Raw genomic sequence first — 144179 nt, 5'->3', positions numbered from 1 at the left:
CAAGTGTCGACAGGCCATCCGCACTGTGATGTTCTATGTGGCTTAGCAGGTCCAGCACATTGTCTTGAGCGCTTAGACGCTGCCGAAACCCAGTCATGCACGATGGTACTTTTCGACCCTGCTCGACATACCAAGTGAGTCTTGTGCACGCCATCTTCTCCATTAGCTTCGCTGCACACGAGGTCAGTGATACCGGTCTGTATGAGTCCAGAGCTGCAGGATTCTTTCCAGGCTTCAGAACCGGTACCACCCATGCTACCTTCCATAAATGTGGGATATCCCCGCTGGCCCACGCTTGGTTAAAAAATGCCAGCAAATGATGTCGTCTTTCAGCCGGTAGGTTAGTCAGCATCTGATTACTGATAAGGTCAGGTCCCACCGCACAGCGACGTCGGAGGCTACTCATAGCTAGTTCCAACTCTCTGAGTGTGAAAGGAGCATCCATTAGAGACGACGATAGCGGCGGGGACGGGTTGGTTTTCCCGGATGACCTTCCGGAAGAGTATATTTCAGCGAAGGCATTCATAAGACAAGCGAGTGTCTTGCCTAACTTCAATGCTAGGGCTTCAAATGGCTTGTTTGGTCGAAAGTTTCCAGCAAGGTTATTAACGACCCACCATATCCGTGGAACTGGCGTGAAGACCGATAGGCTTGCACAAAATGATGCCCATTGATCTCTTCTTCGTTTCCTTGCAAAGCGTCGAATTACTGCGTTAATCCTGTTACATATAGTCTTCATTGGTGGGTCGCCCTTCGTCCTCATAAGCCTCCGTTCCGCTCTTCTACGGGCAGCGCATAGATTTTTGAGCTTTAGATCCGGAGCAGGAAAGTGGTCGGGTAGCTTCAGCTCAGCGGTAGCCAATCTCTTGCTACGTAGCATGTCCGCGAACAGGTCTCCAGATGATTCGCTTAGGCCGTCCCTGTACGTATTCCAATGCGTCACAGGACAGGATCTTCGGCCGTTGGTTCTATATCCAGCAATGTTAACGAATACAGGAAAATGATCACTGCCCATTCTATCTTTACTAGTCGTTGACGATGCGAGGATGTCCGTTGAATGTAACGTCAAGTCAATGACACTGTAAGAGGACGGTGGTCGAAAAAACGTTGGCTGTTTGTCATTTGCCACGCAGAGTCCCTCGGTGTTTAAAGCACTAACAAGTTGCTTTGCACGTGCATCAGTGGCCTTGTCGCCCCAGAGAGTATGGTGCGCGTTGAAGTCGCCACATAAAATCCTAGGAGCTGGGCAGCGGCTGCAAATATCTCTTATAATTTCTCCCATCGAGACCTTCAGGCGAGAGCTCACATACACGGAGACCACACTGAGGCTTCGGTTTCCCAGCCGCACTTGTACAGCAGTGACTTCCAAAGCACTGCTGCAAAGGTCTCGAACTGGTAGAACGTTATGTGGTATTTCACGTCTCACATATAGCATGGCGATTCCGTTCGGAAATGTCGGAATACTTTGGTTTCCATGTGCGACATAACCAGCAATTGATCTGGAACTTGGAGGACCAGCCTCGGACAGGGCCAATATTGGCACAGGCATGTTGCGTAAGAAAAGCGACAGTTCAGGTAAATGGCACGCAAGACCCGCACAGTTCCATTGCATAATAAGTGGCACCTGTGGACGAGATGGTGAACATTGTGTCCTGACCGCATCCATATTGCTAGGTGCTTTAAAAAGAGGCAGAGCTGAGAATCACTGACTCGAGAGCCAGGACTACTTCGAGCATTTCCTTCATCGAGCTCGCCGGCATCTTCTCTATGTGTGATCGCAAGGCCTTGAAGAGAGCACGTAGCACCTGCTGACAGTCCTCCTGTGGTGTGCTTTCATCGCAACGCGATTGGGGTCGCTGCAGTACAGACGCATAACTTCGCTGTTCCGGTTGTTCAGCAGTCTTCTCGTTTACGGGGCCTCTGTTCATTTATTTGACTGCTTTAATTTAGCCGGTCCGCTGCGCGATGGCGCCACTGTGTCCTGGATTCCTGGAGAAGGCTTCAGGCTTGGAAAATCAGTTTCACTCTTTGAGCTCCATTTCATTTCGTCTGACTCTGTGATTTTCTGTCTTTTTCTTCGTCGTATTTTTCTCATCGTTTCCTGTTGGCCCCAAGATAAACGTTTTCTTACGCTTTATTGCCGCTGCCCGCGTAGGACACTTGCTATAACTAGCTGGATGACCATCACTACAGTTTGCACATAGAAAGTTCTCTCTGCACGCGCATGTTTTGAAATCGTGCGGCCCTCCACATCTCTTACACCGCTGCTCACCACGGCAGTATTTGGCCACATGTCCATAGCGCTGACACTTGAAGCACCGAGGTGGTGTCTCAACGTAGTCAATAGTCTCGTGTCTTGTGAAGCCCAAGTTGATCTTCTCTGGACGGTCTGTATTTGGAGCGAACGTAAGAACCACGGAGCTGGTTCGCCTGGACTCCCAATCGGCTTCGGAAATTTGGACGCGTCACGTGACTCTCCTTGCATGGTAAACTCCTTGTGGTTTTAGGTATAGCAATAGTTTCTCGTCAGTGTACCACTTCGGTACTCCTCTAATAATGCACGTGTTTTGCAGGTACGAATTGGGCACTCGTGCTGAGATTGCAGTCCCTGAGATTGACTTGCAGCTGAGAAGGGACTTCACATGCTCTTCTGTTTGTACATCTAGAAGCAGGGCTCCTTCAGCAGTAAATCGGCTCCTAACTGGCGATGCGCCAAGAATTTTTTCAATTTCCGTAGACAGAACAATGGCATTTACTTTTTTCAGGTCGGCTCCCTCTGTGGTAGGCGTAACAATCACTGGGATTCCGACGGTCCTCTTCTTGCGGTGACGCACAAGCCTGAAGCCTTCATCGTCCAGATCTGTGATGTCAGCTATGTCACAATCGTCAATAAGCGTAGACTCATCGTCTGTTTCTGTAGCCTTGTATCGCTTACAGTCACGGTTGCTCTCAGGGTCAGTCGGCGGCCTCTGGCCCGGTGTCAGGTCAGGCGTAGTCATGACGGAGCTCTCGCCGCTACCAGATCGGGCTCTTCTGCAGGCTCCTATCGAAGCGACGGGAGGCGAAGGCCCCCCCGGCCTCCGGTAGGGAAGGTACCTTGGCGAGTCGTCCGACGTCTTCGACAAATCTATTTGACTAAACGTCGAAAAAATTCAAAAACACTAGGTAGCGAGACAGCAGTGCGACTGTGTCCTGCCCAATCCCCTCAGCTACACACTCTAGCACCGATCTCGCAACATGAATGTTCGTCTCAGTGGATCGGCCCCTGATGCCACATGTTTGATGGTCACCGACCACAGATCTTATTACGACTTGCAAACGCTTAACTAATACTTTTTTTTACCTTTATAATCCACATTGCATAAGGAGATAGGCCGATATCCATCCATTTTTTGCAATTAAAGTCTCATAGTCGCTTTTGGCTATAAGGACGGTGTGCCCCTTCGTGCATTGTGGCGGTTAGCTGTTCCCTACTTCCAAGGCCTCGCGGTGCACCTGAAGTAATAACGGCGATAAGAGGGAACGAAAACACTGATAAAATTCGGCAGTAAGGCCATCAGGGCCGGGCGTCTTGCCCTTTGCTAAAGAATCGATGCATGCAGTTACCTCATTAATATCAATGTTTTGATTTGCATAATCATAATCATCCTGATTTAACTGGGGCAGCAACGACACAATTTTTTGGCAGCATCTGTATCCAATAGCTTATGGTCTCATAATAGTTTTTAATAATGTTCGAAAAGCGCTTTGGATATTAGAGTAGGCTCACTAAGAATGATTCTACCATGCTCTATATCTAGTATTTGTTTAGACAGCGTGTATCGCCGTTCATCACTAAGGGTCCTACAGCAATGCTGTTCTTCCAGGAAACGCTCCGCTCGCGCACGCACTAGTGCAGGCCTGTATTTTTCTGTGTACAAAGCTTGTAATGTAACTATGCCTTGGCACTATGAATATCATCAATATATTGACCCGGATGTAAACATTCAAGCTGATGCAATTCACTCAGAAGTCCATACAAAGCTTTGTAATTATTATTTTTTTCAAATGCCAAAATTGATGATTCTTCGATAGCTATGGTTCTTCGATAGCAGTGGTGGGTTCTTGAGCTTAGTGCACTCTGCAAGGATGTGTGCTAGAGTGCCTTCTGATCGTCTGCAAAACGGGCATGAAGTGTCATGCTCTGTTGGGAACATCTTGAGCAAGAGCACGGGATGCGCTAGCGACCCCTCTTGCGTGCGTCGCACGATCGTTTCCTTCCTTCGGCTGAGTTGCGGATGCGGACGGGGAAGCCTACATCTGCCGCTTCTGTACATTTCGGTGATGTCTTTGTAATTTATCATGGGGTGCGGTAGCTCTGGTTCGTCCTCGGCCCGGATTGGCAGTTCTCGGGCATAGTGGTCAGCGAGTGCGTTGCCTTCCACTTGCGAGTGAGCCGGGACCCATACGAGCTCAACGGCCCGTCCCGGTGATTTGCGTTTGCTGAGGATCGCTAGTGCCGCGGGAAAGATGTTCCCCTTGCGGTAGCTTTCGTAGGCGGTCTTGGAGTCTGTGACCACGCTCCTCACTCCAGGTTGTGCGAGTGCAAAAGCCACGGCCACTTCTACTTCGGCTGTATTCGTCGTCCGTATAGACGCGCCTGTGACCAGTTTATCGATGGTGGTGACGACCGCCGTTGCTCTGGTGCCGTGCTTGGGAAGCGAGGCATCCGCGTAGAGAACTTTGGGGTCGCCTTCCAGCTGTCGAGCCAGTGGCTTGGCTCGCGCAGAGCGTCTCTCGTCGTTCCTCCCCGGCTGCATGTTCCGGGGGGGGGCGGAGGCTTGGTCTTATTATTTCTCCACGTTGTGGGGAGCGGCCCCGTTGTCGGTTGCTGTTCAATTTGCCATCCTATCTTGCGTAGGACGGCCCGGCCGTGCTCTGTCTGGCTCAGCCTTACTCTCTGGTGGGATAGGTGTGCTTCCACCAGCTCATCCACCGTGTTGTGGGCACCCCATGTCCAGCAGCTTCTACATTGACGAGTAGACTGGGATGCCCATGGCGAACTTGACTGCTTTTCTTATCGTCGTGTTCAGCGTCTCGCGGTTCACCTTCATAAGCTGGAGGTACGGGTCAGAGTACGTTACGCGTGACACGATCAATTCCTGCACCAGGCGCAGTGCGTCTTCTTCTTTGTTCCCTCTGTTCCGGTTGGTGACTCTCCGGATCATGCTCAGGACCTGCTCTGATGTGGTCTTCATTTTGTTGGCGGCTGCGTGCGCCTTGCCGTCACTGCGCAATAGCAGGCCCAGTATCCGGATCTGCTGCGTTGGCGTGATCTCTGTGCCGTCGATGGTGATAATTATGTTCGGCGGTGGCTCTTTCCTTGGTCCTCTGGGCTGTACCATGAGCAGCTCCGATTTCTGGGGAGCGCAGCTCAGGCCGGAGGTCGTGGCATACTCGTGGATGGTCGTTGCCGCTCTCTGCCGGGCTTCCTCCGCCCAGGCATCGGACCCCGAGCGGTTCGTCCACACCGTTACATGGTCGGTATAGAACGCGTGGTCCTCGCCTTCGATCTAATTGAGTAGCTCGGGCAAGGGCAGGATGGCCAGGTTGAAAAGCGGAGGCGACAGGACCGACCCTTGTGGGGTACCCCTGTCTCCTAGATCCACAGGCTCGGACCATTCCTTTCCTATCCGGATAGTCGCCGTTCTATTGGTTAGGAAATCTTTAATATGGCCGTAGGTCTTGCGGCCACACCCTGTCTTGCGCAGGTTCTCGAACATGCTGGCGTGGGACACGTTGTTGAAGGCCCCCTTGAGGTCCAAAGCCAGTATAGCCCGGGGCGCGTGCTTCGTTGCTATCTTAATCACTAGTTCGTGTAATTGAATCAGGACGTCTTGGGTGCTCAGGTGCTGGCGGAATACCTACATGGTCGCCAGCATCTGACACGTCTCGTCCAGGTGTGCTTGAAGCCTTCTGAGAACCATGTGTTCCATGACCTTGCCCACACATGACGTGAGCGAGATCGGGCGCATATTCTCGATCGTCAGAGGTTTGCCGGGTTTCGGTATGAACCGCACATCGGCCTCTTTCCATTCTGCGGGCAACTTCGAGGTTTCCCATGTTCTGTTGATGTAAACCAGGAGCCCGCGTGCCGCCGCATCGCTCATGTTGTTGAGCAGCTTGTATGTAATGGCGTCCGTTCCGGGTGCGCTCGTCTTATTACTTTCCTCTATGGTTGTTAATAACTCCGTGATGGTGATTAACGGTTCATCCAATGCCGGATTTTCCGGTCCCTTGTGCTCCTCCGGTATCGGAAATCGCGCTCCCTCCGTCTTGAGGTAGATCGCCTTGAGGTCTTCAATGAGCCTTTGGCCGTTGCCATCGTAAGCGTTCATAACTTTGGTGAGGTTGCGGTTAGTTGCGGTCTTGCTGCTCAACGGGTCGATCAGGTGCCTGAGCAGGCACCAGGTCTTGCGCGCCGACAGCTTTCCCTGCAGCCCGTCGCACGTACTCATCCAGTTCTCTCGGCACAGCTTGGTTGCGTATTCAGCGATCTGTTTGTTGAGTATCGCTTTGCGTTTGACGAGCTTCCCGTTTCGACGTTGACGCTTCCATCTTCGCGGGAGTGAGTGCCGCGCCGCCCACATGTGTGCTAGCTTGGCGTCGACGAAGGGCGTCTGCATCGTTTCACTACTTCTTGAGTAAATCTGTCGAGCGCGATCTTTTATTCTCGCGGCCATTCTGCGTACGTGTGATGTCTGCCGTCCTCCGTGTTTTCAACACACACGACTCTAAAGCTCACACGTACGCTGATATCAATATCGCACCATATCAGGCGCCCTTCCCTATCAGCAAACAAATGTAGCAAATCACATTGTAAATGTTTTCTAACAAATAACATACAACCGGCGGAAACGCCTACTACATGACTTAAACGAATAGTCAGATATGAATGGAGATAGAGCTACTTCTGTGTTTTCGCCTGATTCAATCTTTGTTTCTTGGATAACAGCAATAATTAATTTTCTATTGCGTAACAAACAAAGAAGCTGTACTTGCCGTTGCTTACTGCGTATAAGCCACGGACATGTAAGGTACCAAAATGGAAGGGAAGAGTGCCCGCCATGATTACCTATGTAGGTGCAGCGTCTAAACGCTGCTCCAGAGGTGCATCACTCCCTTCTAGATGAGGTGATGCACTGGGGACCTTTTGTTGCACTTTAACACAAGAGCCATCTGCAGGAGTAGGCGTTCCTCGGAGCGGTTTTGTCGACTTTCACACTTTGGGAACGCGTGCCTCCTTTCCCGAGGGCGATGGATTGTCAGATGGCGCCGGCCGCTTCTTATAGGCCTTGCTCAACGATCCTGCAGATTCCATTGATGGTGGGTGATCTTGAACTGGTGGCAATTCTGCCCATGACATAGTTGGTTCGTCATCAGGCAACTTGTTTTCATCAGGCTTTGTCTCGTCAGCAAGCTTCTGGCTAAGGCTATTGTCAGCCGATGAAGGCTTAATCTGCTCCTGTCGATGAGCCTCAGAGAGTGTTTCACCGGCTTCATCCACAACTTCACTCACATCCATTAGATGATCGATGGTGGTCTCATCTTCAGCTTGTCTACTCCCACGAACTTTTCAGCGTAGGTTCCCATGCATGCATCTGCAAGGTGACCGTAGCGGTGATAGTTACTGTAGCGCGGTGTTCTGCATTGTCGCCGGATATGCTCGACTCTGTTGCGCCGGAGGCAAAGTGGTGGTCGGCCAGGAACTAAGATGGGGCACTGGGGCCCGTATATGCTCAGTAGATGAGGCAGATTGCTGGCAGAAACTCCATCCTTCGATGTAAACGCCATGCCTCGATTAGTCATTTGCTAGCGCTCCATGCCGTCACACCGCCACATTTCTCTCGTGATAGACTGCACTGTGCCATATGGCTCTTGCGCTTAAACAATTCGTCTCTGTTCGATGTGTTGGGGAAGCCAAAGAAGCTTCATCTTGATATTCTTACATTCCGGGTCTATGACAAGGCACTTGAGGCCCTTCACCAACAACTCGCCTTTGTCGACAAGTCTCTGTTTCGCCATGCTATTAACACATGTCACTAACCACAAATGGCTCATCTGGTATTGTCCAGCGCCGAGGATATCCGTTGCAGTTAGCACTGAAAGGAGTCCATCGCGAAAGTCCGGGGCCTGATACGGCCACCCTGCCAGGTCAGCATGCAGCAAAACTGCGAGGTGAGGCGTCTTATTGCTCGTATCAAAACATCCCTTAATGCTGATTTTTTTTAATTTTTCCGGCCTGCTCACCAGCGTTCTTGCTGCGGCAATTTGTACGTTGCACAAAAATAAGGTTGTCCTCAGCATGCTTAATATTATGGTGGGACTGCATCACGTACCTCGCACGCCGCCAACTGTTGTTATTCAGCCAGAAATGCAGCAATATGGGGGCGAGTTCTACTACTGGAAACGCTGGCGCCGCCGTCGGCGTGACGTGGTATAAGGGATCACGTGGACGCAGCGGCTGCGTCGGCTGCTTCAGAAACGCCGAAGCGAACTGAAAACAAAAGTTTAAAGTCCCACCTGCTCTGCGGTTCTGATCAAGTGGGGAGGTTTCACCGCTTCGGGTGTTTGACAACTTTTCATAGCCCTATAATGGGTAGTGGCTGCCTTTGAAGGCGTCCAATGTGGTAGGCTGCTGCTCGGTGCCGCAGTGCCGTTCGTACACAACGTAGCCCGGTGTCAGCCTTCACACGCTACGCGCAGGACAAGAAGCTGCGCGAAGCTTGGATCGCGCAACTTAGAACCGGCAAGCAGCCATCGGCTACAGGTGCGCAGCAAGTACTTCCGCAAGGAAAATTTATGATACGGCGTCGGGGCTGCGATGTTCTGTGAGTAGCGGAAATTTAGCGCGCACTGACATGCTCGCCCGTGATCGCTCACCGGCTAATGCCTCAAAGCTTTGGCCTACGAAGTTGTTAATGCTAGGTACTGAAAAAGTCAGTGTAAATTTCTAGTGTACTGGCAATTCAGTGTAAAAAAGGCATGGCATATGTTCATGCTTGTGTAGCACCAAACAATGAAATGTACTGGTTTAAGAAGCAGCTGGTAACTGCTCACTGAGAAGACCGATAAACTTGAGAAATAGTGATATTGAAATGTTCAAGGCTTTAGAAGAAAAAAAAGGATATTAAATCGTCGCGACGGCACCTCACAAGTCGCCGCCATATGTATGTCAAAGCCCCTAGTTATAACGAAATTATTTTTGAACGGCTCTGATGGTGTCCGCGCAGCAATGTTGCTTGTGTACTGTCTCATATGCTGCGACCTAAAGCGGTGCGAAAACGCGCTCGAAGAGAAAGCGAAACATATTGTGCGCGGACATGCATGCAGACGCGTAGTCGGTCACAGCGAAGCCGTGCTGTTGCTGCACTGAGGCTTGGTTCTGTTATGCTCCATTTGGTTACTCAGACAGCCCACTATAAGAAATATTTCACATAGTTCGCTTTCAGCGACTGTGGGTCTTTCACGCAAGGAAGACGTTTCGGGTGACTCCATCGCGGCGACCGCATGCAGTGGGCGTTCACTGTGCGTGTTCGGTAAAAAGATAGTGTCTGTAAACCATCCTGTGATTTTTGTTTGCCCAAAATTATTATTTTTGACAGTACAAAACTTCCCTCGTTTCTAGAGTACTTACAGAAATGTGCAGAAGGGCTCCCGCTTGGTATTTTTATTGAGCGCCGCCAACCAAACCTATGAAGAGCGCGCCGCGTTAACCCTCATACTACGCAAGCAAGGCGCTTCCGACAGATGGCGATTCCCGAAGTCCTCGCTCCCAATAGGTTGCTTTCCGCTGGGAACAATTTTGAGCGATGATACAGCCTAACGATCTCACTTTTCGTTATTGTTGGATACTTTGCCTATTTAACTGATAATCGAAATAGCAGCTTGTAGAGGAGGTATTATTTTCAGCTTACGTCGATGTGTGCGTCAGTCATACAATGAATGCAGGCCCCGAAAAAAATAGCGGCAAGTATACCTGCGGTATGGCAAGTGATGAGCGCAAGCTAGTCCACATTGCATTTTTTTTTTTAAGTTTTCAGGCGGAATCCTTTAGATCTCTATTTCAAGGTCGCGTTGTGAACAGAAAATATCACGCGACCTAGGAAGGCCAGAAATGACCCGTGTATAAGAGATTCATGATTAGCCAAGTTAATTAATGATTCGTGTTAGTAATTGAATTAGGGTGGATTAAGGTGCATGAACAAGGATTAAGGTGTATTAAGGAGGATTAGGGTGGATGAAGGTGGATGAAGGAAGATTAAGGCTGATTACGATGGGTTAAGGGTATTAAGTGTATTAGGGTATATAAAGGAGGATTATGGTGATTTCAAGAGAACAGAAACGTAGCAGGGGGTGGCAGAAAGTTAGGTGGGCGGATGAGATTAAGAAGTTTGCAGGGACAACATGGCCACAATTAGCACATGACTGGGGTAGTTGGAGAAGTATGGAAGAGGCCTTTGCCCTGCAGTGGTTGTAGCCAGACTGATGATGATGATGATGCATCAACAAGTATTAAGGCATATTAAGGAGAATTAGGGTGGGATAAGGTTGATGAAAGAGGGTTAAGGTCGATTATGGTGGATTGGGGTGGATTAGCGGTGATTAATGAGGATTAAGATCGTTTAGGGATGATTAAGGTGAAATAGGGTGGATTAAGGTGAGTTACAGTATGCTTTACAAGGCTTTCGCATTCGCGTCTTTTAGGCGATACCTAAGGACACCTTGGATTTTTGTAATTTTGCTTTGAACCGCACTTCCACACATGCATGAGTGGACGACGATTACTATTTGGTTTTCTCGCGGATGCAGGCAATGTGCAGAGGGTGTTCACATGAACGAGCACGCTTGATTTTGATATCGATACATATATGTATCGATATCAAAAGCAAGCGTGCTCGATCATTCCTGGCCTCCGAGATTCCTGGCCTCCGCCTATATAGGCGGAGGCCAGGAATCTTCCCTTTAATAGCGAATGTTTTAAAACCACCTTTCTGCGGTTTCGTTCTGCGGGGAAACTTTTTCCATTGATTTAACACAAGCTGAAATCATTGTATCAATGCGCTTTGATTTCGAAAGTTGAGCAATCAATCATGATTGTGGTCATGATGTAGTAATGCAAAAAATATTCAGCAGGCAGCAATGTTTAGCCCTGCAACGTATTTCACCCTAATCCACCTTCATCCTGCTTCATCGACCTTAATCCTCTTTAATCCACCATAATCCTGCTTCATCAACCTTAATCCACCCTAATGCTCATTATTGCACTTTAATACACCTTCATCGACCTTAATACACCTTAATTTTCCTTTACACACCTTATTCCTTTTTAATACACTTTTCTCCATCTTAATACAATCACTAATCAATAATTAATTAACTTTTCTAATCAGTGATCATCTCTTATAACGGCTGGACACACTTTGGTTCCCTTCCGGCCTTCCTTCGGTCACGTGATATTTTCCGCACCTCAGAATGCGACCTTGAAACAGATCTAAGGCTTTCGCTTAATAAGCCACACGCAGAGGCATGTGACAGAAGCAATGCTAGATCAGACGCACAAAGTAAAGCATCTCATCATGTGGCAGAAAAAAATATCTGCAGTACCGAACTCGCCTCAAAACTCGCTTTTACATCTGTACACACCGTTCATACGGCTTTAGGAAAAAACTAACCTCCTCATGAACGTTGCCTTCAGCATTATCGATGCAGTTATCAGCATTTCTCAAAATTTTCAACATGACTGGGGCGTGCAAATGGCCTAAAATAGCGCACCTCCATAGAATGTTCTGGCCCGTCCGCGGGAGCCCAGGAGAAAGGGCGAGGAGAATCGAGGAGGAATATGGGGCGAGCTCCACCACTGGAAGAGCTGGCGCCACCGTCGGCGTGACGTGGGATGAGGGATCACGTGGACACAGCGGCCGCGTCGTCTGCTCCGTAAGCGCCAAAGCGAGCTGAAAACGAAAATTTAAAGCCCTCCCTGCGCTGCGGTTCTAGTTAAGTGGTGAGGCTTTCCCGCTGTGGGTGTCTGCTTGACAACATTTGAAATCACTATAATAGGTAGTGGTGGCCTTTAAAGGTGTGCAGCATGGTAGGCTCGGTGCCGCAGTGCCAGACGTACGCAACGGAGCCCGGTGTTCGACTTATTCACACGTAGCCGCAGGACAAGAAGCTCCGTGAAGCTTGGCTCGCGAAACTTAGAACCGGCAAACAGCCATCGGCTACAACTCGGTTATGCAGCAAGCACAGACGCGATGAATAATTCTGCTATGGCACCGGGACTGCGCGATGTTCGGTCAGTAGCAGAAAACGCGCACTGAGACGTTCGCCCGCGCTCTCTGCCCGGCTAATATCACGACGGTTTGGTCTATGAACTTGTTGATGCTAGATATTGGCAAGTTCACTGGAATGGAAAGGGAGTGGTAAGAAGCACATTAAATAAAGGCATGGCATATGGTCTTGTCCGTGTTATGAATTAACGCACTGGATTACGAAAAAGAAGCAGTGCGAACTTTAGAAATAATATTGAAACGTCCAAGAATTTAGAAAAAATAATATTGAATCGTAGCGACGCCACATCACAGTCGCCGTACGCGTCGCAGTCCTTCGTTAAAATGAAATTGTGCTTAAACAGCTCTTATAACGTCACACAACAATGGTTGCTTGTGGACTGTTAAATGCTCATATGCTGCGGCCTAAAGCTCACAGCACGGTGCGAAAACGCTCTCAGTGAAAGCGCAACAATGTGCGCGGATATGCATGCAGATGCAAACCCATGTGATCGCTGCATGCATTGAGGCTTCACTCTGTTATGCGCCATTTGGTTATACAGACCGCCCATTGTAAGAACATATTTCACATAGTTTGCGCTCAGCGTTTACCTACCTATCACGCAAGAATCCGGTTCGGGAGACTCCATCGTGGCGACCGCGCGCCGTGGCTTTCCACTGTATACGTATTCGGTAAAGAGATAACGTCTGTAAACGATCCTGATGCCCAAGATTATTATTTCGGCAGTAATAAAGTTCCCTCGTTTTGAGAGTACTTACAGAAATGTACACGAGGGCTGCCGCGTGGTGTTTTTATTAAGCGCCGTACGCCAAACCTATGAGGAGCGCGCCGCGTGATCCCTCATACTACGCAAGGGAGGCGCTTCGGACAGATGGCGACTCCGTAAGTCCTCGCCCCCAATATGACTGTGCCTAGGCACTACGAAGGAGGTTTCCTAGCGCGTTGTAGACGTTTGTCAATAGGCGTATCGGCATTGCGTAGTTAGGTCGGGTTTGTTTATGCTCGGACACTGGCTTCCGGCGCGGTAAGATAGGTGAAGCAGCGGGCACTGACGCCCGATTTGGCGCCCGCTGTGTCGGACTGGCTGTCTCGCACCTGCGGCGGTCGTGCTAAGTCAGTCGTGGCGGATCGTAGCTTTCTCGCGCCTTACGGCGATGTACCTTGTAAATAACATCACAGATGTGGGAGCGGTAGCGACCGTAGTAGAGCCCAGGCCGCATATATTGAAATAGGTTGCGGGTCGCGGTAATGCTCAACTTAGCGTCACAAGTTGGCCGCTGGACGTAATTATATTTATTCAGTCGTGTTTTTTTTTTTTACTAATTATAACAACGAGTCATTATTTCGCATTATTGACGGCGCCTCGAGTACACCAAAGCGGCAACGGAGACACCAAAGCTAGAATCCAAACTGTCCGTGGATTGCAGCTCGCCGAGGCCTGCGCGTGCCAGGGGTGTATAAATGATCGGCTGTGCGCTATCGCGAGAGCCAATTTTTTTATGCGAACACCCCTGGCACGCTTCGGCCTCCGCGGGCTGCCCTGCTTCCAGCTTTGAATCCCCCGCTACCCCTGGAGTGCCCGGGAGATCCTGCGCCGCCTGCTTTATTATATCCTCAGGGGCTGTCCTTAGACCTCAGCTTAACGGTTACGTGCGCCCTCCTGGAGCAGTGCTTGTAAAAAATCCAATCCATCGTCGCGACGAAAAAAGCGACCCGCGACTTGTATATACACCAGTCAGAACATTGCCCCTTCAGCCATCGCCAAATGGGGCATCGGCGCCCACTGCTTCTATACGGGGGAAGCCATCGGCAGAGCATAAACAAACTCGACCGCACTCCGCAATGCCGGCATGTCTGGGGACAAACAAATACAACGCGCACTAAGAAACCTCCTTCGTAGTGCCTAGGCAGGGTCATATATTCAAGGAGCAAAAGCCCCCAGATTTTTTCTCTCGCGCCTGCTCTTAAGCAGGAGACACACGGTACGATTCGGCGCCCGATCCAACGTGCGGCGCCGCATGCTCCGGCATGCGGCATACGACGATTTGGGGCACACAGTGCGTGCATCCGAAAGATCGAGCGGCGCGTAAGCTCCGCCCAGATACAGCCGCCCAGCTTGACTTCATATCCACGTCGTGAAACGCAATATAAACAACTCTGCACAACACTGCTTCGCTTTACGCGAACGCTGTCAATAAAATTATGCCCCTACGAGTGACGGAACACTTCACGACGGCGCGTTGTCCATTGACGGCTCCGCCAACAGCAAGTGATAGGGCCGGTAGGCCTAAAGCCCCTCCATACACGTTTCCGCCGACGGTGGCGCGTGGATGGAAGGGCTTTAGGTAGGCCTAGCTAGGCGGACGCTGCGGCAGACGGCGCTTGCGATCCAACGCGAGCTCGTCAAAGAGCGCTTATTTTTGCCAAAACAATTAACACTGTACACTTAGCTCACCCGTAATTAAATACAATTTATTTACTCGACGCAGTCGTTGCGAAGGGCAAACGTGCAAGCGAAGAGAGCAGCCTCGCCCAGACGGTCGGTGTGTGCCGTCTGCCCGCGAAATGCCCTCGCGTCGCGGCTCCCGATCTCGCCATTAGCTTGGTGCTAGTGTACTAGGCGCTACTTTGCATAACAGGCACACGTTCGAGATAACTTTACTGAACTGGTAACTACTTCGTGTCGGAAACAAACTGCAGCAGGCAAGGAAAAACAAAAGACTGCGAGAAACTGGCCAGCCAGCGCCGCCTACGTGGAGGGAACGTCACAAAACGTGACATGCCAGCCGCGCTGCCATTGGCTGCGGCCAATTCGCGCCTCACCGCTGCTTTCTTAAGTAGCGACAACCTTTGTTGTGCGCCGCTTCTTCCTTTCACACCAAATCCGGTTCCGGCATTTCCGGTTTCAAGATATCCGGTTCTGGCGTTTCCGCTTCCTGGAGTTGCGCTGCGGGAATTTCCGCTTTGACTGATGTTAGATGATGGTGAGACCCCCGCACGTGCTTAGCAGAGCTGTGGCAGTCACCATGAGAAGAATGCAAAGCGGATAAGCTGTACTATTCCGCTGAAGTAGTACACTCTAAGAACAGTTTACACACTTTGGAGTGCCCCTTCTGCTACACAACGATAATCGTCATCTGCCTTGGTGCGTTTCCTTTCTTTAATGCTGCGAGCCCGGTACTTTCCAGTAACGAATGGCATGCGCGTTATCAGCATGATAGCATTTCCTGTCGGCAATGCTATCATGTTGATAACGCGCGTGTCGTAAACAAAGTAAACAACGCTAAAGAAACCACAAAACAACATAGCGTCACTTCCACTCGGAACAAGAAGCTGCAGCTACGTAAGTTCCGCTTGACACCGGAAGCTAAGGGGTGAGTGGGAGAGGAGCGTGGAGGATGAGGGTAGGTTGGCGGTACTCTAAACCTAGTCGGCGGAGACGTGTATGGAGGGGTTTTAGTCCGATCCGGCGCTTCGGCACGGCAAAACACCTCGATTCCGGCTGCCGTTCCGGCGCGTCGGACGCCGGATCGGACACCGAATCGGACTGTGTGTCTCCCGCTTTACTCGCGCCTGCGCACAAACGGCTGGCGATCACTCAAATGAACGTCTCGTCTGAAGTCGGTCTGCACGAGACGTTCATTTGAGGGATCGCCAGTCGTTTGTTTTGGCTGATTCGCATCATCTGCTACGGCGGCGCGCGCTGGCCACATTGTCGGGAAGCCTGCTACTGGCAAGGGAAGTGCGCCGATTTCATCGTTACTGCGGGAACTGAGCCGATATTCTTTACTAAGCGTTGTGCGACGCCACCCTCTGAGCCTTCACTGGCGATAATGGAGTTCTACAAACGTCTTTTGACAGCATGCTTCGCTTGTTCTTTCAAAAGGCCCGGGCACTCAGTGCGTGCACGTAAATTTCTTCACTGTGTGTGCTACGGTAATATGCAGCGGCAAGAAAAAGACACCAAAATGTGCGCGCAACGTGCCCAGTCTTTATTTGACGCTGAAGGAAAACAAAGCACTCAACAATAATAACTATGGGTGTCAAACACGCTGAAACAAACGGATACGAATAGGGGAATGTTTTAGGTTAATACTATGAGCTGGAAGTGATTCTTATCGACAACAGTTCATTACACTAGACACCCACCGGCAGGGAAATACACGCGTCACGTTCCAAACTTCACTGAGCATCTCGTCATATCCCCAGCGGCAGCGATGACAGCGCTCATTCTGGAAGGCAGTGGGGTGTCGAGCGACTCGGTCAGCGATGTATTCATACGCAGAAAGTTCCACTTGCTGACGATGGTGGACCAAAGCCTATCCTCGAACAACCCATGGACAGGATGGTGCGCCAGCGATACTTTCAATGAGCCCCAGACATTTACAATGACGTTGAGGTCCAGGGATTGGGGCGGCATTTCCCGGACAGTGACGTCACACTCTTCGAGCAGTTCTTGCACAACGCGAGCAGTGTAGATCGACGACCTATCGTATAGTCACCCCGGATGGCATCCGGGAACGGGCCGTCAAGAACGTACGGAATCACTACGTCCCGTACATTGCCCTGTACATTTCAGCGATGAACATGCCTTCGAGACGTATCAGTGGGCGTCCCACAACACTTAGTAAAGAATATCGGCTCAGTTCACGCAGTATCGATGAAATCCGCTCGCTGCCTCTGAAGTAGCACGCTTTTCGACAATGCGGCCAGCGCGCGCCACCGTAGCAGACGACGCGGTTCAAGACTCCGCCCACGAGCGTCTGCGCCTGCGCGAGCTGCTGCCGCCGCCTGAGTCCTGACTCGAGCGCTCGCCGCATCGCGATGCAATGCGCTCCGAAGGCTCCGAGTTTTCTCCGAAGTATGAAACAGATTGTACATCGCTGTAAGGCGCGAGACAGCCTGCCGGACACAGCGGTCGCCAAATGAGGCGTCAGCGCCCGCTGCTTCACCAATTTCACCGCGGCGGCAGCCAGCGTCCGAGCGTAAACAAACTCGACCCCACTCCGCAATGCCGGCACGCCCAGGGACAAACGCATACAACGCGCGCTAAGAAACCTCCTCTATACTGCCTAGACAGAGTCATCTATTCAAGGGGCAAATGCCCCAAGATTTTCCATGTGATTTCTCTCTCACACGCCCGCTCTTATTGGCGCCTGCGCACAAACCTCGGGCGAACCCTCAAATGAACGTCTCGCGTCTCGGAGGCCACGTGTCGTAATTTCCGAAGTGAGCCTTCGAGAGTGAGAGCGGTCAAGGCCGGTTCGTAACAGGACGGAAGTCGTCGACCGTTTGGACCACTGACAAGGGAAACAAACACGTTCGCACTGGCGCCCGTGTCTGACGTCGAAATCCTGGATTGCGTCGCAGACGCGTGGCATCGCATGCGCGATTCGGAGCAACAGGCCTTCGGACAGCCGGCGCTAGTTGTGCCGTCGCGCTCTGTTGCTGGGGTGTTCGGTGCGCGGTTGCATAGTGATTGGTGTTTCGCGGTAGCTGTAGTAGGTGCAGCTGAAGCGACGACAGCGCAGCATCAGCGGAGACTTGGTGTAGTGCGACGCTACTTCTGCTCACACTGACATGGCTCAAGTCATGAACTACGGCGCTCTTAAAGCGGCCGACGACAGCCCATCGTATGGGGCCGCCGGGACCAAATGGGCACCGAAGAAAAGTGCTGCAGATTTGTCGCGGTTTACGGGGAGGGTCAAAGTGAAGATATGCGAAGCGACGGTGTTCGACGCAATTGACCTGCAAGCGGAGGACGTGATCTTCTCAAGGGACCAACAGGCAGACACGTTCTACGTCACCCTCAGCGTCGATGGCATGTTCATCAGCCGTTCGAACACCAAGCGCAAGACGACGAATTTAGTTTGGAACGAGTTTTTCACGGCTGATGTGCATGGCGCGAGGAATGTTGGTTTCACCGTCTTTCACGTGGCGACGCACAACTCTGACGACTTGCCGGTTGCCAAGGGCAGCGTTACCTTCGACGAGCTGGTCGAATCGATACAAAACAAGCGATCGGGCGGATACGAGAACGATGTTTGGGTGAGCGCCCTTCACACGTGCTTCTATATTTCCGATGTTTGGGGCCGTGTCGTAATCCTATAGATGGATCAGTTTCGGGAATGGCGTCTGTGCGTATATTACTAAATTGCGCATCCATTCACCGAGCTCAAGTCAGGTGCGTCACGCAAAAATTTTAAGTATTCCCGAAAGTGATCGACGAAGAATATGTGGGCTGTCACTTTCTCCAGCTAACTACAAAAAACAAAAAGTAATTTTTGTTTTGCCTCAGTCAAAAAGTCGACAAGTTGGAAACACGATTTAAATGTTCCTTTTAGCCAATTTTTATTGCAACAACTCGAATACCCCAAAAGAGAGTGTGGAGCGTTATCTGCATACTTAGACTTTTTACACATGCCTATCCTTACAACTTACGACATTATAGTTTTGTATCTCACATATGATTGTGCGTGTGTGTGTGTGTGTGTGTGTGTGTGTGTGTGTGTGTGTGTGTTGTGTGTGTGTTATAGTGCTTATTTCAAGCCAGCACAAAGGATCCCCAAAATTATTAGACTGGGAGATTTGTAACTTCAAAAATAGTTTTTCTTCAGCACAGACACGGGCTGTCCATCGGGCCCGCGACGCGGCCGAGCGGCTACGCCTTTCGTTCCCGACGTGGGAGCGGCCCGCTTCGGGCTAGGAATCTAGCGCGACCTGAAGGACCTGAATAAAATTTTTCGTACCATACCGTACCCCTTGTGAAGTATTTTTTCATCGCGCGCCATAGATCCATCAGACTATTAAAAATATGTGCACCCTTTGGAGCTTATCTCGTCCCACAATGAACATGCATGGTCATCTGTCTTGTCCGCATTTCCTTTCTTTAGCGCTGCGAGCCCGGTACTTCCAAGCCACGAACTTCTTGCGCATTATCAGCGTGACACGGCGTTCGCGACAGGAATGTAGCGAGCGCCGAGTTTTCAAGAAAGGAAGCGCGGGCAAGACAGACGACGATTATCGTTGTGAGACAAGATAAGCCCAAAAGGGTGTAAAATTTTTGGAAGAGTCTGATGGATCTACACTCTAAATAAATGTACACCCTTTGGGGTGTATATCTGCCGCACAACAATAATCGTCGGCTGTCTAGCTGCCTGCATTTACTTTCTAGAAAACGCTGCGCTCGTTACTTTCCTGTCGAAAATGCTCTGTCATGCTGATGACACATACGCCGTTCGTGGCTTGGAAGTACCAGGCTCGCAGCATTAAAGAAAGGAAATGCGGGCAAGGCGGATGACGATTATTGTTGTGTGAGAAATATACACCCCAAAGAGTGGAACTGTTTTTTTAGAGTGAATAATTGTCATCTGTCTTGTCCGCATTTCCTTTCTTCAAAGCTGTGGACCGGCCGGTACTTCCAAGGCACGAACGGCATGCGCGTTATCAGCATGAGAGAGCATTCTCGACAGGAAAGTAGCGAGCGCAGCGTTTTCAAGAAAGGAAACGCAAGCAAGACAGATGACGATTATCGTTGTGTGGCAAATATACACCCCAAAGGGTGTACACTTCTAAAAGTGTATGGCGTGCGATGAGAAGTACTTCAGAAGGAGTGCTGAAGAAAAAATATTTTAAAGTGTACGAATCTCCCAGCATAATAATTTCGGGGATCCTTTGCGATGGCTAAGCACTATGCAAGCTATATATATTGAAGCCTTCATATTTCGATATGGTAAAGGGGAAGGGTATGCGTTGCAGACCATCTGCCCCTTATACTTCTTCCGTGGGCATTGCAGTAGCACACTTTTAATCAGTTCTTTTGCATGTACGGTATGGTTGATGTTGTCGATGTTGCATACACTATATATTGTCTATATTGTCTAAATTTGACTACAGTATTCATTTGTATACTTATAATGAAAAACGTACGATGATTGACAGATTGACCTCAAGCCTGGAGGCAAACTACACGTTGTCATCAACCTCGTACCAGGTAAGTCTCGTAAACCATGCAACCAAGTTGTAATGTTGCATTTTTCTTTCCTGGAGTGTTTATTTACTGCCATTGGTGAGCTGCACAGAGAATCTAATTACTTTCATGAGAGCTGTTATTTAGGCAAGTTTGTACAGATAACATGCGGGGAAAAACAGCGCAACTTATTACGCGTATGGAAAACGGAATAGGCGCACCAGTGCTGAACTCACAACTAACATTTTATTGAAAACGTGGCAAAATATATTACCGTCTCCGTCTGCGTAATATGCAGCTTTTTTTTCGCCAGAGTATCTAAGAATGCAGATGCAGCCGAACTTCGATTTAGGAGTGCTTGGTCTAACAGTCTTCTAGTAAAAAAAAAAAATCACGCGAGATGAAGTTTATATTTGTCCATTAGGCGACAGAATTTACTTCGGTACTCTAGGGCAGTTGTCCGTTTCGTTCTTCGTACTTCCACGTTGTTTCATTCGTTACTGAAGAAGTGGCAACGGAAAGGCTACATTATGTAGTGTTAATGTATACTATATGACTATAATGTGTGGCCCATTTATAGCCAAGCAATTAAAAAAAAAAAGTCGCAGTTGCGTCCGAAAGACGAAGCATCGATTGCAATAGCAAATTTATCAGGCAGCTACACTCTAACAAAAGTTTACACCCTTTGGGGTGTACATCTGCCACACAACAACAATCGTCATCTGCCTTGCTTGCGTTTCCTTTCTTGAAAACGCCGCGCCCGCTATTTTCCTGTCGGCAATGCTATGTCATGCTGATAACGTGCATACCGTTCGTTACTGGGAAGTTCGTTATCCATCGCTCTGTTCGTTAGCTTGGTTACGCCGACGCTGACCGCAGAAACGGGCGCCTAACACCTGCGCTCTAAAAAATTTGGAAGACGCTTAAGCTTCGCCTTTAGGAGTAGAACGCGATAGCATTCAAAGATCCCCGACTGCTCACGCTTCCCGGCAACTGCAGCTTATGTGACCGTAATGTTTACCGGGAAACGCTAGCAGCAAACGCTGTGTACGGAGGCGCGCTTTCTGGTCCGTCGCCTTGTCCGTCGTACATGTTAGTCCGCATCTTCGTAGCGCTCTTTTCTTCAAGTATGCAAAACCAACTCGCCCACATTAAACTTCTGCTGCTTTCTGGTAGAAACGCGGCCTGTTGCGTGGGCCGTGATGCGGCGAAGGTTAGCGCCATCTGGAGGTGTGGCAAGAACCGGGCGCGCCGCTCCGTAGCGTCCGAGATTTGCGCGCGTCCGCGCGCGCAATTTTTCGACGCTGTGGCTGGTATGTGATTGGGAGAAACGCTGGAAAAGGGGTTTGAGTTTCCATGTAACGGAATTGGGTTTTGTCCTATATTCAAATTACAAATCTACGCTATCATGTGTGTACATTGTGTGTAAGTCATACTTTACGATTTTTCTTACGTATCTTACTTTCAGAAATTCAATTTTCAGTAACTTATTTGTGCTACACAAAGGGTCTGCGTATCTCTGGTTGGGGTTGCATGGTTTGGAATGATTTTTGCCAAAATGACGGTCAGTGCTGGACCAGGGATGCCAACACCGGATTTTCTGCAGCACGGGGCCCTTAATGCCATTAAAAACTTGGACTCCAATCCATGCTGTGAAGATGGTAGGACAGTGAAGCTGTAAACGAAACCTAGAATGATTACCGATTGCGATGTGGCTTGAAATTATTCACATGGCGACATTCGCTTGCACCTTACCTAATTATTAGACAAACACCTTTCAATGGCCTGCAACTCTGCTTGCGCAGCTGCTTCGTGCACCTCCAGAGTGGACTGAAGATAAGCAAAATGCACTTAACTGGAACTACGGTTGCTCACACACGGAGCAGCTAAATCCAAATATTGTGTTGGGAAATTTCTTCTTAAATTTAGAATGTGCACCCTTCAAACGATTGATTGCGTCATACCTTTGTCGCTTGGCTGCATTTTCGGCTTCATGACATTCATCATCATCCGCCTGCACTTGGTACTTGCACTGAGCGTCCTGGACACAATGTTCATTGGTGGCATGAGTACGACTCTGTTATTCACATTGTCGCCTCTGTTCTGTTTGCCACTCCTCTTAGCATGCGGCTCTTCAAGAGTCCTCACTATACGTGGCCTTCCCATAGCACTGTCACAAGACAAATGCAGTGGCTTACTAGGCAGACCTTCTTTATTTATTTGTAATGTAGCGATGTCAGATGCTATGTTACGAACTGTGCTGACACAAACATGCACTTTAGTTTATATTTTATATGGGTATTGACGTTATGCCCCCTGTTACAAGCAGATGTTATCAGTCATTATGTGCTTCCCACTGTTAATGACTGCCTTATCATCCGTCATGTTGACACAAAACGTGTTTTATAATTTTCTTTATCAAAACAACCTGTGTAGTATGCACTGTATGTGTGATTCAAAAGGAGATACTCACTTTTTGCTTCCATTTAGCCTATGATTGCACTATCTCCCGGATCAGCCCAGGAAAGATGTTATTTTTGCCCACATACCCGACAATGTATTGAGGGCTAGAGGTGTACAGCTTCTCTGTAAAAACAATGTTCAAGATGCAACCAAACCCGCCGTGGTTGCTCATTGGCTATGGTGTTGGTCTGCTGAGTATGAGGTAGCGGGATCGAATCCCAGCCATGACGGCCATATTTCGATGGGGGCGAAATGCGGAGACACCTGTGTACTTAGATTTAGGTGCACGTTAAAGAACACCAGGTGCTCGAAATTTCCAGAGTCCTCCACTACGGCATGCCTCATAATCAGAAAGGGGTTTTTGCATGTAAAACTCCATAATTTAATTTAATATGCGACCAAAACACGTAGGGTACTTGGTTGTCAGAGATCTCGCAACTGAATGCCATAGGTATTAAGATTGTATCTGTCACCATAGTTTTAAAATTTTTTTAACAACTAGGCTAATGGTCGTTGTGACACCATAGCCATATGCAGAAGTTTTATTGGCCACACCACCTGCCTGCACTTCAGAAAGAACAGATTGTAAACAAGCATCTCTATTATAAGCACACGAACACATGGTGCTTCTAGGCTTTGTCAGGCAAAGGGCGCTGAGAACATATCGTGTTTTAAGCCACATGAGTGTACTGCTATGTACATATTACTTTTTCTAAGGTGTCATTCCGGTCATTGTCAAATAATGCCATATTATCTAATTTTGTAGTAGCACCATATCGAGCCAATGGGGGTAGGGGGGTTACTGGCTATTGCAGACCACATATTAGCTCATTCCAAGAAGCAAGATGTTCTTCACTCCCCCGCATGAATACAGAACCACACGTTGTCTCTTCATCCTCAACTTAGGGATGCATCTCAGCCTCACTGCCACCACATCTTGTTTCACCTTTGCACGGACTCTGTGAGGAGGGTCTGTGCCAAGGCAAGCTGTGACAAAAAAGCAAAAAGAGCAAAATGTGTCGCTGTGCGACCACTAAACAGCAACTCATGAGCAAACATTTTTAACCATCTGTGCTCAATGTCTGCCAGAATGCAGTGCAGTGAAAGTGCGTTTCTCAAGCAAATTGTCATGGTAGGAAACATCAGAGGGCTTTTTGAAGATCAGCGAATTGAACTTAATATGTAAAGGAACCTGGGTGTCATTCTCTGTCTTTTTCCCTTTCTCTGGATCTTCGGGCCGAATATTTTCTTGTCAGGAAGGTTTTTTTTTTCTTTTTCTTTTCTTTTTCAAGAAAGCACCAGCAAGCTTTACAGTCAAGCACCTCTACAGTGAAATGAGCTGTATCACAAAGAAACAATTAGATCTCTCTTGTGAGCTGTGTGGTGCACGACCTTTGCAACAAATTGGCCTGTTTAACGAATGATTTTGGATGCCCCAAGGACTTTGTCATAAAGGCGTTCCACTGTAAAGTAAGGAGACGCCCATATGAATCGCAATCCTGGGATGAAATTACGATTTGAAATGAACAATATTTCAGTGCATTGTTAGACGATGAAGTTACACTCTAAATAGCTCAACACCATGGAAATTTGGGGCAAATATCACACAATTGTGAACAAACTGTGGCACAAAATTACTCTATCTGATATGCAGTCTTGGCACATACAGTTATTTGCAAAGCGATGAGAGGTGCACCGTGACCTATAGCCATGTGCACTTTTAGACTTTATCTTAGAAGTAATATAACGCGCCCTTTAAGTGAAACAGAAACGACCGATGCTTAATTGTGACGTGCATATTCACAAAGTTTGTCCCATGCCTTCAGTACTTCGTTTCTGTGTCTTTTAGTTAGTTCCACATAGTAGTCTCGCTCTTTGCTTGCACATCCTAACGCTTTGTTTCTCACGTGGTAACACCCCTCACAATGCATTTACACGAACCCCATATCAAAGAAAAAATATATTATCTGTGATGTTATTGTGACTCTCCCTTCTTTTCATTTTTGCTTGGTCAGTGGCCTATCGGCTGATTACTGTACAAGACCATGAACGGCTTCATTGTTGCTCAGCTTCCTACTTTATCAAAATAAGTCTGTTGCATCATCATCAGCATTATTATTATCATTGTTTCTGACTTTCCATACGTTTGTACCATGCTTAAGCATCGGTAACTCTCAATTAGTGGATACTTGCCTAGGTGCTATGGGCAGCATATCTGCCATGTCCATCAAGTCTTGCCTTACGTGCAGATGAGAATGTGGTGGAGGAGTGCCAACATGAGTCCAAAGAGCGACACGCCCTTATCCAACGCCAGAACCCTGCTCGAGGAAAGGTTCACGAGATCAATGGCCACAAGTTTGTGGCCACACTTCTGCGGCAGCCCAGCTTCTGCTCCCGTTGCCATGGTTTCATATGGTGAGAGGCTTGTCATGTAACTGAAATTTGAAGACTCCAAGTTGTTACGGGCCCCGAACATTCTTCTGCACAGTTTCTTTGAAATATTTCCGTAAAGGTATACCCGTTACCCAATTTAGGCATACCTGTGCTTAACATATTTTGGTGTTACAGCTGGAATTTGCTTAGAATTAAAATCACTTGCCTTGTCAGCTTCCACCATTTTACTTTGTTTGCGTATGAATATGTATCTGTTTTTAGCATGATTCTTGTGAACAAACTGACCTGATTTTAAATATGCCTGGACACGACTATAAAAGTGGTCACTGTACACACGCATGACTTCAGTTGCCTGTGACACCTATATTTATAGGTTATGTCTCTCATTGCAGTGAGCTTGCCCTATTGTTTTTCTTGCGCTTCAAAAAAAAGAAAGAAAAATAGTCTTGGTAAGGCAAATGTACTGAGACTTGCATTTGCTCAAACAAGAAAAAAAAGAAAATGTGCTCATTCGAGAGATAGTGATCTAAGACTTCCTACTGCATCAAGGCATCATTACTTACAGGTTTTGTGTCAGCCTGGCACATTATTTTCTTCTTGTTACTCGCAGCAAAGCTTTATGCATCTCATAATACCTTACTGAAGAGTTTTTTGACGCTAAGATGCTGATGTTGCAATAATAACTGTAATATACATTGTGCCATTTTTTCCTGTTCGATTTTCCAGGGGCATTGGAAAGCAAGGCTACCAGTGCAAAGGTAACTAGCCTCATCGTACTTGAAAAACCATTACGTTTCTTTTCTCATGCCTTTAAAGAAAGTCTGACATGACTATGTTGACTTGCCATTTTTATTTACCTTAAGGTTATCCTCATTCTTAAACCCATAGGAAAAATATAGCAAGCCTTAGAGCTTCCTAAATATTTTATGTTAATATTTTTTTTTACAAACAACTCTGAATTTTGCTTCCCTGAAGGTGTACGTGTCGTGCCTGAGAGCAGAACATTTTAACGTTTTGGCACTCGCTGTGGCTCACTTGGTCGTCTGCTATGCTGATATGGCTGCTACATCAGGCTTGCAACGTGTAGCATCATAGCAAATGACTGAGAGAGGCAGAGTTAGCGCCAGAATGTCGTAATGTTCTGGTCCCATGTGACCACATTCTGCGTCACGACATGTGCACCTCTGGGGAAGCGAACTTTAGAGTGATCTTTGAAAGGCTGTTACAGTAGCTTCTTGAGGGCACTGTTAGGCTTGACATTGTTTTACTTTGGTTTTGAGATCAAGGACCTTCACCCAGAGTAAAATATGGAAAGTCGGAACTGCCATGTTGTATTCATTTAGCTGCAGTGCAAATGTAACGCACAGGAACACAGTTCTTGTTCGGCTCGGTTGTCTTTCTGTGCTCCTATCATTTTATTATTTTTTGCTCACACAATCAAGTACTGCAGCTACATGATTACATAGTCTCTGCCGTTTACTTGCTTCAGAGTAATAGGTGCAACTATATATAGCTACCAACAAACAAAATCTGTGCTTAAGTAAAATTTATGTATTTGGGTAGTAACACATCATTTTATGTATTTGCATATTTCAGTGGAATAAACTTAGGTCAATTTTCAGAAGCCCTTAAAAATAAAAGTGACTTTCGCAAAAGGATAGTGGTTACATTCATATAAAGATGGGCAAGCACATACAAAACAAAGCATCACCTTTCTAGACATTCTTGTCCCATATTTCCTTTTCTTTTTCAGGTTTCATAGTGAGAGGGGCCATAGTTGTGCTGTTGCTGAAGTTAATAGATATCATGGGACTCACTGCTTTCTACAATATCAATTGTGGATATAGGAAACACAGAATAAAGGGAGCAAAAGAAAATGAAAAATATGCAAGTTGGCAGAGGCCATCCAAAAGGGCCCAATGTTTTCCTAATTTTTAGGAGGAGGTGATAAAATATGCGCTGAGAAAGAGGAATGCAAACCATCATTTCGTTTTGGTTCCTATGCAGCCTGCACGTGTGTAGTTCACAAGAGATGTCACATGCTAGTGATCACCAGATGTGCAAATACAAGGGAAATCATCGATAACGAGGTGAGCATGTATACGAAGGCTGTACTGTGGCACTGAAAAGCTTTGCTTCTTCTTTCACTGATTTAAGTGTTAGCACACATGATCCAGTGGTTTGTCATGTTGAGTCATCTGCCAGCTACCTCCTAATGGTGCAAATGAATGAATGAGGGCGTGACACCGTCTAACAATCGAATTACAAAGCGGGGATATTAACCGTGTTCACTTCCCCCCCATATTAGTTCAGATAATAAACACACAAGCTCAAAGGTCTTTGCAGTCAATGGAGTTTACAGATTAAAAAGCACTTGAGACAGAGAAGCAATGGCTAAGGAAGCCTTACATTGTATTAAATATTTCTGCTAGAATTATCTTTGTAAGCTACACAGGGGCATCGCTAAAAAACGGTGAGGGTGCCCCCCTCCCCCTATATTTTCTCTTGCCCCTCTCCCCCACCTGCCACCATGCAAGGGACTGTCCTGATGCGCCCCCCTAAAACATAGAGGATCATTTTTTGCCCCAGAATAGAAATAGTATCTTGGTGCAGCTCCTGCAGCCAGATGAGTTTCTTGCCAATTGCAGGTAGCAGGTAAAACGTGCTGCAAAATTCCTACAGTATATCTTTATTGCAATATTCTGGAACTTAATTTCACCATGACCAGCTGTTTTGGAAAGTTATTCATAGGGCTGCCTTCTTCATGGTGTTATGTTCAATCAATTCGTATTCCTTCCAAAGGAATATGACGAACATACTATGGTGTTAAAAAGTGCCATGATCATTTGCGCCACATGCCTGACAATGTGCAGAGCGGTGCTTTCAAACAACAGCATACGAGCTGACTCATTTGGACTACAACACATGATGTACATGGTGCTCTAGTTTAAAGGGAACATGCATTATCAATATGCAAACAGTAATTACTTCAGAAGCATGAGTTGCAACCTGTATGATATAACAGGCAAAGTATAAGCACAACAGAGGAAAGAATGTATGAGCCAGCCATTTATAAAAATGCAATGCCCATTGGACAAGACTAAAATGGTGTCTACATGTTGCAGTTGGCTACTGGAAGCCATCTCATCATAAACAACCCGCACCAGTTTTCTGTGCGAAGCTTCAGACAGCCAACCTTCTGCGACCACTGTGGGACGTTGCTAGCTGGCCTGACTGAGCAAGGAGTTCACTGCAAAGGTAGCGTGTGTTATATACAGCTGCATGCATTTAGTCTCTTTGTTTATCATTTGTATATATTTTATTATTGCAGAAAACATACCATAGATATGGCTTTGTCTCAGCACAATTAGCAAGAGCACTGAGCTAACGCAACATGTTTAGTGAATGAAAATGGTACTGTTACACCTAGGATAACAGTATCAGGACCAGTGACCTAGCCATATTGTCTTCATAGGAAAATGCATTCCCTTTCTTGGTGTTGCAGTTGCTCCTACCTTCATTGTTGTACCTCAACCGATAGATTGTGACACTACTCTGTACAACGCACACCATGCCATACATATCATACAATGCAATGTGAGAACCTTCCGGGACATAACCTGCTTGAGAAAATGCCTCACAACTGAGCTAAATTGGGAAACCATCCCCATGGTCAGGGTACAAACATGCTACAAGGGGAGGGAGTCTCACTAGTGCATACAAGCTGTGCACCCCTATACAGATCCTTGCAGATGCGCTGATGGTCTCCTGCAGACATGGCTGTGGCAGTTTTCAGTACGTGCTGTGAAAAAATTTTTTTCGAGCACATTGCGCGAAAGGTGCTAATTGTGTGCAAGGTGTCAGAATGGGAACAAGAAAAACAATTATTTGATATTGAGACCCTCGAGTTTAGATACATTTAGTGTATTGAAAGTTCATCTTCGTAAAGCACTGCCATGTTGCCCAGTTTGTAAACATGGGTGTAGCTGAAATTGAGCAATGGAGCTTATCTTGGATCTTGTCTGTAGTGGGATCTGCCCAGTGGAAATTCAGATAGGCCTGCTAGTTTTGGCTTCCTCTTCATTCATTATATCCTCACCTTGTCATTTTAATGCATCATGGTGAAATCACTATATGGCAAGCTGCAGATGAGTTTGTTTCTTTTCTATGCAGCGTGCCGTATGAATGTGCACAAACGATGCCAGAAGAACGTTGCCAACAGCTGTGGCATCGACGCAGCAGTCTTTAGTCACACAGGATCCTCTGACAGCACATGCAGCAAACGAGATTAAAAGAAGGTGAAAAAGCTAACACCCTTTTATTTTTGTTCTCCTCTGCCATTGAGTTAGTAGTTGGAGAGTTCAGCGCCACCAGTGGCACTCGTGCCTGATCCAGGTGGCCATTATCCCTTGAATAAGAGACATGAGGCAGAACAGAAATGCTGCAGAAAGTGTGTGTCGCCCTGGAAAGAAAAATGGCCAGTACAACTGTGAAACTTTTAAAGGAGAGTAATGGTAGTGTAGTAGGTTTTTGAGGTTAGATGCGTTATGATGAAACTAGTTTTTGATGACCATAGCATACATGTCCACCTATGCAGACACTGTTATCTAGACCATTTTGTCATTGTAAACGATAAAAGATGCCTTTGAAGTCTGTGACATTTAAGATGCTGTAAGATGTTTAAAGTGTGCAGTGTGCACGTAGGAAAAAACCAGACAGTGTTAACCTTGTGTGGGTTCACTCAAACAAAGCACGTTTTGCCTCAGCAAACATGAGAAAATAGGCTTTTCATTAATTTGTACATGCTGCTGGGCATATCCAGCCACGACATTTGAGGGAACAATTTTTTTTTTGTTATCATATCAGACTAATCAGCCATAAAAACAGACTTCAAAACCTATTTTCTCATGGAGATTTTCTCAATTCAGCAGCATAATGAAAAAAGGTGGTACATATATATGAAAGTTAAGAAATTATACATTTTTATTATTTTGGTACCACGCATATAAGTCCAGCAGAGCAGACATGCAATTAAGTTATGCTAATATACCACATAACCTCTTGGAAGGATGGCAGGCCAAGCATACTCACATCCATTCTTACTTTACATCATAAGTTGCCTTACATTCTTAGGGACAGCGCTGGCAACACTGGTGATTTCTAAAGAATCACTCAACCAACGGATATCCTTGTTTGCAAAAGAATGTAGAAGGCTCATTGTAGACATCGTAGGCACTTTCTGGAGTTTTTTTTTTATTGTGCAAGCTGGCAACCATTTTTCAGCACGAGAGTTCTCTATTGCACACAGTAAAAATCGCTGATAGCTTTCACTTATATCTGCAGCATGGTCGAAAAATCTTGACAAAGCATTTATACCAGTCTTTCATTTGTACAAACTTCATCCTAAATCAGTCCTGTGGTCCTAGACTAGCTATTCAATCCCACTCACAAGAACCATGACTCATATAGCACCCTTGTGAAGATGTGAGGGAAATTTTCATCCTAATTTTTACAGTGCTCTTAACAGATGCCAAAAACTATAGCATTATGTTTCCTTAATTGCATGGACTGATTGTTCTGCTAATTACCTGTGGTTTTGTTTTTCTGCACATTCATCATTTCGGGCTCTTTTAAATATTATAATGTTCTAAAATCCTTTTACCTCACTTACTTTCCTCAATAAGCATTTCTAATGCTTGAAGAAGCAGGGCTTTTTTTCATTTTTCACGCATTAAATCAGCATGCAAGACAATGGCAACAGAAAGAGAAAGATGCAGGACAAGTGATGACCCTCTCTTCGTGTTGCTGTAGTCTTCCATGATGATCTAAAGTATGCATACTTTCCAACTAGCTCAAATTTCTGTCTTGCAGCTTTTTATCTGCAAATATTGCAGTTTTTGTTGTTATTCAAGAAATGTTTGTGTTATCTGTTCTTTTTTTCTTTACGCTTTGCTTCAACCCTTGCCTGCCCAGATCTTGTAGGCTGGAACAGCACTTGATCAATACAAGCAACAAGGTATGCACGTATTAATTTCTTTCTCTACTTGTACTTTTTTCTGTCTTTGATGCTCTTACAAATGTCATTGCACGCAGCATTCTATGCAGTGCCTACTTGAAAGATCGCATGAATATCAGAGGAACAATGCCTTTCCTGGCGACTATCATATTTTATTTATTGTAATTTGGTTGTAATCACACAGACATTTGCACACTACATGCTTGTGCAGCCTAACACAAGGAAAGTAGTGGCAAGTGAGCCATTGCAGCAATAACCAACTGGCTTTGACATTTTCTTCAATAGGCTGTACATGCATAGGACGTTATATTACCGCACCTGCACCATTGTTGGGACATAGCTAGAAATAAGATGCAAGTGAGACTTCATGGGCGGCACAAGCAAAAGGGGTTTATCAGTGAGGAAACATGCTGTCATTTACATTTGTTCATTTTTTCAGTGCCACCTCACCGTCACATGTGGGACCTGTTTTATGAGTGCAGTTGTGCGTCAATATTGTCCCCGTCACACGTCCTAGTAGAAGCCATTGACAGGATCATAACATTTGGTTTTTGACATTTACAGAGCTCTAAACGCTTGACGCTTACTTCAGTACATTGGAAATTTCTTATGTTCAATAGAAAAATCTGCTCAAGGTAAAAAATTGTAAGACTATTAGGGCCTAAACCAAAGGCATGCTCCGAAAGGTTACTGGAAATTTCTCTTTTTATTTGAATACAACACAACACAGACATACATGAATCAAGCAATAGCCATATTTGCTTGAACAGCAGAGTATGCGACAGTAGACACCTTACTGTTCCAGAGCAATTCTTCAATGACCTGGGCTACAGCTGTGTTGTTATATTGTCTTGCAGGTATTGAGCAGAGTGGAAAAGCAAGAGGCATGCACTAAGGAAGCGAAGAGGGCTCCACAATAAACATTATCAATTATTACGGCTTCCCATGTGAAAATATTCAACCAGTGCAGCTGGAACCTGCCCAAGAGGATGCTCAGTGCTGAGGGGATTCTGTTGATGAGTATGAGGTCACAGATTTGATTTTCAGTGGAGGAGGCCACATTTCATGAGGGATGAAATGCAAGAATTCATGCTGAGATTTCAGCGCCTTGTTAAAAGTGTTCAAAATTTATCCAGAGCCCTGTCCCCCTGCTACAAAGTATTCCATGCCCGAACTGTGCCTTTGGGTAAAAAAGCCTGAAGTTATTATGAGTAGTAATGTGCAACTTTTTTATTATCTGCTTCCCATCTGTCACCAATTATGACTGCGAGAAACTAGAGAAATCCTGTTGTGTATGCTGGAAATCAAATATCGGATACTGAAAAGCTCATCAGGTGGTCAGTTGTTTTCTCCTGATGTAAAATTGCTTCACAGGGATGGCGTAGCATATCTGACTAAACTTTGAGCATGTCGGCCAGTAGAAAGACAGATAATTTCAGTTTTGCACTAGTGGCTGTTATAGCTTTATTTTCAGACTTATGGTACTCAGTGAAGTGAATGTATTGAATGTGTACACTGTGTCTTTCACCCATTATTTTCCAGTTTGTGGTTATCTACAACATCAACCGCATGAAATTAAGAGGGAAATTTGATCTTACTAACTGATCCAAACAAGAACAGTTTGCTTAGTTTCTCACTAACCTCATGTGCTTTGCCACAAGCTTTCCTTCTGGCAGTAAATAGACTGAAACAGTGCAGCTTGTGTTATATATTGCTCCACCCTTTGTGACTCGGACACAGCTGGCATATTCAGAAAGTGTGTGCGTTGTGTGAATCCCATGCTCGGCGTCGACTTGATTGTGCTGCTCATAAATGCCCTGAAAGCATTGAACATGCCTCGTTTTTTTTTTTTGTGTGTTGAGAGCAATGTATGTGCCTTTCTACTTCAATCATATCAAGACTAGTTTAACCTCATAGCTGAAAATGAACTTTGGTAGCTATGGCAAAGTTTCGATGACTGTGCTGTGTTGTGCTTTTCATGTTCAGTAGAGAAGCTGCACACACGTTTGCATAACCTACAAATCTGTTCATGTGTAAGCTCATCATTTTGTGCATAAAGTCGATATTGTGATGACGTTGTAGGTTAGTTATTCAGAATTGAAGGAACATGCTATTTTCTCATAACTCAAGTGAATGCTTTTGCCAAGTGCAGAGAACACCAGAAGAATTCAACCGTGCAGAGAACACCAGAAGAATTCAACCAAATGCTTTCTTTAGTCTTCAGCCTTCGTAGTAAGGAGTTTCATGTTTGGCATGCCATATATACCTTGTATTACAGAGAATAACCGTTTATACCATGTCTGTTCTTTTGGAAGGTGCAAATATGGTTTTTGGCAATAGCCGCCCCATACTCAAAAGGTTCTCACCCTTTGCAAGATAAGATCATTTGGCAACTGTAATGGAGACAATCATATTGTCATGCATCTAAATGCACAGCTAACAAACAACTGTACAAACTGCTATGATAGTAGCATCTTTTACAACATCTTCAGCACTGTGTATTGCTCTGCAACTGAGATCTAAAGATCCGCACCTGTGTTGATTACTCCTGCAGTAATGGCAAGGTGTCGCCGATGTGCTGTATGTCATATAACATGTCACAGGCTATATAGAAGAGTACTCAAGCAGCACCCCATCATTGCGGGACTTTGATGATGCCTTTTAGAAAGTGAAAAAATTTTAAAACACGAAGACAGTGGAACAACTTAAAATGATGAAGGCATTTGTTGTCAGAATGGGTATACCGTTTTATTTCTGCGTTACAGAAATGTAATATGTGAATATAGAAGAGAGCCCATGCTGTTCTGTAGTCAAATATGTTGCCTTGATTTGTTCCATTGTTCCTCTCATATGTGACTTGCTTTTTTTTTCTTCGTCATTTGTCTGAATGTATATTTGGCCACTGAAAGGTTCACATTTATGCTGGCCACAAACAAACTGCTATTGGGTTGATAAGTGTAAGAATTTGCTTGCCTTCAATAAATATGTCTGTTACCACTGCTATTTTTATTCATCACATTAAGGTCATAGGCAAAAAAATCCTTGTCAACCACATTGGCACCTGTTGTGGATCCACGCCACAGATGTGCAACGGATACAGCGTCTTTGGGGCCCCACCTACTGTTACATTAAATAAATTGGTGTACGAAGTCCAGGACACTTGTGACACCCATTTTTTTTCATTTTGTTTTTCACGGTAACAAGCTCTGCCATGCAGGAAGGGCGCACCATGCTACGAACAGTTGTTAAAATTGCACCGATTGTTCATTGTCAGTTGCATAGTCTGTATGCACGCACATAGGTAATACATGCATCGTATGACCAGTGTTTATAAAAGGCTAGAACGTATCAACGAATGGGTTTCTTTATTTTCTACAAGAACGACATGCACGGCCTGGAAACAGCGAGAGGGAAGCGCTCGCCCGTTGGGGCAAGCACCCCAGTGTCCTGACGAACGCAAATAAAAAAAAAGAATAAAAGAAGAAAACGGCACTTGTAACAACTGCTGGTGCGACTTAAAATCGCTTGGAAAGTACTCATATAGACCAAGATAAACAATATGACTAGTCATGTGTTGAAGCTCACAGAATCAGACCACCTCTCTTCTGCTGCTCAGGAACCATATCATTCATCAACGGACTTTACCGATTAATGCGTACAACATATTTCCAACTAGTCCAAACAGTCCGACATGCTCCCGGCATGTCCGACGACTTTGGAAGGTTTTGATGCAGAAACATTTCATACTTTAGGCACTAAATACATGCGCATAAATATAATGCGATATATTGTTGATGATAATGGTGAGGCTGCACCAGCCGACTAGTGCAGTGCTATCTGTCGCAGAAGCACAAATGGGGCGCGGATGAAAAATGGGTACCTTGTAAGAAGGCGTAGCCGGTGGCTTTTGTGGGGTTTCAAACTTGCTCTTGGGACAAAGGAACGACGACACAGTAGTGCAGACAATCACAAGCGCATTGCGCCTTTTATACAGCAATCTAGACAGACGAATTATTACTAGTAGAACATGCCGGTGGGCGCGTGACGAATCGCGGAAGTCCGACTCACCGCGACTGGATAGCGAGCGAATTTTTTCGCTCCTTTGCTGGACACCAAAGCCTAACTATTCGTGTTTACAGTCACACGAACAGTGGTGCGTTCGAACAATCGTGTTCGTTCATTCCGGTGTCCTGCTACTAAGCCTTTCGCAGGACAGTGCCGTAAACGGTCGGTGAGCGCGTGAAACTTCCGCGACACTTGCCGACTGCAATCCAAAGAAAGACGGGTGCCTACGTCCGAGTAACCCCGCCGTTAGGTGGCGCTAGTAGCGCAATACTCGCGCCATCTCTCGTACTAGTCCGTAACCGCACCAGCCAGCGCTTAGCTACGCGGAGAAGCCGGATTACCGGAGACGCGAGAGCCATGCGGGGAGACCATCAGGGGACGCGTGAGACACGGTGAGAGTCGAGCGTCCCTCCCCCCACTTTGAAACTGGTCACTGTCCAGCATGTTACTGCCGCGTGCAATGACAACACAATTTTTTTTTTTCGAAACTCGTGCGCTGACATCGTGCGCCTGAACTTTCACTGTTCGCGGTTTTACCCTGGCAAATGTTAGAAAACAACTTCCCCAGAATATGCGTAGATCAGCCACATTAGCGATGGAATGCAGGGTCTCAGCTCCTAGTAGCCATCGTCATCTTCCTCGGACACCCCCGTGACTACCAAAGCAATCAGACCGTTGGAAAAGAAAGTTCAAGCCTTACGTGAGTGCCTTCGCCCAACGTCACTGCGAAATCTACGTGAGTACGTTCCTTGGGCTGCTCTACTTCCACCGCGGCTTTCTTCCTAACGTCGCCCGCCTTTTTATGCCACTGACCGAGCTTCTCAAGACCACTAAAGCTGCGTGTGCTCCACTAATATGGACGTACGCGGCCGAACAGGCCTTCCAAGCCGCCAAAAACGCATTGGCAGATGCCACCTTGCTGGTACATCCTCTACATTTTGCACCAATGCGTCTCACCACCGATGCATCTAGTGCGCTGTCGACGCCCTTTTACTATTTCAGCGCCATTCCTGATGGTGGCCACTCAGATTTTTCTCCCAGAAGTCGAAGCCTGCAGAAACGCACTACAGCACGTTCCGTCGCGAGCGGTTTGCGGTATATTTGGGTGTTATAGGCATTTCCGACTCCTGCTGGTCGGAACAAGCTTTCACGTCCTCACAGATCACAAGCCTTTGACGTTCGCTATTCGCTGTAATCACAACACCTATACCGCGCGAGAGGTACAGCGCCTCAATTTGAATTCCGAGTTCACACTGGACATACGCTACACTGAAGGTGCATGAATTGTGCTGTCAACGCAGCCACAGATATGCCTTCTCCCGTATCGACGCAATATCCACGGCCACGCTAGACTTCGAAGAAATTGCCACGGTGCAACGTTCAGACGTCGAGCTTCGGCACCTCCGCTCTTCTGCTACATGTCATTAGCGCTGTCCGACTTGGCAATCTTAGGTTTGGTTTGGTTTGGGGCCTACGGATGTGGCTCAACCCACTACGGGGGATCGGCCATGAATCGGGCGGCAGTAGGTAAGAAGGGAAGAATATTTAAATAGAATTTTGTAATTTAGTAATGATAATGAATTAGTACTAATAGTTATTATCAGTTTTCACGCTGTATTATTTTAAAGTTTTAAGTTAGTCTAGCAGCCATCGTTATCTTCCTCGGCCACCTTTTACACATGGCGCGCCGCTCCGGTGCGTTTGTCTGAAGCCTCGTGATTGGAAGAAAGTAAAGAACAATAACAGAGCTGCTTCTGCTCTTACCATGGATCCGAACGGTCCTCAGGTCTTTCGTTCACCGATTCACTCATTGTTGTAGTGGGTGAGCCGTTATAGGGACCTCACCTCGGTCCCTATAACCTGGTGACCCGGACGTGGTTGTACGGCGAGCGCGACGTTATAGGGACCGAGGTGGTGGTCCACTACAACAATGAGTGAGTCGGGGAGCGAAAGGCCTGAGGACTGTTCAGGTCGATAGCAGGGCCAAAAGAAGCTCTCTCTTATTCTTCGTTCTTTTTTTTTTTTTGTTCTGAGCATGGGGCACGAGACTCGGGTGCCACGTATAAAAGGTAGTCGAGGATGATGACGATGGCTGCTAGAAACTGTACGGAGCCATTGTCAAAGGAACAACCAACATACCGTCATTATTGAAAGAGAAAGACTTTTAAAAAAATCCTTCCAAAAGCTCGACTTGGATTTGACTGATTGTAATTCTTTTCTTTGGGGCTACCGTACTGGGTTACAGCCACAGGAACGCTTGTGAAGCCCTCTGCATCTTTCTGCGTGATACAAAAAGAATTGCGGGCTAGAATCCTTAATACTTATTATGCTCACATAACTTCTTTCTGTAATACTTAAATTGATGATTCATATAATAGATACTTTAAATCCCATTTGCAGGATACTTATATATTTCATTTCACCTTAATTTATTCAAAAAATTCACAAGAGTTTTTTTCACTACCCGATTCATGGCCGCTGCCTAGAGTGCATTGCGTCATTTCACTAGGGAACAAGGACAAGAGCTGTACAGAAATTTGAGCTGTTCGTGGAGTGAACAAATGAATTAAACCTGATAATTAATCACGTCTGCGTTTGGTGAACGCCTTGATCGCTGGGACTACGGTGGATGACTACGGGCTGCATTTTCGTAAACGCGAGTCGCAACTCAACACAGTGCCTAAGTATCTTTGTGCTTCGTATTCAAAACTGCAGCTTCTGCCTTGTAGGGCACATTCAGCCGTATTTGGCTGCAAAAGTAAAGCTTATCAACTTCACCGTGGCGCTCAAACAAAAGATTAATTGATACCAATACTGATATCAAGCATTGTTTTTTTTTTATTGAACATGTAGGGATCAAACATATGTAAATATAGTTAGCTATAAACAAGAGGGGCACAACTATTTCTTAGGTGTGACGATATTTCAGAGGGATTAACTGGTTTGCTAACTGACTTGAGTTCCATTCATATTTTATAGTTTTTTTTTGTTTCTTTTCGTGCGTGATGCCTGTTACTGACTTGCGAAAGCGTACGCTATAAATTATACGTCAGAAGTCCACTGTTGGCTGTGAGGCAGGCTGTAGTACCGAAATCTCAGTTCTACATTTTTCCTCTCATCAAAAAGTGACAGTGGTACAGCAGTGGCGCGGCGAAATTTATTGACCTCTTATTACCGTGAATGCGATGAGCACATTTCACCATTTCCCGTTCGCATCGACAAGAGGCTAATCAATTTGAACAGACCAAATTGAGCGAAAAAAATTGAGGGCTCGCAAGAGCGTCAAAGCAGTGCCGTGAAAGAGCCAGTTACTCGAATAGTGAGCCCTGCCTTGTCCGCACACTTTGTTGAACTACTAAGCGAAATCACGCTATTGTTACGGGTGAAATTTGCTTTTTTGTCGGAGGAATGAGGCAGCATAGAGAACGAGGTGTTACAGATGGTCAGGCACGATTTATTCGCGACTCAAAGTAATCGCTCGCCGCCTAGCTGCCAAGCCGAAAACTTGCCGATCCAGGTTCAGGCTTGAAGCGAAAGAGGAAAGCAAGCCCTAAATGCTTCGTAGTTCTCAAATCGTCGTGATGCCGCGGCGCACAAGCCTGAAAAAGAAAAAGGCAGATGTCGAAAGACTTCTACATACCATCATGCGTGTCATCGCGGTGGAAAGATATCAATGTATGATTCCATCGTTTCCCGGAAGAAGCAGACGACGCGCATCGCAGAGTGACTTGGATAAGAAACTCGTGCATTGGGAGAAGCGTGGCTGACACGACGCTGGTTTGTTCGAAAATTTCATTCGGGATGGCTTCTTTGTTCCCGGTGAGTGGACCATTGCTTTCTTTTATATATATATTAAGTATCATGCAGGCGTTTCAAATCGCGGAGTTTACTTTCGTTTAGGCATAGACTTTATTAAGTTATAGTATTCATTGCACGCTTAAGCTTCATTTGGTTTTGTTTTTCTGCGTCGGTGTTGCCAATGCTGGAGCAGCAGCAATATTCTCGCTAATATACTTTCGTCAGCAGGCACGGTAGCAGGAACGATAACTAGCTCGGAAGGCCTGAAGTTAATCATGACACATGTTATATTGCGCGAGACGACATATCGTTTCGATAGCACGCTTTAGTATAGTGGGTAAGCAGAAGAAGTTTTCTCGTTCAACGCGGTGAGTCGTTAGTTTATTTGCTCGCAATAAATTTAGAAGCAACTGCAAACAGTGCCAGTACCAACTTTTGGCCACTCGACCTTTGCTAAGTGCCGCTGGTTTGCTTTCCGACACTGTGCACACAGCTAAATTCCATTATAACTGGTTCAATTCGTTATGCAAGCCATGCATTTACACTTTTACAAGTGACTTTCTTTGAAATAAAACAATAAAACCCTCTCTAAATTTTGGAAACCTGCTGGGAGAAAGGCAACTTGGTCCGATTGGTTGTTATTCACTCCTAACGTTTCGGCGGGGTATGCGGGTGTGTGCTGTGTTCCCAAAGGCCAGGGCCCTTCGAAAACTGGGTACTGCGAACATGAACAAGCGCGAGTCATCGGACACAAATAACCTCATCACTTGGAACACCTAACTATAAAGAGAAAGGTGTGCCCCGGCTCTCACATGGAACTCTCATTTGTTTTTTCCCAAGACACAATGACCAGGCAACTCGCCGTTTTTTGGCTAATTCGCTCAAAGCACAATAGCATATTTAGCCCCTGAACACGTGACAGACGTTACTGTCAAAATGGTATATTGTGGGATGCGATATATGTGATAAACTGCAACACGAGTCGCCATGCGGAGTTGCTTATATGATTAAGGTGGAAAACAGTCATGTATATCGTACCTATAGCAGTGGAACAACGCAGACAACAATTACTTGCACCTTTCGGATAGGTCCTCTACGCACACACGCACGTAACCTTTTCCTTGTGCTTGCTTTACAGGCTCTTTGTCTTTAAAAAAGTATGATCTACCTTGCTAGGCAGGCCGGACGTTCGCACGCTTCGTCACTAAAATCCTTGAGACCGATCAAAATAATGTTATCGGAAGAAACGACAATTTCTACTTCGACAATGCACCTCGATTCATCACCACGAACAGGAAACTTCAGCACAACGGCAAGCGAAAAAGCCGCCGTGACCCTCTAGGTTTCCTCAGCGAAACGTGGTCACCTGGAACGAAAAGTGACAGATGTATGCCGGCGCCATAGCGTGCCTTGGTAAAGACGTGGGAAAAGGGTGTTTATAGCGCGAAAGGTCGCTGCGTTTCTTAGGCACCACACAAAGTTTCTGCAAAGGAAGGATCTTCGGGCAGTGTGAAAGGCAAAGCTCTACGGCATCCCAATTTTTGTGATATCAGCTGAGACATGTTGGTAAGCACACTACTCGTGCGTTCGGTGAGGCCATTTGTTTACGGTGTTGAATGGCGATAAGCAGAGCCGCAAAGGCACAGCAGGGTGAAGGTTATCTGTACGGGCAAAGGTGATAAGAATAAGACGAGCTCGCACAGACTAGTTACAGTAGCGTGCGTGATAGAGTAGAATGGTAATTGTCGAAGTGGGTGAGTAAAATGCTATATTGGGGAACTACGGAGTGGGCTTAGGCCAGGAAGACGCTTAGGGCAGAATACCCTCAGCGCTAACGCAGGGCATAGAGATTTTAATAGCACAGAACAAAATTTTATGGATAGCATTCCTACATGGTAAGGAAGCTTACAACAACATAAACTGGGAATTTCTGTGGAATGCGTACCTTCAAGCACGAAGGCATAATTGATTTCATGTAGCGGCTCAGAAAGATATATACGTATATTATGGATACAACGAAGTACAAATTAGATGGTAAAGCAGGAAAGACACAGAACAAGGGAAGTCACCGAGGACTGAAGCAAGGATTCCGTCTGTCTCCATAGCTGTGCACTCTTACGAGACATGCGGCTCAGAAGTCACATTTCTCTTTTCAAAAGTCTTTTCTTTATTTTGCTTGAAATATTACGCTTATAAATTATATTTTCGCGCGTAAACAAATTAATCCTTTTTTTTTTCAACCAAAAGTGTGCGAAAACAATTTTATTCGAGGCATGGTAGCTTTAGGGGGCTTCATTTTCTCATTGCGGCGCTATTGATGAGGCTCCCAACTACAAGTTTCGTCAAGATGGTGAGCTTTCCTCGAGTAACCATTAGCCCTGGCTGAGTCGACATCAGCTCACTTTCTACTCACGCGCACGGATATGCACGGATTACGACCGCATATCCTCCAAGAGCAACGCACTGCTGCTTCTGTCGGAGTGCGCTTTTGAGAGGGAGACCACGCAAGGGCTGTTCGCAACAAGCGGGCAATCACGTAGGCCATTTGGACTCATTCAGAAGAAAAAAAAAAGCATATTCGCGCTGGCATCCGTGTGTGACATTGAGATCCTGGATTGCGTCGTAGATGCCTGGCATTGCGCAATTCATGCCTTCCGAGTGCCGGAGCTAGATTGAGTCACGTCATCGTCCCCCCCCCACCCCGCCACCCTTTATTTCATGGCAGAGCTCCCCTCTCCACTTTTTTCTACTTTTCCGCTGCTACTGCTACTGTCGTCGTCGCCTTGAACGCCGCGTCGAGAGGTGGTTCGGAGCCTGCATATAAGTGGCAGGAGTGTGGCAGGGAGGCAAGGCAACGTGAGAAACTCATTTGGAATTTCGCACCGCATCGCATGTGCACAATGCGCCTTGGAACTCCCTGGGCGTTGCCACAATATCCTCATCACGGCTGCAGTTGTCCGTGAACCCCCGCAAAAGCATTGCAGGAACCGCAGCGCTTACCTTTCTGCTAACGCGCAACCGTGCGTACGGGAAGTAGATAGAATGTTAGAGAGAAGGTAGGGGAGAGCACGCAGAGAATATGTAGAACCGACGCAGTCACGAAACGAGTGAATGGCAGCCTTGCCACTTTTCGCTTGCAGTTCCCATTCAGGAAGGGGGGAGAGGGGGGCAGACGCACAAGAGGACGTGAGAAGCCAAGGAAACGTTAGACACGACAACCGTTGCGGACGAACTATGAATTTAAGTTCGATTCGCAGTACGGTACGTTTCTGCTATTTCACACTCGAAGCCGTACTAAAGCACCGAGGCGTCTATATAGGCGACACTGTAGGGAAGCGATCGCACGTCCAATCAACACTTATTTGCCCGTCCTGGCAGCGTTGCGGCTACAGCATTGCTTGAGGCCGCAGGTTCGATCCCCACCGCGGCTGCCGCATTTTGACGGGGGTGAAATAAAAAAAAAAAAACGCTCGTCTACTTAGCTTTAAGTGCTCGTTAATGCACCCCAAGAGGTGAAAATTAATCCGTAGTTCGCCACTGTACGGCGTGCCTCATAAGGCGATTGTGGTCTTTGCACGTAGGACTCCACAATTAAGGTTTATTACTTTTGCCACGATGCGCTGTGCCATGTGAGGCAATGAAAATGCTAACTTTCTCGTAGGTAATTAACAACAGCGCGCAGCAACGCCTCAAGCAAACACGTTTCTTTGTCGGTTATGTGTGTAACGCAGACTAACAGCAGTAGTGCACGCATGGTAACATTTGCCACCTACTCATCGCTCTCGTATTGCACTAAACGCTCAAGAAATTAAACATTCGCCGTTAACGTCACCCCTAATTATCTTTAGCAAGCAGCACAGAAAGCTTCGCTTACGTCGATTCCCATAGTGCTTGGGATGCGCCTGAATTTTTTTTTTTCGTTGTCGTCACATATGTCCACAGGTGCTGATTTCCACGAGAAAAATAAAAAAAACGCGAAAATTTCCCTCTAGCCGCATTTATTCCGAGTCTTTCACTGATGCACACACGTAACTTTTATAGGTAATGTCACCTCTTCGTCAGATGATCAAGTCAATCCAGTTGTTATGATCACGGCCACGCTGTATAACGTGAGCACCTTGCAAGCGTTCCAGTGCGGCTTTTGCTCCAACTGTGCGGCCGCAGAAGTCGGGAGGCGCGCGCAATTTTTAGCGGGCAGTTACGTATTGTACACGCAAGGTAAAGTGAATCGGAAGCATTATAATCGGGCGTGCTATAGTCTTACGATAGAAATTCATTCTGCGCTAAATGGAAACCCCAGCGAGATAGCCCACGACCGTACGCGAGGTTTCATATGCCGCGACGGGATGGTGCCTCGGGTGAGTTCGGGAGAGCTCCCCCATAGTGATCCTCCAGTTACTTTTCACGAAATCACAGCTCATTACAGAGGAATTAGGCAGAGTTTTCTCTTCCTCCTTCATATATCTCAACAGACCACAAGTTCGCACGCTCCGCATGCGCCAGATGGGGTCCTACCCGTCTAGGGTCTTTCTGAACATGCTTCACCCGGACATTGATACACTCTGCCCAGATTGTGGCACTGAATTTTGCTCATTAAGTCACATGCTCTGGCAGTACCCTGTGTTACTGGATATTAACCGAGAAGAAGACTGGACGAAGGCCATCACAGACCCGAAACAAGACGTCCAGCTTCTGGCTGTCCAGAGGGCCCGTGAACGAGCGGAGAGGCATGACCTCTCTGTTCCGACATGGGACTAGCCAACGGCTGGGTAGGGACCCACCTAGCAGGCCCCCTGCCTAGCTCCTCAAGACCCCAATAAAGTCGTTTACCACTACTACTATTAGGCTGCAAACTTGTTGATAAGCACTCCGGCGTACGCACTTCAGGAAGGTGTATTGCTGGGGGTCTACCAACTTACACTGGTAACTTACGTTGCCAACTTGCAAAATTTATGTTGGATGCATAAGGTAATAGAACTGAAACAGCGCAAAAAAAGAAAGAAATACGGGACACGGAACAGGGGCAAACACAACGCTGACTTGCAATTGAAAATTTATTTCGCTCGACGCAAAACATATACACGGAAGGAACGGGGCTACAAGGCAGGGAAGACAAGAAACAGCGACAACAGGGGGAGGGGGGACTCATAAAAGGCGTAGTATCATGAATTCTTCATCTTAACTAATTGGATATTTTTTGTTGACTAGTACGTCTAGTCTATTTCTAACTCATACAGCGTAAGTATAGTCATACACAGAAAACATCGGTGTTGGCGCGCTTTTCGGTGTCGCGTGTTGACGAAAAGTAGGCCGACAGCAAACGGCAACATGCGAGTAAATATACTAATCCTGCTCGCAGTATAACGTAAGCCTGCTCGTAGCCATTCCAGCGGTGAAGGAATAAACATGGAAGCAGTTTAGACGCCCCTCTGTTGGCGCTGGATGCTCGCGACCATGCATTTTGTATTTGCCACCAAAAGGCCCAGTGGAGACGACGACATATCGAAACCTGTGGGAGACCACTTGAATTATTGTTCGTGCTTAAAGCGAAAATTAGTTTCCTGAAGCTTTCTCAGTTTATAAACAATGCAACGTGATATTAGGCGCCGTATTTGCCATATTTTAACGGAAACACCTCAATGTTGAATATGCGGATAATCGTGCGGTAAAACTGAATTCTATTTTTTTAAAGTTCTGGACTTATTTGCGATCTTTGTACACTGCTACGGAATATATCTATGTAAGTACATTTCTTTTTGCGCGCAGTACAGGTACAGTGAGTTCTAGTACAGGTTGTGCGCGCTTGGCTGCCGTAAATCATAAACTTTTGCTAGGAAGCAGTTTTCCAAAAAAAATATCAAAAATAGATCAGTTTCATCATTTTCAATGGCCCATAAAGGTCTACGATCGCTAATTATAGACGAATGCATTATTTTGTGTAAGGCGTCTCTTCATTCTCTCCATTTCTGTTGCTCTCATAACGGAGGAACTGTTTTTTTATTACTTATTTTCTTTTTTTCTTTTTGGCAACGGCTTGATGACGCAAAGTTTGGTGCTTAAGACAATGTTCGTGAGGTGCTTACGTCTGCGAAAGCTTTTTTTTTTTTTGCGAAGAATGTTTAAATAAATGACTTTTTGTGTTATATTAAGAGGCCTCCTATTTCTTAAAATGAAATTGTAGGTGGTCGAGCTCTAAGGTTGGGACAGTTGGCCTGGAATGACCCTATACTGAAATTGATAGAATTGGCCAGGAAACATAAGAGCCGCCATATAGTATTTTACATAACTCGCTGCAAGGGATGACGACACAGGCTACGTTGCATTTCTTTCTCGATAAACCAGATAATTTGCATTGCCAAGTGTTTTCTTGAACGATCCGAAGCATGAAATGTGACGTTGCACAGCAATTTCTGCAAAAATAAAGTGGTTGGCACAAAATCTTATTGTTTCCTTTTTTTTTTGTATGTGGGAAATAGGCAGGTCGCGGTAAATGGTGTCAACATCGCACACAGCTCCGCCACGGTTCCCTTAGAGTAAATCAATTCGAAAGTGGTGCTTTTGCGGGCTGTAGCATGAGTCGCGGAATTCGATAGGAACGACATGGAAAAACACTCCTGTACTTCTGTTTAAATGCACGTTAAGGAACCCTAGGTGATGAGAACTGAACAGGGTGCTTCATAAGTTATATCGCCAAACGTAAAACGCCTGAATTTCCTTAATTAAAATAAAGGGTAGCTGCGTCATTCGGCTTTTTTCTAGGCACGTAAACGAAATAAATGATTCCCGAGTCTGATATTTCCGAGAAAACACATGTTACACTTATCTTGTATTTCATACCTAAATGTAATGCCGTTCTCAACTCTACGTCCGCTCAACTAAGCAGCCTCTATATTATAAATGGCTGCTTTCAGTTATCCGTAGCACTATTGTAAGGACAATGATGAAGCAATTGAAAGAACGGCATGTCTCACATACACGTAGAGATATTTGTGGATCTGCTGTGTACGTTGCAAAAGATAACTGTGATACCACATTGGGCGCCCAATTTTAGCGGGTTGCAGACAGGGTGAGACTGTAAAAAAAAAAAAAAAAGAAGACGTTTTCCTTGCCTGAATCAAGTTATCAGGTGTACAGGCTACCCCAAAACGGGGCGTTTATATTCAATGACAGCTAGAAACTTGTTCAGCCAGCAGAATCGATTAGCACACGTGCGTTAATTCTCTCAGGAACTGGTGCGCCTCTGCGCTACAGCCACGGCTCTCCAGCAGAACAATCATTCGGAATAAGAGTCCTAACTTCCGTCGGCCCCTCCCCTTCGAGACTTCAAAAGTGCCGTTATGTGTTACATTCGAATGGAAACGGCTATTCGATAATTTTTAATAGGGAATTCTGAAGTCTAATACGATCTGAATAGCGAATACCACTAGGCTAGACTATATGTTCCTACTTAATTTCGCCTGCTCGCACGTTGAAGGAGATCGCCAGACAAACCGCGCAGATTACATTACATAAAGACTTCCTGGTCTCCCCGATTCAGTCTGAGTACATAGGCAATATGTCTTTTCCTTAACCCTGTTGTTGATATTATTATTATTATTATTATTATTATTATTATTATCATTATTATTTTATTTACAATACAGCCAGTCTCATACCGAGACCATAGCAGGTGGACATATGATTATACATACAATGCATGTTTTATGTACCGAATGGTAAGAACATCAAAACATGTAAATGGAAATAGATCAAACAGATTCAATGGACACTTTTACAACACTAATAATATGAATAACAACGTCCGATAATTGCTTTAATTCTTTTTTTTTTCGGAAGGTCGATTGGTTCACGTGGGGCTGGTGCAGTTTTTAAAAGAAACAAGCATATTCGTGCCGCCCGGGAGTTCTCTTTTCAATAAGCGCCATTAGAATATTTGATAATTTTTCTCTTACATATATGTCGTAGATTTGTATGTCTGTCTACCCTTAGATTTACCTAGAAGTGCATTGGTCATCTGCCTCTCTTCGCGCCACGCACCTGGTATAGGGCACTATAATATTGTTTTCTTTGATCATTGTCCCTGATCAATATTCCATCAACAAGAAGCGCGCGTAAAATGAAGCGATATCAAGAAAATGTTCTTACGTAGCTTCATGTTGCATATAGGCGGTTTCGGTGCCAAAAAAATTACGTGTTACTTTTAGAAAGCAATGCTAAATATAGCACTTCACCTGGTTAAAGCTACAATTGGTACCGGGCGGCAAAGGCCGCGGGCGCACCAAAGCAAGTAAAACCATAAGATAAATTTTACTGCGTAAAGGACTTTCTGACTGACAGAACAGTAACGGTCAGTCTAGGGGGTAACGAGGAGAAAGGGATAGAGCTCAGCAATAAGGGGACACCGCAGAGCTCTGTGCTCTCACCCACTCTCTTTAACATAGTAAAGATGGGACTCCCGCACAAACTTAAGGACTTACAGGGTCTAGAACATACGATCTATGCGGACACATCACCCTATGGATAAATAGAGGCAGTGACGCCCACATAGAAGAAACGCTGCAAAAGGCCATCAGTAGCATTGAAGAACACTTAGAAAAAGCCGGAATTAAATGTTCAGCCATGAAGTCGGAGGCTCTCTTCATCAGTCCACAGAAAAGGCGAAAGAAAATCCCAAACCACGGGATAAAACTCACGGTTAATGGGGACGCGATTCCAAACGTAAAAGCTATACGAGTGCTAGGCATGCACATTCTGGACAATGAAAGAAATACGGAAACGATTAGAAAGCTTGCAATAAGCTTAAGCCAAACATGTCGACTCCTCAGAAGAATCACCAACAAGAAGGCAGGTATGAGGGAGGCTAACCTGCTAAGGATAGTACAGTCCTTCGCGATCAGCAAGATCACATACGCAACACCGTACCTTAAACTAACAAGAGCCGAGAAAAACAAAATAGAAATCCTCATTAGGAAAGGAGTTAAAACAGCCGTAAACCTGCCATTATGCTCATCTACGCAGAGGATACTAAACATGGGCATTTCAAACTCCCTAGAAGAGTTGATCGAAGCCACACTAGTCTCCCAGCAACAGAGACTAACGAGAAACAAAGGCTGTCTGAGAATTCTATAGAAACTAAGACACAAAACCCACAACAAAGTAAGAAACACCGAAGCCATTCCATCACAAATCAGAGACAGGATACGCATACCACCACTCCCGAAGAATATGCATCCCAGTGACCACCAGGATAAGAGGAAAGACAGGGTTAAAGCATTACAAAAATCACTAGATAAAAAGCAACGGGTGTTCTACACGGATGCAACAGAATATGAAAGCAGACCAGGTTTTGTCTCAGTGACGACACAGGCTAAAGGTGAGAACTCAAAGAGCTGCAGTACTCCGCAAAACAGAGTGGAGGTTGCAGAGGAGGTGGCCATAGCCCTAGCTTTGACTCAAAAAGGGGTCAAAATCATAGTGTCAGATTCTAAAACAGCTATAAGGAATTATACCGCAGGGAGAATCTCCAAAGAGGCGCTCAAAATATTGGAGAAAGGACCAATTCCAGAAGAATTAGTAAGCCTTACATGGACTCCTGCCCACGAAGGCTTGCCCGGCAACGAGAAAGCGCACGCATTGGCCCGAGAGCTTATTTACCGGTACACCAATGCAGCCTCTACAGCTAGGGAGAAGGCATAAACAAAAAAAGAAGGCATAAACACTTACAGCGAAATTCTCGATTATTATAGAATGGGAAGAAAAACACTGCCAGAGGCGCATAAGAAACTAAGTAAGCAAGAAGAGATAACATGGAGGCAACTCCAAGCAGGGGTGATCTGCAGCCCCTACATTCTGAAGAGATGACACGATAACATTGAGAACATGAATTGCAAACACTACGGGGCAAAGGCGGACATGATCCACATAATATGGACATGTCCTAGATACAATAAACCAGATAGGGATAGGCAATTCTGGGAGACTTTAATGACCAGCTCGAAGGAAGATGATCAAAGAAAAGTCATCCGCATGGCCCTGGACACAGCTGAGCTCCAAGGAGCATCAGCCAGCTGAAAAGGGAGGAGCAAGCCGAAGAGACAGGGAGACTCTTGACTCCTCGGGGCTCTTTTTGCGGGTGCAAATAAACGTTATTTCTCTCTCTCTCTCTCTACTGCAAAGACGTTATGCGAGAAAAAACCGGGCGTCCGTTGGTTGCACGTGCTAGCGAGCACGCGCAACCAACGCGTGCTCGCTAGCAGGCGACACACTTGACAACGACAGTAAAATTGAAGACGTCATGTTGTATAACCCAAGCCTCAAATATGTATACGTAGAAAAAAGGTGTCAACCTGAATTTGCGGTTGAAATAAAGCACCATTATAAGAGCGTACGCGCGAAATCGGTCTCAGCGGCCGCAGCGAAATTACGTTGAATATGCCACGAAGCGCGTCTCCGCCCCAATTTTTTTTCGCTCGCAGCGCCGTTGCACAATTTTTCCACACGCGGTGCCTCAGCGGGAGAGCGCCGTTCGTTTCACTCCAGGGTGGTAGTGCCCCGCTCGACCATTGTCTAGTACAGTGTAGCTACAATGTGCTAGAATATATATTCTAGCTCACTGTAGTGTAGCTTACGAAAGCCGTTGCCGTTACAAAAGCATAGCCGTTGAGGCATAGAGTTTCATACAATAGGAAACTATTCTTTGAGGTTTGTTTTTCTTACTGCGAGGAACCGGTCTCAGGTGACTGGAGTGTTGTATTGCTCTAAAAAGTGTCGACAAAAATATTTTGCACTTGTCGCTGCTCTGTATTTCAATATTTCTTGTCGCTGCTCTGCTCAATATTTGGAGCAAGGTACAATTTTATGATCCGCACCTTTCAATATGCCTAAAGGCGAATAGGCGGTGCACGAACCTACCCGAACCTACTCACCAACGATCTAAAAACGTTGCCCACTCACAGGGGTAGCGCCCTATGGATTTTAAATGCGAATTTTAAAGGCTATGTTTTTGCTGGTTGAAAGCGACGGAAGTGATTTTGAGAGTTGAAAATCCATCGTAGATGTCGGACATTGAACGTGTTAAAATCTCACGACCTACTCAGTAGGTCGTGTCAAATCTACGCCTCATATGGCAGCGCCGTCTGGAGTTAAGTTGTAAATCTTAAATATTATGCTTTAGCTAGTTGAATGCGTGAAAACAGTTTTGGAATTCAAAAATACTCCACACGTCTGGTTTTGGACATTACTCATGTTCGTATAAATTCACGCCCTAACGATCTATTTAGGTAACAAAATTGAATCTCGAAGGCCACGCTTTGGGTGACTGCATGCTCCAAAAGCGACTCAAAAGCCGAAAACATGTCATAGATACACGTCACATTTGCCTTTGTTTGCGTTCCTTGCAGTGAATGTGTTTTGAAACATGCTGGTTATGCTATTTTTAGTATCTACAGCACAGCACAGCATTGTCATCGAGGTCTATTCTCGGGCGTGCACCCTTGAAAGCGAGAACGCATAGACAGATTCAGTATTTTTTTTTGTGTGTGTGTGCTTGAGAAACCAGACAATAAATAGTGCCAAATGTTATACTGAACAATTTGAACTATGAAATACGATATTTATGCGAAATTTGAGCAAAACCAGAACAGGGGTAAGCTCCAATTCTTTTTCTCCACTATTTTAAGAGGAGCGAGCATACCTTGTATGTAATGAATATGTAATCGCCGGAAAGAATCGAAGCTGGAAAGTCTTGCTTGGCTCAGAGATTCTATGTTTACGAATAAAGTCTTCAGTGAACTGCAGGTTAAACATACCGGTTAAAGGGGTGGAGACATCAAAATTTTCGTTCATGCTTTTGTTGATTCAAACGTTGCGTCATGCTTCAGGGAGCACGATACACACAGCGGGATTCATATATATCCGATAAATAATTTAATAATAGCATTATTATACCGAGCGATTTCGGTTTCGGTTTCTGGGCTCCGGGGGATGCTATGACGTCACAGAGGAGGAAACGCAACATGGTTTGGTCACGTGGACCACAAAAAATAGTGACGTAAAACTATGCTGCGTCGTCTGCTCTCGCATACGCGTGCTCTGCCAGCAGAGGTCAACGACTGGCGATTCGAAGTGCATGTCGCGATGATTATAATTATTGCGAAGAGCAACAACAACGGTAAGAAAATATTGCGGCATGTGAGAGTCGGTGATTCATTCCGAAGCGCCGTAATTTAGCTTTTAAGTAAACCGGAAAAGGCCTAGCAACGATATCGGCGGCACCGAGCGATCAGAGGCGGTGAAGCTGCCGTCGGTGCCAGAGTGACCACTCCTCGGTCGCTGATTGACCGCTTCGCCGTACGGCTGCCGCACAAATGGATCCCGGGCCCGTCCTCTCTACGGCAAGGAAATCTCGCCGTTCGCGAGCAAAACCGCCGGCGCACGGGGGCCCGCGAACGGCAAACGGCGTGCGGCGAGTTTCCGTGCCGGTAACGTGGACGGGCCCTCACATTGAGAAAGGCCAAGCGAACGAGAGACCGCTCCGAGCTGCCGAACTATGCGACTATGCGAGGAGAGAAGCGGGCAACACGAACGCCGCATATCCTGCTGGTCCCTTTCGGAGTCGGCCGGCTAGTGTTACACTCAAACGTGTAAAGGCCCGTCCACACGGCAACTCGCCGCACGCAGTTTGCCGTTCGCGGGCCGCCGTGCGGCGTTCGTGTTGTCCACTTCTCTCCTCTTGTGTCCGTGCCTGCACGCCTTACCCCTTCTTTGCATTAAGAAAGGATTTCTGTATGCCTGTAGCTCGGTCATAGTGGAGGCTATGCTCGGTCGCTCGGCTCAGCAGGCTCCGTAATCGGCATTTCATCGCTACTCATCATACGTCACGTTTTTGTGCTAGTGTGCTATGACGTCAATATTTTCGTTCCTCCTCTGTGACGTAGTACCTGCCGCGCTAGCGATGGGTCTCGACTACGAGAAGGAGTCTTTAATGACTTTTTGGAGCTGAATTAAAATTATTTTGAAATGTTTGCAGCGTCCAATACCTCGTTCTGGGTGTCCTTGCATACAGAAGCAGCCTACAACATGCTTTTTATAGCCTCAAAATTTGGTGTCCCAACCCCTTTAACGAACGAAGGAGATGCCGTCGTAACCACTGTGATTTCACTTCGTTCAAAGAGTGCATGTGGGCTGTTGACCAAGACTCAGGTGATTCGGCGTTGTGTACGGAGTTTCATTTGGTATTGGTGTTGAAGACCTGCTCTCTTAACAATAAATCTTGCTGGAAAACTCGAGGGACAAAATAAATATTCACGCGTAAATACCAGAACCGAAAGCGAAACACTCTCGAGTTGTGCAGTGGCGCTGCGGATTATCACGTGACGTCGCGAGCTTCGTGAAGAAGCGCATGATCGCCGTAGCAGCGGAGGTGTAACCGTTCTTCGGAATTGGTTTCTTTAAATTCTGAGGGATTTGATATCGTCTTAGCAAGTAAAAGTCATGAGTGGCAAGGAGAGGATCGCCATCTTCCCTTCCCGTATGTGAGTAAATTTCTCGAACTTCTCAGCATTGTCGGTGGAGAGACGTCTCGGCGACCGTCGGCCGTTCGGAGCTTTAGTTTTGACAACAAACATGTTCTGCGGCTGTGAAGAGCGTTATTTCGCTTCCCGGAAATTAATTATGCTCTGTTTGATTTCTTACAGGGCAATGACCCTCATGAGGGGCAGGCTGAAGGGTGCTCAGAAGGGTCACAACCTTCTCAAGAAGAAAGCCGACGCTCTGCAAATGCGGTTCAGGGCGATACTGAAGAAAATCGTAGAGGTGCGTACAGGTGCCTGCATGGCTGATATTTCGCAGGTGCTTCTGACCTAATGTAACAGTGCAGTTGTGGTGCTAACGCAGTTGCTACAGCTGACCCATCTCGCCTACCGTAGCTTTTGCGAAATATCTCTGCACCCTTAATTACCACTGCCAGATATCGTAACCGTCGGAGCCTGGTTTAGCTTTTGCGGTACCGCTGCAGTTAGTATTCAGAACGGCTTTCATTGTGGCATTGTGCGTGATTTATTTTATCGAGCAGCTGGAAAATCCTTGTAGATGTGTGTGTATGTGAACGTCACTCAACACACCGCATAGCCACGTCAGTATATATATAGCTTCACTCGCAGCTACGAGGGAATGATACGTTATAGTACGGTTCATCCCGCTAATTTGATTGGTGTAGCTGCTTGCATGCCAATTTCTAGCCTTGCGGTAAACTTGTAAATAGAAATTTCCTTTGCCATTTCAGCAAAGCATGCTTAACACTTGTGCTCCTGGTGAAGTGCGCTGTGTCTAATATCATGTGCGAAGCAGTCGGTAGCCGATTGACTAACGTGGTGTTTTAGCTGCGGGCTGGAATGATGTTCTTCTTATCCACGTATGAATTGAGTTCAGTTAAGAATTGAACTAAGTGCCCAGAGAGCATCAAATCTGGTTTGCAAAGATATTGCGAGGCCACAGATGGGGCGGCGCTAGCGAATCAAAAAGCGCCCTTGCGGTTTCTTTGTATCAGAGAGGCCATCACCATAGCAATAAGCTACGCGATGGTGTGTTGACCTGTGATGTTTCTGCGCTATAAAAAGTGTAGCTTGATATATATATATATATATATATATATATATATATATATATATATATATATATATATATATATATATATATATATATATATATATAAAAGATTGCCCCAAAACTTTCAATGAAGTGCATTGATTCTCGACCAATATATCCCATTTTGCACCATTTTCACTACTACAAACACCCCATAATTGTCAGTAGCTTTGCAGCCCCATCATCACTAAAAAATTTGCTTTGTCATATCATTCGAATATCTTCATATTATGTGTTTCCTGTTGATACTTTTCAAGCTGCTTCCAGTCATTAATTTAGGCATTTCTCTTTGATGACAGAGTTTCTGGAACTTTGGAGAGAGGGCTCTGAAAAATAACTTTGACCAGAGATATGTAACCTTATATGCGTGATACCTTTCCCAAAGTGAACTTCACAAAATGTGCACCTTTAATTTCAGTCACAGATTTTTTAAGCGACAGTCTCGGCTATAAGAAAATAAATTGTGTAGTGTCGCAAGAATTTCTTATTTGAGTGCTAGGCTTTGTTTGTGATGATTTGATGTTTGCCTTTCCTTAGCCATTGTTGTGCATAACTAACTTGCCTGACTTCAGTTTCCGCGCTTGCGGACAACCTTTTCTTTCTTGCCTGTTCCGGTAGCCTAGTGGCTATGGCATTATGCTGCTGCGCTCAAGGTCGAGCGTTCGATCCTGGCCACAGTGGCCTCGATTCGATGAGACTGAAGTGCAAAAATGGTTGTGTGCTTACATTTAGGTGCATGTTAAAGAACCCTAGATGGTCAAAAGTAATCAGGAGTTCCCCGCTGTGCCATGCCTCATAATCATATTGTCAATTTGGGCATGTAAAATTCCAGAATTTTTAAAAATCTTTCCATCTGTGAAGGCAAAGTTATGGGGTCCTCTATTGCTTGGTGAGGCTGTCTGGGGAAGTGGAGTGGCGCTCTCAGTTTGTGTTGCATTACTTGTTCATATCTATGAAGACAACAAAAAGTTAAACCATTGCAAAGGTTGCACGCAATTTGCTTTGCCTACTTACGAAAGCTGTTCATTTTGATTTTTATAATAACCTTCCGAGAATGACTGATTGCAAAGTGAGCACACAATAATCAGCAGCACTCATGGATGACATTTCGCTTTTGAGGCTTTCTATAAAGCCAGTAATGATGTCACTGGTCGAAACTTGAGAAAGACCAAACAAAAAAATTATGTCAAGGTGTGTGTATCATCGTGGAAAACTTGACATTTTCACAGGATTAGTCAGTTTTTGAATATTCAGAGAAGAAACAAGGAATTATTACCCTAGTTTCTTTGAATCGGCGAAATTGGTACCTACAGTGGCATCCCAGCGGTATCCAGAAGGAAGCAAGGAATCCTACTGAACCTGAATTCCAATGAGCTTATAAGTTTTTTTGGTAGTAGTTCAAAATTGTAGGCTGGTGGTAACTTGGCAAACTATAAACTACCATTATTTTTTTTGCGTTGGAACCACCTATATGGAACCGGTTGAGGGAAACTTGGAAAAATCAGGTAATCTGAAAATGCCAACATAGTGGACACTTTACCTGTCTGTCCTGATTTCAAAATGTTGCATCTCTTTTTGAAGTACTGGAAAGTATTGGGAAAAAAAAATTATAGTCTGCCTTTGAAAATGGAAATAAAACTGTGGGATGATTTGTACTTGGCTTGCCATGTGTGCAGTTGGACTTCTGTAACTTTGCCTTCATAACTAGGAAATGTTTGTCCTTGAGTGTAATACATTTGCGCCATCTCCAGAGGGGACCATTCTTTTCTAACCTACCACATTAGCCTGTGGCTATGGTAGTGTGCTGCTGAACTCAAGGTCATTGTTTCAGTCTCGGCCATGGCGGTCACATGCTGATGGGGAGTGGAATGCAGAAACATTCGTGCACCGTGCGGTACATTTTAAAGAACTCCAGGGGATAAAATTAATCTGGAGTCCCTCACTACAGTCTGCCTCATAATTGGATCAGAGTTTCGGCTTGTAAAACTCCAGAACTTAATTTAATTAATATTATTCTCTACTCACCTGATACTGTTGTGGTTTTAACACCAGGCATTTTGGATATATTGAATGTGCTTCACATGAAGTTTTCACTCGGGCAGAAGCATTGTGCCTGTATTGTGCAATCTAGCATTGTGCTGTACTATACACAAATTCTGCAGTGATTATAATTTGTATTGCTTAAACACTGCCTGTACAAAAAAAAAAAAACAGCCTGTGATGTTATTAGATGTGCAAAGATGACATTATGAAATTCTTGAGCTTGATCAGCAAGACTAGGCCGATCAGTGTGCTTACAGAGAGAACCTCTTCAATCAGAAAAAAAAGGTTGTGTATTGCTTTCTGTCATCCAGGCATTGAACCACCACCCTGGAGACATTTGGAGCATAGTGGACCGATAGGCATGCTGCAAGAAAATGCTGCATCATCAAAAAGAAAATCTAAAAGCTTTCCATGCAGTTTGTCATGCATGCATTTTGTTTGCCTTTAATGGGCTGCAGCTGGTTCTCTGACAGCACAAGCATCACTGCAGCTAACGTCATTGCCAAGCCAAAACATGGCTATTTAAACCCAAAAACACTATCTCACATCAATGAAAAAAAGATAACTTGATTACCTTATTTCTAATCATAAAAAGTACATTTGTTCCAAAAAAGGAAAAATTATATTCTAGTTACAATTAAATGATATGGCATTTAATTTGTAATTAGTTTGCTAACGTATTTGCAAGTGAAACTTTGCTCCAAATGTCGGAAATAGTACTATGGCTTTTGCATCATTTCCTGCACTTAGGTAATCATTTCGAGCCATCAAACACAGCATATCAAATATGATGCACTGTATGTTGTGAACTTTCATGACTAGAAAAAAAAAAAGAGACTCGTTTGCTGACTTACGTAAATCTGAGCAACTCCTACATAAAAAGCAAGTAAAACTGTGTAAGGGAGTTCTAACACTCTGGAAGTCCTAATCTGCCGTGATTGATGACTATGGCGCTGGACTGCTAAGCTCGACTGTGTGGGATGAAATCCAGTCTGCCAAAACCGCATTTCTGTTGGGGCAAAATGGAGAAATTCTCATGTACCATCCATTAGGTGCACGCTAAAAACCCCAGGTAATCAAAATTTATCTGTAGTCAGCCACTAACAGTGCGCCTCATAATCAAATCGTAGTTTTGGTAGGTAAAAATGCGATTAAATTTTTTTGTGGAGTCCTAGGAGTTTGCTTTTGCCTCTGCCCAAAATCTACCCAAGACTTTGCAGGTGCTTCATTAGCCAACAAAGTGTAAGAATAGGGCTGAAGATTACTATGCAGAAGACAAAGGTGATGTTCAATAGCCTGGCAAGAGAACAAGAATTCATGATTGGGTGTCACCATCTTGAATCTGGCCAAGGGTATGTTTATCGAAGTCAATAACCTGCAAGGGACCCTGATAAGGAGAAGAAAATTTACAGAATAAAAATGGGTCTGAGTGCATACTGCAGACACCACCAAGTCGTGACTGGCAGCTTACCGTTATCCTTGAGAAGAAAAGTGTACAATGGCTGTATTCTAGCGGTACTCGCATATGGGGGCAGAAATTTGGAGGCTAAGAAAGAAACTTGAGAAGTTATGTGCTGTGCAACAAGTGATGGAAGGCAAAACATTTTAGGGTATCTTTGGGAGACTGGAAGACAGTGGTGTGAATTAGGGAGCAAACTGAGGTAGCCTACATTCTAGTTTACATAAAGAGGAAAGAAGGGAGCTGTGCAAGCCACGTAATGCTTAGGGTGGATAAGTGGTGTTCTCTTACAGAATGGGTGCCAAGAGAAGGGAAGCTTAATTGAGGAATCGTAAAATTTGCAAGTCTAAGATTGTGTAAGCTTGTGCAAGATAGAGGTAATGGAGATTGCTGGCAGCAGCCTTTTTGTGGCAGTAGACATAAAAGTGTTGTCATTTTAGCAAATTTTTCACTAGATCTAGCAACTTGCTTGCCTGTTTAGTGGCAGATTTTTCAATTTAGCAACCGGCAACTTTTATGGTGGCACGACATACCATTGGCAACATTTTGGCGACTTCAATATCAAGAATGTTGCGTCTAAAATAGCCTTCTAGAACATACTTTATTATTCAGCAGCTACATGTGAGCGGCTGACGTTGGCTGTGTGATGCCTAGGCTCTGTGATCATGATGAAGCAATGATTGCCCTAACAGGATTCACAGTGTGCTCAATAAATGCATTTGTTTTTTTAAGTCTTTAGAAAGCCTACTTGAATGGGCCTTAATGCTCTGGGTTCTGCACTTTCACTAAACATGTTTGATTGGTGGACACTTACAAATTTTATCAAGAGATTTACAGCTGGCGAATAATAAGATAGATTCACTATGGAGAGGCGTAATGCATAGGAGTTGGTAAGCTTGTACACGCGAGCCTGGGCACATTGCTTCCTTATCGCATGTGTTTAGGATAGGTCAGTACTATGAATAGCCTTCAGCTAAGCCAAGGGGCAGAAGTGCAGTGTTTGACGTGCATAAAAGGTAGTGTTATTGTCATCACCTTGTTGCCATGCAATCTTGTGCATCTTGCAGAATTTTGCTGTCCCGTCAAGAGTGCGTGTTGACAGTGTCCATGGTCATTGAGTTAGATGTGTTCATGTTTGCTTCTGGACATGATGTGTTCCGGACAGGCCGCCATTGGAATATGAACCTGGCAACGTTTAACGCTAGAACATTATCTAGTGAGGCGAGCCTAGCAATGCTATTGGAGGAATTAGAGGGCAGTAAATGGGATATAATAGAGCTCAGTGAAGTTAGGAGGCCAAAAGAAGCATATACAGTGCTAAAAACCGGGCACATCCTGTGCTACCGGGGCTTAGCGGAGAGACGAGAACTAGGAGTTGGATTCCTCATTAATAAGAATATAGCTGGTAACATACAGGAATTCTATAGCATTAACGAGAGGGTGGCAGGTCTTGTTGTGAAACTTAATAAGAGGTACAAAATGAAGGTTGTACAGCTCTACGGCCCTACATCCAGTCATGATGACCAGGAAGTCGAAAGCTTCTATGAAGACGTGGAATCGGCGATGGGTAAAGTCAAAACAAAATACACTGTACTGATGGGCGACTTCAATGCCAAGGTAGGCAAGAAGCAGGCTGGAGAAAAGTCAGTGGGAGAATATGGCATAGGCACTAGGAATAGCAGGGGAGAGTTATTAGTAGACTTTGCAGAACAGAATAATATGCGGATAATGAATACCTTCTTCCACAAGCGAGATAGCCGAAAGTGGACGTGGAGGAGCCCGAACGGCGAGACTCGAAATGAAATAGACTTCATACTCTGCGCTAACCCTGGCATCATACAAGATGTGGACGTGCTCGGCAAGGTGCTCTGCAGTGACCATAGGATGGCAAGAACTCGAATTAGCCTAGACCTGAGGAGGGAGTGGAAGAAACTGGTACATAAGAAGCCGATCAATGAGTTAGCGGTAAGAGGGAAAATAGAGGAATTCCAGATCAAGCTACAGAACAGGTATTTGGCTTTAACTCAGGAAGAGGACCTTAGTGTTGAAGCAATGAACGACAATCTTGTGGGCATCATTAAGGAGTGTGCAATAGAAGTCGGCGGTAACTCTGTTAGACAGGATACCAGTAAGCTATCGCAGGAGATGAAAGATCTGATCAAGAAACGCCAATGTATGAAAACTTCTAACCCTACAGCTAGAATAGAACTGGCAGAACTTTCTAAGTTAATCAGCAAGCTTAAGACAGCTGACATAAGGAAGTATAATATGGATAGAATTGAACAAGCTCTCAGGAACGGAGGAAGCCTAAAAGCAGTGAAGAAGAAACTAGGAATTAGCAAGAATCAGATGTATGCGTTAAGAGACAAAGCCGGCAATATCATTACTAATATGGATGAGATAGTTCAAGTGGCTGAGGAGTTCTGTAGAGATTTATGCAGTACCAGTGGCACCCACGACGATTATGGAAGAGAGAATAGTCTCGAGGAATTTGAAATCCCACAGGTAACGCCGGAAGGAGTAAAGAAAGCCTTAGGAGCTATGCAAAGGGGGAAGGCAGCTGGGGAGGATCAGGTAACAGCAGATTTGTTGAAGGATGGTGGGCAGATTGTTCTAGAGAAACTGGCCACCCTGTATGCGCAATGCCTCATGACTTCGAGCGTACCGGAATCTTGGAAAAACGCTAACATAATCCTAATCCATAAGAAAGGGGACGCCAAAGACTTGAAAAATTATAGACCGATCAGCTTACTGTACGTTGCCTACAATGTATTTACTAAGGTAATTGCAAATAGAATCAGGAACACCTTAGACTTCCGTCAACCAAAGGACCAGGCAGGATTCCGCAAAGGCTACTCAACAATAGACCATATTCTCACTATCAATAAGGGGATAGAAAAATGTGCAGAATATAACCAACCTTTATATATAGCTTTCATTGATTACGAGAAAGCGTTTGATTCAGTCGAAACCTCAGCAGTCATGGAGGCATTGCGGAATCAGGGTGTAGATGAGCTGTATGTAAAAATATTGAAAGATATCTGTAGCGGGTCCACAGCCACCTTAGTCCTCCATAAAGAAAGCAACAAAATCCCAATAAAGAAAGACGTCAGGCATGGAGATACGATCTCTCCAATGCTATTCACAGCGTGTTTACAGGAGGTATTCAGAGACCTGGATTGGGAAGAATTGGGGATAAGAGTTAATGGAGAATACCTTAGTAACTTGCGATTCGCTGATGATATTGCCTTGCTTAGTAACTCAGGGGACCAAATGCAATGCATGCTCACTGACCTGGAGAGGCAAAGCCAAAGGGTGGGTCTAAAAATTAATCTGCAGAAAACTAAAGTAATGTTTAACAGTCTCGGAAGAGAACAGCAGTTTACGATAGGTAGTGAGGTACTTGAAGTGGTAAGGGAATACATCTACTTAGGACAGGTAGTGATTGCGGATCCGGATCATGAGACTGAAATGATCAGAAGAATAAAAATGGGCTGGGGTGCGTTTGGCAGGCATTCTCAAATCATGAACAGCAGATCGCCATTATCCCTCAAGAGAAAAGTTTATAACAGCTGTCTTACCATTACTCACGTACGGGGCAGAAACCTGGAGGCTTACGAAAAGGGTTCTACTTAAATTGAGGACGACGCAACGAGCTATGGAAAGAAGAATGATAGGTATAACGTTAAGGGATAAGAAAAGGGCAAATTGGATGAGGGAACAAACACGAGTTAATGATATCTTAGTAGAAATCAAGAAAAAGAAATGGGGGGCATGGGCAGGAAACGTAATGAGGAGGGCAAGTAACCGATGGTCATTAAGAGTTACGGAATGGATTCCAAGGGAAGGGAAGCGTAGCAGAGGGCGGCAGAAAGTTAGGTGGGCGGATTAGATTAAGAAGTTTGCAGGGAGAACATGGCCACAATTAGTACATGACCGGGGTAGTTGGAGAAGCATGGGAGAGGTCTTTGCCCTGCAGTGGGCATAACCAGGCTGGTGATGATGATGTTTGCTTGTGTGTGCGAGACATCATGCTCATTAACTTGGTTAGTATGCCTATATTTACATCTTTTTACTACTGATAAAACTACTATCATTACTTCATATAGCTCTTTGCTAATTTGCTGTTGCAATCGATGCTTTGCCTTTCAGGTGGAACTGCAACTTTCTTATTATACACAGAAAGAAATCGTACAATTCGAGTGATGTAACGACAAATGCCGGAATGGCAGGGGGCCGTCATGTTTTGTTTGCACAGGGAACGTGTGTCCAGTGCAAGTGATCATCCATGAAAGCACTGTGTTCTGTTTGAGCAAAATCTAATTTGAACCAATCAATTAACCAACATTTAATAACTATGATTAGCTATTGCAGCAAGTTGGTTTTTAGGAAATATATTCTGGAAACATTGGGTTAAAGAAATGCGCTATTGTGCCACGTAACATTACATGTTTTACACATGATTACAGATTACATGATTGATATGATACCATTAGGCATGATTTCGCATCACCAGCATTCGCTCTTGAGAACACAAAAACTGGCCCAATACAGTTAAACTTCTTTTTTACCGGTTCATATGTCCCCGGAAAATGCGATCTTTCAGCATGAACATTCGGTACGATCGTATGATGCATTTTCCGGCCTCTGACCACCCATCTCATGTGAAAACACTGGTGTGCACTTGTTTTACTCCAGTACCGGCAGATCGCCTTCCAGGTTGTCGCACGCTCCATTCACAGCTGTCACCACCAACATTGCTGTGATAAGCATTTACTTCACAGGGTGTGGGGCATAGTGCTGTTGGAAGCATACTGCTAGCTTTTAATAAACTCGCCGCCAATCCCTGCTGCAAGAAGCATAAAGTGAGCATCATGTTTGCTTCTAGCGGCATCGTAGGCATCATATTCCAGCATTGCCAACCGGCTCGATTTTTTTTCGGTTTCCCACTGCGCTCTTAGAACACTGTGCAATAGGAAAACGACAGCGTGAGTCTTGGGTCTCTTGGGCACCACCAGCTCCATGCGTGTCAGTGTCTCATGCTGCAACGATTCACCCCGAGTGGGCACATCAAAACTTTCTGTCGAAATGCCCGGCTCAAAAAACCTTCTGACACATCTGAGCTCGAGTAGTGCAAATTTAAGTTTGTAGGAGCCACAAAAATGACAATGCACCTCTCAGGGCCCACCAGCTTGTTGCGTGTCGGTGTCTTATGCTGCAGCGATTTGCACAATGCTTCACATTATGTAGATGTCAACTACAGTTTAGCCTGCCATGTGTTTTAGTACACTGGATTGTATGTTTTCCTGGTTAATGTTTTTTTTTTGTTTTTTGTGAGTATGTATGAGCAAGGTTCTACTGTATTTATTTCAGTAAGGATATTTAGGTATCACTTGTTCTTTCATTGCATAATTTCATGGAGAACAGACAGTCAAATTTGTAGCGCTAGTACAGATGGCTATATGTATATGCTAACTCTATCTGTGTGCTGTTCTGTGTTGAGCTGTTTGCAAAGACAGCTGCAGCAGCAGCCACAGTTGGCAAGGTCCAGGAGGTTTTGCAAGGAAAGCTTTACTTTAACAACTGGCTGACATCTCTAGCCAAACGCAGTAACTGTAGCTGCCCGACTTGCTCGGATGGTGTTATGTGGCTGCTAAATTTGTCTGAGTGTACAGCAATGGACATTTCATCACCTGTATCAGATTACCAACATCAACATTCCTTGTGCTGCATGCAGACCAAGTCGCTGATGGGTGAAGTAATGAAGGAGGCAGCATTCTCTCTGGCCGAGGCCAAGTTCACCAGCGGCGACTTCAACCAGGTCGTCCTCCAGAATGTCACTCGAGCTCAGGTCAAGGTCCGGTCACGAAAAGACAATGTTGCAGGTACATCAAATGGGCTTTGAAGCTGCCACAACATTTCAGTGTGATGGGCGACTTCATCTGCCTTGCGCAAATTTGTGGTTTCAAAATGAAGTGCAGTGTTTATGGCAGTAGTTCTTCTACCTGCCCTATGTACCTATCACGCTTTAGTTTTTTGAGCATGAGGTCATTAGTTTCAATTTATTTTGTCTGCCATGACTGCATTCTGATTCCAGCAGAATGTAAAAACTTTTGTGTCCAGCTGTGGGTGCACATTTTGTTATTTAAGGAAGAGGCATATAAATAGTCAACTTCAGTTACGTCGACCCGGACATTACTGACGAAAGTGGTCAAATTATCTGGCGGGTTGAATTAAACAAGATGAGAAAAAAAAAAACCATGCCAGAACACAAAGCTGATTCATTTGGCAGTATTTACCTGATAATAACACGCCCCCGAATCAAATGCGCGCCCTATTTCAATGTGTCCAAAGTAGAAACCTAATGTAGAAATGACAGTAAAGTTCCTAGAGAAAGTAAAGGTCTAGCGTGCACTTGATTTTTTTAGGAAGAGAAATGGGCAAGCTACTAATATCTGTTGCACGATGGTGGCTTGTTTCCTAAAGTCAGCTTTGCCGCACATATTTTTATGTCAGCTTTGCCGCAGTACGCCCGTGCTATGCTTTAAAGCACACAAATTCCTCAAAGGCTGTTTTGGTTTCATATCCCATTGCACTGCACAGGCAATTTTCAACACACTATTCCTGAAAAAAAAAAAAAGGTTTACGTTAGAATCGGGTAATTGCTGTAATTGTACATTGTGAGCTACGGTTATTGGTTAGAAATTTTCCCAGGCCAGGCTGGAAATCTGTGTTTTTGGCAGGAGATGACTTGTCTTCAACGCCTTCAGTCCCCAAACTCTGCCGAGACAGGGGCGGCCACTAAGGTGGTTGCTATTGGGCACACCATAGGGGTCAGGTGCTTGCGTGCTGACCGGTAAATTTGAATTACTTGGCAAAGGCCAATTTTAGAATTGAAACAACGAAAGTTCGGGCCCATAGAAATGCATGGGTACGGGCCTGCACCTTTGGTTGAAATTTAATTAAATGTAAAATTGAATTAACCGTAGCTGTATTAACAAGTCTTCTGTAATATAAAAAAATGTTTTTTTTTCTCCATATAAACATGTAAAATACACTGAGAATAAGCATAATTAACAAAAGAAAAAGATATTCTGCAGAAATTTTTTTTACCAGGCAGAACACAAGTGGGCTTTGCCCCTAGCCTCCTATGGCTTTGTTTAGAACTTGTACACGCTGCTAGCATCGTGTGTGAACCATAGGAGCACATTCGCTTTACATTACATGTGCAATATCACTGTAGCCGGAGGTCTTGCATCAGTCAGTGTCCTGTGATCGAACTTTCAAAAGAAAGCAAGCTGTGTGCCAAAGTTCTTCTACATCACCCTGTGTTTTTGCTTCAATCCAACAAATGGCGCTTGCTGCCTGTCAGTCAATGTTGGCTGAAGAGATATAGCCAGAAACTTCGTACCGAATACCGAAACTTGGCAAGATAAATATTTTTTCTGTTGTTTTGCATGTAAGCAACAGTCGTTCATAAAGGATTAACGAACATTCAGGTGGTCAGAATTAGCAGAGAGTTCTTCCTCCACACTACTGTGTCTGACTAGCCGAAGAATTTTGTATCCGTGCAGTACCACCAGCACATGCACTGAGTTGACACACGCATAAAGTGTGGGAAATTTATCGTTTTTCGGGAAAGCAAATGAAGGCACTGGCACCAAAAGGGGCACGACAAAGGAGGGCAGTCAGGCAGGTTTTGTCCATATGTAGCAACAAATATAACTATTCCTCTATTTGAGCAGAGGAGTCAAACCTTTGGCCCATACACTGCATGAAAACCACAAAGCACTTCTCTTTGGCCCCTCGAGATCCCAAGGCTAATCCCAAGGCTAATCTTGTGCACCTACGCGAATGCCCAATATAGGGGGCAAGAGGATGGACGTCGTAATAGCTTAAATTGGTAAAGCACCACATGCCTGATGTGGAACATGTGTATTCAGCTCCCACCTGCAGCAAGTTTCCTTTTTTGTCCACTTCCAGTTGTGACTTACTATGTCTGCACTTCCATTAAATGTAGCACTTAAATTCCCCTATGCTTTATCCGGCCTCATTATCTGTTTTCTTCATGTGATTGTGGCCGTGGAGTTTCTGAAAATATTACCCAGAGTTAAAATCAGTGCTGTTCCGCATTTGTATGCATGGAGATGCCAGGATAGGGTAGCCTCTGAATGGTATCGTTCTCGGAGAGCTAGGAAACCTTGAAGGCACAACTGCCTAACACCATTCTGTTCGTCACTGTGGTTCATTCTCTAATAAAATAACACCTAAGTAGCTGTTCTTTCTTTAATAGACAGTTTTAGAATAGCGTTTGCAATGAAATGTAAAAGCATTATGTATGTAAAGAAATGGTATTGTCATCACTGCGCATGCTCCAAACATTATTGGGTTTCTGTGGTTTACGTACGCTATGATAACGTACATTATTTGATGACTAACATTCGTCATGTTACGTATAGTAAGAAATAGCTTTGTCAGACATGGTGGCACCCATGGCTCCTGCTACAGTGTGAATTCTCATGGTTATGCTCTCGCTCTCCTTGACCGCTGGTAGCTGTTGAAATCGGCTTTTGCTTCCTCTAAACTCACCTGAAACATAAGTTATGGGCACATAGCATGTTCAATTTCTGGGATCGTTCGGTGATTCAATTCTGGCATCCGTATGCATAAACGAGAGGTGTCTGCATAGCAACAGGATGGTTACCAAGGGGTTTTTTTGGCTTGGATACATTTGGCACAAGACAGCAGGCGGCACCTTGTCATCTAACATATTCCTTACGTTTGCGTTCCCGCATGTTACAATAAAAGTCTTGAAGGGACATGCCCCGCAACGTACTGCAAAAGTGCTTCTGTTTAATGTACATAAGGCGACAAACCCTATTCTAAAACTATTATCCCGTGATGAAATGTTTTTGTTAGTCATCAGGACTTAAACTGAGATGTACAATTATATGAGACGTAAGAAGTACCGGCAAGCCACTAAAGTTGATGGACATATGACAAGGTCTGCGCTTCCTTTTCAAAAGGTTGTCGCTTGTTCTTGTTCGCCATTGCTTGCTTATGTACTGTAAGTGAGTAAACTTTATAGAAAAAAAACCTTTTAGGAAGATTTTATTTTAAGAAAGCATTATTGGAGTGCCCATGACCATGTTTTAGGCCAAGCCATGTTCCAAGACGAAGCCTTGCACACCCACATCCTGGCATTCCCAAGGAGGCACAGTGCCCATTAAGAAACTCGCATAGACGGTGGCACCAGATTTCCCTCTAGGAATTATTTTGAGAAACTCTGGGGTTATGAGTAATAGGATTGGGTAGTTTGACAACATTAGGAAATTACTAGCATTAAGATGGACTCAACTCACACTTGACAGGCATTGCTAAATATTGTTGGCAAAGAGCTTCATTCCACAGTGTACCTTATGTATATGGTTGATGCATAACAGCCATTTACTTGGTCATGAATTACCGTCGTCATTGTTCCTACAAATGCGGAAACACAGAGCGTCACGTGGTCATTATTCACCCCTTACGCACTGTTCTTCCCCCCTCAGGTGTGACCCTGCCGATCTTCGAGTGCTACCAGGAAGGCACAGACAGTAAGTGGACCATTGCATTTAAATTTTCTTTTTTCCAAGGTTACCTTCAGTACAAGTTCAAGCAGATCAGTGGCCAGCCTGCAGTCACCACAAAGTCTTTAACACAGAGAGGACCATGCAAATGTTAGAATAACTGCGCTTTCCACGAAAGAAAGATGTCAAACACAATAGAATTATCAAGTCACATGCCTGAACTTCTCTTCTCAATTTTGCTATTTGCTGCGGTAGCCCATTAGCTATGGCATTGCGTTGTTGAGCTTGAGGCTGCGGGTACGATTCTGGCCACGGCAGCCAAATTTCTATGGGGGTGAAATGCCAAAATGCCCATGTACTTAGATTTAGGACCATCTTAAGAAATCCGGGTGATCAAAATTAATCCAGAGTCCTCCACTATGGCGTGCCTCATAATCAGGTGCTGTGTGCACGTGTGTTTGTGGTAGACTGCATGCACATTTTGTGCAAATGTCTACGTGGTAAGCTGTTTTCATGTACATGGTGCTCTGGGTCGTGTGTGCAGTGCATGAGCATGGTTCGTAGCTTGTTTATCCAACGTGATGACTGCAGGCAGCTTTCATTTTGGCAAGTGATACATACTTGGATGGACCCCGCTTAAGGTGGTGGTAGAGGTTGGCAGCACGTTTGGTTTATTGACTATTTATAGCGTGCAATGCCACTAACTCGGGACCACACATGCTGCTGATCAGATAGGTGAAGATGAGAGGTTTGGCAGCAACTCGAGGCTACGTGGGTGCACTCATCCATTTCTATGTTTTATTGCTGAAGCCATTAGCATGCCTCTGTGCATTTCCAGTGCTTACTGTGCAAATAATCAATACATGTATTTTCGAATATTCGATCAAATATTATGCAATTCGTTATTCACTTCAGCTCGAATATCAAAATTTGTAGTACTCGAAACAAGCGAAGATGTGTTTAAAGGCATAAATAATTGAGTTTCGGTTTTGGTGAGAAATTTTATCGCCATAACATGGCTCAGACAAGCCAAATATGAAATTCATTTGCAGTCCCTAACTAGGGGTGGGACTTTTGTATCTACTTCATTATTCAAATATTGATTTCGCAGCACTACCACTTCTCTTGAACCATTGTATGATGGCGACTGAAGTTCTGCATGCCGATGGTTGTCTGGCTCGATTTTTCGGACGTGACCCTTGTTATGATGTCGTGAAAAATGGAGACGGTAAACAAGGTTCGCGCTATTCAATTTGTGCACCATACTCTCACTTTCACTGGCGGGATGTTTTCTCAGATTCACGAAAGCTGTACTGCCTCTACAAATAGATTTGCATCTATTCAGCATAAAGCCGTAACGTTGGTTGCAGACACTTGGTTGAGCAGTTTTGGATAGGCCTAACAGCCAAGGCAGCCTTGCTGGTGGGTGGGAAATATTGTTGCTGGAGGTTTGACACTCATCCGTGATCGGGCCAGAGATCATCCACATGGGCTAGACTGAGAAATGGCAAATGTTCCTAGCAAGTTTGTCTGCATGCTTACTGGATGGAGTGAGGTAATCTCGCACATAGGCTGAAAGCAATGAGCTGGATCTGTACTCTCGGGCGATCACTTTTGGAGTGATTATAACTTCTACAAAATCTTGTGCAACTTGGCACCGGATGTGTCAGCCATACACTTCGTTATGTCCAGTGCTGAATTACGTGAAATCTCACGAAAGCAATAGTACAGTCGCCGACCGTTTATTCGGACCTCACGGGGACTGCGGAAATGTCCGAATAAACAGGTGTCCGAAAAAGCAGATTAAGAAAAAAAAAAATGAAATCCTTTATTTCCACGCGCTTATTCGGGCTCGGCAGTAGGCTTGAAGAAATCGTGAAGGCACCGTTGCACGCTGTTCTGTTTACGCACAATCAGATAAGCCTGAATCTCTGAGAGGGTCGTACGGTCACTATAGGCGGTTGAAAGCACAGTCACTGTTTGTGCACGCTCCGCATGCGACGGCAGCGTAGCACACGGTGCGTCATCTTCCGACTCGGGAGTCATCGTCCGGCGGTGCAGCAGAAACCTGACGAATGATCTCGCTGTCGTCGAGTTCTGCGCATGTCAGTACCGCAGTGTCGGCACCTGTGAAACTGTCAAATGAGACTGGGTCCGGAATCGCAATGCAACCACTGCGCAGGTCTCGGCAGGACATTTTCCGCGTCAGTAGGGAGCACATCGGAAGGCGACAAATCTTAGGCCTCCCGGCACCCGCTTGCCGGCATTCCCCAGCGCAGTCTGCGCGGGCACTGTCGGCGCCATTAGACACTTGACGCGATGTTTCCGTGCGCTGCGTTGGATCACTGAAACCTCGACACAGCACACAAAACAAACACCACCGTGCCGACACCAGTCGCACAAACGAAAAGCGTAGCCTGCTCGCAGCGTCGTGCGCGAAGAAACAAATCAGCTGCTAGATTGTCTTGACACGGCTTACTAAGCTGAAACCGGAACTGCTGTAGAACTACTCTATCGAACCAGGCAGAAACGATGATGATGAGCGGGGATTTCCAGTAGCGCCACTTCGTGGGGCAGCAAGGAGGCTCTGTTCAAAACAAAAATGGCGTTCAGCAAGTCGAACTATGTGCCGGTCATAGTCGGCGCATGATGCTCTCGATCGAGTTGGCTCAAGGAATGTCCGAAAAATCAGACGAGAGGTTGCAACGTGTCTGAACTTTCGGCAGTTGTTATACATTATGGTCTATGGGGAGAATGGCGGTGCCGCGAAGCTGACCGAATAATCGGGCATGTCTGAATTTTCGGAGTCCGGAAAATCGGTCGGCGACTGTATCTCCAAAATAGATCAGCCGAGAATACCTCCCCTGAATTTGCACAACCCAGCATAACTGCTGGCATCTCGTAGTCAAGGCTGCACGTCACGCCACTGCCTGTATGGCGACGAGCGAATTTGAAACATTCCAGGTGTTGTATTCTATAAGAGTCCACCTAGTGGACTGTCCATTTCAGCCGCTGCTGATTGGCTAGGGCCGCTCATCTCCTCCTCTCTCGTACAGCTGCATCCAATAAGCAGCAGCTGAAATGGACAGTCCACTAGGTGGACTCTTACAGAATACCCCCCCAGCAGTCTCCACCAACGGAAAACTTAACGTAGACTGATGGACAAGACAGACCACACTGAGCAAAAGCCTGTAAATTAATTTTCACTGCGAATTGACTGTGAAAAGGTGTTGAACTTGCATTTTTCCATGAAAATATCTGAATAACACTGCTTCAATGCTGCCCGGATTCCAGGGATGAATCTGTTTCATTCTTTGCTAGTAAGCAACCATTTTTCGTTAAATTTGTCGACATGTGGCACTTGCGTCAAGGTTTTATGCAAATCTGACTGTTCGAATTATTCGTTTGCAAATCATTCATCACCTTTTACTATTCACTTCGACTTCATCTAGAACGAAAAAAAAATTGATATTTGAACAAGGCTACTTATAGACCATTTTCACCGCTCTCCTGTGGGCGCTGCCAACGTTTGAGCACATGGTGACGCTCCACTGCTTGTCTCAGCTGGCCGCTGCTGCTTCTGTTTACAGTGGCAGCACACAATGCTGCTGGGGTGCTGCAAGCCACTGCTTTGGAGTTTGTCGCCAACTATGACTGTGTGCATGGCACAAAACTTTGGCCATCGCTTCAGAAAGCATGTAGATGTTGCATATCTATTCTTCCGAGCTCATTACGCCTTTTCCAAATGGTCTGAGCGTTGCTGTACAGTGCACATATGCTAGCTGACAGGGCTAATAATTGTTTTCCAAAACACAGTGACACCTACTGTCAGCGGTATTAAAGTAAAGTTACAGTCATTCGCGCTTATTTTCTTTTTCTTTATTTGTTGCCAGTGGTTTGGAAGCAACAGGTTTTCTTGGTTTTGGTTCAGTAATGTTTTTTGATGTGATGTCATTCCTTATGTAATCACTCGTGAGTGGGTCCATTATGTTGCATTTGTTTATGCATTGCTTTGAGCTGAGATCATCCACGTCTTGGAAGTTTTGTAGTGGCTTACAGAAAAAACGTATTATTCGTGACTCATTTATGTTGTGGCTAATGGCAAAATGTTCAACTTTGAACGTTCTAGCTTGCCTAAGATATGTAAATCACTTATTGGCTAGCAAACTCTCTAACCCGCCGTTGTTGCTTAGTGGCTCTGGCGTTACACTCAAATCTCAGCTGTGGCAGCCACATTTCGATGCTGCTAAGCACAGGGTCGCGAGAGCAAATCCCAGCCATGGCGGCTGCATTACGATGGGGGCGAAACCTGAAAACGCCCATGTAGTCCCCCACTAGGGTGGCTCATATTCAGATCACGGTTTTGGTGCGTAGAACCCCTGACTATAATTTTTAATCTCTCTAGCGAGGACACTTATATCTAATACGTGACTGTGGTGAACCTTAGCGGTTCTGAATTTCAGTAAATAGGGCTGGACACTAGTGGACACCAAAAAAAAAAAAAAATGTGCATGCACGAGCGATTGTCTACTAAATAAGCCGTGTTATCTGGTCAAATTATTTTTCTGGCAACTTTGGCTATAATGAAAAATAATTGCAAACCTTTCCGCTACAGCAGGAAATGTTCCACTACAGCAGAAGGCTGCAAAAAGTTGCACGTGGCTTGTTACACTGCACTTTTTTGTTACATGGGCTTTCTTTCACAAACTTTTATGTAGCATGTATTGAGCTGGGTTGGAAATATCTCATGATAGCCTACAATTTTCTGATTGACAATCCTGCTCTGATTATAATGTTTGAGAAGTAGATAAATAATAACCAATTATGTAATTAGGCAAAATACAAAAATTGTCTGACCTGCTCCAAACGATGTCAAACAGCATTACCTCATTTCTGTCCAGCTACATGGCACTCGTATATTTTAAAATTTTGCACGAGTCACGTGGGACATCCTGATAGTACAGCAGCATTTTTGCATTCTACCCCTATTGGAATGCGCCCGTCGCAACCAGGAATCGAACCGCTGCGAAGACAAGATGGGCCTTGAGTCAACAAATGGCTAGGCACACTGCAGGAGCCATCTGTTTATTGTGAGCAAACTAGCTGGTGAAAAGGGTTCATATTTATAGGTCTCTCATGACCCATGGTGAAGCTGTCATTTACAGTGCGGTCTCCTTACTTCGTGAAAAGTGGAAGATTTTTCCAGCAAATCACAATGTCAGCTGGCGGCGCACATTTACGTAGCACCAACTGGTAAACCAGTACCGTAAAAGCCTGAGCAAGCGTGCCCACTGTTGTGAAAGGTATTCCAAGAAAGGTTGAGGGGGAGGAGGTGGGCGTGGGGGGGGGGCCTTGCTCAGTCATCGGTCGAAATTCAAGAGCAGTCGGCCACTGATTCAGTGGCCAGCAAGCTAGGCCTATACGATCTTCCAGCAATTGCAAGCTCGCCTGGCTGGCTCGTTTGTTTCCGTCAGCATCAGTAAAATCAAATGTACAGTAGACTCTCTTTAAGATGAACTCAAAGGGATCATGGAAATTTTTTCTTATCAGAAGACTAATTGGCAACATGACCAGCTGTATCCAAATACAGTAAAACCTAGCTAATTTGACCCATGTTAATTCAGAAAATCGGATGATTCTGACATGTTTTCTGGTCCTGGCAGGCATATGCATTATTTAATGCATTGAAGTTCGTTAATTCGGAAGTATTTGTCCACACATCAGTTAATTCGGACAACTCTCGGAGCTTGGACAGCACAGAGTGCTGTAAATGTGCAATGCAGAAGAACAAAAACAGGGTTAGCTTCCACCAAAACGAAGCGGCGGAGTTTGCATCGCCATAGTCATCAGTGGAAATCGTATGTGAATGACAGCAATGCCAGAACGCTTCATGTCTATTTGTGCCTTTAAAGCCTTTCTTCTTGTGTTTACTGCTGCGCTTAGCACCAGATTGGCCATGTGCCTTCAACACTGCATAGTTGCCATCCATGATCACGTCGATAGCAACAGCGGTTTTCGTCTGCAGTGGCAGTGATAAACTTTTACTCAGCTTGAAACTCTCAACGATGAAGAGCATCGTCTACAACACGATGGCCCATGGCCTGGCGACACTGGCAAGAAAAGTAATTGGGATGTGGGTGCGATACTGAAAAGGCGTCTCAGATAAACCTGCAGACTGCGGCTGCGCTGTGCAGGAAGTCGCAAGGCCTTCGCTGTTGCGAGCACTAATCAGTCACGAGATGAGAATTGCAGCTACCGCACTGCTCTCATGCAAAATAGAAACAGGATTTGCCGATTCATTTACTCAATAAAAGCATGTTGACATAGTATGCATTTGCTTATTGTTTCCTTGAGACCCTTGATAATTCGACATTCGGTTAATTAGAACATTTTTTTTCAGTCCCACGAAATCTGAATTAACAACATTTTACTGTATCTTTCTACAAAACGGTAAATGAAGTTGACTTAAAACAGGGAAGAAAATGACATAAAAAGCATTTATTTAGCTGAAATTAAAGGGACCCTGAAACGATTTTGACGATTTTCTACAAGTGTACTCAGTTGTTAGAGCAGCTCCTTCTGATCATTAATTGACACACCTAAGTGCTCTGCGTAAACCGTGTAATTTATTATAAGGTTATAAAAATGCACATCGCTGCCGATCGCAGCACACTGCTCGGCGGTGTGCTGCGATCGGCAGCACACCGTTTTGTCGAAACTTCACTGTTCCGTCGAAACATTCTGCGAGTGTGTGATTACCGGAATACCAGACACGTTCAGCGCTGTGACAGAATGCTCGCAACGCACGCTGCTTCGATAGCTCTCGCTTGGGGTTGACGGCCAAACCGCTAGCGGAGACGTTTTGCGCGGGCGGGGGCGGGCTCCAGAACAACCGGAAGTGTACGATGTGATGTCGCATCGTGACGCCGAGCCAGTGAAGGCAGAGCTTAGCCCCGATCGCTCGGCAAACGAGTTGAGTGGGAAAAGCATGGCTAGGGAGGAGGGTAACTTGTAATTGCTTGTAGCTCCATTAATACGTAATGCTTCACTTAAATTGTGGTGCGAATGTTCTACTTCAGCTGTACCCTACGCGTCTACAAAATTTGTTCGAACCGTTTCAGGGGCTCTTTAATAGAAAACTGTTTTCGTGCGGCACTCTTGCTTGGGTTCATCTAGTCTGTGATGGATGTTTGGTGCTTCTGTGCAAGTCGGCAAGTAGCCACAAATGATGTCATCTCACCTAATCACCTTAAAAATCCTTTCGTGCTTTCGTGTTGCTGGAAAACGTTTACTAGGGAGGTAAAGCGGGCATCTGCCACCTCACAGGTCATTGGTGCAGGCTCCGAGCTAGTGAAAGTATGGAGTGCGCTAAGCATGCGGCAAAGCAAAGCAACCTATAGGAAATTCAAGGTGACGTTGAGCAAAGTGGGGAAGGAGAATCGAGGCATCGTGGGGAGGAAGGTAGGCGAAGGCGCTGAGTTGACCTCTTCGGGCAGTTGCTGCAGGTTTCGTTTGTGATACGGACTTACCGGGTTTGTCTTGCGATAATATCCTCACGCTGTGCGCTGTGTGTGCGACTGAAAGCATGTGGTGGAAAGAGTGTGATGGTGACCCGACGAGGGTGGCTCAATCTTGCATGCGCAAATGAGGAGGGGGGAGGGGAAGTCCTCCATTTTCCGTCCTGCCAGTAGCACATGGGGGGGGGGGGGCAGGGATGGGGTGTAGTACTTCAGTCGTGCGGGCTTTATGCAGTGCAGTCCACTTATAACGATGCCACATAAAACGATATATCAGTTATAACGATGGGTCGACATGAGAGTGTCATTTTATGCATTAGGTCTATGGGGAAAAAAACCATTTATAACGATAGGTTATTCACCGCATATCGGATATAACGATCAAAATATTGCCGCCCAGATGGCTTTTCCTGTGCCAAATAATCGTAACATTTGCGTTGCTTAGTTCCCTGAAACGAACGATGTCGAGACAAGGCGATGTTTACCTCCGTAAGTTCGTATCTGCCGCCATTACCCTGCTGCGCGTCCCGCGCCGCCCGCGCACCGGAGAGTACTTGAGTAGGCGCAGCGCGCCATCTTGTGGCGCGCAGCGCCTACTCTAGCTGCTTCATGCGCGTCGGCCACAGTCGCTCCGAAAGAGAGAGAGAAAAAAAAGCAACAAGCAAAGCGGCGCAGTGGCGCCCGTCCCGCACTCAGTCTCTCTCTCTCTCGCGATAGCAGGCTGACGCCACCGAAGCAGCGTGCAACCAACGTGACCAACGGTACAACCCAGTTTGAAGATGGTGCCGACAAAGCGTAAAGCTGTGTCGCTTGACACGAAGATGGATATTTTGCAGGACTCTCGACGCGGCTTCAAGGTGAGCGCCCTCGTGAAGAAGTATGAGCTCGCCCAGTCGACGATATCAACCATCTTGAAAACCGGGAGCACCGCGATTGTGAAGGCAGGAGCTATCAGCGGCCATGCCGATCAGCGGAAAAGGGTTAGAGACCCTTTGTACGCCGATGTTGAAGAGGCGCTTTACCAGTGGTTCATCTCAACCCGCGCGCATAATGTGCCTATTAGTGGGCCAATACTTGCCACCAAAGCGAAAAACTTCGCTTTTCTTCTGGGACGGCCAAATTTTGAGCCTGGGGGAGGCTGGATTCAGCGCTTTAAAGAGCGGCACGGAATCGTTTACAAAAACTTGGTAGGGGAAGCGGCGTCTTTGGACACAAAGGCAAAGCAGCAGTGGCTGCAGACAAAGCTGCCCAGCGTGCTGGAGCGCTACGCGGAGAAGGACATATATAATTGCGACGAAACTGCTTTGTTTTTTCAAATGTTGCCGTCGAAGACTCACGCTCTTAAAGGAGATCGATGCCCTGGCGGGAAGCACTCGAAACTTAGGGTGATCGTGTTGTTGTGCGTTAGCATGGACAGGAGCCATCGTCTCAAGCCTTTCATGATCGGGCGATCAAAGAAGCCAACGTGCTTTAAGAATCGGCACATCCCGGTCCGCTATCACAGCAACAAGAAGGCGTGGATGACCCGCGACCTGTTCGAAGAATGGCTGCTCGATTTCGACAGTTTAATTGAAGGCCAAGGAAGAAAAGTAGTGTTGCTACTTGACAACTGTAGCGCACACAGCGTTAACCCGAAGCTAACATCTGTAGAACTGATGTTTCTGCCTCCGAATACTACGGCAGGCCTTCAGCCGTTGGACGCCGGCGTGATCGCCAACTTTAATGTCCTGTATTGGCGGCGCATGCTGGAGTGGCTAATTTTAGCCATTGACCGCGCAGCTCCCGTAACGTCTGGTCATGCAGACGGGCCCCCTGACCTGAAGATCAGCCTTTTGAAAGCCGTGCGCTTCGTTTACGGTGCATGGTATGAAGTAAAGCAGTCAACCATATACAACTGCTTCAAAAAGGCGGGCTTTGTGCGTCAGGACGAACTTCCCCAACCCACTGAGACCAACACGGTGGAAGCCGCTGACATAACCGAGCTCTGGGAGCTCGTTCCTACTGGTGACACAGGTGGTGCATCGATGGAGGAGTTTTTGACTGCAGACAGTGCTGCCTCGTTCTGCGATGAGGTCACCGATGAGGTGATCGCCGAAGATGTGCTGTCTCGACAGACGGCAAAGTTGTGCGACTGTGGCGACGGCAGCAGCGACAGTGACAACGAGATTGGCAGTGGCTCCTTGACCCCGACCACGATGTCCACGCAAAGTGCACTATTGTCGATCGACTCCTTAATTGATTTTATGCATGCCAAAGGATTGCCGCCAGTGTTCGCGCAGCAGCTGGAATCCATGCACACCGCGGTGCCGAAGCTGCCGCAAAAGCAAGTGCAGATTTCAGACTATTTCGGCGCGCCTAACCCTTGACACGGTCATTGGCGCTACAAATAAAGTTTGTTTTTCACAGCCGATTTTCTACATCATCTATTCTTTAGAGCAAGTAGCGAATTCGAGTTCGGAGCTGCAAAGGTATGTTCCGCGTTTTTTTTTTTTTAAATTTTTTTATAACCAGTCCAGATATAGCGATCATCGGTTATAATGATCATATTTTTCGTCTTTCTCGATATCGTTATAAGTGGACTGCACTGTATTCAACGTGATCTGCTTTGGGGTAGCAGATCACAGTGGCAGCACTGAAAACTTTGCTGTAAGTGCCGCTGCTGATGCCAAATAAAGCGTGCTGGAAGCAATTGACGATCGTGCTTGCTGGTACAGCCATCTAAGCAGCTTGTAGCATCTCGATTGCCGTGTACAAGTCGATCGTAGACTTGCGCTTCATGCTCATATTGAGCAGAATACGGTCGATCGCACGCTTGTGGTAGCCTGGCTTAACGTTCATGGTAACTCCTTGGTCGAGGGGTTGCACAACTGCAGTGCAGTTTGGTGGCAAGAAGCACAGCTCAATGTTTTTGAGCACAGCGGCAGCGTGGTGGGCCGCACAGTTGTCCAGTACGAGGATCTTCCGGTTCAGCTTGCCCAGTTGCTCGTCCCACTCCAGCAGCCATTGCGTGAAAATTTCGTCATCCAAGCCTTACGGTCGGACACATCACTTGAAGCTTTTGTTTGCCTTTGAAACATCATGGTGATGCAGTTTTGCCAACCACGAGAGCTGGCACTTTTCTCCGACCCATCCATGTTGGCACAAAGCAACACCGTTACGCGGACCTTGCTCTGCTTACCACCCTAGCAGTGTTCACCTTTGAGGGCCAAGGTTTTTTGTGGCAGTATCTGGTAGAACAAGGCTGTCTCATTCCACGTTGAACAAATCCTTGGCACTGTATTTTTCTAGCAGCTGTCCAACCTTTATCTCCACCCACGCTGCTGCAGCTTCACGGTCGACAGACTGCGCTTCCCCGCTGACAGCGCTGCCGACGATGTCATGGTGCTCCTTGAAATGCTGCAGCCAGCCGACACTCGCCGCAAAATTGTCGTGCCCCATGATGCATGCAATGTCCCTCGCTTTGTGCTGCAACAGTGCCCCACTCACAGGAGTGCCGCTTGCTTTTGCATCCAAAAACCACTTGAAGTCCGCCTTATCTACAGCTTCGAAGGCGAGGCTCGCAGCTTCTTTCTGTTGCCTTTTACGCCACGTGCGACAGCACTGGCGTAAAATAACCAACCTTTATATATAGCTTTCATTGATTACGGGAAAGCTTTTGATTCAGTCGAAACCTCAGCAGTCATGGAGGCATTGCGGAACCAGGGTGTAGACGAGCCGTATGTAAAAATACTGAAAGATATCTATAGCGGCTCCACAGCCACCATAGTCCTCCATAAAGAAAGCAACGAAATCCCAATAAACAAAGGGGTCGGGCAGGGAGATACGATCTCTCCAATGCTATTCACAGCGTGTTTACAGGAGGTATTCAGAGACCTGGATTGGGGAGAATTGGGGATAAGAGTTAATGGAGAATACCTTAGTAACTTGTGATTCGCTGATGATATTGCCTTGCTTAGTAACTCAGGGGACCAACTGCAATGTATGCTCACTGACCTGGAGAGGCAAAGCTGAAGGGTGGGTCTAAAAATTAGTCTGCAGAAAACTAAAGTGATGTTTAACATTCTCGGAAGAGAACAGCAGTTTACGATAGGTAGTGAGGCACTGGAAGTGGTAAGGGAATACATCTACTTAGGACAGGTAGTGACTGTGGATCCGGATCATGAGACTGAAATAATCAGAAGAATAAGAATGGGCTGGGGTGCATTTGGCAGGAATTCTCAGATCATGAACAGCAGGTTGCCATTATCCCTCAAGAGAAAAGTATATAACAGCTGTGTCTTACCAGTACTCACGTACGGGGCAGAAACCTGGAGGCTTACGAAAAGGGTTCTATTTAAATTGAGGATGGCGCAATGAGCTATGGAAAGAAGAATGATAGGTGTAACGTTAAGGAATAAGAAACGAGCAGATTGTGTGAGGAAACAAACGTGAGTTAATGATATCTTAGTTTAAATCAAGAAAAAGAAATGGGCATGGGCAGGACACGTAATGAGGAGGGAAGATAACCGATGGTCATTAAGAGTTGTGGAATGGATTCCAGGGGGGGGGAATGGAAGCGTAGCAGAGGGCGGCTGAAAGTTAGGTGCGCGGATGAGATTAAGAAGTTTGCAGGGACAACATGGCCAGATTTAGTACATGACCGGGGTAGTTGGAGAAGTATGGGAGAGGCCTTTGTCCTGCAGTGGGCGTAACCAGGCTGATGATGATGCATGATGCGACAGCACTGGTGACAGCTTCTTTGGTGCTCAAAATCGTCGACAGCGTGCTCAACGCTATGCCGAAATCTCCTGCCACATTTTTCTTCTTCATGCCGGACTCCACGGCTTTCAGCATAGCCACTTTCTGCTCGATTGATATCGTTTTGCGCTTCCATTTGCTGTCGTCCATCTCCTTTCTGGCAGCTGGAACTCGCATGAACGAACCGATAGAAACACTGATATCGTTGATGTGCACGGAGGCAACGACAAGAAACAACAAAACCACTGTCAGCGTCGCGCCAAGCACGCAGTGGAAGAGTGGGCGTGTCCACCAGTTCCACGGGAAAGTGGAGGCTGGGGGATGTGTACGGGAGACGCGAATGTCGTGCGCTTCGCAACATTAACCTGATGGGTACCAAAATGGTCAGTAAGTGCTCGTTGTGGGGAAAAAAAATTGCCGAGGATTACATTACTTTCTAATGCGAAATTTGAGCTCTCTTCAGCTGTTTCGGCTTTTCTATATACTGAGGCAAATAATTCGACCAAGACAAGTATGTAAGTTACTTATTATTCTAAACTTCAAGAAACACTCCACTCCCAGTTCTTGATTGTCATGAAGATAGCTTTGTGGTCGAAGAAATAGATGAATATATGCTAGACTTGCTTCACCGATGCCTGGTTCGGCGTAGTGCACCTCTGGATTCTGGCGGCGACGGCACTGGGCCTCTGCTTGGGTAGCTCGTATAGCAGCAGCGGCAGACAAAGGACATCCATCAGCTGCCTCCTCGCTCATGGCTCAAAAAGAACTGGCTGAGAATAAACTATTTATATAGGCAGACGGATTATATTGTAATATAAACCATCTGGGAGCCTCAGACAATCTGTCTGGTGCAGAACATTTCGCACCAGCCGCCACAAACGGAGTGTAGCTTGGCGCAGCTGCCTTCTTGCTTATCGGGAAGTTGTGGGAGGCAGTGCATAGGACAGTCGCTGCCACGAAGGAGAGGAGGGGGGGAAGGGGTACACGCAGTGGCGAACGGCGGCAGCTATGCATTTCGCCTTGGGCAGCAGCAGCACATCGTCGAGATCATCTGCCACCGAGCTGGCGCTCCGCCGCACATGGGTGGCATTGGAGGAGGATCAAAGAGAGCAAGGCTCGTGCTGTGCGCGAGAGATGGCTCCAGGAGCGCGCGCAGCTAGAGCTGTGCGCTGGCCCCAACTACAGAGCTGGTTATGGCGAGGCACGACGGCACCGCGAAACGCAGGAATGGGCGCCAAAGAGCTTAAAAAAGGTTCATTATAGTCGTTGCGAGGAAATTTTAGCTTCGTTAAAGTGAGGTTTTCCATAGATGGGCATCTATTGGTATTTCGAGGCGAATCACGATTGCTTTGTTATATCCATTAGTTCGGTATATCCTGTTTCATTATGACGAAGTTTTACTGTAATTGTTTTTGTATATTGAAGATAAAAGGGCAGTGCACCCGCTGAAGTATCCTAGTGGCTATGGCATTGCAATGCTGAGGCTGAGGTCACAGGTTCAATCCCAGCTGCTGTGGTCACATTCTGATGGAGGCGGAGTGCAAGAACATTCGTGTACCGTGCATTGGGTGCACATTATAAAGACCCAGGTGGTATAAAATAATCTGGAGTCCCCCCACTATGGCCTGCCACACAAATAGATCGTACCTTTAGCACATCAAACCACAGAATCAATATTTTTCACAAATGAATGCATGAATGTAGCTGTTACATTAGTTATCAGAAGATTACCAAGCAGGCTCGAGTGCTTCAGCATCAATAGAGAAACGAACCACTGACCCATACTTTAGAGGATTGAAGCTCTAGGTTGTGTTTTTAGCAAGCAAGCTTAAACGTGACCTGTTGAATGGAAAGGATCCGCTACCTCAAGCAGGTTTTCCTTGTGCAGTCTACAAGATTTCGTGGGACGATTGCAAATCAGTGCGACTGGAAATTTCTGAAGGCATCTCGAGCGCCACAAAAGTGTCTCCTAAGACCACGTACTGACTCACACCCTCACAGAGTATGCCCACGAAACTGGTAACGAGATAAACTACGGCAATGTGCATATTGTAGCCACAGAGAACCTGACAGCAAGGCTCAATCCCAAATCTTTGCTCGTTCAAGCCACAAGTAACACAATGAACAGATCAACTGGCACCCCTAATCACGTCTGCTCCTGAAGTTTGCTTCATGCGTTCAGAACTACTTAAAACCTTCTGCATAGCCAGCTTTCATGTGTCGTGAAGCATCATTTTGTTTAGACTATCCTCAGTGGCGTCATTCATAACTTCATTCTAGCTGAGATTTCATTGAATTGGCCTTCATTGTAGTGTGGTTTGACAGTAGTTGCATGTCGGCATATGTAACTGAAAACAACTGAAGGCATGTGAAAGTGCAGGTGCATCAACTTTGGATCCTAGTGCAAACTACGCCACGAGGCAGTCAATTACAAAGCAGATATTTAAAGCCTAATTCCACTAAATCAAGGCAAGCAAGGTACAGAAACAGGGCACTGCAAGTCTGTCCATGCTGATACACCTTGTACAGCAACTCTTGAAGGCAGTGGGCTACCTGAGACATTGGCGATATTCAATGTCTGAATGTGACATTTACAATGTGCTTGTGTGCATGCTAAGGAAGTGGAGCAACTTTTGTGAGACAGGATCAAAATATAGTGACGTGTGTACTTGTTTATCTTTCTCCGGTGACTGCTTTTGACCAGCTAACAAATGTTAAATGTAATCGCTCGGCGCAGGACATGTCTACATGTATCGGAAATTTCTTGAATGTTATTCATAGTGCTATCCGTTGTCTGTTGGCGCCGAACCATGGGTAATCTGATTTATGTGTGACACAAATGGTGTAGTACTTTCTGGAGGGCACGTGGGCACCAATGATTACACTGGAACCTTCAACTAGTCCTGTACTAAAGCTGATGCACTTGATCTGCAGATCAGATTTTCGACAATCGCCTAATGTGCTCGGCGCTGTCATTGTACTTCGAGTGTCACTTGAGTCTATGGGCACAAGCTCGCTCAGTAAAGAGTTTCGTGATTCACAGTTTTTGCGACTGTGTTGGTCACTGTCACTACAATCTGACAATAGTAACTTTTGTGACAGGTTTGACAGCCTGTCCAATTTGCTGATGAGCTGCTGCAGTCTTCTCACTTCTATATGTGTGTCATTTTAATTCAGCCAACGAGCTGGCCGGCCTGGCCCGCGGTGGCCAGAAGCTGGGAAAGCTGAAGAAGAACTACTTCGAGGCAGTCAAGCTGCTCGTGGAGCTGGCTTCCCTGCAGACCTCCTTCATCACCCTAGACAGTGTCATCAAGATCACCAATCGGCGTGTCAACGCCATTGAGTACGGTGAGTACTTTGTGTAGAGGTGCTGTCAACTGATACCTGGCATCCATCTTCAAGTCTGGGCTTTTGACTTGCATACTGTATCAAAGGTGACGTAGACATTGCTTGCGCAAATTCTAATCTTAATTTACATTTCTGGAGTACAATATTTTGTAGAAATTCATAAATAATAAAGGTGGTATACTAAATTTCGGACAATGGACAGATTCCAGGTATGCTGGAGCCAATGTGTTAACTATGCATGACTATCTTATGCAGATATAGTAGCTAACCTAGTTGTAGGCATTAAAAAGTCGTGAAACCGTCTTGACATATGGCTAGATCAAAATAAATCTTGAAAGAGAGGAACACCTTTGCCAGTAAATTTTACCCTTATTGGGCTTCTTCGTTTTTCTTGTTTGACGAGTTATAAACTCAGAGTTGTGACAGTCAGATAGATATCTTGATATGTATCTCCACCATTACCACCGGCTGCCGTGACATACAGTCAAATCTCATAAGTTCGACACTCTTAATTCGAACTTCCAGTTTATTCAAACTGATGCTGTGGTCCTGTCAAAGTTGTGTATTCCAGTGGGCCAGTAATTCAAATGCACAAGCATTTGCGACGGTTAATTCGAATATAGAGTGCTCCGACAGTGTTCTCAACAGCGTGCCAAATCGCGTGGTGGCACCTCTGACCAGCATTGCTCTGACCCCGCCATGGAGGAAAAGCTTAAGAGAGACATCTCAACTTCACACCCGAAGAAAAAAAAGAACCGTGGTGGAAATCTAATCTTCTCTAAAATGGCAAGGTTGCTGTTTCTCAGTTGTGCCATAATGACCCAGCCACACTGGTAGCAAAGCGCGCGCTGCGGAAGGGATCGGTCCTGGGCCGATTTTTTGTGGCTCGCCGCGGCGGCAAGTGAACTTTGAGCAGAGAAGAACAATGAGAACACCCCCTAAAGTGATGTATGCACGGGAAATTGGTGCCATGCAGACCCGCATGACCGAACTATTTGTACTCGCGTCTGGTTCAGCCGGACTGCTTGTTTCACACTATTGTCTGCTCGCATCTGCTCGTGTCAGCTTTCACTTGCGCTTGTTTTTGTTGGCTTGGTTTGTTCTCATTTGCGTGTTTTTTACAATGATGAGTCTAAACTGAGATGTCCCGATGGAGAGGTTGTTGGAGACAGTGCGCCATATCCAATTCTGTATAACAAGACATACCCTGAATACAAGGACGTGAATACAAGGACGCAAAGGCACAGTACCTCATTCTTGTCTTTTGAATGCGGCGGGCAACAGAAAGGAGCACACCAACATGATTATGATCAGCGGCAGTGACTTGGTCATCTTGATAAGGCATGACTTGCATTAAGAATGCAGGACGAAGAACATAAACACTGCGCCGATCTGTCGGCAGACTAAGGAAAAAGCATGCGAGTATGCAGATGGAAGCAGTGGTGGAAGCCCAGTCCGGCCTCGGCAACTCTGCTGCTTCGGCGGCACAGCTAACTAGCGCCATCCATCAAGCTGGCGGGAGAGCAAATCAGCTCCCCTCGCCATCCCTCTCAATTCCCTCACCTTCAACAGTCTCCGAGTGCCTGCCTCCGTGCTGGCGCCACCAGCCCTGCCTGCCTGGCACCAACTTAGCCTGCTCCCGGAAGTTTTGTTTTGTGCCGTTATCGGGGGAAGTGAGCGCTGGCAGGCGTGGGTAGTTTCGTAGTGCTCGCTCGCTGAGTGCATCGTGCTATGGTGCACAAATACTTCAACAACAAGTCCTTCTTTTAATTCGAAAAAGTTTTTGCGCCGCTTCTAGTTGAAATTATCAAGATTTGACTGCACTTGGCAATCAACCTGCCTTCATGTCTTAGTGACCATGGTGTACTGTTGCTTGAGTACAAGAATCTCGGATTGAATTCTCACCACAGTCCACATTTGATGGGGGGGCAAGAGACAAAAATACACTTGCATCGATATTACCGTGCACGTGGAATGAACCTTAGAGGGTTGCAATTATTCTGGAGCTCTTCACTAACTCCTTAGGCATGACCTCAACTCATCATCAGTAATCGTAACTTTTTGGCTTATGACAAGATCACTTCTGCGTGCATATTTCTCCACTTTCTAAATGGCTTTTGACAAACGGAGGTTATCAAAAGAAGTTTTTCCATTTCAGTGCTTTTATTGAATACCATTTTTCACACTGGATAGCAACTGGTGTTCCTTGTGTGATGAGGTCACCCTGTTTGTATGAGATTTTCTCATGCTTTCAAACAAACATTGAATCATCCATGTAGTAAAGTTTTTCTTCCTCTGCTGTGTTCTTTTTTCTTGGTGTTTTCGTTCATTCTCGGCTTTTCCTAAGCTGCTGCACTGTTCTCTGCTTCCGTATTTTGGGACTAAGGATGCTGGATGTCGATAATTTGAACTGAATTTATTTACAAGCAGACACTAACGGTTACACTGGGTATATAGTAAACAAGGAAAACATGTTCACATTTACGAATGCGGCTGAGCAAGGCCTCGGAGCAGTCCATCGCTCCGATCGGGCACCTGACGAGATCGGTCCGTCGTCTCTCAAGTGTCAGCTCACACTGCCTGCTCAGCCGCGCACATTCTCGCCCCCAGCCGCGGGAACATGTGTCCGGGCTGCGTAACTCGCACCGGCGAGGGCCGCCGCTCGAACCCCCCGCACCGCCTTGGCCCAACGAAAACACTCCCCAAAGACTCCGTCCTCCAGATGCTGCTACAGCGGCTCGCTGCGGAATTTATGGCGGTCGCCAGAACCAGTGCGCAAGAACCCCTGCCACTCCCTTTTTCGCCGAACAGCGTCCGACTACCACCTTCCCAAAGCAGGCGCTTTCTGGAAGTGGCCTGGGTGTGAGCCAGCAGCACAACGTTGCAATGCAACACATACACAAAAACAGAGAGGACCCCAGAGAAGTCGAGCAAGCACGCAGTTCAACCAAACAAAAAGAATGCACTCATGAGCTTAACCAAAGTGAACATTCACAACGACCTTACATGTGTGGTGTTTTAGTTCGGTAGCTTCCTATCTGTTGGATAATGATATCGAAACTGACGAGGATGTCGACTTCGTGTTTCATTCTTCAAGCGCGAAAAACACTTATGGCACTCTGGATGGCAGCGTGCTTGAAGACAAAGAAAGTATGGATGAGATGGTCACCGGTCTCGTGAATGCTTTGCCACACAATGTTTCGAGAGTTACTTTTGCGTATTAAACATGTTATTGAAACATTTCACATCATTAAAAGAACGAGCAATTTTCTTACCATCATATTTTTAAATGTGACCTAAGGAGCTAAGGCAGCTCATGTGATGTAGCTCTTGGACATTATCACCTTTTAGTTATTTCTTGCCATCCCTATTCCTTCCATTGACAGTGGGAGACCAGAGTGGCACAGTGGTTAGAAAGGTCTGAGTGTCTTCTCGCATACTGAAGGAAAAGTACCATCAGACCAGCTATATACCAGGCTTTGCTGTGCGAGAGCTTTTTCTGTGATAAACTTTGCTGAATCAGTGTTTGCTTGCTTAACCCTTTCCCCACCGTAGATGAGCTGAGCTCATCCACACGATTTGTACCGCTCCGACCGAAGACGAGCTGGGCTCGTCCACGCTGAAAGAAGTGCTTGTGCACTGCCGCAGTCAAGCTACCCAGATAAATTTCGTTTAGTTCTTTTTGGCTTCAACAAATGGTGCAGTAAAAAAAAAAAAAAGAAAAAAAAACACACTCAAAGCTTGCATTCTGGTTGAGGAACATTTCGACGTTGGCAATTGGCATGTAAAAATGGTGTCACCCTCCTTGCATGCACATGCTGCTATGGCACCGCTCCGGAAAAAAAAGAAACAAACGTTTGTTTGCGGAAGTTTTGTCAGACTCGGACAGTGAAGAAGTTCATTTTTACTTTGAGAGTGGTAACGACGATACTGAGCAGCATATCTTCTCTGAGTCGTCAGATTCAGATGACACAGCATCTCAGAGCGCCGTCAATGGATACCGATAGGTGTAAAGAACCCCCCCACTGGCGCCTCCAAGGTTTGTTTTCATGGCTGCACCTGGCATACAAGTACCTGTGACAGAGGACGGGAACTGTGCACGGTATTTTGAATTGTTTCTAATGAATGAACTAACAGATTTCATTCTCCGCGAAACCAACTCCTACACGTACCCGGTCCGAGGAACGTGGAGTAGCAGTCTGCCCTATACCGTGCTTTCAAATGTACCACACCAAGTCTACAATTTAGGGATCTGACACCCATTGCCAGAAGTATGAGCTCCGCTTGTCACAGTATTGCTCTGAATTTCCAAAGAGAAATTTTTTTTGCATTGAGGACTACAGAAAGTTGGGAGACTCCGCTGTGCAGTGCAGTGAACCCAATTCTTTCTCCATATTTAAAAAAAAATATTTTGCACATATCTCATAAATGAAGTGCTTTTAAGGATATTTTATGGTTTCAAGATATGTCGAGTTATTTAGTAAAAAAAAATTTGGCATGTAAAACCTCGTTAAATCGTACCTGCTTAAACAGTAGTTTCGTTTTAAAGGTAGTAAAGTCAAATCGCCAACTCAGCGGCCATTGAACATAATGTGTTTTTTATCCGTATAAACCGTACCAGCTATTTGCGTGCGTGTCGGTTAACATGTAGTGTTTCCACTTTTCGGCGCGCAAACACGGCGGTGCGTCGTCTCCATCGGGCAGCCCGGCAGAACAAGCCTCAGACATCGGAAGAACGGCCTCCAAGTGCCCTGTGCGTTTGCGCGTGAAGCCACATTAACATCAGCATCATTTTGGTGCTGTGCCAGTGAGCATTGTGGCTTCGTGCAAGCGAGGACTCGCGTCATGCCGAAGCTCGAATAAAAAAGACACCAGGTGCTCAGCATAGAAGAAAAATTAGACATCGTTCGTGCTATCGAACGTGACACGAAGAAGGCGGCGCTGGCAGGCAGCAGGGATCTGCTGTTGACTACGGTGTGTGGCATTTGGAACGCAAAGGAGTTGCTTGGCAGCACTGCTGCGACCACGAAGAGATGTCGGCTACGTGGTTCGACTTTTCTCCATCGTTGCCGAAGTGTCGACTAGCGACAGTGATGAGGACACGGAAAGCGACAGCATGGGCGATTCAGGCCTGACAGTGGAAGAAGCTGCGCGTTACGTCAGCCTCGTGAACGCAATCGTCGCGACGATAACAGCACCCTGCAATGAAAAAGGCGCCCCGCAACTTCTGCAGTGCTACCGCACGCATGCACAGAGTATACATAACGCCAGTGAGGAATCTGCCATGCGAGTGTTTGCCCAGAAGAGGGGGCTGTCTTAAAAGCTGGCACGCAGCTTCACTAAGTTTGAGGCCGCTTTCGTCGCTGATAGGCTGCCGCGGCATCAAACGAAAATAATACTTTTATCGCGCGAAGTGAATAAATACTGCATGTTTTTTTCCCCCTTTCATCGCACTCTCTCTGAGTTCCGTGTTCCGTTTTTGACAGGTAAATGGGTGCAATCTCATGTTATTTCGGTTAAACAGTACTACCACTTAGTATATACTTTTTCTGAGCTCCAGCCAACTACGGGTTAGCGACGTTTCACTGTATTTTTCTATTATTTTTGGCCAAACAACTCTATAGGTAAAGGGTTAAGCTGCACTACATCTGGATGATAAATAATTCACTGTTTGATGACAGGTTACTTGAGAATGCAGATTAATCACATCCAAAGTGGTGCCCTCAATGCTTGGAAACAGAGAATGAGGCTAATTTTCACATGAAGATATACCTTTATCATAACAAAGAGGAAGAATGAATGCTCACAAATGCAGTAGTTAGTTATTTGAAACTAAAATACGATAGTATGCATTTCCTAAGAGTTTCAGAGACTGGATACATTACAAGAGCGCATAAGTAATCAGTCGGACACGAAACAAGTGGAGTTCATCAGGTTGCATTCTGCAATCTTCAGTGGCAAGTCCAAAGACTGGTGAAGGAATTTGTCTGATGTTATGATTAGGTTCGGTTTGGTGAGAAGGCCTAATGAAAAGTGTCAGAAATGGCTACGAGGCACACTAACATGTATACGAACACAAACACTGCTTATGTCTTAAAAACACGGTTATAGTATTCAAACACAGAGCATTAAGTAGAAGTTGTGCAGAACCCAGGGGCATATAAGGATTATGGCTACGTGTTTCTAGAAAGCGTTTGTTACTAAAGCGCTGTGCTTTTACGGCTCAGAGGTGTCCCACAGACTGACGTGGCTGCTTCACTCGAGGCACTATTTGGCGATGGACGCGAAGATCTTGTAGGCTCTCTTGTCCGTTGAGTGATGGGGGCAGAAGATGTCGGTTTGAAATCCCATTTGTCGGCACCTAATTTAACTCCTTCTGATATGTTGGGAATTCCTCACCACGCCATCAATGCCGTATAGGCATAGGGTTTGTTAGACTATCTTTACAAGTATGTTGGAGCAGACGGGACACAACACTGGACAATACATACTGATCTCAGAAGTTGGCTGTAAATGGCACTTCCTAATATAGACAGCAGCTTCAGGACTCTATAGACAGCTCTTCAGAGAAAGGCCATTCTGGTGGCAAAAGCTCCTTGGACTACACGGCGGCTTCGTGAGCTCGGAATGCAAGCTTTGGTCGTTGCATCCCAGCTACCTTAGTGTGTTTGAGCACTGATATGACGCTGCCAACTTTGTCCTCACTTTTGCTATTGTCGTGCAGCAATGCTTGCAACAATGCCATTCCCACACATCATATGTGCATACTGCTTGCATCACAGGCTTGCAACAATGACATCTGTACCTATACAAGGCGAAGAAGCCAAGTTGCTTGCCCAGCCAATGCACACACATTTAATTTTTGCTCGTATTTTGTTGGTGATATTGTCTTCATGCATCTGGATGATGCCTAGTATGTGCACCTTGTGCAAGCTGATACACCTGCTACTTTCATCTGTTTAAATTGCACTGTCGTGGGCCAAATTTTAAATCGTAATCATTTCTATGCCTACTCAACGAGGAAACCCATCCATTCGTCACGTTAGATGATTGCTTTCAATATAAGGCCCACAGCAGCGAGCGAATTGACCTTTCTGCTGCCTCTCGCTTCAACGTGAGCTAAGTGACGAGAACACAGCACACACGAAGCTATCAGCGCTCGGTGCACTCTGTCCCCATCGCAGATTGCTTTCAAGGTAGAGGCCGCGCCATACGAAGCTGCCACCAGAGTACGGTTGATGACGATAATGGTTCGCATCGAGAGCAGGAAGTGCCATCGACCATGTTTAAGTATGAGATCTACTATATGTGACACTGTTCAATTATGTCACGTATTACAGCACACATTGGGCAGTGTTCACCTTCCACAAAGCAGCCGCATCATCCAAACGCATCATCATATAACACGAATGAACATTGCTACTATTCGTCTCTTATTTGTTGTCTCATGCTAGTCTTAGTTAACATGCTTCTCCATTTCACATTTCTATCATGGTGTTTCTCACAATTATACCAAACACAGCAGCATAACACAATGAAACAGCAGGTGATTAGTAGCAAATGGCTATGCAGCATTTACATAACTCCCACAGGAGATTCTGAATGTAAATTTTATTGGGTTAAGAGGAAGCTTTAGCTTGTGGCCAACTCCGATTTTCCTATTCAAATAAGTGCAAAATGTAGAAATGCTTGTATGAGACAGCTGCTGAACTGGTTTGAATGAAATCAGCTGCACTTGAGAGACAAAGTGACTAGTGACTCTAGTGACTAGTGACTCTAAGAAGCAAGATTTTGATTTAGGGCCTGAAAATTTTTGCAAGAATTCCCCAAAATTAGTACATTTAAATGAAAATGCAAGCATGAAGTTCACAAGTCTAACTCTGCAGCAACAGTAACTGTAGCATTTCTGTAAACTGCCCCTTCTGTTTTCTGTCACGTCGATAAAAAAGGTGCTGGTCGCTTAAGGAAACATATGTTCCTAAACAGATCAAAAAGATCTCTACTTTAGCCACAAAATTGCTGAAATGGCACCACTTATTGCCACATTCCAAGATGTTGACAGGGATTTTGCTACATCCCCAGGCTTCTCGTATAGCGAGATTGTATCCATCAGTGTACCTTGCCCAGCGTCTAAAGAAAGCTACGATACGCAAGTGGATGATAGCCCTTCTGTACCCGATGCAGTGGGCATTAGCAAAGAAGTGAGGCCCGATAGACATGCCTTCTTACAGCCTTAGTGAGTTTGAGGATGCGGTTGCCACTGCAGCACTACCACAAGTGGAAAGTGAAGATAACATGCTTTTCACTCTGTGCTCACCCGCAAATGTTGTCCGTATACGTGTGCGAAAGTCAAAAGTGTGGTGTTCCGGTTTTCTGGCCATTAAGTAGCCGTGAATCTGTCATTGGCAGTCAATACGTACGAGCATTTAGTGTCTAATCTACATTTCCCACCAACTGCTTATTAATGACATTTGACTGTCGTGGTGCAAAAAGAGAAAACGATAACATGCAGTTGCCAAGAATAAAAGAACAATAAAGAACATGACCTTTCGGGCCCCGTACCGGACACATTTCATCAAGCACCTAAATTCCATCAAGCCGAGCATAAAGTTCACAGCTGAAGAGGAAACCAATGGCTGCATTCCCTCCCTGGAGGTCCTCCTAGAGAGAACTTCAAGCAGCTTTAGAACTAATGCATACAGAAGGCAAACGCGCACGGGAAACTACCTGGGCTTCACCTCGATGCACCCAATTAGGTAAAGGCGATCCGGTGCAGCAGCACTCTTTTCCCCAGCTTTCTGTGTCTGCTCCAGCCCCACGAAAAGTAGGCAAGAGCAGCATGTTGTGAAAAGGAACTTGTTAAACAGCAGTTACCCTCCACAACTGCTCAGAACGCAGGAGCACAAATCAGTGAAGCCCTGCCGTGAAATGGCAAAAGAAACAGTGAAGCACGCGATGGTACTTTACACAGTGGAAAGAAGTGAAGCCCTTGCAAGAATATTTAAGGGCTACGGTGTGCAAATTGCCCACGTGCCTTCCCAAAAACTTGGCCAACAGCTTATATGCACAATATACCCTTTGAAGCACATGGACTACCCAGGAGTGACCTACAAGATACCATGCAAGGTGTGGGATGTGTTGTGCATTGGTGAGAGCGGAAATTTTAAACGGCGCTTGAAGCGGCACATGAATGACATCGCCAAGACCCACACAACTGCGAACGTCCTGGAGGAACATCGTGAACTGACCGGACACAGCATTGACTGGGACTTGGTAGCCATCATCGCAACTGAGAAACACTTATCTACCCGTTTGCTTTCAGAACTAGACTACATTCAGGCAACTAGACACACAATGAACAGGACGCAGGGTAATCTTTCCGAGATATACACCCGCACACTGCACCACCTCAGCCATAAATTGTTGCGCACCCATGCTTATATCTTAATTGCGATGAAGGGGTGCATACGGGGCCTGAAACGTCATGTTCCTTATTTTTCTTTTATTCTTGGCGAGTGAATTTTTTTCGGCACTGGTATGTTTCCTCGCCAGATGAGTTTTCATCGAATAGTTGAATATATTGACTGTATCATGTAACACTTCTTTTTTTATTTTTGTCATCACCTTACATTTTGCCGCCGTGGTTGCTCGAGTGGCTATGGTGTTGGGCTGCTGAGCACGAGGTCACGGGATCGAATCCTGGCCACGGCGGTCGCATTTCAATGGGGGCGAAATGCGAAAACACCCGTGTACTTAGATTTAGGTGTACGTTAAAGAACCCCAGTTGGTGAAAATTTCCGGAGTCCTCCACTAAGGCGTGCCTCCTAATCAGAAAGTTGTTTTGGCACGTAAAACCCCATAATTAAATTTAATTTTTTAAACATTTTGCCATTCAGCTATTGCTGCAAAGGCTACTACTACCCATTCAGTGAAATAAATCTGGAAAAGAATTTATGAATAAAAAAAAAGTTATGCTGATATCACACATTGCGTGCATTGACACTATAGCAGGCATCTTCCTTGTAGCTGGCCATCTAGCATTGCTTGTGATTGCAAATGGTATTATCAGGTGGCACTACTTGTCCGCAATTCTGTCAATGCTGTGATGTTGCTGTCACACATACAAGCATGTGTAACATGCTTGTATGTGTGACAGCAATGGCAAAACCACAGCATGTCAATGATGGCTTGACAATAGTATTATAATGATAACATGGTGACCAATGTATTGTGATCAAAGAACTCAAAAAAGCTTCGCTTTAAAACAAGTCCTGATCTGAATAATGGCAACCAGGCATGTCTTGTCAAAGCAAATGGTTATAGGTTCTTCACGGTGTATAATCTGCTTTTAGCAGATAAAATGATGATTAATGAAGGTACTAGACAGCTGATAAACCTTTTTTTTTCATTAATATTCTACATCCAGACAATTTTATCCAGCTGAGCTTAGCAGAGAGTGGTGGGGCCCATTCTTGCCATTTCAGACTCCACCGGGTAATTGCTATAACTCTTTAAGATCCTTTTTGACAAATTCACGAAAATGGCTTCATAAAGTCTTGCCGGCTTGTTTTTTGTCTCAATGGATCAGGCCGTGGTAGTTTGCTTTGTTGACTCATTGAATGTTTAATTTAATTTTAAGTCCCAAAGAAGTTGTGAATATGGCCATATTCAAGGACTTGGCAATAATTTTGACCACCTCTGGTTCATTAGCATGCAGCCAAAGCACAATATGCCTATGTTTTTTTTGCATTAAGCCCCCATTGTGATGCATCCGCTGTGGCCTGTAATCATATTTGCTACGTTGCACTTAGCGGCAGAATACTATGGAGAACCAGTTCTGGCCAGAAGGCACCACAGCAGTTTGAGTGTGAAGCTAAAACATGCCGATGCTGTCTGGTTTAAAGCCACGAAAATACTGACATATTGAGCAACAACTGATGCACACCCATCGACGCTTACTGACAGCCAACGCATCCAGCCCAGTTCTATACATGGTCATTCATGTTACTAGGTGATGGCAATGGCCTGAGAAGGTTTATGACTAGACTTAATGACTGTGCCTCCGCTTGTTTCATAAAGTAGTTTGCAGTGTTGTGCATAATGTGGAAGCTTGATTTTGTTCTGTGTATCAAGCAACAAGGAAGGTTTTGTCTTTTCATTTGCTATTTCCTTTCTGTTGCAGTGATCATTCCCCGCATCGACCGCACTCTCCAGTACATCACATCTGAGCTCGATGAGAGGGAGAGAGAGGAGTTCTTTAGGTGAGTTGCACTTCTTTGTTGTAGGCAGCATCAAACACTACTTCACCTATTTTTAAAATCTATTTTAAGTTCCTCATCAGCGTCCCACAGATAAAAGGATGAGCAGACTGAGCGAAAAATTGGAATATTTATAGGTGTGCTTATTTGCATGTCGTTTCTACATATTACTGTGCTAGAATGTAATCAACTGGGGGTGAAGAATATAGGTTATAGGTTATATTATGGGATATAGGATATATATAATTAGACATTGCTGGTAGAGACCTTCGTTCTGCAGTGAACGTAAAAGTCTGATAATGATTTGATTCAATGTAGCACAATGGGGAGTCTTGGCAACATGAATTTACGTGCGTATAATGCAGCCACATGTGTGGTCTAGGGCACTCATTGTGGCAACAGGTTGCCAGACACATTATGCTCTGCTGGATTCAGCCATGAAGCCTAACATCCTTAATGAGGGCTCTTACTGTAAATGTCCTCCTTCACATCATCACCTTTGTTTCGTCTTGTTTCTCTGTGTTGAGTTTCAAACCAGTGCTTCCTGCCATCAAGGATTGGCTCTTTGAACATTAGTTGCCTTTTGGTTGAACTCACCACATTTTTTAAGTGCAAAACTGGATGATCAGTATATGGTTATGCATATAATGCACAGTACATTACACATTGGTAGTTCTGAAAAAAAAAAAACAAGCAAAAGAAAGCATTATAATTGTGCAAGTATAAGTCTAGACACCCGAAAGGTATGTGATGAGGTAACATGGTTTCGTGCGGATAGTAAATCTGTTAAAATTTAAGCACAAAAATTAAATTATGAAAAGGAGACCATACGACAGGAGCACTGACTAACAACTGAACGCTTCTTTGAAAACTTTCCACGAAAACGATTCATTTTGCATTTAATGCCATGATTAGGCTCAACTTTACTCTTTCGCTGTAAAATTTCTACACGCAATACAGGTGCACGTCCAGTGCTTTCTTTCTTTTTCTTGCTTTTTTCCCCCTTATTTATTTAGTTTCACCCATTTTTACAAAATAAACATTCAGTTGTATGTCGGCACTCGTGTAGTGTGGCCTCTTATCTGTCATCATCTGACTTTTTGTGCTCAAATTTTACTGGGAATACGTACTCATTCATTTTGCCCTTGTACTAAGTAAATCTGTGTTGGGGATACAGTTTTGTGTGACGATTTCGACACAGCACATCACCATTGCGATTGGCATCCTGTTTATGTGCTTGAGAAGTATGCAACAGGGAAATCATTTTTGATGGAAGACAAGCCTACTGAAGAAGACATGTGCCTAAATATTAATCAAGCTCAACTGTAGCTAAATTGGCACAGTTCAGTTCGAATTACTGTCATATCTTAAAAGTTGTTAATGTGACTCTAAAATTAATGGGCGTAAAAACAGCGCACAAAATCATGACAGAGGAAACAAAAACACATACCCCAAAGCAGACGTTATCGGGGTCCCTCTGCTTCTCAGGAGGGGTTATCGGGGTTGTAAGTCACTGGATAGAAGGAACATCAAGACCTCAAAATGAGTCTCCAAAATTGGGGTTTATCATAGAAATCTTCTCAGTACACTTACGACTGTGTTTGGTTTCTTTGCTTCCATGATCATAATAGAACTTGCTTAAAACGTTAAGGCCTTTGCTACAGTGCTTGTAGATTCACTCAAAACTCTGAATTTACACTAGTATTACTTTTGTTCTCGAGGACTGGTTCATCTTGAATGGTTGATTGTTCAGTGAGCTGAGGCAGCACAGTGCGTTTGGCACCTCCTTAGATACTTAGGTCGGAATTTTTTTGTCAGCGTTGGTCAACTTCATCGGAGCAAATCTGGTGGCTTCATTTTTTACGCTTCTTGTCGTCGGGCTTTGCTGCTTGTCACAGCAGGAGTCGCAGCACGTGTATGAGTGTCCATGCCGTGACGAAAGCTGACTTTGCCGTTTTTTGTTTTATGTCCTTCCTGCGGTGCGCTGCGATGGGGGCGGCAGGCTGAAGAAAATCCAGGAGAAGAAGAAGAAAATCAAGGCGGAGAAGGAGGCCGATCTGGCCAAGCACAATGCTGAAATGGGATTGCTTGCCGAGGCGTTCGAACATGCACCAAACATCCTCGAGGACGCACACGATGAGGACATTCTGTTCACTTAATGACATGTGCCCGTTCATGTCCTAAGACACTGTACACATTGTAGTTAAGGGCTGTGATCCATTCTTCCCCATGTTCCCCACCACATAATGTGTCGAAATGTATCCAAATAGTTAAACAGGTAATATATGTTGTTGTTTGACCTTCACATTCGAAGAATGCTCTGCTACAAAAAGAACCTGCTGGACAATAAACACTCTCTCACTCTGTTGTAAGCCCCTGTCTGTAAGCACACAGGTGGAAACAATTCCAACTTCAGACTGTACAAGCTTCGGACTGGCTGCGGTACTGGTTGGTGTATCACGCGATTGCCAGAATAATGACAAGCATCCTTGTGAGGTGTCGTGGATTGGTGGTTTCGAGACATCCATCAAATTGGACATCCACCCTCAGAGGCTGGTACGACTGTTTGTCCTATTTCATGCTTGATACCATCCTCTTGCTGTGGGCTTTAAGCAACGTCTTTTGCAATGTCCCCGACTTATACTTTGTATTCAGCTGCTAAAGCCTAATTATTCTTTCCATTTTACTTTGGCCTTCCTTGCATTCTTCCTATTTCCCATGCTCATGCTTTGCATTCAGCTGCACCTATCCCATACTATCCCTCTTTTACTGGCTCCCTTACTCCCAGCCTCACCTTTGTGTCCCACTCAGCTGCTGTGTATGTCTATTGTCTGCTTGCTAGAGGCTTCTTTCTTTCCTAATGCACTCTACCTCCTGCATCACATTCTGGGGCTGTAGCTTATGCATCTATTTCTCTTGCAAGGGCTTTCCACTCCAATGTTCTGACTAGAGCACTGTACTGGTCAAATTTTTCGACTCAGGCCGTGCCTATGTCTTCCGGCCCAGCCCCGTGCCTGTATGACCAGGCCCAGCTTAGGTCCTGCAACTGGTTCCGGGTATGCCGGTGGAACTTGCTGTGCATGCCTTATCTCTTTGACTCCCTCTCCCGAGATAACTAGGGCACCTTCTATTGCACAGCCCCAGCCACTCCCCAGTATACTTGTTTGTTTTCAGCACACTCTCTGCCTCCTTAATAGCAGCTTGTGCAAAAAAAAAAAATAACATTGCGTACCAGTTGCGCAAGTTCAGTTTCTGACAGCAGGTGGAGCAGGTGTCTCAATGCGTTGTGGCAAACCAGTATGGCAGGTGCACTCACACTTTGACTGCGCCAAAAAATTTATGTATACGGGATGGATTATGAATGGGAAGTAAGTGACAATGAAGAACCATTTCTTACGTAGCATAATACATCCGCCAAACCAACACTCGAAAAAGAATCTGGCAGTGTTTGTGTAGCAGTTGTAAAAAAAATGTCAGTAAGAGGGTTAAAAAAAGTCCTGGCTTAGGTGGTCTGTCCAGACACATTACAAGAAAGCAGCAGCAACAACCAAACATTGCGAGAAAATTCCCCACAGAGCATTTGTACAGGTAACATGAAATGGCTGACAGAAGCAATGGCTTAGTTAAAAATTTCTGGGAAGGCATTTTATTTAAAGCTCTTGTGTACACCTTGTGAACACCAAGGATTGTACACACACGTAAAAGAAAAAATGCGGCAGATTTGCCCATAGGCAAAGCATTGAGAGCGATAAAAAGCTTCTAACGTAATTCTAACACATGTTATTCTAACAAACTGTGGAGGTTATTCTAACAACATGTGGAGGTGATGTAGCACGACACAACACACAAGACCTTGCTGCTGCTCTACAGGAACAGCACACTAGCATTAGAAGGTGGGTAACAATAATGCTGCGATGAGGAATATTGGCAATGGCATCATCAGTGTGGCAGCTAGGTAGTGTACAAAATGGAGACTGGAGAACCTGTTGGCGTTTTCAGTGCTGTATTTAGCTTAACATTAACTGTCCTTTCCACTCAGACCAGCGTATGCACCATGGTGCGGCAAGTGCACAGCTGCTTGGCTGTAACTCTAATGTGAGCGCACACAAGGCTCGTGCCAGCAGTCTAAGCCAAAATGTTGCCCTGGCTCTGGTAGAACAGAGTGAGGGCAGGACGATTCATCTTGTCACGCAGAACAGAACGAGATGGAGCACCAACTAGCCCTGTCTCGTAACCTGCATGAGGTTTGACGTGGTGTGGCTTGGCTTCGAGGCTTTTGCAGTTAAACGCCCTCTGCTTCACCATGCATCTCTTCAGGCCTTATGCATGCAGGCTGCGAGTCGATACCATCGCAGCATGGCGGCGTCAGTGGCAGCGAACTTGTAGAGTGTGAGAGAGACACGCCTCTACTGCTTGCTCTCGGCAAACAAGACAGTGTAGTTGAGCTGGACGTCTGCTCTGGCTGCAACATACCGTAGAACACCAAACACGAATGATTAAACGACCACTCACCCCACCATTTTTAAAAGCAATATCGAGCGAAAGCAGGGCTGGGCAGTGTAAAAGATAATCATACATGTGTTTTAGACAGTATCTTTAAATACTCGTGGGGTATTTTGTATCATGATACATATTGAAAGACATATATCAGTATCTGCATTTTTGATACATCCGTATAAGTATCGCATATCTTGAGATACAAGATACGCCTATCGACGAAGAAAATGAGAACAAGGTAAAAGCAGGAGCCAGCGTTTCAACAAGTGGACTTGTCTTTCTGAAGTCCAGTTGTCGAAACACTGGCCCCTGCTTTTACCTTGCTCTTGTTTTGCTCATTGTCTTGAATTTCCATCTCCCACCTTCCCCGTGTTTTCCCATATCGCATCACCCTTGAAGATGCTGAGTCACTGAAGGCTATGGAATGATGGCAAATAAGTTTGATTCTAGGAGACAACAATTTTACTTACTCTTATTTCTATCAACCAAATGCTACCAAGAATACTAATGATAAACCCACTTCCACGTACTATACTACATTTTCGAACTTCAGCGAGCCAGTTCGCTGAATTTCCATGGAAAAGTGGGATGCTGTTGTGGTGATAGCATATCAAAAAAATTAGAAGCAGGGTTACCCAACACAAGAATTGGTCATCCTATGCTAGGGAAGTTATATGATCAAGACCGTAGTGGCGGCATTTCGATGTGGGCAGAAAGTTCCCCACTGCGATGCGCCTCATAACCATATTGTGGTTCCGGCTTTTAGAACTCCAGAATTTAAGATATGATCAAGTGGGTAAAGTTTGGACAGATCATAATACCAATAATAGTTGAAATATTGACTAACTTCTTTTTTAGTTTTACTTCAACGGTAGGTTAGATGCCAGCGAGCACTCAGAACGTACCCTTTTTGCTAAATATCGTGCATAGAACCAGTTTCAAAAAATTTAGAAACAAATGTGATGTAAATTGTACTGCTATTTCAGTTACAAGCTTTATAAACTTCTACTTCCACATTGTGGAAACGTTCTCTAGAACAGAGATGTATTTTTCGGAGTACTATTAGTAAACTTCACGAATGCTTGTCCAGTCACTGCTAATTTCCTGCACAGACGCACAGTAATGATAATAAAAGCTGCGAAAGGAGGTGTTAAAAACAACAATGTTCTATATTGCATATATTTTGCTCACTGTGGTTATCCCATTGCTGCTGTTGCACATGTCTGCTAGCATGTTACTCAATGTCCCATGAACTAAATAGACGTTTCGTGTTCACAATTATTCCACAATAGCTGTGTCACATTTAGCTAGCAATTCACCATCCGGAATGACCTAGCTATCATGAGTCAGAACAACATGGCTCCCGCCACCATTAGCCAGCAGCTTTAGTCGGTGACTAGCAAAGGCGAATCCAGCTTTCACTCTAGGGTCTGTGTGTTGACTACGCAAGCCATTTTTTATTATTCTACACTACCCCAGGTACATTAATCTTTCCTCTACCATCCTTAATACCTAATGCCTTGAATGCAATAATTATGTAGTCATTTGCCTTTGTAAGGATTCTACATAAAGTTCCTCCATATTTTTACTATAACATGGTCTTTTCATGCAAATTATTGCTATTATTGTTAGATCTGTATAGACAAGAACAGTCGCAGAGAAAAGAAAGACAAAAAGTTACCAGGCAACTGCAACCTAAAGGTAATGTGCCTATATATCGAATGAGATGGGATATTCAACAGTGGATAGTCAGGCTCGTTAGACATTCAGTCTTGGACATAACATGTGATTGTTCTGTCTCGTTGAATATATAGAGACAATTGGATATTTATGCTCCTTGTACATTCTGCCTCGGATTTACAAGCACAATTCCATGTTTCATGTCGTTGGATACTCAAGCCATGACTTGGGTTGGGACTCCTGTGCCAATTACGTCATTTTGATACAAATGCCAATTCCTGCACCAAACTGTGCCTAACATGGAAAATTAACAGAAATTACACCACGCTGCGCCATAACGGCTTTGACGTGTGCTCTGGCAGTGGCCGCAAACAATGAGCGGATTCGTTATCCGAAAGAGTGGAGCTGTTAACATTGTGCACAGCATGTGACAGCACCCAATAGCAAATTTGGAAAAATAACAGATTAGAGTGGTTTTATGTTATACCAGAAAGTTAAGCGTTAGGTACCTTAGAAGTGCCCTTCTTTTATGTAGAAATGACTTTAAAAAAAAAGTAAGTTTTGCCCGGAAGGAGAACCATCGATTGCGATAGCAAATTAGAAGACAGCTATTCAAAGTAAGGATAGTTGTTTTGTCGGCCTTGTAAACTTGTAAACATTCGCTTACTAAATTAACAAGCATGCTAGGTACGCACAAACGAACGTGAATACATTTCACTCGATCACGGCGCACACTTGCTGTGAAGATGCTGGACTGAGGATGCACAGTAGCAGCAGCGAATGAAGTGACCTTTATGCTGCCTCTGACTTCTACACGAACAAAGTGGCGGAAACACAGGGCACTCGAAGCTATCAGCACTCTGCACGTGCACTGTGCTCCAATTACAGATCGTTTTCAAGATAGAGCCTGCGTTGGTGCCATATGCAGCAGCTGCTGAAGTAGAATGCCCCTCTTCCCTGATGCCTTACGCGTATGGGAAGACTGTGCGCTTCCACCCCCCTTTCATCCCTTGCACGTGCAACATTGAGCCACCACATCAGCTCACCCTCGCACGCTTTCAGTCGGACATGCAGCATACGGCACACAGCGATAATGTTATCACCCTTGGACTTTAAACGGAACATCACACTGATGCTGACAGCATAAATGCACCTGTAGGTCCATACAATTGCTATCGCTATAATAAACCTCAGTAGTACATAACTCCAGCTTCTCTGTACAGTCTGTTGGTGAAGTGCATTTCCAGGCACTTCACGAATACTGTCGAGACATTAAAGAAAAATGTATTTATAAAAATCATCTTGGGCTACTTTTCCGAATTTCGGACAACATTGCGGAATGCGTTTTTTGATTGATACCACGATATCTACAGGCACTATTACCAAAATTTGCATGTACTAGATGGTTTCACTATCGGAGTAATCTATTTCAATATATTCAGATTAAGTCGTTGCTTAAGACAGTTGCAGCACAGTGCTCGTGGTTTATTCTGTTTTGATGTGGTATCGAAGAGTGCTACCATGTTCCATAATCCATTATTCTACCAAAATACAGATTTGCCTGCTCCAAACTGCTTCAAAATGAAATTTTATCTGCTTCAACTTTCTCCAAAATGCTATTTGGTTTGCTCCAAGGTGCTCCAATATGCAATTTTGTCTGCCCTAACTGCTCCAAAATGCAATTTCACTTGCTCCAAAATGATTTTGGGCAGTCCCACCCCTACATGAACATCTAAAGGGGAGGGGGCACATTGAGTGAAAAAGAGAAGAGAATAAAATAAAGGTAGATATGATGGAAACAGAAATGGACATACTGGAGAACAAAAAAACAAGACTTGCATTCGTGTCGCACACAAAAGTGCGGCGCTCACTTGTGTGCAACACTCAATGTCGGGGAGGCAGTCTGCAAGTTTGAGCAAAATTAAGCCACGTCAATGATGAGGATATTCTGACTGTAAATGGGGTCGCCCTTGAAAATTGTAAAATGACTCTGTGAGCTTAATCATGCCAAGGTGCAGGAGCAGTGGGACATTCCTCTGCGATTTTGTTTTTTAAAAATTGTGGTTGGTTATTACATCTAAAGAATTCATTTAAGGGAAATTTTTTTTGTATTCGCGAAGAATATTTTAATTTCACTAACACTGGGAAACTGGCTGCGAGTGAAATTATTCCCCAAAATCGAATGTCTCATGGTTTATTGCATGACTTGTCTCTGTCTTTCTTTAATAAAGTACATTGTGTGTTTGATAAGGGGCATATTCAGGCACCTTCTAGTTTCCTTTCTTTTATGCAAAGTTAAAATGGACAAATTGTAGTATTTTTTCAGAACTTAGAATACATGCTCGTATAAAAATGCGCAACTGTTTCAATAGAACTGTTTAAAGCATTCTATCAGCTGAAAGTTTATTTTCACCTGGATACTGCTCATTAGCTCTAATGAAAAGAGAAAAACTATTTGACTTAATTTGTTTAGCCAGAGTATGCATTTCTTAATGTTCCAAATGATATCCTTTGTAGACGGCAGTATACAATACACAACAAATTTTTCTACCAGGGAGTATGAGGCAAAAGGCATCTCTATGATGCCTGCCTATGCCTCGCAACCAAACAAAACACAGCACTGCAGACAGTTTACTGTCCAGTCTAAATCGTACAGTGTAATACATACTACAGAGTTAGCATAATGTGCAACGAAAACAGGGTACAAGAACTTGCAAGCAACTTACAAGGAATACGTCTAAACAATAATAAAACTGGAAAAATACATTGAAGGAGAAAACATATATTTCCTAAGCATATTCAGTTTAACATTTAAATCTTCCAGAGATGCCTAACCTGCCTTTGGAACGAAAATGACAACTTAGATTTTAATGCGGTGTCGAGTAATTGTGGGTAAGCATTTAAAAGCTCGGGTATTAGGTAATTAACCACCTGGCACCCCTAAGATGTCATAACCATGCTCCTATGTACATTACATATCAAGGCATACACAGTGCCTGGACGGTGAAAAGATGAAAGAAAGGCTGTTACATTTAATTTGATACTGTTTTAGGTAAGATTTGCAAGACTGGTGAAATGTGCTTGTAATCGATAGGATGGCAAATATTTGTAAGAAAGGTAATAATAATAATATTTGGGGTTTTACGTGCCAAAACCACTTTCTGATTATGAGGCACGCCGTAGTGGAGGACTCCGGAAATTTTGACCACCTGGGGTTCTTTAACGTGCACCTAAATCTAAGCACACGGGTGTTTTCGCATTTCGCCCCCATCGAAATGCGGCCGCCGTGGCCGGGATTCGATCCCGCGACCTTGTGCTCAGCAGCCCAACACCATAGCTGTAAGAAAGGTAGTGCGTGCTTGTAATTAGAGAGGTGTCCAATAAATCTTATCACCTTCTTTTCTAACATGTGCAGCCTGTTAAAATTATCTTTGTTCCTAAAACTCCAAACAAGAATGCCTTAGTGCAGTTTAGAGATGATCATTGCAAAATATAATTTGTTTGAACCAGGTTGGTTGAGTACAGTCTAGCCCGGTTATAACGAAGTCGGCGGGAATCGGAAATCACTTCGCTATATCCGCCTTTACGTAATGTGTGGACTATGAAAAAAAATGCAAACATGGGCATACCGATTTATTGCCGCTGAAAGAAGTGGTTCAGCGTCCCCTGAACACGTTTTGCGAGTGCGGACTTTAGGATTGCGGCTTCCATACCATCCAACTGCGAACCAAAGATCTGGTCGAACTCCGGACTCCTGAGGTACATCCGTAGCGTGTCAACAGCTGCGATGGCCGCTGCGGAGGTGACCGGCTTAGGAGCACAACTAGCATCGTCGCATTCGCTGTCGGAGGCGCTGTCCGCCAAGGTCTCTTCCATGACACTCCCGGCAACTTCTTCAGTTCGTGGCGGCAGTTCAGTTCGGCAACTTCTTCAGTTTCGTAGCGTCGTCTGCTCTCCGCGGGAGAGCAGACGACGCCACGAAAGGACGCCGTCAGCCGAATTTTGCTTTTATTCTCGCGGAAAAAATCGCCTGAAGGACGCAAAAATGTGTCGATTGACAGATTATTTTTCGGTTGGTATTAAATATTTTCGTTATATCCGCTGACGCGCTCTTATTTACTTCGTTAAAACCGGACCCAAAATGTATTGAAAATGCAAAAATGGGAATGGGAAATTGAAATCCCTTCGTTATAACCGCTATTTCGCTATAAGTGGTTTCGTTATAGCCGGGATAGACTGTATATCCTAATTTGTTTAGCATAGCCACGGTCTTTTGATGGTAATTTGTTTGTAACACTCCAAACAAGAATGCCTTAGTGCAGTTTAGAGATGATGATTGCAAAATATAATTTGTTTGAACCAGGTTGGTTGAGTATATCCTAATTTGTTTAGCATAGCCACGGTCTTTTGATGGTAATTTGTTTGTAGCACTCCAAACAAGAATGCCTTAGTGCAGTTTAGAGATGATCATTGCAAAATATAATTTGTTTGAACCAGGTTGGTAGAGTATATCCCAATTTGTTTAGAATAGCCACGGTCTTTTGATGGTAATATGTTTGTAACACTTCAAACAAGAATGCTTTAGTGCAGTTTAGAGATGATCATTGCAAAATATAATTTGTTTGAACCAGGTTGGTTGAGTATATCCTAATTTGTTTAGCATAGCCACGGTCTTTTGATGGTAATTTGTAACACTCCAAACAAGAATGCCTTAGTGCAGTTTAAAGATGATCACTGCAAAATGTAATTTGTTTGGACCAGGTTGGTTGAGTATATTGTAACGGACAGTTAAGGGAGTCCAGATACAACTATTTATTGTGGGCTAACTTGTGCCCTGGGGGTAAATAAAAAGCACTGCCGCGTTCTAAACAGGGGATCACGAATGCCTTCTTCTCTCTCGGGCATCGCTTCACCTCGTCTTCTTGTAGGCGCCGACAACGGCCACCTGCGATGCGAGTGCATGCGGCGAAAACACGTGCCATTATTTCGTCGTCTTTTCCTCCAATATGCCGTTGTCCTCTTGAGGGGGCGCACGAACCTGCTCGCGTTGTTTAAATATGTTTCTGCCTTGTATCAATATGCTAATTTGTTTAGCATAGCCATGGTCTTCGTTATTTCTTAACACAAATGTGATGTATGATCAGTCCAGCTCAAATTTTCTTGAAAATAAACACCCAGGAACTTCTTTGAAACAGCGCGTTCAGTTCTTTCCTCGCGAAAAGCCAACTGCACGTCAGTGTTAATATACTGTTTCATCTAAAGATAATGTAGGTTTTTTTTTTTACTTTCATCTTTAAGTCGTTACAAGATTGCCGTGAGGATAGCTCTTGGAGCCAGGTGTAGCCCTAGACATGACGTTGTTTAGGTCACTGTCGTGGGAAACCATGTTTGTATTGTCGGCATACGGAATCACGTGAGGTGTCACAGCTATCGGAGCAAGATCATGTATATTAATGAGAAATGGCAGGGGTCGTGAGATCAATGTCCAAGGTAAGCTGCATTTTATTATTTCTAGGCTTCAGTGTGCATTTCCGATACCTACAAACTGGAGACGATTGTTTAAATAACTCCTAATTCTAGTGCATTACCACGCAAGCCGTATCTTTTTGAACTTGTCGAACAGAGCGTTTATAGAGTCAAATGCTTTCTTGACATCTAAGGGTATTCGAACAATGTACAGCTGACTTATCAACATTTCTAATTATTTCTTCTTTAGTGCACATCAAAGCACTATTTGTGCTTTTGAAATCCATATTGCTGGTTAACCATGATTGGATATTTATAGAAAAACTGGGCTACATTGATATTTAAGATATGCTCAGCGATCTTGGAAAACATGGGTAAAATAATCGAGATGGTCAACAGTTCCCAAGAGATTTTTGCTACCGGCCTTGTGCACAGTGCAAACATGTATAATTTTTATTTTATCAGGAAACGCCATCATGCATGATGCAGTTGCAAATGTGAGCAAGCGATACACATGGCAGATCAAATGCTGCTTTCATTGGATGTATTTCTGTGCCATCAAAGCCACTCTCACAACTATCCTTAAATTTGTTTTTTATAACAGCTTCAATTTTGTGTGGTGTAGTCGGGTACAAATAGTGTTGCAGTCTTGTAATAGTATACGACTGTAAGCGAAGAAATTGGTCACTGTAGACCAGCTCTGATGTCAAACAATGCGCATTAAATATATCTGCCTGTTTGATTCCAGAGTATGTAAAATCATCAATTATAAGCTCCTCCTTAATTCCATTGTTGTTTCGACGTATTAGTGGTTTCTTTAGCACCCATGATTTATGGGAGCAGTTTCTGGTTGTCGATTACATTAAAGGGGCCCTGAATCACCCTCCTCGAGCTTGGTGAAATAACATAGTCTGCAGGTAGCCTGTGCTGCTGTGAACATCTCGGCTAAGTTTTGCTGTCGTAGCCGGTGTGTGGAGCTCACAAATGGATCGCAAGGTCATCTTTCTCTAAAACACTTGCTTTTCAACAAAAGCCTGCCTCCTTACTTTCTTAAGAGACAGGCTTAGGCTTTATTTCATAATAAAGCAGATTCCCAAATGTGGCTGCTATTAGTAGCTGTGGTTGTCTACATAGCGTAGATACTGCGGCCGCCGCAGGGTACCGCGACGAGTCCACTGGCTAAGGAAACTGCGGCTCGCTGAAGGTAACTGTGTTTTGCTTATGTTTAGTGTGTAATATGCGCCAAAATCGAAAGTCGTGGCGTCTACGTTAACATCCAAAATGAAATTTGAACTGCGTGCCACGGTGACACTTAGAAGGTGAAGCGTTGTGGGCATGCCCCACTGCGCCGTAGCGTGCACAGAGCAAGGCATCGATGAAGGAACGGGAGCACAGTGGAGGCCGCGTTTCATTGCCAATGACTTGAAATAGTGCATCTTTACAGTTAATTCATATTAATAATTCTTTTCTGATCCATGGCTTGCGATGTGTTCTTATGGTTCTAGGAGGAAAGGATGTGTAATACACTTCGGTAATATTATTGAAGGAAATATATGCCTCATTAGCATTTGTAGCACCTGGAACATATTCCGAACTTATATTTGATACTATATTATGGAACTACACTATTCCGTTTCCGGTAAATAAATAGTCTGGGAGGATTGTTGATAGATTCTTTGCGGTCATTCGTTAAACTAAGAAGACAAAACAAGGGCTTTTGATCACTGATCCCCAAGTATAAAACACCAGCATGGGCATTGTAAAAGCAACTTGTAAAGCACAAGTCAGTGCAAGGCTCGGAGCTTGTAGTCATTGGGGTAGGAACGTCAATGACATTAGCTTATCCAGCTCTATGTGCCAGCTCTAGAAGCTGATTAGAACAGATATCAGTACAATGCAGATTAGTATTTAAATGCCCCGTTATTATTCGGTACAAAGCATGTTTTATTAAAATACCCGTTATTAATATACACTACCCACCAAGGCTCTGAGGGGCACTGGCTAATACTGCCAGGGCTAGATTTAATACACGTAACTACCCAAGATAGTGACTGGATTGATGGTCGTTGCCATAGCACATTGGTAGTGCACCACACGCGTAATGCGGAGGTTGTGGGTTCAGCTCCCACCGTCAATAATGTTATTTTTTCGTCCACCTTCATTTCCTCATTTCCTCATTATTTGCTACATTTCAATTGCAGCCACATCCAATTTCCCCTGTACATTCCTTGGCTTCTTTGTCAGTTGGCTTTATATGATTACGATTAACAAAAATCAAACCCCTCAGTAGGAAAAATAGCAATATCTTATGAGTTTCTTGATATAACAATCACAATAATAGCAAATGCAAATAATTACATTAATGCCGTCTCCGACATGGTAAATATTTCCTGCACTACTTTGACAAGCTATGAATGAGTAGTCATCATCAGCCAAATTTACTCTATAACACTACGTTCTCAGAGCCATAAAACCTGACCTGGCTTCAATGTTAGTGATCAGTGCTATGAATTATTATAAAGCTCCTTTGTTTTGAGCTCATTTATGTTTTACATAGTTTGAAATCTGACTTCTTGTCCACCAGGCTTATACACGAGATATATATTGTTTGCCTGTCTCAGGCTTTGGGTATAACGCCATTTCCACTGCCACTTTCCGCGACGTTAACGTAATATTTACAGTGCAGCCTCATGGACTGTTATGGAATGGCAGTATAGTACTTTGTTAGACTGACAATAAGATTGTAATTGTATAAATGAAGGACATTTGGGGGAAAAGAAAGCTTGGTTGTTAGTTCAGAAATTTGCAACACAACAATAAAAAACTTGCAGTAGCCATGCAATTTAGTCGCTATGAAAACTTGCTAGTGTATCAAAGTATCGTAAAGGGACACTAAAGTGAAAAATGATTTCTTCTACATCAGTAAATTACCGTTCTACAACACCAAAAACACCACTCTGACAACGATAAGACGTTTGGTAAGCCAGAAAAAGCATGAGAACGCAATATGGGTGGCGACAAGTTCCCGCACCTGGGGGCTGTGACGTCTTGGATTTTGATGGCATCTTCTAGGGCCTACTAATTATATATATAGCAGTACAGATTGACTACATTGTGTTCTAAAGGAACCAAATATTAAACATGGCAAGTTTCGGGAACCTTTACTCAGCCAATGCGGCCCAAATGCGAAAACATACTTTGGAATCCCTGACGTCACGTTGATGTACAGGTGCTGGTGTTTCGGTGCGAAATTCAAGTACTGATACTTGGACCTTCATTTTCTCATCTAATACTCAAACTATATTTTTGAAATGACTGCCTGCAGGGTTCTCAAACAATGCTTCATTAGTCTAAACTGATTTATTGTTTCGCTTTAATGTCCCTTTAAGATACAAATGGCAATTGTCATATCGGATACATTCAATTCCCTAGTATACATCTTGTATCTGTATGTCAGATACTTATTGCCTCATTATCCTGTATCTGTATCCTGATACGCTGTCAATGTATCTTTGCCTAATCCTGGTGACAAGGTTCTGGTCCATGTTCTTGAAAACAAGTTTTCAAATTGGTGTACCAAGCAGCCTGCATTCTCCACTCTACTACACAACACATGTCATCTGGTGCAGCCTGCAGTTACTGTGTCCTCTGTGTGTATTAGGACTGAACATTTTGTTTCATATGCTGATGGCTTTAGCGATGTTATTACTATGTCACATGGGTACATTGAATATTTTTGAGGTGAGTTCATTTTTATCTTGAATTTGCCATGCACCTGGTGCCAAACACCTACTCTTCCAATACATCTATGTATGTTACATGTCATGTGGAGCTGAAGCGTTGGGTAAAGCTACCTAAATAAGCCTCTTACTTCAAGAAGGCTCATGGGCGCCCGTGGAACAGTTACGGTGGTTCATGACACAAGAGGTAAGCTTCTATTGCGACATTGTTTATACTAAAGGGTAAATGAAGAAGCTGTAGAGCTGCAAAATACGCACAACAAACATTCTTGGCAAATTCTAATAAATACACATGAAGTACTTGAAGTGTATTACATCATCGCATCAGAAGAGTTATGTGCCATGTGTTTATACATACTTAAAATGTTTCATGAAAGGTGTATTTGATATGGCAATACATACCGTGTGGTCCATGCGACTAAAGCCAAGCCTAAGAAATAGTACACTTTGGACGAATAAGATCAATGGTAAGCTGTTCAGCTGTCATGAGTTCAACTATCTTTGAAGTGCAGTTAGTTAGCAGATTATAGCAATGTTCAATTATGCAAAATTTGAAATATTTGGTTTCAGGGCATGAGTCATTTGAAAAATTGTGGAGCGTGCTCAGAAAAGTATAAGGTTTTTGCATAACCTGGTATTACGTGGCTTTTTACGGTTTCTGTAAAAAGTCTATGAAATATGAAAAAAAATTTACTGCGCGCTTGCTCGCCTGGGTTGCGGTGGGATGCCTCGATGTTCTCCTGCCCCACTGCTCCGTACGGAGCAGTGGGCGAGGAGGACATCCAGGCACCCTATACTTTATCTCAGTAGTTCCTCGCAGCACTGGAAGCTGCAGGACTCCTTAGCCAATAGGAAGGCTGAGTTCCCCTCTATAACTGTTCCTCTGAACCGCATCGTCTGCTCAGCATCCGTTTTCCCTCCTGTCTATACATGATCCACCATTGGTGGAGTGACGCAACAGATGTTTTGATGTTTTAACCATAAGCTGCGTTAATGTGAAAGTTCATTGCAGCCTCCTTCGCCAGTAGTAAGGGCGAACACACTCATAAATGTTAAGTTGCGCCGCATCGTCTCTTCAGTGTCTCTGGCGTTTGGTTGCTGTCGTTATCATGTATCATACTACTAGTGAATTATTGTTGCAACCAACAAATAGGCCTTCGTAGAATTCCACGTCATGAATGCATCACCAGCGCTAGTGGTGTGGCGCCATCTGCTAACCGGAAATCGTACCACATTTACTACTAGGCACGGCCCCTGTAGTTCTAGCAGCGTCAAAACATACAGGCGATCGCAATAATAAAGCAACAAAAATGACAAAACATACCTATTGATTTGCCCTCAGCGTGAGATGAGACTAAGCGATGATGGATTTTGCCATTTATTTGTTGCTGTCAGGCTGGAGAGCCGGTAACAAGCACTGGGGTCGAAGCGTGCGATCTGCGCGCTGCTGCGGCTTGAGGTGGCGTTGGGGCAAGGAACCCACGAAGCCCATCGACGGATATGTTCAGTAGTAGGAATGAAGGGAAAATGATTGATTTGACAGTTACACGGCTCCAGTTACGGAAGCCCACTCCATGCAGGAGCATGTTAAATGTCCGAGTTCACACCAGGTCACGTGGCCCCCACTGCGCAAAAAGTCTCCGCTTTTAAATCCCGTCGTTTTTCCTAGGCAACCCCACTGGGAATCTGATAACTGTATCGCAGCCAATCACAACCGTCGAATCGGTTGCGATACCACGCCCATGCTATCGCAACGCTCCGCAGCATTCCTCTCTCCAAAGCCTCCGCACACCCGAAGCATGGAAGGGAACAGGACAGCAACCTGGGAATCCACCGTCGGCGCCGTTCTTCGATACCATTTGACGTTGGCCCCTTCCTTATTAGTTCAGTCTGACAGGTAGTAGTAGGGATGGGTGCCTTTTGTGGACCCGTCAGCAGTCGGTGTCAACGCTGTATTGACTTCTTAGTAGGTGCTGATGGATGGGTGGGGTGTGCCCCGTGGCAAACATCTAATTAACGCCTCTGGCCGCGTTGAGACGTAACAGCTGAATGGGTGCCGCCATGTTGGCTGAGTAATCATGGTTGAAGTGGCTGTTACGGTTATCGGTGGTGGCCGTCGCAGTATTCACAGTATAGGAAGTGCATGCGCTAAGGGCATAACATGCTATGCATCTTTGCAACATATCATGTGTCAAGCAAAAATAAACCACTCTAATCTCGGTAATAATCACACAGTTAATGCTCGGAAGTATATCCTTCGGCGCAAGGATATTGCCTGCGTACACCTCGTACCTGCGGCAGTTCTACAAGTTGCATGTGAGGTAGCGGCGCTCTCAATCTTGATAAAAAGAAGACAACAAAGCCCACATGCCTCTCGAAATCCGATGGAAGTGTTTGCATCCATGTTCAACGCCTGCTCTATATTTAGGACCTTGATGGATTTCATCTTCGCGACGGAGGTGTCGACATACGATGGATGCCGCGGCCTATCGTGAAACGTGATTGAGAGCGCTGCAATCCAGATGCTCAAGTGCGCAGTGGCATCATTCCTTCTTTTTTTTTTTTGTATTTCGCGGGCTTTCTTCCTGGCGTGCAAAAGAGCCACGTAAAAGTTAGCATTGCAGAAACAACTTTCCTGGGCGTTTCTGAGTACGTGCTACAAATGCCCCTCCAAGACTACTTTTTCATTAAAATGCATTTAAGACTGCATAAGTTCACAAGTTGGCTAAATAATTGGACTTCACAAAATGGTGTAAGCAGTTAATGCAAGACAATTAAGAACCATATATTATTCGTCTAAAATGTACTAGTGTATTTTTAAAAGTTTGGTTCTGGTTACCTGAAGTTATGTGGGCAGCTGCGGAGCTCCTGACCAAGGCGGCGGTCAGACCTGTAACGCAGCAGAGGGTGCTAAGAATCTCTGGGTCCGGACAGGCCGCCAATGGAAACTGACCCTGTCAACCTTTAATTGCCGAACTCTGTCGAGTGAGGCTTGCTTAGCAGGGCTCTTTGAGGAACTATCAGACATTGTTTGGGATATCATTGGCCTTAGTGAGATTAGAACTGGTGAGGCCTACACATTGCTGAATAATGGACATCTCCTATGCTATAGAGGTCTCCCAGATAAGAGGCAATACGGGGTAGGATTCCTAGTCCATAAGGATGTAGCAGGCAACATTGATACAGCATTAATGAGAGGGTAGCTGCAGTCGTAATAAAACAAGAGGTATAGATTAAAGGTAGTACAAGCCTATGCTCCAATATCCAGTCACGATGATGATGAAGTAGATCAGTTGTATCAAGATGCTGAATTAGGTAAAAGTGCAAACTCACTATACTGTAGTAATGGGCGACTTCAATGCAAAAGTGGGGAAAAAGCAGGATGGTGAACAAGCAATTGGCAACTACGGCGTTGATTCTAGGAGCGCTAGAGGAGAGATGCTGGTAGAATTTGCAAGAACGAATTAGCTTTGAATAATGAACACACTTTTCAGGAAGTGTAGCATGAGAAAGTGCACCGATGTTGAAAAGCCCTAATGGTGAAACTAGAAATGAAATTGATTTCATACTTTCTGCTGATCCCAGCATAGTGCAGGATGTAGAAGTGACAGGTAGGGTAAAGTGCAGTGATCATAGGTTAGTGTGGGCTAGTTTCACCTCAATTGAAAGAGACAAAGAGTCAAATTGGTCAAGAAGAAACAGGTTAACCTAGAGGCAGTAAGGGTAAAAGCAGACAAATTCAGGCTGCTACTTGCAAACAAGTATGCAGCCTTAGAACAGAGAGATGAAGATGACATAGAGGTAATGAACAAAACCGTAACTAGACTGGTTTCAGAGGCAGCAATTGAAGTAGGAAGCAAGGCACCATGACAACCAGTAGGCAAGCTCTTCCAAGTAACAAATGACCTAATAAAGAAATGACAAAGAATGAAAGTGTCCAACTCAAGAGGTAAGATAAAATACGCAGAACTGTCAAAACTGATCGACAAGGCGAAAATAAGCGATATTCGAAACTATAACGTGAGAAAGACCGAAGAAGCCGTAAAAAAATGGATGCACCCTGGAATCGGTGAGAGGAAAACTTGGCATAGGACAAACCAATCTGTATGCACCGAAAGATAAGCAGGGTGATATCATCAGCAATATCGAAGGTATAATAAAAGCAGCGGAAGAATTCTATACTGACCTGTACAATACCCAGAGGAGTCAGGATACCTCCATTAGAAACAGTAATGAACAGGATACAGAAACTCCTCCTATACCTAGCGATGAGGTCAAAAGCGCCTTTAAAGACATGAAACGAGGAAGGGCGGCAAGGAGAATATTCAATAACAGTCGATTTAATGAAATATGGCGTAAACAAACTGCTTGAAAAACTGGTGGCTCTCTATACGAAGTGTCTATCACCTGCAAGGGTCCTAGAAAACTGGAATAATGCCAACGTTATACTAATCCACAAAAAAGGAGACGTTAAAGAATTGAAAAATTACAGGCCTATTAGCTTACTCACAGTATTATATAAAATATTTATCAAAACAATATCCAATAGAATGAGGGTAACACAGGACTTTAGTCAACCAAGGGAACAGGCTGGCTTCAGGAAGGTATACTCAACAGTCATTAATCATTTTATCGGGAAATCCGCAGGTTCAATAAGCCTCTCTATATGGCTTTCATAGATTACGAAAAAGTATTTGATTTAGTAGAGCTACCAGCAGTCATAGAGGCATTGCTTAATCAATGAGTACAGACTGCTTACGTAAATACCTTGGAAGATATCTAGAGAGGTTCCACAGCTACCTTAATTCTACACAAGAAAAGTAGGAAGATACCTATAAAAAAGGTCAGACAGGGAGACACAATCTCTCCAATGCTATTCACTGCGTGCTTGGAAGAAGTATTCAAGCTGTTAAACTGGGAAGGCTCGAGTAAGGATCGACTGTGAATATCTCAGCAACCTTCGGTTTGCCGATGACATTGTTCTATTCAAAAACAATGCAGACGAATTACAACAAATGATTGAGGACCTTAATAGAAAAATTGTAGGAGTGAGGCTGAAGATTAATGTGCAGAAGACAAAAATAATGTTGAATAGGCTGGCAAGGAAACAAGAATTCAGGATTGCCAGTCAGGCTCTGGAGTCTGCACAGGAGTACCGTTTGTCTAGGTTAATTAAGCACTGGGGACCCTGATTATCAGAAGGAAATTTACAGAATAATTATGTGCTGGAGTGCATACGGAAGCAATTATCAGATCTTGACTGTGAGCTTACCACTGTAATTGAAAAGAAAGGTGTACAATCACTGCATTCTGCTTGGTGCTACCATATGGGGCAGAAACCTGGAGGTTGACAATGAAGTTCGTGAACAAGTTAAGGACCACACAAATGGCGATGTAACAAAAAAGGTTAGGCGCAACATCAACAGATAGGAAGACAGCGGTGTGGATCAGAAAGCAAACGGGTATAGCCGATATTCAAATTGACGCTAAGAGAAAAGAATGGAGCTTGGCAGGTCATGTAATGCGCCATTTAGATAACCGTTGGAACATAAGGTTTACAGAATGGGAACCAAGACAAGGGAAACGCAGTAAGGACGGCTGAAGACAAGGTGGAGCGATGAAATTAGGGAATTCGCAGGTGCTAGTTAGAATCGGTTGGCGCAGGACAGGGGTGATTGGAGATGGCGGGGAGAGACTTTCGTCCTGCAGTGGACATAAAACAGGCTGATGATGATGATCCATTCACTCCATTCGGTAAATGTTGATAATGCAGCAGATTTTATGAATAATGCTGTTAAATGGCTAGGTAGAGAGCGAGGCTGGGCCGTTTTCTCCGAGCGTTGCACAGGAGCGGGAGGCTTTGAGCCGTCGTCACCAAGTGACGTGTGACCACCCCGCGGATATCGCCCGGCGAGCTGCTTCACTAGAGAGGATCCGGAGTGCAACAGGTGTCGCACTCTCGCGATCAATGTAGCGACCGCGTTCGCGCCCTGTCCATTTGTGCTTCGATGCTGGGCATGTCGCTTTGTACATCTAGCCCTTGCGCTTGCCCTGTGGCACAACAGTAGTCTGCACCGTTGTACGATGCGTGTCTACCCAAACCTAATCACAGTCATGTCTAGCCACCGACCTAGGCACAGCCGTCATACCTGGCTTAAGAATGATTGTATACCTAAGCATAATAATTGCAGCTAAATCAAAGGTTAACCAAGTGCAACCAAGACTTAACCAGGCTATACAAAGCTTTTGCTTTGCATATACAGGGTTAGCTGAGCTAAACCGCAGTCAATTTTTCCCCTCCCATGGCGCTTGGCAGAGGAGACGTGTCAGGGACGCAATGATGTTGGCTTCCTGTATTGTGGTTAACAAACTCTGTACTGTGATAGCAACTGGCGATCGACAAGGAGTAACCAAGTTTGTAGCCTGGCTGCGAGAGGCGACCAATCGTGATAGCAAAGTTGGAGCCATTTACCGGGGAAGGACACAAATTGTAGGAATACGTGAAAGTGTTGGAACAACACTTCATCGCCTACAGCATCTCGGTTGACAAGCAGCATGCGGTGGTTTAGAGCGTAAGCTCTATTAAGGCATGTCTCGCAAGGCCATTCATCGCGTCGCAATGACCTTGAACCGCCGGAGCGTAAGTGGGGCCGGTGTGACGTCACGCCACGTGATCCGCTGCGGAGAGGCGTCGCAGATGCGCTCGCTTGGAACCTCGCCGCCGCGGTGTCACGTGACTAGGCGAGGGCTCTGCTTCGCAGGCGCTTGGTCGCTCAGTCTGGCCATGGGTGGCGCGCGGATTGGGCCGTCTGTGCTATAATAGCAAGAGCTTGGTGGCGCAACCCACCGCCCCGTTCCAAAGGGGACGCTCATAACATCCATCCATCCATCCTGTGCGTGCTCTTCAGCGCAAGCGACAAGATGAATCAAATAATCCAGTAGCTATAGCTAGACGGCAATCTGCCAACTCTCAAGCAAAGGCAAAATTGCCTGCTGAAACACCGGAGCAAAATGGAGCCAGATTAGCTCATTATAGAGAAGCTTAACAAGAGCGGAAGTGTGCCAAGATCGAAGGTACTGCAACCGCCGCAGCGTCGTTCAGAAGAATACGAAGCCTTGGTACAAGCAACGGCACCCACAACGAACGTTTGACGAACCACACCACGGCGAGGCCAGTTTTGATCGCGACTTCATGGACAACCCGTTCGGCAGCGTGTGTAACGTGTGTGAAAGACTGAGGCATAACTTTAATGATGCACTGTGTGCTTAGTCTTCGCAAAACCAAGGTAGAACAGACTTTTCGCTCCCGATAACGAAGTTTAAGATCCTTAAACCTCAGCCGATTTTTGAGTTCGTGCGGAAGACCGACGTACTCGCTGCCGCGACATTTGCTGGCACCTCGACGGCCAATTAGTGACGTTCCGCTCATGGAAAGTCTGCAGCGTGCTTACCAATCGTTACACACCGAAGCCGTTAGTGATAGTATAGCGGTATTAGTTTCATTGCCGGACACAGAGGAATGGCGAAGCGGTCAAGGGCTTCGTTGCGGAGCTGCGTAAGCTGGCGGACCCTTGTACGTTTGGCGGAGAGCTAGAAAACAACCTGAGGTACCGAATCGTACGTGTTATTCGGGATGATGCAATGAGACGGCGCCTGATAGAGGAGTCTGAGCTTACACCAGGCCGCGCTGTCAAGATCATTAGCAGCACGGAAGCCGTCGTTATTGGTGCCGAAATGATGACCCGCCTGGCAGATTACTTAGTGTCAAGAACTGGCGAGGTTGTCGGTGATTGTTATCGCTGCGGCGGACTACACCACGAGCGGTTGCGCAGGTTCAGGAATTCGCTGTGTTTTTGTTGTCAGGAAAGAGGTCATGCAGCAAAGAAATACTCAACCTAAGCGTGCGGTGAGGGCCGTGGACCTGGTGGACGCATCATCCGAAGAAAGAAATCGAAGAGACAGACGTTGGAAGTTGTGGTCACTAGACGGCAGGTCAGCGAACACTGCTGTTCCACAGTCTGACGCCGTGAATGTCCTGGAGCCAAAGATTTAGGCCATAGTAGTGGAAAGTCAGTCGATCGCTACGCATGAAAGTTGATATGGGCGCCTTCCACTTGCTGACTGGTGAGGCGGAGCTCACGAGGGTGTTTCCAGGGATGGCACTGAAAAATTGGAATTACAAGCTGAAAACTTATTCGGCCCTCAATCACTGGGTGTGGGGAAGGCGATAGTGCTTGCCAAGTTCGGAGGAAAGCACGCACGACTACCGTTGTTCGTCGTCAAGGGCGGCTCGCAGGCCCTGCTAGAGAGGAACTGGGCGAAAGCTTTTGTTATGCCACTTGACAATCTGCTGAACGTGCACTCGGTCGATGACGTGAAAGACCTGCAGTTAAGCCGATCTCGTGATGTGTTTTCAGAAAGTCTCGGTAACTTTACTGGAGCGAAGGCCAAGAGTTCCAGAGGACGGGATCCACGCTTCTTCAGGCCGAAACCAATGCCGTTTGCTCTGCAAGGGAGGTATTCTGTAAGAGTCCACCTAATGGACATGTACATTTTGTCTGCTGTTGAAGTTCTGGTTGGCTGGGCTGGGCTGCGCGTCCTCAGCAAGCAGGCGCCACAGCCAATCAGCACTTCAGCAGCAGACGACGTAGACATGTCCACTAGGTGGGCTCTTACAGAACACCTCCCCAGGACATGGTGGTGCAGGAACTTTGCAGCGACAAGGTATCCTCAGGCCAGTGCGGGCCGGAGAATGGGCGGCACCGCTGCTTCTGGTTTTGAAGAAGGACGGAAAAATCCGATTGTACGGCGAGTTCAAAGTCACGGTAAACCGTGACTCGAGGCGTATCGAGGATATCGAGACGTATCCGATGCCACGGGTCGAAGAAATCTGGGCACAGCTGGCAGGAGGCATGACGTTCTCGAAGTAGGACCTTTGGGAAGCATACCAGCAAGTTGAGTTGGATGAGGCGTCTAAGAAAGTGTTGACTATCAACACGCAGCAGTGGGGGAGGGTGGAGGGGCTATTTCAGTACAACCGACTGCCATTCGCAGTCACATCGGCACCTGCAATTTCCCAGCGCGAAATGGAAAGTTTGCTTCGCAGTTGCCACCAGACTCGTGTATTTCGACGATATACTTGCGTCTGAGGTGTCTGAAGCGGACCACCGTGACAATCTGGAGGAAGTGCTGCGGTAACTGAGTGGCGCAGGGTAAAGGTTGAAACTTCAAAAATTTGGGGTTGCGCCAATAAGCGTGGAGTACCTGGGTTATGTCATCGATAAGCATGGTCTGCACCCAGCACCTGAGAAGGTCGAGGCCCTCGTGCGAGCACCTGCACCATCCAACACACGCGAGTTGCAGAACCACCTCAGTATGCTCAATTTTTACCAAAGATTTCTGCCGGACTTGTCAACGGTGCTGCACATACTGTACGGTTCGCTCAAGAAAGACACGCCATGGCACTGAGGGGACAAACAGGAAGCAGCATTTGCGCGAAGCAAACAGTTACTGACATCCGCAGATATGGTAGTCTATTATAACCGCAAGTTATCTCTACTACTGTGTTGTGATGCATCGCCTTATGACTTGCAGTTGTGCTGACACATCGGCTGCAGTTCAGAGGATAAGCCTGTGGCGTTTGCATCAAAGCGACTCACAGCAGCTGAAAAGGACTGCAGCCAATTGGAGAAAGAGGGGCTGGCAGTGGTGTTCGATGTGCTAATGTTCTACCAGTTCGTGTGGGGAAGGCCGTTTGAAATTTTCACTGACCATAAACCTTTGTTGGGACTGTTTGACCATGAGTGCCAAATATCCCTTCAAAGTTCACCAAGGGTGCTGACGTGGGCACTGATACTGAGCGGCTACAACTACAGATTATGCTACAGACCAGGAGCAAGCTTGGGAAATGCAGACTCTTTGAGTCGTTTACCGCTTGCTAGGGCATCGCCGGGCGATTCCGGGATCCAGGACATGTTCATGTTGGAAGGTGTATACTCAGGTGTTCTCTCAGCAGCTGTGGCAGGGTCGGCAACTGATCAGGACACACTGTTAACTCCCTTGCGTGCGGTGTTGTAGTCTGGAGAACACTGGCCACCAGGGCAGAGTGGCAGCCTTTTGCAAACCAAATGGAGGAATTCTCGGTGAGGGAGGGCTGTGGGCTACAAGGGAGCCAGGTGGTTGTGCCGGTATCACCAAGGGCATCAGTGTTGGAGCTTTTGCACGAGAGCCATCCCGGAGTTGAAAAAATGAAGTTGGTGACCCGTAGTCATGTGTGGTGGCCAGGCATTGATGAGGACATTGCTACGGAGATGGACAGGTGCACGGTCTGCCAGGTGTATCGGAAAGCTCACAGGGCAATATAGCAGGTGCCATGGACGTTCTCAGAGAGAGCGTGGTGTCTTCTGTGCATTGATTTCGGTGGGTTGTTTCAAAGTATGTACTTTTTAGTACTCGTGGATGCGTACTCTGAATGGGTGGAAGTAGTCCGAGTGGCGTCACCGTCAGCAGAGGCGACAATTGCACGCCTCCGCACCTTCTTTGCTATCCATGGATTACGATACGTCATAGTGAACGACAATGGACAAGTCGTTCTTGACTCGTAATAGAGTGCGTCCTACCTTGATTCCACCGGACCACCCTGCATCCAGTGGGGCCGCGGGGAGGGTCGTAGAAGCTGTAAAGGACAAGTTCAAGAAGACGCAGCCTGGGGATTTTGAATGTCGAGTTGATAGAAGCTTGTTAGCACAGAGAAGCACGCCTCGTGCCCTCACAAGTCGTTCCCTGGCCGAACTATTGATTGGTAGACGCCTGAACTCAGCGTTCGGTTTTCTGAAGCCAGACTTCCGCAGTAAGGTTCAATTCCGAGAACTACAGCAAAAGGTGCGCAGCGCTTCTGCAGCCACTAGACAAACAGTTTCCCAGACACGCAACACTGTCTAGGCAAGAGACTTAAGGTCAGGACCCAGATCGGTGCTTGCAGTCGTCGGAGCAACCGCCAGTTCATCATGAACCAAGGTGCAGCTGGCAGATAGGGCAGCGTGGAACTGACATCCAGACCACCTGCGGTGCCGCCTGGGAGGTACAAAAGGAGTAGCCCACATCAGGAGGGGACGGCGGCGACGAGAAGCAGATACAAGCGCCTGCACAAGCCTTGTTGGCCGAAAAAGAAGCGAGACGCCAGTGCGTTCCGCCGCTCTGGAACGTGGCCCGCAAACAAGTGTTCCACCCTGGCCAGCGGAACCGAGTGGCCAGGCAAGTGCTAGTCTTGCTGGCGCTCCAGCCGTTCCTCAGACACACTTGCTTCGGCGGTCGATCAAGGCGCGCCAACCCCTACAACGGCATTCACCGTAGGTCGAACATGAAATGGAAGGGGTGTTGTGTCGGAAACGCGCCACCACTGAACACCAGATGGACTCCCAGGGAGAGCACCATCGACAGCGACTGGTTGCTAGGTGGAGGAGACGCAGCAGGGACACAGTCAAGTTGGCGGCCTCTGTGGTAGTTAATAAACACTTTACAGTCATTACAACAGTGAGTACCCAGATTTCTGTAATCTCTGTGAGATACAATATTATATTGACGAATTGTGCCGTGAATGAGTACTAACACTGCAACAATAGCACTAGCGGAATTTCTTATCACGTATAGCGTTACTTGGCTAAAAGGAAAGCCTGGTGCATGCAGCCAGAAAACGTATGGCCTTCGAGATAGGTTTGTGTTACCTGGTTAGAGCCGTTGCTGGGGCGTAGATTTAGACACCACCTATTATTGTAAACATAATTAAACGCTTTATAAAACATGTACGACAGGAACATCTGCTTGATGAATAAATATTATTTTCTTACGGCTAAAGGCTTTTTCACTCCTTTCTACCAATGGGGGCGTATAATCGCTATCGCGCTCACCTACCACCTTTTCCAGCATGTTGCTTTATCACGACTACATCCTCAGTGCAGATCGGAAGGTTACGATAAATATGTTCACCGAAGATTACGCTACTCCCTAATACAAAATTTGAGGGCAACTCTATGCGTGTTTTCATTTCACGATATAATAACTGGCGCGGGCAATCTGTCGTGCGGCACTTTGCGCACGGAGCGACTGCCTCGTTAATTGGGAGATCGCGAGGGGCAGCGCGTGGGAGACGCGTAGGCGCGATTGAAAGCAGCCGCTGCAAACAGACCTCCCAGATGACACGCGCAACTCTGGCGCCATCTCGTAGCCATCGCCGCCGCACTATGCTTCTTACGCTATCGCCACACCCTCCTCCGCCACTTTTCCTCACGTGTCTTTCACTTCCCGCTGCGCTTCGCGTCCGCTCTTTCATCCTTCGCTGTGCTCGTTGGCTCGGTTACGCCGACGCTCGCCACAGGAACGGGCGCCTAAGAGGGGCGCTCTTATATGTGCCGTGGCATTTTCCGCGTTACTGCTATATGATTGTACAGTCAGACCGGTAAGTTTTACCGTTGCACTAAAGAAACGGACACTTTAAAAATTGGTTGTCAGTTCCTTTAAAGCACAGAGAAAGCGAATACTTGCACATATCACAATAAAAATACAGAAACAGGCAGTGCCTGTATGATTGGCTGAACAAGGGTATGGAAATCTGGTATACAGCTGGAAATTTTTCAACATGGTGCTTCTGGCATGACTAAATCACTTGAGCAGAAGATATGTCCTTTGTTCATGGTGAATAGATGGACGTGAGAGATTGTGAGTTTTCATTAGCGTCTCTTTCACGCTAAAAGGAATGCAGCATGCCCAAAAGCTTCACAATAAGTTTATGTTGATGAAAGTAATACCTAGGTGAACACGTCGTACAAAGGCATTATTAGAGTCATATTTGAATGCAAGGTAGAAATAAGTCGTTTCGAAATGCTATGATTTTATCCATAAGTTTATAATAAAATGTAGCACAGTAAAAGGTTGTGCACTATCACAACAGCAAGAAACATTACGCGCAAATTTAGTAGGTTGTAAAATCTCCGGCCTGAAAGTTGGAGCAGTTTAAGATACAGTGCACTATCTTATGACTGTGCGCAGTTTCTTGCACAATATATGTAACTAAACTGCTTCGTAGAAATCTTGTTAAACATTTCGGAACGAGACGTAGGACAACCTAACCTAACATACTTTGACAGTACTTTGTCTCGTTTCGCGCTGTTTAACATGGGGGAACACCGACCAGCCCGGTCACACACCTTACTGTGTTTATTAGAAGTGCCAGACACCAGCAGTGTCAAATAAAAAACTATAATAAACGCTATAAAGAGCACTTAAAATGACAACACATGGAAACCTACTCACGTGCCTTAAGATGACGATGATGTTTGGAATTTATATCGAGCAGTCAGAATAATAACACCCGGCACTGTTACTCGCCTGATTTTTTTTTTCAGGAAGCTGCGAATTCGCCTTCTTGTTCGTATCTCGGATGCATTTAAGCCATTAATCGAAGACGAGCGTGAAATCCATGCTTTGTTCTACTTAAGACGCAGAAAGTGGCATGCCCGCAATGTTTTAAACATTAATTAATCTGCGACGGGCGCAGATGAAGATAAAATCGCTGTTTTACTTGACAAACAAGGCAAATAACAGTACGAAGTGTTACATTGAAGAATTCGGGCCATAATATGTGACCTTGCTGAAACATTTAAGTAAAAATAAGAGTACTGGTAAACGTAAATATCTTTTTTTCATTAATTTTAAAGAAAAACGCTCGTCACTGTATGCGTCATGAGGCAGAAGGTGGTCACAGTAGAACAAATGTTATGTGTATATTGTAAGATATGTCGATATTTTAATATATGAGTAAAATGCTTGTCTAAATATCTGCAGACTGGCACGCTCCCCGATGACTTGAAGGTGGGGAAGGTGGTTCCAGTGCACAAGTCTGGTGATGGGGGGGTCACAGTCTTTTAAATTACAGAACAATTTCATTAATATCAGTTCCTTGTAAATTACTTGAACATATACTATTCATTCTGCCCTGGTCAGTCACCTTGATACAATTCCTTCTTTACAGATAGCGTGGTTTTCGAACAAATAATTATTGTGAAACAAAGTTGATCGCTTTTACTAAGGACCTTTTTGCAGCTTTGGATCGTTCCTCCGTCGTTAATTGTATATTCACTGATTTCTCTAAAGCATTTGATACTGTATCTCATCCGCTTCTGCTTTTTAAACTTCGTAAACTATGCAATAATGATGCCATATTAAAATGGATTGAATGTTTTTTGCGTGATCGCATTTAGTACGTGATAGCTAATGACCATAACTCCAATTTTTCATCAGTAAGATTAGGTGTTCCTCAGGCATCTGTACTAGGACCTCTCCTCCTTCTAATCTATATTAATGATCTTCCTGATTTCGTAGCATCATCTACCAGGCTGTTCGCTGACGACTGCGTTATATACAGGGAAATTTCTAATCCGTCTGATACTAATTTTCTTTAGAATGACATTAATAGCATTTCTGCATGGTGTGACACTTGGCTCACGAAACTTAATATATCCAAATGCAAGGCAATGAAGGTAACACGAGTTCCTTCCAAAGCTAGCCCGCATCCATATGTTCTTAATGGCTCTCGTTTATCCTTTGTCTCTGTGTATAAATATGTTGGCGTATACATCAGCAGTGACCTTTCATGTAACACGCATATCGAACACATATCTAACAATGCTAATCGCATGCTTGGTTTCCTTCGCCGTAATTTTTCGCTTGCTCCGGGTGCTTTAAAATTACTTTTGTATAGAACGGTCGTTCGAACTAAGATGGAACATGCGTCTTCCGTATGGGACCCCAATATGGAGTCATTGATTAATAGTTTAGAATCTGTTCGGAATCGTTCAGCTCGTTTTATTTTGACTAACTACTCGCGTGCATCTGGTGTCACACTTATGAAAAGAACCCCAGCTCTTCCAGATCTTTCCATGCGGCGTCATCTTTCTCGGCTCTACACTTTCCGCAAAATATGTTGCACAAACGAATCACTCAAACAAAGTCTCTTCACTGCTCCAAATTACGTATCATCCCGCATTGATCATCGATTCAAAGTAGGCATTCCTCCTAGTTGCAGGACTAACCAGTATTTTTATTCTTTCCTCCCCAATACCAGCTCACACTAGAACAACCTGCCCGCCTGCATCGTCTTCTCCATTCCTGAACCTGAAGCTTTCAAATCTGCGTTTCTTCTTCACCTATGTTAAAACTCTCCTTTTTTTATTGATTTGTATAAATATTTGCCACTCCTATCTGTAACGCCTTACTGGTCCCGATAGTAACCAAATAAATAAATATGTAAGGTAGAGGTCTCGCGGTGTTTCGCGGGAAAGCAGAGTATTGTGACTTTCGTTCCGGTAGCTTGCGCGATGGTGTACTCGCAACGCGGCGCGATGTGGCCGCATAGCAGACGATCGAGCGAGCAGGAGCGAGTGTCAGAGTGCCGCGATGGTATGCTCCCACGTGACCACCGCAAGGCGCTGATATGTCACCTATCCTAGAGTTACTGTATATGCTACCAAATATGCTACCTTTGGTAGCATATACAGTAACTCTAACCTATCCGGTATGCATCAACCACCGGCCCTCAATTAGAAAAAAATAAAATAAAAATAAATTGGCGTTTACAAAGCATACAGCGAGATATAATGGGCCTTCGCCAAGCTGCAGACGATAACTTTTCGCGCAGTCTTTTAGCGCAATATCTTTTCTGTCCCCCCAGTTTCGTTAGTTGTGGTATAACGCAAATTTGAATTGGATATATCGCCCATCGTTGTTTTGACAGGTCTGCGGGCTATTTACGTGGCACCTCAGCTTTCCCGTGCCCACTAGGGAAGCGTCGCGGCAACCACGTGGCCGCTTTGCTGTTTTCTTATTTGTTCCTCGTGAAATTGCACGTCTTCGCCTTGATGCTTATGCACAAGCCACCAGGAAACGTTTACCAAGCGTGTCGGATACTGGGCAGTCTCGGCGATTCTCCGCTGTTGGTTTATGAAACCATTGCCGATTTGTAATCGGTCATCGCCAGTTCGTGTTACCAATGAGATACGTCCGCTGCGGGTGCGAAGGCGCGATGAATCGGCATATTACGAGTGAGAGAAATCAACGGAATTGGGGAGCTGAATTTTTATAGTAACAACTACAATGAAACCATCACACTTTGAAGCTATATACGAAGCATTCAGGAAATAACTTTTTTTTATTTACATAATACTGCAGACCTCATGTGGTCCAAGCAGCAAGGGCAGATAACAAGGCATATTTACAAACGCCATGGAGGTATTGCACCGACAAAAGGTTTGATACATGACACAAATGAGCGAAACAAGTCAAAGGAAATACATTGCACATCAATCAGCATATCAAAATTCATTTGTAAGATTTATTTCAAAACTGTCACTTGAGACAATCTGTTCAGGCAGTGCATTCCAATCGTTTATTGTCCGCGGAAAGTATGAGTATTTAAACAAGTTTGTTTTCGCAAAATATGGTGTTAGGGCATGGGTATGTTGGTGACGGGTTTTTCGTGTAGTTGAAGGTGTAACATAAGGTGAAGAAGAAATTCCACACTTTCCCTGGATGAGTGAATGAAGAAACGTTAATCGAGCAATTTTCCGTCTTATATGAAGAGGTTTAATTTCGTTGGAGGCCGTTAAAGCAGATATGGAATCAGTTCTCTTGAATTTATTGTAAATGAAGCGCACAGCCCGTCTTTGCACGTTTTATATTTTTGCTATATCTTTTTTGGTGTACGGGTCCCACACTATAGCCGCATACTCAAGTTTGGGCCGAATAAGAGAGTTATAGGCTAATAGCTTAACGTGACTGGGTGCTCCTTTGAGCTTGTGTTTCAAAAATCCAAGTTTTTTTAACGCAGATGAACAGATGTAATCAACATGGTCGCTCCAATTAAGCTGTGAATTTATTAAAACGCCTAAATATTTGTATTTTTCGACTTCCGAGATAGTAGTGCCGTAAGCAGAGTAACTAAAGGGGATAGGACGTTTCTTTCTTGTCATGCGCAAAAGCACAGTCTTATCAGAATTGAAGACCATTCCTGGCCACAATTTCGCGGAAAGCATCATTCAGTAATATTTGATCAGCCACAGTACTTATTGGGGTGTACAGCATGCAGTCATCGGCAAATAAACCAATTTTAACATTTCTATCAATGGAACACACAATGTCGTTTATATAAACCAAAAATAACAGTGGACCTAGTACACTTCCTTGGGGCACGCCAGATGTCACTGGGAGTAACGTGGAAGAGATGCCACCAATATCCACAAACTGTGTTCGATTTTGTAGGTAGGAAGCAATCCAGTTTACTAAAGTCAAGGGCACGCCTATTAATTTCAGTGTTTCAAGAAGTTTATTATGGGAAACTTTATCAAACGCTTTGCTGAAGTCTAATAAAATTATGTCCAGTTGTCCAGATTTATCTAATACAGAACTAAAGTTATGGATAGCAGTAACCAACTGCGTGATAGTTGAAAAACCTTTCCTGAAGCCGTGTTGAAATGGAGACAAGCATCCTTTAGAGTTTAATATTTCAAGTATGTGGTTAGCGATAATGTGTTCGATTAGTTTGCAGCAGCTACTCGTCAAAGAAATCGGACGGTAATTGCTTAAACACGCGCGGTCCCCTTTTTATGCACAGGCACAACTCTGGCTGTTAGCCAGTCGGGGGGCAATGAAAAAGACGATAAGGATAAACAGAAAATTTTTGTTAAGAAATGAGCTAATGATTCAGCATAACGGCGTAAGAAGGCGTTAGGTATGTCATCTGGACCATGCGAACTTTTGGTATCTAACCGGAGTAGGGATTCAACAACGCCTTCGTAGGATACTGTGATTGATTCTTCAGGTGGAAGGTCAAACACATGTTCCTTGGCACTTTCTTCAGAAAATACAGAATGAAAGTAGGCATTGAAATGCGTAGCAATTGATTGAGGACACGTAATCACGTTGTTATGCACAGTGGTTTGATTTATTTGCTTGTGGGAAGTTCGAAGGTGATCCCAAAATTTATGGGGATCATTCCGTATAAATTGCGGAAGACTCCCTGTAAAGTAATGCTTTTTTTGCTGATTTAATGTTAGAAGAAAGCTCTTCTGCCAAAATAGCTAACTGACTAGAACTGGCGTTCTTAGCTTTTTTCAGCCGTTTAAGCCTTCGTTTTAGGTGAATAATGTGCCGATTTATCCAGGGATTTGCTTTCTTTAAGCGCTTCTTCTTATCGGGTAACTTGATAACTTGATAAATAACTTGTTTATATTGAAGCGTAGAATCAATTTATTTGTATAGTCAAACCCGCGATAAGCCTAATATGCAAAAGAAAAATGAGGTACGACGTAAAAGTGAAAAAAGGGTACTCCCATTCAGGATCGATTTAATTTCCCATACGGTATTCCTTTGCTTGATTGCCTGTTGGCTTGTTTTATACAGGGCGTTGCACGTAACATGAAGGAAGGAATTGAAAAAAGTTAACCGCAGCTAGGTAAAACAAACGGCACATGGTCTGACGTCATATGGCGTTCCTCAAACAATTTGTTTATATGTTGCGCCTAAATAACTGAGATAAATTACTACAGTTTTTTACCGCTCACTTTAGGGCCTACTGCGTTTCGTTAATCCGTTGAGGGGGTTCAAGAATGACCGATCCACTTCTTTGCGGCACCGTACATGCTGCGTGGTGATTTTTTTCCGCGTTTAGAGAAAGCCCGCGACATATGAAATAAAACCACGTGACTGCGCTCATGCGCTATCGTATTGCAGGGCTCTCAACCGTGCGTCTAGCCTATGGCTTATCAGAAACGACGGCGCTACCTTTCCGTGCGGCACCTTCAAAGATGCTGGCGCACTGTGACGCCAGTGCGTAGAGCCGCGGCTGCTCACTTGGCCACAGTGCGCGCGTACGGTTCTTTCGCTCGAAGCGGGTTTTCTTTAAACGCAAAAAAAAAAAGAAAAAATCTCTACGCGGCATGTGCATTGACTCAAAAAAGAAAAAGTTGCTGAATTGATCTTAGTTAATTAACTGATTAAGTGGAATATAAAATATACTCTTAGGAGCGCCACATGACGTCAAACCATATATGCCGTTGGTTTCATTCAGCTGCGGTTAACCTCGCTTTTAAAAATCCTTTGTTCAAGCTACGTGAAAGGCCCTGTGTAGTCAGCATCTTAAGGGGGCACCAAAGAGAAATAATAAATCAGTTTAGATTGAGAACGTATTCTTAAGTAACTCTGCTTTCGTTGATTTCGCGGCAATATAGGCCGATTATTAAAAGAAAAAGTGAAGCACAAAATCCCGTCTTTTATTTTCGCGTCCAGACCACAGGACCGTACGGTACGCCAGTCTGACGTCACCAACTTCAGAGTACTTAATCGCATTTGGGCGACTGTGGCTCAGTAAAAGTTACTGAGACTTGCAGAGTTCAGCCGTCGACGCTTTTAAAATACAATGTATTTCACTTTTACAAAAAAAAAAAAATTAACTAGCCCCGAGCAGACTTCGTTGAAATTAATGACGTCGCGGTAAGCAGGTGCGGTAACTTCAATGCGGCGTCTTTCGCCCGTCTTTTTTTTTTATCCGTCAGCATTCTTTGGCTAGCTCGGCAGCCTTAATTGTCACGCGAAAAGGGTAATGCTTTGTATTTGCACAAAAACACGTATTTTGCAATGACATTTAATCGACATGATAGTCTAAATGTAGGTGATTGGTACCTTATAAGCGATAAGTAACAATTCAAAGCAAAAAAAAATAAAAAGAATCTACCCATAGAGGTGCATAGGGTTCCGTAGAGTATGCATGGAGAAATATACTTTAGAAGAGTTAACTGCTGGGCTAGTTTGTGATCTTGCATATTGAAAAGATTTTGCGCCAAAAAAACAACACACACCGGAAAGACGACGACACCACGCGTGCGCTCGTGGTGTCGTCGTCTTTCCGGTGTGTGTTGTTTTTTTGGCGCAAAATCTTTTCAATATGCATGGAGAAGCTTATAGTAGGGGTGGGCCACCTCAAATTTGGGTCTGGGTCGACTGGAAATTTGAGGGTGGGACAAATTAAAGTTGGGGGTGGGCCAACGTGAGAATTTGAGCTGGCCCAATGTCCAATTGAACGCTGCCGAGCGTTCTTTGAGTTACGAATTCTTTGCGTGCGAGTGCGCTGAGACGCTTGGCGCGTTTTCGTTGGGCCATCCGAGGTGCAGTCGGTTGGTGGGCGAGAGCTTGCGTGGACAAGGAACGCGCCCATAACATAGGCTTGCGAGAGCGGCAGCGAAGGTGACATGGCGGCGACGCAGTCTCCCCTCACGCAGCGCCTCACGCGCTACAGCGGCGAGTCGAGGTCCCGACTTTCGGCCGCTGTGCTCCGTCGGGGCACGCTCTTGTCAGTTGCTACAATTGCATTGAAGGGGCCGGGGGCGGCGAGAAAATCTGACAATAGTCTACTAAAGCCTGAGCATTCTTTGCCACCGGAAATGCGATGGGTGGAGGCGCATAAGTTAGGAAAAGCAATTAAGCAAAAGTAAGCAAAAGTGAAGTCGTAGCCGAGCCAGACAATGTTCACGCATTAGTAGAAAATTCTCAGAATTTCTGTAGCCTTTCTTGTTGCGCCTTTACTGGCTTACCAAGTGTTTTCTCTTGGCATTCTTTAATGTCCCTTTAAGCCCACAAGGCCCATCTACCGTTTCGTATCAAAATATTTGAATAAGTTGTTCCTCGCTATTCTTATCATGCACTGTCGTAATTGAAAAAAGTGAAATCTTATTTGAGTTAAGTATTGATATAGAAAATAGTTACTTAGTGATACGTTTGCTCTACTGTCCACTTTCGGACACACGCTCCAACATATCAAGAACCCTCAATTGGCCTTCGAGCTTCCAGTGCATAAATCAGAATTCTGGGGCGTCAAACACGTAGAGTGTATCAAAAAGGATACATGGGGATTTTTGAAGCTAAGGTAATTTTTAGCTTTGTTCCGTTGGGGGTGATGCTGCGTGGCATCACTCTGGACGGCCATTGACGAGCACCTATGCTTCGGTGAACAAAATCTCGTTGGTATGCCATCTTAGTACAAGGATCTTTTTTTTTTTTTGCAACGTAGAGTGCACGCGCTTCTCTCATGCTCGCTGACACGGCGGCCGCGACGTGCGCGTTGAGCAGGCTGAAGAAGGTCCAGGAGAAGAAGAAGGTTCTGAAGGCGCGCCGCGAGGAGGAGCTGGCCAAGTTGCAGCCCAAAGGTGTGCCGCAGAAGCAGGAGCACCAGCCGCGCAACATCCTCCAAGACGACTCCGGCGACGAGGACATCCTCTTCACTTGATCGAGTCCCGCGCCTTCGCGGCGACCGCGCTGGGGGACCCCCTCCCGCTGGAAAACCTGTCCAAATCCAGCTTCGGTAGAGAAACGGGGTTTCTCTCTCTCTCTCTGCAGCCGGGCGAGTTCATCAGCTGAGCAGTTCCCATCATTTTTCTCTCACGTCTTTCTTTTTCTTCATTTTATTTTGCTTTGAAGAGTGTCTGAAGACAATAAAACGAGCAGTGAAAGCTAAGACGCGGAGGTGGAGCGTCCCTTTTTTTGAGAAGAGATCGAGAGAGAGAGAGTGAGACCGGGGATGCTTTTTTGAACAAATTCCACCATACTGTCGCATTTGCTACTTGGTCAGCTCTGATTGGCCCAGAGAGCTGCTACGGCTTCTTTGATTGGCTAAAGAATGCCGCCATTACATCATTTGGCAATATGGTGGAATTTCACAATGTCCAAAAAAGTATTCCGGGTCGCTGTTTCCGGAAGCATTTGCCATGCTAGGTCAAATGCTTGGCGCCGTTGTGACGGACTGGAGGTCGCGGTTTCTGTTGCCGGTAGGGATTCCGCGAAATACGAGTCGTGTCAGCCGCCTGGTCCAGCGGATTCATCATAACACATCCTCTTCCTCGCTAGCCTGAGCCAGTTCTATAGCTATAGTGTTCCTGTATGCGCTTATACAGTAAAATATCACTGTCGCACGAAGGCGAAGCGTTGAAACCGACATGATGGTTTAGCGTTGCACTGAAGCCGTCTCGGGGAGTTCGCGTGATGAGCACAGCCAATGGAGTATCAGGCGCCGTATCTCGATGGTGCGGTTAGTCGAATTCGCCATCACCTTCGTCGCGTTTGCAGCCAAACGCACTTAGCGCAGTGGGTAAATAGTCAGGCTATAGTTTCGGTATTGGCAAAAAAAATGTCGCCATGACACTGGTAGGCAAAGCAAAAGTCAATGACTTTTGCATATGTGGCTCTATAGCTTCAACCTACATAACAATAAAGTGAATTGATGCAATTATGCCTAGAAATAAAATTTGCTTTTGGCTGTTTTCTTTTTCGACATCTTATATGTTTATTTTGTAGCTTGTTTCGTTGTGACATTGGACGGCGCTTTCGCCCTTCTACTTTTCTCGCTCTTATCGCTTCGGCTGCCATTATCCTCGTCTGCTTCTGCAGATTTCTGTACACACGGACGTGTTCTCGCATGCTCCGCAGATGAAACCTTCCTTTTTGTGCCTGCGAACGTTCGGGCAATGTAAGAAAAACTGAGGAAAGGGCACAAGGGGTTCTGCGCGGCTGTGTGGTGTAACAACTCGGGGAGGAACAGTAGAGCGAAATTCTTTCGTTCCCCAGTGGACGAGAGGTAAGCACACTTTTTTCTGCCGTTGTTATGAAGAAGCAAGCGCTATGCTGATCAAAACAGCTATAGGACGAAAGAGCTTCCGCTGTTGCTTTCTAGAGAATATCTTTCTTTTTTGTTTTGAGCGGTGTATTTTTCTGTGGTGCTGTAAAAAACGGAAGCTACTTGTTGACAGTTGCAGATTGTCCGGTTGATGCTAGCTGACGCGCAGACGAAAATTTCGATTCAGTATATGTTAGCGGTTGCTCTTTATTTTCTCCATGCGTAGAAAACTTGACATTTATATTTGCCGAAGACATTTACACGCTTGCTGCACAAGCTGGTTACGCTGGAGATAATTCCCGTAAACAGTTTTTTGTTGTGACATTACCACCTTTGAATGGTCATGAACACGGCAGGAGTAAAAAATAAGAAGGGTCACTTATGTAGCAGTCACAGTTGGCGTTTTGAATTACAAGAAGTTTGAGCTACCTATATGACGACATATGTTCGCTATACATGTTTTGTTTATTTATTCAAAATACCTTACACGCCCTATGGGGGGCATTGTGTAAGGGGGGTCACAAAATCAAGGCATGCTGCTTCGAATCAAGCGTGCTTAGAAGGACATATTTTTCGTCGTTTCATCGTACTCTCAAGTTTGGTTTCACATTTAGGTGTTATTTAATCATCAACACGGGGTATTTTGCCCATTTTTTCGGATGTGACATATGGTGAAAGTACGCTAAATGCGGCGCCCCGGCGGGGCTGACGTGGGAGCAGATATACCACGGCTAGCGCCTCTGCTCGGACCCTTTCACAGAAAGGGTCCTCGCCGACCCGGCCAAAACAAGACTGGTGTGATCGGCTGTGCCGACTGTTGGAGTGGGAGAGTGGTTCGCGATCGATGAAGGTAAGAAAAACAAGTTAATTGGGGTTGCGAATGGTGTGCTTCTGTAATTCATTATTATCGTACGGAAACCAATTGACAGGACACAGCTCAAGTGCCATGAGCCCGGCGAGCGCTGTCCTTTCTACGTCGTCTGCTACGGCGCCGTGTGCCATGCGAAGTGACGTAGCGAAATTTGCTCCGCGTGCACCAAGAGAACGCGTACTTGTCAGTTTATCTTTATCGCTTGCCCACCTGCAGTGCGCGATGTTTCCGATTATAGGCTAAACTCAAAATCCGAACAGTTTTCGCTGGTATGATAAGCGAATTCATACTCGTAAAAAGTCGAAGCCTGTTCTTGCCGCTCGCTCCAAGTGAACTTTTCTCCCCTAAGCTTGGTTTGCCTCTTATATCAGAAACTCTTCGGAGCAACAATTCCAATTCTCAGTTGCCCAGCAGCTTAGTTATTTCCAAGCGGGGAATTAGTTTTCTTCTTATGGGTGTATTGCAGAAAAATGGTGCCAAAGTAAATAAAACGATCAAATACATTATCTTATAGCAAGGTGAACCAAAAACTTTCATCTGTGAAGAAAAGTAGCCCAAAAAACACTGATGCCTAGTATTGTCAACCAGCTATCGGGAAACCAGCAATACATAACATGTTACAAATAATATAGCAGTACTAAAACTTTGAACTTTGCTTGCTAAATGTTGGCGGCATATTTCTACTTGAAATCCTGCAACCAAGTATAATCATTACTAGCCTGCATGAATTGAAAGTACTATTTTGCGAAAACAGCTCTTTCTTTTTTGTCACGTGCACTAGCAATCTGATAATGAACTGGCTTTTCATGTCATGTTTCCGTAAAAGTGAAGCGATGTCATATGGAACGCATTTGTCGCCAGTGGAATTCGCTTTACAGTGGAACGTGACACTCGCACTCTTACAACAGTTGCACCCTTTGGGGTGTATTTTTGTCCCACAACAATGATCGTCATTTGCCTTGCTTGCGTTTCCTTTGTTGAAAACGCCACGCTCGCTACTTTCCTGTCGAGAATGCTGTCACGCTGATAATGCGCAGGCCGTTTGTTACTTGGGAGTACGGGGCTCGCAGCGTTAAGGAAAGAAAATGTGGACAAGACAGATGACGATTATTGTTGTGGGACAGGATACGACCCAAAAGGTATAAACATTAAGAGTGCAAGCATATAAAAGACGCTATGCTTGTCTGCGTGCAGTGTTGTTCTGCACAACGTGCAACATTGGCGAAAATTTGCCAACTAGCCCAACAAGATGTTCTAACGATATATATGTCTTTACAGGTTCTACACCGCTGCAACGATTCTAAAAGCGGGAAATATGTGCACCGGAGACCGCAGGCGTTATGAACCGACTGAGGAATCGTACACCACGGTATCTAGGCCAGCTAAGTTAAAGAGCTACCGAAACATCACCTCGGGGGAAGAACTAGAGAAGTTGATGCATCATGTGAGCTTAGACTTCGGCCAACTCTTGCGGAGCCAGGGGACATTCCATCATCGCAAGAGGAGGAGAAGCGCATGGAGATGTTTTCTGGAGCACAGTGGCGTAGTCGCGCACTTGTGTTGTGTGACCGCTGTACTGAAATATCGGCTAAACAGAAGTCTGCTAAATGAAATATTTTGCTTTAATATGTGTCAGATAGACCTGCTGCAGCAGTTCTGCTATGTGTGGCTTATGTTGCACATAAATGATATCAATCTGGATCTCAAAAACATAGTGAGAGGAAGTCCGCCGCAAAAAGAAAGACCCAGAAGCAAGAAAATTAGGAAATATTTCCTTATTATTATTTTATTCTTTTTGTCACTCTAACAGTTCTTAGGGCGGTCTCCTGATTAGCCTATATTTACAAAATATTTCGGCACGTTTTGATATTTGCATAAACATCGTGCCCCGTATTGTCTTTGGGCAGACAACCATTGATCCCACACTTGCACCCTTCTCTTTCGTAATTCTTAAATAGCTACCATACACGGATCTTGGGTTGCTACAATCTTGTTGACTTTACTTCAATAAAGTTGGGAATTACTAATGTTGATCGACACTCTTAGCTTCAATGGTATCATTAATATGTCAAAAGGGCGCGCGCGTGCGTGTGTGTGTGTGGGGGGGGGGGGGGCTCTCTTTTCGGCAAAGACGCGAATAATCTTAGTAAGCCAAGAGAGCATGCTGTGTTAGAAACGAGTGTTCTAGAAAAGTTGAAATGCTTTCGCCTCATTATTGTGTTGACATCGAAGTTCTCATGGCGGGTGACCTCCATCCAATGATTAAATTCCTAATATATCACGCGGAACAGTCCTATGCGTCAAACAAGTCGCACAAACAGCCCACAGGCTCTTTAAGAAGTGGATAATGTGGATACAGCTTGTTAGAGTCACGTCTTGGAAACGATTCAAAAGGAAATTGTTCTGTGCAGGTTGCCCTGATGCAGTGAATGGAGCCGACTCGCGTTGCTTTAAAAAAAAAAAAAGATATTTCTACATGTCCCGAAGCTACGCGTTCAATAATACCTCTGTGCATCACTCTGTCCTTGCCCAATCTTAACTGACGACCAACCGCCGATTGACACATCAATGGTTTAACATCTGCGCCAATTGCGCCAAAACGGCATTTTAGGGGAAAATTTAGCCGATCGAGCCTGCGCCACAGCATGTATAAGAGCGAAACCCTCGTTCCGTCCATGCTTCGCAGTACTTCGCAGTACTTCGCAGCTAGCAAAACTGAAATGAAAACCAACAGCAAGTCATCATCATCATCATCACCATCATCATCATCATCGAAGGAAGCAGAGGCCCGTCCATACAGGTTACCGTCGGAGTCTTCAGGTTCGTCATTCGCGCATTGGTCTCTGACGGACGTACAATGTAGTGCCGCTGTAATGCCTTGATGGCGCTTTATTTCGGTGTTAATCGAACCTGCGTGGTAACGCGGAGTTGGCCGAAGGACGATGTCATATTTTTGGATTAAAGGTAAACTTTGTCGATATCTATGGGCGATAGCGGGACTTTGCAAAAGAGCTGCTACGACCAGAATCGCACTTGGTGCTTAATTAAGAATTCCATTAGGGATTAGGTCCAGTGTAGTACATCGCGAGAGCCGGCACCTCGATAAGTGCCGCCATGTTTACTGACACAAAACTTTTGCGTCGAGCTGGGTTGCTGCGCTGTTTCGGTGAAATAGCGTCGCCGACGCAAACGCTAAACCCTATTTGAGTCTCTCGCATGCGCAGTCTCGTTGACGCTATCTGTTTGTTTTTCTTTTTTTTTTGCGGCCGCAAAGCTTTTGCGGCCCCCTATTCGAAAACTTCCTGATGTGCATGACATGCATGAGTATATTGCATGGTAGCATGTTCAGTGCCGGCGCGCGTACTCGATCGGTCTTGCGGTGAGCCTTTGCCCGCAAGTCGTGACTGTGGCATTGCGCTGCTTCCCGAGTTAATAAACGCGCGTTCACGATCTGTGTGTGGTGCCTTCACCGTATCGACGAACGCGGCCGTAGCGGCCTCAGTGCGCCGCGGTGTGGAGGAACGTCGCGTCCTTTCCTGACCGCGCTTGCAGGGTAAGCCTTGTGCAAACCCATCTCCACAACATATCGACTATATATGAGTTTAAATTTGCATGGTATATGGTAAGCGTACGTGCCTTTGACGCTGTGCCAAAAGTGCTTGTTGCTGCGCCAAGTCGGCGTTTTACCTGGGCCGCGATTTGCGCCCAAAATGTGAAATGGCTGTACCACCACCGACACATATGCTTATCCTGCATTTAGTGTTTCTCGACAAAACGCCTCGGTGCTATATGTTCTCATTGTCTCGAAATGTGGCGTTTATGCCTAGCTGGTGATAGAAAAAACGAATCACATTACAAGTTATAAGAAACATCCGCAATTGCTCGTGAGGAATTTCGCAATGATACCTTCTTCGCAATGTTACAGATCTGTATAAAACTCTAGTGGCGTTATATGTTGTATCGCTAAACAAAACCCAATATAGAAAACAGTCGACCATTTGGAACACAATTTTTTCTAAAAATTTATCGGCACATTAGTGCAAAGAAATCTATGCAAAAAATTTACTTGGTGTAGCATGTTTCTTGGACTAGCATGTGTACCCGTTGTATGGAATAAAAAAGGAATTTCTTTTTACTGATATACGAAAAATGGGGATCGCCTGCTGTTGATTATCTTTTCATTATTCACAAATAACTGCTGCGACGAAAATTTGCTTTGGTGGAGTTTTGTTCTGCACAGGAAACAAACATGGCCTCTGTAGCAATTTTCTATATGTGAAATTGTAGGAAGCTGTCTTATGTATGTATGATCGTAGCACAGAATACCTCGCTGTGCGATAGGTTGCTAATAAAAAGACTCATCCAACCACATTTTTTTTGCCTACATATGTATTGCCGAAACAAAATAGCCGTGCGCTATGGCGTGCTGGCTTGCGTATCTTGAACAGAATGAAAGTGAGTTTTCACACAGATAGTTGCACACATGTGAGTACGACAAGATGTCGAACGGTGTTGAAAACAAGATCTGAAAGGCTAAAACAATCTGAAGAAATAAATGCGAGCCATGTTGGTTTCCGTTGGCGTCTGCAGTAAAGGCTGTGTGCTCGTTGTGCACGTTATTATCAGTCTATCTTTATGTCCACTGCTAGGACGTACGTTTCGGCCACGGCGGCCGCATTTCGATAGGGACGAAATGCGAAAACACCCGTGTACTTAGATTTAGGCGCACGTTAAAGAATCCCACGTGGTCGAAATTTCCGGAGTCCTCCACTACGGCGTGCCTCATAATCAGAAAGTGGTTTTGGCACGTAAATAATTTCATTAAGGACGTTGGTTTCTTTCTGCGATCTCCTGTTTTCCCTGTTCTGCGCCAACGGATTCCAACTTGCGCCTGCCGAATTTCTAATTTCATCACCCCACCTACTTTTCTGCCGTCCTCGACTGCGCTTTCCTTCTCTTGGCACCCATTCTGTAACTCTGATGGTCCACCGGTTATCCATCCTATGCATTATACATGGCCTGCCCAGCTCCATTTCTTTTTATCTTATTGTCAATTAGAATATCGGCTATCCCCGTTTGCTGTCTGAACCCCCCCCCCCCCCCCCCCGACGCCGCTCTTTTCCTATCTCTTGATGTTACGCCTAACTTTTTTCGTTCCATCGCTCTTTGCGCTGTCCGTGAACAAGTTAATGTTCACGAGCTTCTTTGTCAACTTACAGGTTTCTGCCGCTACGTTAGCACCAGTAGAATGCAGTGATTGCACACTTTTCTTTTCAATGATATATAGTGGTAAGCTCCCAGTCAAGATCTGACGATGGCTTCCGTATGCACTGCAGTCCATTTTTATTATTCTGTAAATTTCCTTCTCATGACCGGGGTCCCCCGTGAGTAATTGACCTAGATAAGCGTACTCCTGTACAGACTCTAGAGCGTGACTGGCGATCCTGAATTATTATTGACTTGCCAGACTACTTAACGTTATTTTTGTCTTCTGAATATAGTTGTTCAACCCCACTCTTACAACTTCTCTCTTGAGGTTCTCAATCACGTGTGGTAATTCGTCCCCAGTGTTTTTGAACAGGACAATGTCATCTGGAAACCGAAAGTTGCTTAGATATTCGCCGTTGATCCTCACTCCTAAGTCTTCCAGATTAATAGCTTGAATACTTCTTCCAAGCATGCAGTGAATAGAATGGAAGAGATTGTGTCTCCTTGCCTGACCGCTTTCTTTGCAGGTATATGCCTACTTTTCTTGCGGAGAACCAGGGTAGCTGTGGAAACTTTGTAGATATTTCCGAAGATATTCACGTATGGCTCCTGAACTCCTTGATTACATATGCCTCTATGACTGCTGGTGTCTCCGCTGAATCAAATGCCTTTTGCAAGCCATATAGAGAGGTTGATGTTTCCATTTCGTGCCTCAGTAAAGCCGTTGCCATGGCAGCATGCTTGATTTTTTTCGTTTCTTTATCCCCCGGAGTTTGGGCTACCAAGCACCAGGGGAAAAAATTGGCGCTCGTTACGCAATTCTCGTTTACCTGGAAGGTATAACAGCTGACATAGCCGTGCTTAGCGTCTCGAGACAGGCGAGGCGAAGGCGGGGTAGTCACGTGTTCGAATTTCGGAGGCCGCAGGGTAAATACGAGAAATAGCTTATCTAATTCCCCCGGGAGAATTTTCCGGAGCTAGCCCGGGAACTTGAAATTTCCGTCGCTATATATTGCGTGTTTTTCTGGCCTTGACCAGACTCCGCTTTCAGTAAGACTGACGAGATGTGGAATTTACCAGTCAACAAGCATTGCCTTTTTACTTTAGTGTTGCAGTCGGTACGTGAGTTCGTTTTCTGCGCTGCGCTCCCATGGCGATGCGGCATTCTTGACCCTGGGATCCAGCATGGGACGTCGTACTAGGCCACGCACCGCCATAGGCGATTATGCCGAGGCTGGTTTGGTCGGCCAACGTGAAACGATGGCCTAGGATTACGATACCATCTGTTATAATGGGCGCAGACATATGAAACAGCGACAAGCAGAACTGCACGGTACGAGCAGTGATGCAAGCAAAAATGGGACAGCGGCAAACAAAGTAATATTGCGGACCAGCATTGACACCGGCAGCAAACGTGAGTAGATGCAGTACCACCAGACAAATGTGAGCTCGCCACAAAACACATAGATGCCAATGCATATCGTACGCGCAACATACGCTTGGTGTATTCGCATTTTGATTAACGAATCAAATGCTTTCAGTAGAAGATTTCTTTGCCTCTTCCTTCGACGTTTTCCATTGCTGTTGCTTTCTTGTCGTCGGCAGGTGATTAAGAGCACACGGCAGCTGTAGTTACCTTCTGTCTACTATTTTACTTGCCTGCTCTTCTCTTGACAGTCGTGCGTAAGTACAAAGATGAGCGCTGCAGCTTCTGCAATGTATCTTCGAAAGGGGGCTGAGCTCACGCGTAATCAGCTGTTCAGATGGCACTGTGGCGAATGCCGAGTAGTTGCGGAGGGCATTGTCGCGACGGTCAGGGGGCTCCAGAAAGCATTTATGTGGCGCCGAAACAGCTCGTGGGAAAGGTCTAATAGACCCCAAGCGAGGCATGCTTTCTGACAGAGTGCCTATGCCTCTATTGCGCTGCTGCCAGGTAGATAAACACGTTCACCAGCCGACGCGGCGTTTAGTAGAGCAGCGGCAGTTGACAAGTCGAAGGAAGAGGCAGAGAAAGCTTCACTTTAAAAGCGTGCCTCGTTCAGGGGGGAGCGTGGGCACAATTCCCTCTGGAGTCGTCACATTGCCCTCTCCCCGCAAAAGCATTGTCGAAGCTGCAGCGGTTTCATTTGTGCTCACGCGCAACAGCGCGGAAAGGTAGTAGAGAGAGGAGGCAAAGAATCGGTCGAACCGGATGCCCTATACTGAGTCACCGACGCTATCGCCAAACGAGTGAACAACTTCGAAGTTCTATTTTTGATGCCCCTGCTGTTACGGTAAGTGCACGGACCTGATTACTCTGAACCAGTGCATAAATATCAAGAAAAGGAATGTCGAACTTAGCTCACAAGAGTGAACTCCAGTGTGGCAAGAGAACTGTCGGAAACTTTCTGGCAGTACTCCACTGGCGGGAAGAAGAAAAAAAAAAACAGAAAAGTGGAATGTGTGAGTCTAGCGTTACTTCCGACATTAATTGCTTATCTCAAGTTCTACACGAGAATTTCTGATGCTGTATCTGCAAAAAAAGAAATAGCTTATGTCCCATATCCTATACTCCCATATGACATATCCTATACTCCCATATTATCAGGTTTGCCAGACAACAGATAAGGGACACATGGCTGCAGAAAAAGAGCGCGCTCAAGAACAGTGAACCGAAAGTTTTCATTCAGGAAAATTTAACTCGCCTCCACAGCGAACTTCTTCGGGCTGCGAAAGAGCGGGCAAAAGCGAAAGGCTGTGATTTCGTCTGGTATGTAAATCGAAAAATTCTTGCTCGAAAGTCCAGTGGAGCAGCTACCACTGTTATTAGGAGTAAAGACGACCTTGGCAAACTATAACTGATGACAAGTTTATTCTTTTGTGTTCAAAGAAAGCACGATGAACGAGACTCGTTATTATTTGTCTAATGATATTAACCAAGCAGTGTCAAAGTTCTCGACGGCTATTCACAAATGTATTCACCTCAATACGAGGTCAGTGAAAAACAAAATATTGTGCTTAGAAGAATTCTTTGCCGGTTTCTCTTTTCAATTTTCTGCAATAATGTTAACAGAGACATGGAGCACTTGTGACTATGATGTTTTCAGATTGAAAGACTATACTACATACTACGTAAATAGGCAAAATTTCCGCGGTGGTGGTGTTGCACTATTGCTCAGCAATGATCTAGAAGGTCAATTACTTGAATCGTACACTGTAATAACCCGAGATTATAAAATTCTGTCGGTTTGTACGCAAAGCACTGTGTTTTCTGTATGTTGCCGACCCCCGGACGGTAATATTTTGTCATTTCTGGAGTTCTATGACCTGTTTATGGCTTCTGTTGTTGAGCGTCATAATTAGAAAACGTTAATAGCTTGCGGCGATTTTCATATTGACATGAATATTCCCAGTCCGTCTGCTAGACATTTTAATACATCCATTGTGGCTAATGGTTTTGTTAACCTGGTTGATATACCAACGAGAGTCACAAGTGAAAGCCATTCTCTACTTGATTTAATTATCACTAACTCTATGCAGACGAATGTTACATCGGGCGTTTTATCGTGTTCCATTAGTGATCACCTTCCCGTGTTTGTTTGCATAGAGAAGCCTGGTGCAATGGGGAGCAAATCTACATCAGTCACATACCAAGCAATTACAGACATTACTGACATCCTGTGGGGACCAGCTTGTGAAAATAGATTGGAGCAAGATAGCTGAACTAGATGACGCAGATTTAACCTATAATACGTTTATTGATACACTTAAACAAATTTATCATGACTGCTTTCCTCCTGTGACCCGCATAAAAAGTCGCGAAACCCGCAAGCCCTGGATAACGTTAGAGCTCCGCAGAGAAATACAAACCAAACAAAAGTTATACAGAAATTCTTTGTGCACTCGTCAGGCTGAGGACCTTGCGGTCTTTAAGAAATGCAGGAATAAATTGACTAAAAAAACTGCGATCTGCAAGAACTTCCTATCACCTATCACTACTAGACGTCAAGAATACTCGACATAGTGCACTATGTGCAAGGTTAAATACTCTCTTACAGCGTAATAGTGCACACACTGCATTAACCAAACTAAATATTGATGGAAAGGAAATTTGTGGTTTGGAATTGGCTAATGTATTTATTACGTTTTTAACAAACCTGACTACTAGCGCTGCTCAATCTGGTGCTAGCAAATAGATGCACATTCGAAATGATGAATCAGTCTCCCTGCATCCTGTTACGGAAGGTCAAGTAGTGTCAGTAATAAGAAATCTTAACAGCAGTAGTTGTGATATTGATGACATTCAAATTCGGCCAGTCAAGCATGTAGCTGAAGTTATCGCTCCTATACTTGCTCAAATCTTTAACATCTGTTTAGTAACTGCAGATTTTCAAAAAAAAAATGCAATTAGCGAAAGTCGTTGTCCTTGTTAAAAAGGGAGATAGAAATGTTCTTGGTAATTACAGACCAATTTCAATTCTGCCAGTGTTCTCAAAAGCCTTTGAAAGAATGCTTCATCTAAGGCTCTCTAACTTCATAAATTTAACCTACTAACACCATTTCAGTTTGGCTTCTGTAAAGGCAAATCAACTGAGTCTGCATTGCTCGAACAAAAAGACTATATAATAACGCAGCTAGAAAACAAAGCTATTGTCATTGGTGTGTTTGTGGACTTTTTAAGGGCTTTTGACCTCGTGGACCATAAAATACTGCTTAATAAATAACAGCGCTATGGTATCCGAGGGAAAGCACTATCATTATTGAACTCTTATCTATCATTTAGGCAACAAGTGGTATTAATTAATGGTATGCAGTCTGAACCGAAACCTCTCATGTGCGGTGTCCCCCAAGAAAGTACGCGAGGACCTTCACTCTTCAATATTTATATAAATGATATAATAAATATTAACCATGATGTAAAGTTTGTCATATATGCGGATGACACAAGTCTGTTTTTTGCCGGTAATAACATTTCCGAACTTATTGATCAATGCAACGTTGCAATGATTGCCCTCGAGGATTGGTCCATTTCTAATTCAATGAAGATAAACGAGGGTAAGACAAAGGCAGTCATTTTCAAACCAAAAAAATAAGCTTATCCCACCGCATGAAGATATTATTTTGAATTCACGTCCTGTAGAAATAATAGAGCAGTTCAAATGCCTAGGGGTTATATTTTCCTCCATTATGTCATGGGATCATCACGTTAATTACGTCTCAAACAAAATAGCTCAAATAACTGGCGCTATAGGTCGTTTAAAAAACATCCTACCTACACAAACTAAAATGCTGATTTACAACTCAATATTCAACTCGCATTTGAATTATTGCCACTTAGTTTGGGGAGCCACAACCTTCACTAACCTTGAACGCATTCACCTAATCCAAAAAAGGTATCTCCGACATGTGTATAATACGTCATACCGACATCCAAGTGCAGCTTTATTTAGTCATTCTAGAGTAATTAATGTACATAATCTGTATAGATATCGTCTCAGTGTCTTTAAATCGGAAATTAGGAATAATATAACCAATCTCAGGAAATTAGCAGAACTAAAGAAAGAAACGTTAAGCTATCCATCAAGACATGGCGAGGAATGGATAGTACCGACACCTCGGCTTAAACTTGGACAAGAACGCCTTCACTATATTCTTCCATCTCTTCTTAATGGTTATAGTCTCATTAATTTTGATTTGTTTTCTTGTTTGCGCTAGGAGCTTCCTATGTGTTTAAATAGCATGGCTTGAGCTTACTTGTGTCCACGTATTGCTGTTTCGTGTACACTTTAGTGATTACTTGATATACTTATCTGTTTGTTTGTTTTTTGTACAAGTTCCAGTACTGCCTCCCTGCTGAATTTTAGGTTTGTAGACTTGTCAAGCTACCCTGGTGTAGCTTTTTTCTGCAACCCCTCCATCTGTATTGTAAGATGGGAAAATAAATTGAAATTGAAATTGACCGTATGGGTGTCTAAGCATAACCTGCATATTCCCATATGATTATATCAACGTATGCAGATCCCATATGAAAACAGGGGTATTCAGATATATCTTATCTTTAGCCCCATATGATATACGCGAGCATAAGGGTTCATATATGGGACCCCATCCGTTCATGTAAGAGTAGTGGTTATTGCGCATGCGGTTCTTTTAGGTAGAGGTGCGTGTGCTTTAATGCTACGTTAACTTTACGTTTTGCTATATCTCACAACGCTTAAAATGACCCTGCAATGCTTTTTTACGTCCACCATCTATACACTTATCCTTACGTGTGAAGGAACTAGGGGTTGTGCGATAATTAATGCACGCAAGCCAAAGTTATCGGTCGCGAAAACTTCAAAATTTAAGCAAAGTGACCGCTACCCTCGGCTAAAGTTTTCGCGACTCTGGACGTAGAAATGCGGTGCCAAATGTCAGC

General features: G+C 45.1%; 2 protein-coding genes across 3 annotated transcripts; both read left to right on the top strand.

Annotated features, from left to right (window-relative positions):
* Positions 1 to 17280: 17280 nt before the first annotated feature.
* Positions 17281 to 32865, top strand: LOC142587460 (calcium-independent protein kinase C-like). Its single transcript, XM_075698498.1, has 9 exons — positions 17281 to 18378; positions 20272 to 20323; positions 25012 to 25177; positions 25883 to 25914; positions 27164 to 27246; positions 28282 to 28414; positions 29330 to 29454; positions 31130 to 31172; positions 32030 to 32865. The coding sequence occupies exons 1-7, from the start codon at positions 17911 to 17913 to the stop codon at positions 29446 to 29448; spliced, it is 1053 nt and encodes a 350-aa protein (XP_075554613.1). The 5' UTR covers positions 17281 to 17910; the 3' UTR covers positions 29449 to 29454; positions 31130 to 31172; positions 32030 to 32865.
* Positions 32866 to 52409: 19544 nt separating this feature from the next.
* LOC142587459 (V-type proton ATPase subunit D-like) lies at positions 52410 to 130548 on the top strand. 2 transcript variants are annotated; one of them, XM_075698497.1, is made up of 7 exons: positions 52410 to 52567; positions 52730 to 52847; positions 62918 to 63065; positions 66732 to 66776; positions 82181 to 82351; positions 93534 to 93612; positions 130164 to 130548. In XM_075698497.1, the coding sequence occupies exons 1-7, from the start codon at positions 52527 to 52529 to the stop codon at positions 130318 to 130320; spliced, it is 759 nt and encodes a 252-aa protein (XP_075554612.1). In that variant the 5' UTR covers positions 52410 to 52526; the 3' UTR covers positions 130321 to 130548. The 2 variants fall into 2 exon arrangements, with proteins under 2 accessions (XP_075554612.1, XP_075554611.1); XM_075698496.1 differs by lacking the exon at positions 130164 to 130548 and adding an exon at positions 95612 to 95976.
* The last annotated feature ends 13631 nt before the right edge of the window (positions 130549 to 144179 follow it).

The sequence above is a fragment of the Dermacentor variabilis genome, chromosome 7 (genome assembly GCF_050947875.1).
Source record: "Dermacentor variabilis isolate Ectoservices chromosome 7, ASM5094787v1, whole genome shotgun sequence".
NCBI lineage: Eukaryota > Metazoa > Arthropoda > Arachnida > Ixodida > Ixodidae > Dermacentor > Dermacentor variabilis.
Note: the sequence above shows the minus strand (reverse complement) of the source record. Positions and strands in the feature narration are given on the sequence as shown.

Bases quoted from the DNA above. Each gene is read 5' to 3' on its own strand.
- LOC142587460 (XM_075698498.1), top strand. From the start codon at position 17,911: ATGGCTCAAGTCATGAACTACGGCGCTCTTAAAGCGGCCGACGACAGC. The intron at 18,379-20,271 runs GTGAGCGCCCTT...GATGATTGACAG, and splicing joins GATACGAGAACGATGTTTGG to ATTGACCTCAAGCCTGGAGG. The intron at 25,915-27,163 runs GTAACTAGCCTC...GTTCCTATGCAG, and splicing joins GCAAGGCTACCAGTGCAAAG to CCTGCACGTGTGTAGTTCAC.
- LOC142587459 (XM_075698497.1), top strand. From the start codon at position 52,527: ATGAGTGGCAAGGAGAGGATCGCCATCTTCCCTTCCCGTAT. The intron at 52,568-52,729 runs GTGAGTAAATTT...GATTTCTTACAG, and splicing joins GCCATCTTCCCTTCCCGTAT to GGCAATGACCCTCATGAGGG. The intron at 52,848-62,917 runs GTGCGTACAGGT...TGCTGCATGCAG, and splicing joins TACTGAAGAAAATCGTAGAG to ACCAAGTCGCTGATGGGTGA.